At 42.3% G+C, this 144179-nt stretch overlaps 1 protein-coding gene across 1 annotated transcript; it reads left to right on the top strand.

The window, feature by feature from the left end:
• The first annotated feature begins 63946 nt into the window (after positions 1–63946).
• Positions 63947–134022, top strand: SHCBP1 (SHC binding and spindle associated 1). The gene is made up of 13 exons (XM_033940263.1): positions 63947–64429; positions 67718–67888; positions 72659–72774; positions 76917–77125; positions 81470–81562; positions 106487–106720; positions 107023–107200; positions 114352–114472; positions 118644–118775; positions 129697–129815; positions 130218–130304; positions 130818–130956; positions 132096–134022. Exons 1-13 carry the CDS (start codon positions 64084–64086, stop codon positions 132422–132424), a joined length of 2274 nt encoding a protein of 757 aa, XP_033796154.1. The 5' UTR covers positions 63947–64083; the 3' UTR covers positions 132425–134022.
• The last annotated feature ends 10157 nt before the right edge of the window (positions 134023–144179 follow it).

Here is a 144179-nt window from a genome sequence, read left to right as displayed (position 1 = left end):
GGATTAGTCTCTGGCTTCTTTGTCCCATTCAAGTAGCCTATCTTTTTGATAAACAATCCAGTTTGACTGGATGCTTAATGTATGTGAATTCTGTGCAGGAGCATTTAGAGGGGCATGATAAAAAAAAAATGTCTAAGTCCCCTTTTGGCCTAAGGCCTTAAACGTTGAAAGTAGAAGCAGGGAAAATGTCCATAATCAAATGGACATTTTTTTGATTATGGCCTGCCTCTACATTCAACTGTTTAAATGCCCAGACCACCACTACGTCTACACTTATACCCCCACGACGTCTACACTTATACCCCATAATGAACCAAAAAACGCCTAAGCCCCAAACGTCCAACACAAGGGCTTTTAGGCGAAGGAGGAGCCAGTCCTTCGCTTAAAAGCTGGATTCTGTAACCGGTGTCTGTCAAAAACAACACCGGTTACAGAATCCACCCCCCCCCATGACATCGGGGCAAGAGGGAGCCCAAGCCCTCTTGCCCCGCGGCACCGACACCCCCTCCTGACGATATCGGGGCAGGAGGGAGCCCAACCCCTCCTGCCTAGGTGGACCCCCTACCCCCCACCCCCCACTACAATATGGGCAGGAGGGATCCCAGGCCCTCCTACCCTCGACACAACTCCTCCCCAATGACTGCCCCCCGAACTCCTGATCGCCCCCCCGCCGACCTGCAACCCTGCCCCCCATCCCCAATCCCACCCCCATACCTTTGAAATGTTGGCCGGATGGACGGGTGCCAAGCCCACCCGTCCAGCAGGCCAGTCAGTTCCAGAATGGGGCCAGATTGGCCCAGGCGGCTAAAACCCCGCCCACAGGTGGGGCCTAAGGTGCCTGGGCCAATCAGAATAGGCCTGGGAGTCTTAGGCCCCTCTTGTGGGCAGGGCCTTAGGCACATGGGCCCAACCCGGGATTGGGGGTGGGGGGGTCGTGGGGTCTGGGGGGGGTCACAGGTCGGCGGGGGGGGCCGATTGGGAGTTCAGGGGGTGGTCATTGTGGGGGAATTGTGTCGAGGGCAGAAGGGCCTGGGAACCTTCCTGTCTGTATTGGGGGTGGGAGGTAGGGGGTCCGCCTGGGCAGGAGGGGTTGGGCACCCTCCTGCCCGATCGTGTAGGGGGTGGGGGACGAGAGGCCAGGAGGGCTTGGGCTCCCTCCTGGCCTGATCGTAATCGGGGGAGGGGGTCGGTGCTGCGGGGCAAGATGGCTTGGGCTCCCTCTTGCCCCGATGTTGTGTGGGGGGCGGTGATGTATCATGGCAGGAGAGATGCCTCATCTCCCTACCACGATGCCATCACTCTACCCAAACTGCCGCGACCTGCGGCAGAAGAGATAGGGCATCTCTCCTGCCGCGGGTCGCAGTAGTTCATGTAGAGGAGTGATGGCATCGCGGTAGGGGAGATGAGGCATCTCTTCTGCTGTGATCATTGCTGTAGGGGGTAGCTGGGTCCGCTGAGCTGATCACAACAGCCACGATCAGCTCAGCGGCCCCTTTTTCGGCACTTAGATCTGTTTTGACTTCGTCTAAGTCAAAAATGTATAAGTGCCGACTAGATAACCTGCCTAAGGTTTTGGGTATACCTGCTGCACGTCTAGGTGTAGGTCGGCCCACTTCCCGCCCACCGCTCGCCCTTTCCCCTCCTCTAAACACGCCTCTTTTCTCTCTGTGCGTTTAGTGGCAGGGGAAAGGCCTAAGCTGGTTTTAGATACGTCTAAAACCAGCTTTGATTATGGGTACTTGGACGATCAGGCTTTTTGATCGTCCAAGTAGTCATTTAGGACACTTTTTAGACTTTTTTTTTTTTAATTATTATGAACCCCTTAGCTTAGGGTCTATCTGCATCAACATTCCAGAGTCAGATTGATATAATAGGCCTTTGCTGACGTTGGTTAGGCCAATCGAAAATGCTGACTGCTAGCAATGCTAAGCTGACAAAATCGAACTCACACAATCTCGCGAGATTACTGCCAGAACATATCCTATATGTGAACTCCACTGAGCTACTTATAAATCTTTTTATCAACCAGGAACCTCAAGTGGGAAATCGTCAGCCATTTTGAGTAGCATAGGGGGATCGCTCTTGCCCTGACTCATCACTGGACCAGCAGGACTTAAGGTTGGCCTGTGATGGGTCCATAGGCATCAGAACGGGGGGGTGGGGGATGTGGCAAAGGGTCCATGGTCTCCCCAAACATTGCTGGTCAGAGATCAGAGTCAGTTATAGTTCTCCCAACTCCCCCGTCTCCCTAGCTGCTGTAATTTTAAATCTTCGGGCAGCTGGCAGTGGTTGTGATGTGAGCCTGCTGCCGTCAGCCTGCCCTGAAAATCTTTATTTTTCAGCTTCCTACCTTCATGGGAAAAGGAAGTTGCTGCAAAATGAAGACTCCCAGGACAGGCTGATACCATCAGATTCACCTCATAGCCATTGCCGCCTGCCCAAAGATTTAAAATTATAGGGAGTTGTGGGGAGTCAGAAGCTGGGGAGAGAAGCCATGCCACTGGATCCTGCTGGGGGGCTGGGGTTGAGAAGGGAGGGAAGCACAGCGGGAGTGGGGGTAGGTGGGAAGGCAGTGAAGGACAGATGCTGCACTGCTGGGAGGAGGTTGGAAAGGCAAAGACTTGAGGTTCCTGGTTGATGAAAAGATTTATAAGTAGCTCAGTGGAGTTCACATACAGGATATGTTCTGGCAGTCTAGAATGATTGCAGGGCATCAAGAAGTGTCTGCTCAGGAAAAAATAATATTCCTCTGATTGTGTGCCTCATCTGTAGATCTGTACTTGATTCAAAGAAAAATTGTTTGCATTTGTTCCAAATTGGTAGTAGACTCCACAGAGCTATGTGATAGATCATTATAATCTTTATTCTACAAGTTTTCATTTAATGCTCATATGCTGAACTTCTTGATATACTTTTTTAAAAAATCCTTGATTTCCTCCTATAGAAAGGTGGTATACCCTATGCTGCACACAATATACACAATGGGGCAGATTCTGCATAGGACGCCAGTCTCAACAGTTGTCTAAGAAGCAACTGAGAATAGCACATCGGCAGCCTATACAGAATTCCAGCTGCCCTAATGGACAGACGCCTAACCCCACCCCCGATTCTCTAACCAGCACCTATGTTACAGGCGCTGGTTACAGAATCACATCTTAAAACTAGATGCAGCCGGCTGAACTGATCGCAGCAAGGGAATCCCCGAACAGCTGAGTCATCAGAGTCCTGTCGGCTAAGCTGATCATTGATCGGAAGGGGGGGGGAGGGGGGAATACCCCATCACAATTAGCTGAGTGGCTGCAGCAGGGGAACCCTCGTGAAGTCCCCCGGCAGGAGGGAAACTCCCTCCCTCCTGCTGGAACCCCTCTGGAACTTTCAAACCCCCCTTCAATTGACAATACTCCCCATCCATACTCCCCCAACATTCCCTCCAAGTCTCTAGACCCCCCCAAGCCTGTACCCCAAGCCCCTCTGATGCCCCCAACACCCCGTACCATTGTAGGAGAAAGTATGGCTGGAGGGATGCTTATTTCCTCTGGCTGGCAGGCCTGCTTCTTCAAAATGGCAGGCCTTCCCTTTCTTGGTGCATCCTGATATCTACTGGGGAGGGGCCTAAGGCTCTGATTGGCTCAGATGCCTAAAGCCCCTCCTATAGGCACTTGGGTCATTCAGGGCCTTAGGCCTCCTTCTTAGTGCATCTCAGGATGCACGGGCTTGGCCTAAGATTCCAACTGGGCCAATAAACAAACGTTTCTTGAAACTCCAATCAAATTCATAGGGTTCCGACATGTACCATGTTTCATGCTCTGTATCAGGAAATCCCAAAACAAATTTTCAAGCAGCAGGTCCCTGTGAGTCAAAAACAAATTGAAAAAGTCTAAAAATATGCACTAAACTAGACTCTTTGGTACTGTGTTGTAAACAATATTACAAATTTTGGAGAGAAGGGGTTCGGTTATGTCATGTGGCTTAGTTGGTCACCAGCCAATCCACTAAATGGGATATTCAGTCGGAGAGAATCAGTGGTTAGCCAGCTTAGCGGTACTTAGCTGTCTGGGAGCCATTCCCAGCTGGCTAAGTTCCACTGAATATCAGGCAGAGATTAAATAAATACATTTGGAGGGGTATAATCGAAAGGAATGTCTATGTACGTTTTTGTCCAAGTCGCAAATCATTCAAAGTAAAAAACAGCTTAGGACACATTTTCAAAAAATAGTCCAAATATTTTTTTCGTTTCAAAAATCGTCTATGCATACATCCTACTGATCTGATCGTCCAAGTCGCTAAATCGTCCATCTTTATACCACATTTTCGTCCAAGTCAAAAACGCCTAGAACAAGCCCTGTTGGACGTGGGAGAGGTCTGCAAAGTGATGGACTGAACACCCAGACATGGCACCTAAATAGTGGGGTACCTTACAGGGCACTGCTGTGAACTTCACAAAAAGGATGTCATGTCTTCTCCTCCTCACTACAGCTCCCTTGTAGGTCATGGTGAGCTCCCCAAACCACCTCCAGAATCCCCTAGAACCACTTATCTACCACCCCAATAGCCCTTATGGCTGCAAGAGCCACTTATATGCTAGTAAAAAAAGGGTTTTGGGGTATATAGGGGAATGCACATGTTTCAATATCAATTCAGTGATTACAGGGGCTTATGGGCATGGGTCTTCCTCTCCATGGGTCCCTAACCCACCCCCAAGACGGCTTAAGACGCCTCTGTGCAGCACGACGAGGCATTCCTATGACAGGCTGCCAGGTGATGATGTTCAGGAGGCACAATTTTCAAGTTGTGATTAATATTTTTATGGGTGGGGACGATGATCATTGGGGTAGTGTGTGGGGGATCTGCATTATATGTTTGCAGTGCTTATCTGGTCACTGGTGGGTTTTTGTGACTTAGACCATGTTTTAAATGGTCTAAGTCACAACGTCCAAGTTCCGTCGATCCTGTGACGTATAACTGTCGGTTATACATGCAGTACGACTAAGTCTAAGCCTGCCCACGTCCCGCCCACATCCCGCCCTCAACACTCCTTCTGACAAGCCCCGTTTAGCTATGGTCATTCAGCGGCACTATGAAGGCCTAGGTCGTTTATAAATATGTCCAAAACACGTTTTTATTATCGGCACTTGGACATTTTTGACTGATGATCGTCCAAGTGCCGACTTAGGCTGGTTTTTCTCTTTCAATTATAAGCCCCTTAAAGCATAGGAATACCACCAAATTATCCTACTGAACTTCAAGCAGAATAAGCTTGTGAGAGATTTTATATTGATTCTTTGTATTATTTAAAGTTGTGCACTGGCACAGATGTATCTGTACTTTTTAGAATTTATATCTAAGTAATACGCTAGGAAAATTGGAATTTTTCAAGTCTTCTTTGGCATTGTAATGTGCTTTAAAATCTATTAGAAGTTTCTTCTTAAAACACAATTTCATTATATGTCTGACAATTGCATGACAGTGAAATATATATCAAAAGAAAATTGCCTCATGTAGGAAGTACTAACCTGCATTACACTCATCACATGCTCTGTATAGGATTGCAACGCGAACATTAGGCGATTTACCGTCATTTGAAATTGCAAAGGAAATGCCTACAATAATTCCTAGGTTTTCAAATTGTTTCTAGATGGAATAGGACAGTACCATGGAATTTCATTTTCCTTGTGTCATTAAAAGTGCATTCATTCTTACATTTCACATTTCAATTGATTTGGGGATAATTCTATACAAGGGCACCCAACAAAGGCATGATGTAAGATGTACGTATATTTGAAGCCTACTACAACTTTTATTAACAGAACACAAGTGAAAATGGCTGAAAATGCAGTTTCTTGCAAGGTGTAAATCACCTTACACCATTGTTACAGCTGTTGTAAATGCCTGCGTCTAGTTGTATAGATTCACCCTTTTTTTGTCTTATATGTCTGTCATAATTAGATTGTAAGCTCTTTTGAGCATAGGGCTGCCTCTTGCGTGCATAATGTACAGTGCTGCACGCATCTGGTTGTTGTTGGTAAGTATAGATAGGCATTGCTTATGTAGACATGTTATCAAGCAAAATCACATTAGTGCAAAAGATTTTTTTGTAGGACTTCAGAGCTGAAATGTTGTTCCACAGTGTGTTATCGTTAGTCCTGGTTTTTTTGAAAATTTTAAAGTGCACTTTAAAATTTTTTTAAAAAACAAAACAGGACTAATGATAACACACTGTGGAACAGCATTTACAGCTATTTTTGGTCCAATAAGTGCTACCTCTGAAGTCCTACAAAAAAATCTTTTGCACTAATGTGATTTTGCTTGATAACATGTCTACATAAGCAATGCCTATCTATATTTAATACTCTGTGCTTGTTTAGAATTTTTTTTAAATCTAGTGCCTTTAGCCCTATGTTGTTGGTAGGTGCCCTTAACTCGTGCTTGAGTCCTAGCGACTCGATGAATTGCGTATCTAAAAAGAAATCAATTTTGTGCTAGTCCGGAAAGGTCCCCCAGAGTCATCCCCACGTTGAAGGCCAGGCATTCTTGAATCGCATTGTTGCTATTGATGAAACATGGGTCAGAGACTTTGAGCTGGAGCTGAAATCATAGTCCACAAGTGGAAAGCTCCATCTTCCCCATGACCCAAAAAATTTTGACGAGCTCAATCAAAAGTCAAACAAATGATGATTTTTGCTTATGATCATGAAGGCATCATCATCACAGACAAAGTTCCATGTGGAAGAAGTGTCACAGCAGTGTATTATGATTTTTTGCAAAAAATGTGCAGAAAAATGCACAAAACCTGACCTCAGTTGCTCTTGGCTGGGCCACTCATTCTTCACAACAACGCTCGCCCACACATAGGGAATGTCGTCATTGAAAAACTATGTGAATACGGCTGGGAGGTGTTACCTCATGCTCCCTACAGTCCATACATGAGTCCACCAGACTTCAACCTTTTTCCAAAGTTGAAACAACTATGCGTGGACATTGTTTTGCATCTCTGGAAGAGCTTTCTTCTACCATTATCTGAGCCATAAGGCACCTGAACAAAAAAGGTGTCTTGGATGGAATAATGAAGCTTCCCGGACATTGGGACTCGGTCATCGCAAAGCAGAGAGAGTATATTGAAGGACTGTAAAGAAATACTTGGAAAAAAAAAACCCCAAAACATGTAAATTAAAAAAAAATAGTGTGAATTATTTATGAAATGAACCCTCCTATGAATCACAATTAATATGTATTTATATTGAAGTCATAATAATAATAATAACAGTTTATATTCCGCAGGACCGTGAAGTTCTATGTGGTTTACAATGATTAGAAATGTTACAGATTGAATGGGAATAAACAAAGTACAGACTTAGTGATTGATAGTTCTAGCGATCGTTTGTTGAGGACTAAGATTGTATAGGTTGGTTTCCTAAGTATTTCAGGAACAGATGTGTTTTTAGGCGTTTCCTGAATTCCCTATAGGTAGTAGGCACGAGTAATTGTTCAAGGTCTTTACCCCATAGTGCTGCTTGATGTGAGAACAGATGTTGGTAATGACAGACAATTTAGAAGTGAGTAGGTTTTCAAGGTTTGTGATTATATTGTAAGCCACTTTCATGAATCAGCTCCCAGATGTAATCTCCCATTATGTTCTCATCATATTGTCCTTGGTAGCAGTGCTCGAAGTCCAGGATATCCTGGTGGAAGCACTAATCTTGCTTCTCTGAGTATACTCTCATGTTTTCCTTGAATGTCTCAAGATGAGACATTCAAGGACATGGACTTTGAAAGACATCCTACAGCCCATTTTACTGTAATTCCTCACCAGATTATCAACCTTGTGATTGTCCTAGAAGCCATGAACAACTGTAACATACACTGTATTGTAACTGAATTATGTTCGTAATGATGTAATCTGCATAGGTATATGCAGACTATACATTTTTAAAATAAAATAAATAAATTACACTGTTCCAAGCTGCTTTCTCCTTCCTAGTTAGCCTCTTGGGAAATTCCTTGCACTCTAGGATCTACTTTAACTGAGGTCCAGCGAAGATACCAGTTTTGACCTTTGCCTCTGACAGATTTGGAAAGATGTCTTGAAGATACCAAGTTTCCAAGTTTAATTTGTATTTGATTAATCGCTTTGTCATTCTTCAAAGCGATTTACAAGTAATTAAAATTACAGTAAAAAGATATATATATGAAATAAATAATGACTGACGGGACACGGACAATTGACAAGAACTGGAAACAAAAGGATAGGTCGGGGAAGAAATTACAATATATAATTAAAGAGTGGGATACAATAATGGAAAACACATAAGGAAAGGGTAAAATATGAAAATGATTCGATATGAGATTGTGGAAAGAAGAGAAGGTTGATATTAAGACTCATTAAAATTCTTAAAAATTAAAAATTTCCGCTGGGGTTAAATTGTGAAGGCGTCGTTAAAAAGAAAAGTTTTCAGTTTAGTTTTAAATTTTTCTAATGTGATTTCTTCTCGTAAATAACCTGGGAGAGAATTCCAGTTTTGAGGAGCTGTGACTGAAAAAATATACTGCCGGCGCGTATTTATTATTTTTAATGAAGGGATTGTTAATAAATGCTGTTCATCTGATCTTAGAGTTCTGTTCGAAGAGTAAGGGATTAATAATTTATGAATAAAAGCAGGAGTTTTAAAAAGAAGAGATTTAAAAGTGAGCAAGCTAATTTTGTATAGTATTCTGTGGGCCACTGGAAGCCAATGGGCTTCCTTAAGAAGAGGTGTTATATGGTCAAATTTTTTAGCTTTTGTAATAAGCCTAATAGAAGTGTTTTGTATGATCTGTAGTCGTTTGATTTCTTTTTGGGCTATACCCTTAAACAAAGCATTACAATAATCTAATTTTGAAATAACGAGAGAATGAATAAAAATTTTTAAAGAATCGGTACTAAGAAATTGTGAGATAGAACGTATTTGTCTAAGTTTGAAGAATGAGGACTTGATGACGCTACTAATATGATCATGAAAGGAGAGTTTGTGATCAAAAATTACTCCAAGTATTTTAGTATTGTTTACATCTTGTAAAGAAAGCCCATTAATGGAGATCGGAAGAATGAGTTTAGGATTATCTTTCCAGGGAAAGAGCAACACGTTAGATTTATTGATGTTCAATGCAAGTCGGTTGTTGTTTAACCAGTGGTGGATTTTTTCATGTTTTGTATTAATTAAAGATATACCTGAAGGTTGCTGACTCCTTATCTAGAGCTCTGACATATTGTTTCATCAGGCCCAATTTGATATGCAGTGGTGGCATCAGCACCTTCTGGGGAGCCACCAGTGGCTCCCATTTGCTGTTGTTTCTCCTCACAGAGAACTCAGTCTGCTGTGATCAGTCCTTCCATTGGTAGTGCTCCTTTGTGTCCCTGCTGTCCCACAGGCAGAGATAGCAGGGAAACTTGGTAAAACTGCTTTGCAGACCCATTAGAAATGCCACCATTTTGAAGTCCCTGATGGCCTCCCTGCCATACTCATCATACTTCAAGGCACCAAGTAAGGTCTTTGAGGTGCACTGAGTGAGCCAGTGGAAGAGATGGCTTTGGCGCTCATGGATTACCTGTCAATGAAGAGACGCCACGCTAGTAACATAGTAGATGACGGCAGATAAAGACCCAAATGGTCCATCTAGTCTGCCCAACCTGATTCAATCTAAAGATTTGTTGGGGTTTTTTTTTTTCCTTCTTCTTCTTACCTATTTCTGGGCAAGAGTCCAAAGCTCTGCCTGGTACTGTTCTTAGGTTCCAACTACTGAAGTCTCTGTCAAAGCTCACTCTAGTCCATCTACACCCTCCCAGCTATTGAAGCCCTCCCCAGCCCATCCTCCACCAAACGGCCATATATAGAACCAGACCATGCAAGTCTGCCCAACACTGGCCTTAGTTCTTCAATATTCACTATTATTTTCTGATTCTAGATCCTCTGTGTTCATCCCATGCTTTTTTGAACTCTGTCACCGTTTTCATCTCCACCACCCTCTCCGTAAAGAAGAATTTCCTTACATTGCTTTTGAGTCTACCACCCCTCAACTTCAAATTATGTCCTCTGGTTTTACCATTTTCCTTTCTCTTGAAGAGATTATGTTCTACGTTAATACCTTTCAAATATTTGAATGTCTGAATCATATCTCCCCTGTCCCTCCTTTCCTCTAAGGCCGGGGTGTCAAAGTCCCTCCTTGAGGGCCACAATCCAGTCAGGTTTTCAGGATTTCCCCAATGAATATGCATGAGATCTATTAGCATACAATGAAAGCAATGCATGCAAATAGATCTCATGCATATTCATTGTGAAAATCCTGAAAACCCGACTGGATTGCGGCCCTCGAGGAGGGACTTTGACACCCCTGCTCTAAGGTATACATATTCAGGGCTTCCAGTCTCTCATCATACGTCTTTTGTCATTTTTGTCACCCTCCTCTGGACCGCTTGAAACCTTTTTGAGTCCTTCGCCACATACTCTTTCAGGTTATAGGCAATTCCAATTGCCTCAACTAGACTGGTCACATTGTGGCAGAAGCAGAGCCCACCTTGATGGGTGAAGAAGATGGAGAAAGATGGGTGACTCTTCCTCTGATCTGTGACTTGCACACTTTCATCCAAGTTCCACTGTTTGAACCTAGATATTAAAAGCTTGGCATTGGACTTGGTAAGACCAAGATCTCTGATCAAGTAGTTGAGGTCTTTTTGGTTTGGATAGTATGGGTTTCTTTCAGCTGCACCACTGAAGGGGGAGTGGGTAAAAAGGCCCCTATGTTTACTCTTCTTGGAATCAATCTGGAATATTCTGTACAAAAGGTACATTTCCAAAGATCAATGTCCTGGTCACAAAAGCAAAGTTTGAGAGGAATAATAGCCATTTTCTATACTTTTGTGGCATAGGCAATTAAGAAACAACACTTATTACCCAAGAACAAAAAATAAAATTGTTACAAGTGTTTCAGACGATATGAGGGAACTCGCCTATGTCCCGTGGTCAGCAGTGAGTCTGACTCAATGCTGGGCTGTTTCCAGTGAAGAGTGAATATATCTTTTTTTCTGACCAGCTATAACTTAACTAGATATTCAGCACTGACCAGTTAAACTATAAAGGGCATGGATAAGACTGCTATGTTCTTTAGAAACATAGAAAATGACGGCAGAAAAGGGCCACGGCCCATCGTCTGCCCACACTAATGAACCACCTCCTAACTTCCTTTAAGAAGAGATCTCACATGCCAATCCATCTTTTCTTAAAATCTGGCACGCTGCTGGCCTCAATTACCTGTAGTGGAAGATTATTCCAGCGATCAACCACCCTTTCGGTGAAGAAATATTTTCTGGTGTCGCCATGAAATTTCCCACCCCTTATTTTCAACGGATGCCCTCTTGTTGCCGTGGGTCCTTTAAGAAAAAAGAGATCTTCTTCCACCTCGATATGGTCCGTGACATATTTGAATGTCTCGAGCGAGTATAGCTGCAACTTAACCAGCCGTTCCTCATACGGGAGATCCTTGAGTCCTGAGACCATCCTGGTGGCCATTCGCTGAACCGACTCAACTCTCAGCACATCTTTTTGATAATGTGGTCTCCAGAATTGTACACAGTATTCCAAATGGGGTCTTACAACGGCATTATGACCTCGGGCTTACGGCTGACAAAACTTCTACGGATACAACCCATGACTTGTCTAGCCCTGGATGAAGCTTTCTCCACTTAATTGGCAGTCTTCATGGCTTCGCTGTTTAGATACCTCCTCAATGGGGGGACAGGGAAACTCAGTTGGTTGTTTTGAAATTTGCATAAATACATCAAAATAAGGACGCTGCGACCATCTTTGCTTTGAAAAAATTTAGTAGGGTGGCTGACACTGGCACTGGTGGTAAGAAGTGTTAGAGTATATAAGTTTAGTTCATAAGTTGGTGCTTGGGGCTTGTTTTAGAATGTTTTGATGAGTTACAAGTACTGATTGACAGTTATATTTTGTAGGGAGGTCCCTTGAAAAGCAGGACGCGAAACATGTTGGGTCCAACCTTCCCAAACTGCGCTTAAAAAGATGAAGCTATGTATAAAGAAGAACTTCATTAAGATAAGTCCATGGTTAAAATGAAATTGGACATGTACTTCTTAAAATTATTTATTTATTTAAAATAAGACTATGATAAGATAGAGTATCAAGCACTGAGCACTTTAAAGTGAAATGAGTAACAGCAGTAGTTTAATATATAAAAAAGTAGAAAGAATATAAGATTTATACTGAGCCAGTGACGATATTACCATGTAAAGCTCACCGCTATGAAAGTTTATTGATGCGGTGGAGTGGTTGGGCTGAGGCTCAGAAGAAGAAAGAAAAAACCCCCAACAACTAAAGGTTAACCATTATAGTTGGTTGAATATTTAGAGGTTTTTTGGAAGACCCCTCTAATTAAGTCACTTCACTGGCTCCCTATCTGCCATCACATACAGTTCAAGATCTTATTGTTGACCTACAAGTGTGTTCATTCTGCTGCCCCTCATTATCTCTCCTCGCTTCTCTCTCCTTTTATACCTCCTAGAGAACTTCGTTCCTCAGATAAGTCACTCTTTGCTTTACCTTTTTCCTCCACTACCAATTCCAGACTTTGTTCCTTTCATCTAGCTGCCCCCTATGCCTGGAATAAATTACCCGAGTTTGTCTGTCAAGCCACTTCCCTTCCCTTGTTTAAAAGCAAAACTGAAAACCCACCTTTTTGATAGAGCCTTCAATCCTTAACCCTACTCCTCTGCCCTCCAACCCAGCCAGCTGATTAACTGTTCCCCTTAACTGTATCCATGACATCCTGTTTGCCTATCTTGGCTGTTTAGATTGTAAGCTCTTTTGAGCAGGAACTGTTTTCTTCATTGTGACTATACAGCGCTGCGTACATCTGGTAGCGCTATATAAATTATTCATAGTAGTAGTAGTAGTAGTGTGAAGAGTTTCAGTCTTTGGGAAGCAGAGCTGAGATTGTGACGTCATAATGCCTCATTCCACTAATAAGAGCCAACCTCCTCAGTGATGTCACAATGGCTTGATTGTCCTGTACTCCCCTCTGCCTTCCAAAGCAGCCAGAAGATTAACCGTTCCCCTTAACTATATCCATGACATCCTGTTTATCTGTCTTGGCTGTTTAGATTGTAAGCTCTTTTGAGCAGGGACTGTTTTCTTCTTTGTGACTCTGTGCAGTGCTGCGTGCGTCTGGTAGCGCTATAGAAATAATTAGTAGTAGTTGTAGTAGTAGAAATGCTCACACCCTACTAGCTGCTCTGAAAGCATATTACAGTATCTCTTTCTTTGGCTGGTGCAAATCATATGTAGTCAGAAAGCACTCTCAGTTACAATGCTGATCTATGTATTTCTGCAAAAGGTGTACTTAAGAACAATGCATATGGTAGTTTGCTCTTAATGGAACGAATATTCATGAGCCCGGCTGCTGTATAAAGAGAAGTGGATGACTTAGACAAGACTGCTGAATATACTGTATGCCACTAAAAATGGATAAAATAATGAGGTTGCTGTGTTAGTCCTGACCCGAGGAAAAAGGGCTCTGGTCTTTCAAAAACTAGTTCACTATCCCCCTCCTTTACAAAGCCGCACATCATGTAGCTATAGTTTGGGTTCTTCTTTCTCACATGCATCACTTTGCACATCCAAATCACGAACAGGACTTCTAAAATACCCACTTATGTGCATTGCTGCATGTGTGAAATACGGCACTTCTAATTTTCCAATTTTTCTTCTTCCCTGTTCCTCAAGTACTGTCTTTTGTGCATGAAGAGAACACTATGAACCGTCTTTACCAAGGCTGCACATAGCCTGTTCCTATAACCACTTTCACTGGTTTCTAAGGAAACCTTTGCCAGGTTCCACTTTCTAGGCATGCGTGCAGACCTGTAGGAAACTGTAACTTTGCAACAAATGACATCTATAAATGAAAGTATTTGTGAGCACTGAATATTTTTGGTCTTTAGAATGATATCAGAATGAATGACCCTGGCTGAAACCATTTGTAGCAGTGGACATTCAAAGGGAAGCTCAGCCCACATTTTCAAGGGAAGCTCTATTTGTATGACACAGAAACAATTCTCTCCTCCACACCATCATTGCTACCAGTTCTTTAACTCAGGCCCATAAGCAGAAAACTCACCGTGCATTTAACGACTGTGCTGAACTGATTTTAACCAGTTTAGCGACGAAATATTGCATCTATCGATGCCCAAAACAGCAAATTGTGGTGTTTTCTGTGGTTTGATAAATACATTACAACCAGCTCATCAATATTAAAATGCCCACAGGATGCACTAAATGAAATGCCAGTTTTTAATACTCCAAAATCTCCAACAGATCTGGAAGTTCTGGTAGCATTAAAAAAGTGTTAAACAGCAGCTTTAAAAAAATTTTTTTTAATGGGCATAGGGGATTTACACAAATACAATATCTGTTTCCCTTTTTTTAAAAAAAGTCATGCCAGCCCCCTCAACAATGGCCCCCTCCTGACGACTGCCCATGAACTTAAAAAAAAAAAAAAAATCAGCAGGAGGGAATCCCTCCTGCCGATTTTTTTTTTAAGTTTGTGGGATGTCATTGGCAGGGGGGCCATCATTGGGGGAGGGGGGCCCAGCATGACTTTTTAAAAAAAAATGGGGACGGATATTGTGCATGTGCATGCACATCTGTGCACATTAAAAAAAAGAATAAAAGAAAGTTTTCCTGCCCCGAACAACTAAGGGCTAGATTCACTAAGCAAACCGATCGTGTACCGATCAGTTTGCAACCCGATTTCCCTCCGACCCGATTCACTAACCTCTATCCCAAATCCCAATCATCCTCCGATCCGCGCATGCAAATGAGGGGGAACGACAATCAAATGTAGGCAGGCAGCGATTCACTAAACAAAATGAGGGACACTGACTGGGCTGACCGATCCAAAAATAAGCGAATGATGAGGACCAGTCGCTCAGGTCCTTTCCGACTGCCCTGCCTTCTGCCGCCCTGCTTCTTTGCTCTCAGCCCCCGACTTTCCTGCTCTATCTATCTCGATCGTCGCCCTGCTTCTGCTCCGATCTCCTGCTCTCAGCTCCCGACTTTCCAGCTCTATCTGCTCTGACTCTCCTGCTCTCTTCCCCCAACTTTCCAGCACTCTGCCCCGATCGCCTTCCCTCAGATGGTCTGCGCATGCGTCGGGATCGCTCTAGAGCAGGGGTGCCCAACACGTCGATCGCGATCGACCGGTAGCTCAGGAAGGCAACGTGAGTCGATCGCAGAGCCCATCCCGGGCTCCATGATAGACTCGTGTTGCCGTCCTGATCTACCGCGCCTATCAGCCTTCCTCTCCCCGACGTCAAAGACGCCGACGCCGGGCATTAGGCTGTTTTTGTCATTTTGGGGGTGGGGGGGTTGCGTGGCAGTGGCAGCAGCAGCCTGAAAAAGAAATCATCCTGGCCGGGGTCGGTGTCATGCTCCGGAGCTTCTACAGCCTTCCTATCTCCCTCTCCCTTCTACCTGCTTCCAGCCACACCCCCTGCTCCGCGGCTCTCTTCGGCAACTCAGCAGCAGCGATCGACACAAGCTTCTGACGTCAGAGCCTACCCTCTGCGAGTCCCGCTTGTTTCAACTTCCTTTTTCCACAAAGGCGGGACTCGTAGAGGGAAGGCCTCGATGTCGGCAGCTTGTCTTGATCACCGCTGCTGACGAGTTGCTTAAGAGAGCCGCGGAGCAGGGGGGTGTTGCCAGGTGCCGGTAGAAGGGAGAGGGCCAGATGCAGGACTCGTGGGTGAGGGAGGAGAAGAGAGAGAGAAAGAGAGAGGGGAGGGAAACAAAAGGAAATATTTCATACTGGGCTGGGCCTGAGTGGAGGGAGGGTGGAAAGATTCTGGCTACAGGGTGCAGTAACAAAGGAAAAGGGGGAAAGCAGAAAATGGAGATAGTGACACAAAGAAAAGAAAGGGTAAGCAGGACCTACTGAATAAGGATAGAGATACAGAGGGGACATGAAGAGGAGGTGAAATAGAGACATAGAAGTAATGCTGAAAAAGTGTGTGTGGGGGGGGAGATAAAGACATTGAAAGGGCAAATGGTGAACATGGGGTAAAGACAAGGACAGAGACAAATGAAGATTCTGAAAAAGTGGTGAGATAGGGATATAGGTGAGATGGACACAAAGAAGGGTGATGCTGGAAAATAGGTGGAATGGTAATTCTGACAGACACAGAAGGGAAATGCTGGATCAAGGAGAGATGGGGCTCAGGCTGGTTGGAATGAGGAGAAATGCCTTGTTGGCCCGAAACTTCCTCTCCTACGTCAGAATTGACGTCAGGGAGCGGAATGCTGGTCAGCACGACGCTTCTGCAGGGAAAGCTTGGGATGGCAGTGGCTTGGGGGCTGTTCCCCGATGGTGGTGGCAGCAAACCGAGTGGCTTGGGGGAGGGCACGGAAAAAGAAAGAAAGGGGGCATACAGGGAGGCAGAAAGAAGAGGGAACAGGGAGGCAGAAAGAAGGGGGAACAGGGAGACAGAAAGAAAAAGTTGGGGGAGAGAATGAGGTCTGGAGGAGAGGAAACATACAGGAGGCTGAAAGAAAGGAAGAAAGATTGGATGCACAGTCAGAAGAAGAAAGTGCAACCAGAGAGTCATGAAATCACCAAACAGCAATGGTAGGAAAAATGATTTTATTTTCAATTTAGTGATCAAAATGTGTCTGTTCTGAGAATTTATATCTGCTGTCTATATTTTGCACTATGGCTCCCTTTTACTAAACCAAAATAGCGTTTTTTAGCGCAGGGAGCCTATGAGCATTGAGAGCAGCGCGAGGCATTCAGCGTAACTCCCTGTGCTAAAACCTACTATTGTGGTTTAGTAAAAAGGGAGGGGGTGTATTTGTCTATTTTTGTATTTTGTTACTGAGGTGACATTGCATAGAGTCATCTGCTGTGACCTCTTTGAAAAAACCCGGAATATGAATAATTAACATTTTCTCTGCCTTTCAGTGTGCTTTGTGTTTTTTTTTAATTTTATTGTTGGTAGATCATTTTGACTTAGTCATTATAAAAGTAGCTCGCAAGCCCATAAAGTGTGGGCACCCCTGCTCTAGAGCAATCCGGGCATTCGGTTGGGGGCGTGATTCCGATCGCCCTAATTTTCATGAGGGCGATTCATGAATCAGGTCCCTGGACACGCATCGGATCTCTCACGGATCCGGTCCGATCCGTGCCCTTAGTGAATCTAGCCCTAAGTGGCAGGAGGCTGCTTCAGGGCTTCCCCTGCTGCTCAGTTGTTCAGGCTTCTCCTGCCAGCTCTGTGTATGTGTTAATTGCTTTTCCACCACCAGATTGGATGGGATTACGACAGATCTCTGCAAAAGTCATTTGCATATGAAATTGTTTGAACATCAATCACTGTTTTCAAATCAGACATTTACCTGCCCCACAGCGACCCTAGGGATTTTAATGGCGATTTTTGAGCATCTGGGCCTGAGTGCCAGTGGTTCCGGACCAAAATTATGCCTGCAGATACTCAAGTATACTCTGTTAAGCTGAGAAGCTGTGACTGACAACAAATAAGTAAAAAAAAAAAAAATTTCCTTGATGCAGATGTCAAATTCAAATAGTGCTATGCTGAATTTTGGACATAACCAGGAAAACATAACATACAGTTATCTAGGAGTTATTTGTTATTACTACTTACACTGAGATTGGTGATGGTTTGAAAATACAATGAACACTCATCAAATTGATCCTAGATAAAAGATTGCCTTGAGAATATCATTGTCAGCCATATAAATTAATTTAGCAACAAACTGGTTTAGTATGCATGCTTTATTAACTGACCTTATGCATCTTCTTTTAATTTAAAAACTAAGGGGTCCTTTTATCAAGCTGCGGTAGGGGTTTAACGTGCGTTAAACCGCCTGCTGCGCTAGCCGCTAACACCTGCATTGAGCAGGCATTAGTTTTTTAGCCGGCCGCGGGGGTAAGCCTGTGATGAAATGTCCGACGCGCTAACCCCGCTAGCGCGGCTTGATAAAAGGACCCCTAAAACATTATATTCCTCTTAATTTGGGAGATACATCTGACATTTAAGAAGACTATGTTAGTTTGATGCTGTATTGCTATTTAATGCAGGAAATCATATTTTATGACAAGGTCTACCAGAGTATATTTGCCAGACACCTTAGAGCAGGGGTGTCAAACTCAATCACATAAGGAGCCGAAATCTAAAACAGGCTAAGTCGCGGGCCAAATTTTTTATTAAGATACGTGTCTTAGTAGAAGTATAGATCCTTCCTCACCGGTCAGGCACTTGTGTGGAGCGCCCTTATCCAACCTAGTTTTTACACTGGGACTGGGGCCTTCTGCCTGCAAATGAATACTGAGGCAGCATGGTGAGGAGCTTGGAGCACCGCTGGGTGTGGGGCAGCGCGTTCAGGCGCTTGGAGCGCCACTGGGACTGGGGCTGCACAGTCAGGCGCTTAGATGTGGTACAGTCACCGCGGGCCACATAAAACAGCCAGGCAGGCCGGATTTGGCCCCCGGGCCTTGTGTTTGACATGTGTGCCCTAGAGCAGTGTCATGCAAACTTTGCGAAACCGCAGCACTCTAAACATGGTGGCCGCGGCTCAAGGGCATCTGGAAGTGCGGGGACGTCGATGATGTCATCATGTCAACATCCGCACATACACAAAGGCCCTCCAGACGAAGCCCTGAGACGCCAGTGGGGGGGGGGGGGGGGGGGGGGTGCTGGAAGGGATGAGGTGTGGAGAGGAGAGGTGTTGGTGCCTACAGGATGTACCATGTGCCTCTCGCCACACGAGGCACATCCTGTAGGCAGTCAGCCGGCACCTCTCCTTCTCCCCGGCATCTCACGGCACACCTGGAATCTCGGGTAGCACACTAGTGTGCTACGGCACACAGTTTGCAGTACTCTGCCTTTGAGGAAAGTAGGATAGGAAAGATATGATGCGGACATTTAAAATACTTGAAAGATAATATAGAAACAAATCTTTTCCACACAAGGGGAAACAGTAAAACTAGAGGACATGAACTGAAGTTGTAGGGTAATGTCAGGAAATTCGTTTTCATGGGAAGGGTGACTGAAGCCTGGAGTGCAAAAACGGTGACAGAATTTCAAAAAGGTGTGAGATAAACAGAGAGGATCTCTAATTTTAAGAATGGATAGAATAAAAACAAAACTTGTATGACTGCTTGAGTGGTGCTTAGATAGCAACTCTGGCTGTGCCAGAGTAGGAATTCACAGAGGGGAGGCTCTAGGCTAGCCATAAGCAGAGTGTGAATTGCATGTTTGAACGTAGACATGAGGGGGGTGGGGAGCTAGAGAGAGCAATCATGTTGGCACTTTTAATCACTGGTACCCTGAGACAGTGCCTCACCTGGTCCACAGGTCAAGCCAATCCTGGCATTAGGGTACATTTGTGAACCAGACTGGGTCTGTACTGGTTGCTCCTTCTCTTCAGTTCTTAGAGCAGCAACCAAGGCTCAGATCGGGGTTAATTTTATTTCATTTATTAACATAATATACTGTTTAGCAGACCAAAAGTTTTAAAGTGGTTTACAAAAAAAATTAATACAAAATACAATAAAACAAACTAGTTATTAATCTTAAAAGAATCAATAACACATTACATAGTCTAAACCAGTGTTTTTCAACCTTTTTACACCTCTGGACCGGCAGAAATAAAAGAATTATTCTGTGGACCGGCATCAGTCCGTGGACCAGCGGTTGAAGAACACTGGGCTAAGTCGTGGGCCAGACCCCGCCCATCTCTACCCAATCTCCACCCCAGACACCACCCCCATAATAGTACTAATTGCACCTTGCACGTCCCGTGCCTCGTCTGGAAGCCTTCCCTCTGACGTTGCAACGTCAGAGAGAAGGCTTCCGGTTCAGGCGTAGGATGCCCGTAGGAGCCGCTGCCCGTGGCTTTGTGCACTGAATGAGTTAGGAAGAGGGAGCTGGCTCGAAGATAACGCCGCATCGATCGCACCGTGGACCGGCGGTTGAAGAACACTGTTTGGGCCTGATGCACGTGCTGGCCCTGTGGACCGGCAGGAAATTTCTGTAGACCAGCACTGGTCCATGGACTGGTGGTTGAAGAACACTGGTCTAAACAAAAACATTGTCAACAATAAAAATACTCATTTTACATCATAAGAATTGCTGCTGCTGGGTCAGACCAGTGGTCCATCGTGCCCAGCAGTCCGCTCACGCGGCGGCCCCCAGGTCAAAGACCAATGCTCTAAATGAGTCCAGCCTCACCTGCGTACGTTCCAGTTTAGCAGGAACTTGTCCAACTTTGTCTTGAATCCCTGGAGGGTGTTTTCCCCTATAACAGAATCCAGAAGAGCGTTCCAGTTTTCCACCATTCTCTGGGTGTAGATGAACTTCCTTACGTTTGTACGGAATCTATCCCCTTTCAACTTTAGAGAGTGTCCTCTCGTTCTCCCTACCTCGGAGAGGGTGAACAACCTGTCCTTATCTATTAAGTCTATTCCCTTCAGTAGTTTGAATGTTTCAATCATGTCTCCTCTCAGTCTCCTCTTTTCAAGGGAGAAGAGGTCCAGTTTCTCCAATCTCTCATTGTACAGCAACTCCTCCAGCCCCTTAACCATTTTAGTCGCTCTTTCGAATAGTATCATGTCCTTCTTCATGTATGGCGACCAGTGTTGGACGCAGTACTCCAGGTGAGGGCACACCGTGGCCCGGTACAGCGGCATGATAACCTTCTCCGATCTGTTTGTGATCCCCAATTAGTAATTTTTCTTAAACAACCAAAAGAGAGTAGTTGGATTTAGTACATTTGAGAAAAATGTAATGCTCCTTACTGTGGACCCCTCTGGAGGAATAAAACAAGGCTTCTCACGTAACTCAGAGTTTTATACTTCCCTCCAAATTCTATAGGGCCACTTCTCTTGAGCAGAACACTCCCTATTTAGATTGGATTGGCATATTTCTGGAGCAGGGTCCAAAATGTTCTTCCTGCAACTGCATAGAAAAGTACATTGTGGAAGCCTGCTACATTTAGAATAGACATTTATTTATAAAGGTCAGACATTTAAAATATAACAGTGAAGGGCAGTGTGAAGATCATATGAATTTTGTGCCTTTTAAATCTGTACTTCACCTGCTAAAGATAAAAAAAACAAACCAACAACTTTTGTGGCTGCAATGGCAGCCAAATCTTGATCTATGAATAGCGTGAGAGGCAGGGGCTAGAAATAGATGGCATACAAGTAGCAGCAAATTAAAGCTATCACGCTAATAGTCAGAGCCAAATTAATGATACAGAAACAGCACCACCAGATGGAAGACAACACAGGATCTGGCACAAATGCTCCTACAAAATCCAAGGCCAGTTACAACAACATAGAAGACTTCAAAAGCAAAAAAAAAAAAAAAAGCTACCAAAGAGGAAATGTAAATTCATCTCAATGCCAGCGTTTCAGAAAGAAATTGTATCAAAGAAAACATAATAAGTAATGACAGATAAGGACTAGAATGGACTATCTTGTCTGCCCAGTAAGGTGATTAGAGTTATACTGCTGCCCCCTGCAGGTTACCTTTCCCTGTGCCTTTGTTTAGGTTTATATGTAGCTACCAGTCTGTGAATATAGGTTACCTCCAGTGTTCCCTCTAAGCGGGCGGGTGTTGTGAGCAAACTTTTTTCACTGTGAGCTAAAAATATCGGGCGCCAGCAAGTTATGAGCCAAATAAATATGTTGTCAAAGTTGCTGATACATGAGGACGAGGTATTCAAAGGAATTTTAGGCCTACACGCTAAATTAAATAACGTTAAATAATATTTTTAAGAACACAGAAATTGTAGGGATGAAATGATATCTTAATAAATGTTTTACAACAAATGTAGTTATGTCTGTTACATCCATATGTGTAAACTGTAAATTAAAAACAGTCCAGAAGACAATACGTTTGATGCTTTCAATTTCTAGACCAGTGTTTTTCAACCTTTTTTGGGCAAAGGCACACTTGTTTCATGAAAAAAATCACGAGGCACACCACCATTAGAAAATGTTAAAAAATTTAACTCTCTGCCTATATTGACTATATATAAAGTAATTCTCTTGAATAGGAATCAAATAAACACAAAGAAAGTATTTTATAATTACTTTATTATGAAATAAAAATTATAAAAATTATAAAATACTTTATTCAGTGCGAAACCTGGGCCTGTTTGGCTGAACACAAAGCTGATATTCTGGCTGGAATGGAAGAAAGACACACACGTAGCTCTTCGTCAACAGCTCTCAGTCTCTCTCTGTATTTGGTTTTTATAGCATACAAAAATAGACAAATATACCCTCCATCCTTTTTATTAAACCACAATAGCAGTTTTTAGCGCAGGGAGCTGCGCTGAATGCCCAGCACTGCTCTTGACGCTCATAGGCTCCCTGCGCTAAAAACCACTATTGCGGTTTAGTAAAAGGGGACCATATTGTAAAATATAGACAGCAGATATAAATTCAGAACTGTGCATAGTAAGTGAAGGGAAGTTTTCATCTCTGGGAATTTACCCAGTTAACTATTAAGTTATTTGGGCAAATTCCTTTGAAAACTGTGGTAATACTGCCTCCACTTTGCTAAATTTAAAATAAAATCATTTTTCCTACCTTGTCTGGTGATTTCTGGTTGCACTTTCTTCTTCTGACTGTGCATCCAATCTTTCTTCCCTTCTATCAGCCTGTATGCTTTCTCTCCTCCACACCTCATTCCCTCCCCCAACTTTTTCTTCCTCTCTCCCTGACCTTTCTTTCTTTTTTTCTGTTTCTCTTCTTTCCTTCTGTTTCCCTGCCTGCCCCCTTTCTTTCTTTCTCCCAGCCTCCTGTCCAGCAGTAACACTCTTCCCTTCCTCCCCTCCCAGCAGCATCTCTCCGTCTCCCTCTCCAGTAGCAGCTGTCCCTTTTTTTTCCTTGCCCAGCAGCTTCCCAGATTCCTTTCCCTCCTCCCCTCCCAGAAGCATCTCTCCTTCTTCTCCCTCTCCAGTAGCAGCTGTCCTTTTTTTTCCTGGCCCAGCAGCTTCCCAGATTCCTTTCCCTCCTCCCCTCCCAGAAGCATCTCTCCGTCTCCTTCTCCCTCTCCAGTAGCAGCTGTCCCTTTTTTTTCCTAGCCCAGCAGCTTCCCAGATTCCTTTCCCTCCTCCCCTCCCAGAAGCATCTCTCCTTCTTCTCCCTCTCCAGTAGCAGCTGTCCCTTTTTTTTTCCTTGCCCAGCAGCTTCCCAGATTCCTTTCCCTCCTCCCCTCCCAGAAGCATCTCTCCTTCTTCTCCCTCTCCAGTAGCAGCTGTCCTTTTTTTTCCTGGCCCAGCAGCTTCCCAGATTCCTTTCCCTCCTCCCCTCCCAGATGCATCTCTCCTTCTCCTTCTCCCTCTCCAGTAGCAGCTGTCCCTTTTTTTTCCTGGCCCAGCAGCTTCCCAGATTCCTTTCCCTCCTCCCCTCCCAGAAGCATCTCTCCTTCTTCTCCCTCTCCAGTAGCAGCTGTCCCTTTTTTTTCCTTGCCCAGCAGCTTCCCAGATTCCTTTCCCTCCTCCCCTCCCAGAAGCATCTCTCCTTCTTCTCCCTCTCCAGTAGCAGCTGTCCTTTTTTTTCCTGGCCCAGCAGCTTCCCAGATTCCTTTCCCTCCTCCCCTCCCAGATGCATCTCTCCTTCTCCTTCTCCCTCTCCAGTAGCAGCTGTCCCTTTTTTTTCCTGGCCCAGCAGCTTCCCAGATTCCTTTCCCTCCTCCCCTCCCAGAAGCATCTCTCCTTCTCCCTTTCCAGTAGCAGCTGTCCCTTTTTTCCCCTGCCCAGCAGCTTCCCAGACTGATAGTGGTTTTTTCCCCTCCCAGCAGCTCTTCTTACTTCCCAGCGCAGCGATTCACGAAGGCAGCCTCGGGTCCTTTGTTGTGTCGCGCCGCCTCTGAGGAAAGAGGAAGTTGCATCATCAGAGGCAGCCGCGACTCAGCAAAAGCCCCGAGGCTGCCTTCGTGAATCGCTGCGCTGGGAAGTAAAGGAGAGCTGCAGAGAGGGGAGAAAGCCACTGTCGGAGGCTCCCCAAGATCTCTCCGGCCCAGCGCACGCTTCCGATGCTGATCTTGCAGAAGTTCAAATGAGTCAATCTTGCCGGTCCTGCGCTGTGACGAGAAACTTTTGTTTAGGGTTGTATGTGCCATTCTATGCAAGTTACCTCCCTCTATGTCTTTATTTAAACTTGTAACTCCTGTTCCATGCAGCTTACACCTCTCCCTAACTTAAGAATTGCTCACCCCCCCCATGCAGAATTTTACAATAAAGTGGCAGACAAACTGCTCATTGTTGCATTAATAACTGCAAGTGAATAGCAACTAATGAATTTGGGCCAAAAAACATACCAAGAACTGGTTAGAAAAAGGAAGAAAAATCTATAATAAAACACACATACACAACAACATCGTAAAAACTGTGACACTAATGCAAAGCAAAAAAAAGAGTAAAAAATGCAAAAATAAGGGGAACAAGTTATCTCCCTCTATGTCTTTATTTAAACTTGTAACTGCTGTTCCATACAGGTTAACCCTCTCCCTCACATAAACAGGGAACATGAAAACAGATATATTGCATGCAAAACCTTCTATTTTTGTGGACAAACAGCAATGCTATTTGCTAATTAGAAGAAAAGATCCATTAACTGAAGCACAGCACAAAAAAAAATATAGCTTTATGTTTCTTGCTAAAAAGCTACCAATGAAAACAAAAACTGTGGATACAGATGTTGCTACAAAGCTACCCTTTTTTTTCTGACTAAACAGTGCTCCACTCAGCTCATTCTTGAAAGCACAGAAAGCACATGAAAAAAAATATATAGATTGCATACATAACTTCATTTGCAAAAGCTTAAAAACAGATGCAGACCTTAACATGGCTTCTACTTCATTGAAAATGGAGGTGTGCAGCTGCACAATACTGACCTCATTGTAAGGTCATCAAGGTGCACCTGCAAGGTAGAATGCCACAATTAAAATATGTGCTGGGATTTAAACCCATGATCTTTGGAAGATGGGAATAGGGTTTTTACCCATTGAGCCACACATCTGATATGATAGCTTAGGAATCTGCTAATCTATGATCTTGTCAGGTATTTTCACCTTCACATGGCTAGGATCACTAAGCTCTCATGGTAGGGAAATCCCCCCCCCCCCCCCCCCAAGTGAAAGGAAGCAGCTGTGGCTCACCAGGTAAAAGACCTGTGCTAATCTTCCAGAAGTTGTGGGTTCAAATCCATGCACATATTTTTACTGTAGCATTCTACCATGCAGGTGCACCTTGATGATCTCACATTGTGAAACTGATCACCTCTATTTGCAACGAAGTAGAAGACACGCTAAGGTCTGTATCTGGTTTTTCTGGTTTTAAGTTTTTGCAAATGAAGTTATGTATGCAATCTATATATTTTTTTCATGTGCTTTCCTTGCTTTCAGTAATGAGCTGATTGGAGCACTATTTAGTCAGAAAAAAGGGTAGCTTTTTAGCAAGAAACCTAAGGCTGTGATTTTTTTCATATACAGTGGAACCTCGGTTTGAGAGTAACCCGGTTTGCGAGTGTTTTGCAAGACGAGCAAAACACTCAGCAAACTTTTGCCTTGCAAACTGAGCATGTTCTGGTGTACGAGCACCTACCCCCGCTCTAACCGGCATCGCACCCCCCCAAACCGGCATCGCAACCCCCCCCGCGAACGCCCCCCCACGAGAACCGCAAAGCACCCCCGTGCTGAAAGCGGCATCCGCCCGCCCTTCCTCCCAAGCACTTGGTCCTTACCCCTTCTGCTTGTTGTAAGTGTGAATGCAAGCTCCCGCCTTCTGGCTCTCGTTCTCTCGGAGATCTCGTTCTCTCCGAGAGAACGAGAGCCAGAAGGCCTTGAGCATGCGCAGATGCTCAAGGCCCAGCCCAGGCAAGAGCTCGCATTCACACTTACAACGAGCAGAAGGGGTAAGGACCAAGTGCTTGGGAGGAAGGGCGGGCGGATGCCGCTTTCAGCACGGGGGTGCTTTGTGGTTCTCGCGGGGGGGGGGAGGGTTGTGATGCCGGTTCAGGGGGGGGTGCGATGCCGGTTAGAGCAGGGGGGAGGGGATGATGGAGCAGCGCCGGTAGCCTCGGGGGGGGGGGGGGGTGGGGGGGGGGTTGGTGGAATGAATTGTTCAAGTTTCCATTATCTTCTATGGGGAAAGTTGCTTTGATATACGAGTGTTTTGGTTTAAGAGCATGCTTCTGGAACGAATTATGCTCTTAAACCAAGGTACCACTGTATTCTGCTTCAGTTAATGGATGCTTTCCTCTAATTAGTAAATAACAATGCTGTTTGTCCACATAAATAGGTTTTGCATGCAATATATCTGTTTTGATGTGCCCTGTTTATGTGGTGCCTTATTAAATGTATTTTGAGCTTAATAAAGCAAAAATAGAAACCCAGAGAGCTAGTTAGTAGATTGCATTAAGGATGTCCAAACTGTGCCTATGTTCTGTCCATAGAACTCACATCTATCTGAAGCCCAAACTATGCTGAAAAGTAGACCTCCTTTACAATGCCTATAGGACCTAGCTCACTGTGTAGTACACTGGTTAAACCTACAGCCTTCTACCCAAAGTTTGCTGGTTTGAATCTCAGGCACTCTCTCTGATGGAAAAGAAATAAATAAAATCATTAAACAGATCCAACTCCCAGTATCACAATTATAATGAAAATCACCATTCTAATAACATCATAATAATAAAATATTATAACATTAAGGACATTGTTTGGATGTCTAACTCTTACATAAGAACATAAGAAGTTGCCTCCACTGGGTCCATCTCGCCCAGCGGTCCGCTCCCGCGGCGGCCCATCAGGTCCGTGACCTGTGAAGTGGTCTCTGACCATTCCTATAACCTACCTCAAGTTCTATCTGTACCCCTCTATCCCCTTATCCTCCAGGAACCTATCCAAACCCTTCTTGAACCCTTGTACAGAGTTCTGGCCTATCACATCCTCCGGAAGCACGTTCCATGTGTCCACCACCCTCTGGGTAAAAAAGAACCTCCTAGCATTTGTTCTAAACCTGTCCCCTTTCAATTTCTCCGAGTGACCCCTAGTGCTTGTGGCTCCCCACAGTTTGAAGAATCTGTCCTTATTTACTTTCTCTATGTCCTTAAGGATTTTGAAGGTCTCTATCATGTCCCCTCTAAGTCTCCTCTTCTCCAGGGAGAACATCCCCAGCATTTTTAACCTGTCAGCGTATGAAAATTTTTCCATACCTTTTATCAGTTTAGTCGCCCTCCTCTGCACTCCCTCGAGTACCGCCATGTCCTTCTTGAGGTACGGCGACCAGTATTGAACACAGTACTCCAGGTGCGGGCGCACCATCGCGCGATACAGTGGCATGATGACTTCCTTCGTCCTGGTTATGATACCCTTTTTGATGATGCCCAGCATTCTGTTTGCTTTCTTTGAGGCTGTCGCACACTGTACCTAAAACCCAATTCTCTAAAGGACGTCTAAACAGTGCTGAGTGCAATTCTACAAAGGATGCCTATCTTGGATGACCAAACAGTGCCTAATTTTAGACGTGCTATGTAGAATCAGGGCCTTAGTGTTCTGGGATGCGGTAGAAACCTCTACCGCAGCTTAGTAAAAGGGGGTATAATTTCTGGCTGGTCAGCTCAATATCTGAGGAGGAATCATAGACATTAACAGGGGTGGAGTCAAAATGTATCCAGACAATGGTAATTTTCGGCCTCTATCTAGATATCCACTTAAGAAAACTGCACTAATTTAATTAATAAATTATCCATTTACAATTAAGACTGCATATCCAGCGGTCCTAGCTAAGCACAAAAGGTTCCTGAATATTAGTCATTTAAAAAAAATGGATGATTAAAGAAATGCATATTTTTATGGGGTGACTCTAGTTCTTAATATTGCCAGATCACCCCCTGCTGTTTCATACTGCCATGTGTTTCTGTACGGCTTACGCTTGGCGACAGCGGTTGATGAGCAGTACAAATCTGAGATGATTGCAGTTTGTGACTTCAGTATGTCTTTTTTCACGCCAGCCTTTATTTTCAGAATTTTCAGAAACTGAAGAGCGTGGGAAGGGATTCCTAGAGGCCAAGCAGAGCTTATCTGCCATTACAAATCTCATCAGTGTGGGCAGTGAGACACATGTCCAGATGTCTATTTCTAATCATAATTCAAGCTCAGGACAAGCTTTGTCATTGTTGCTGCTTGTCAGCATCTGTTCACATAACTCTGGCAGCTTTTAATGCCCTGTCTTGTTTCCTATGTAAAATAGATCATCATCATATGAAAACCGGAATATACTGGCTATTAAAAATTCAGATATATTTCTTCAAGAAATATTTAATTGAGATTCTTAAGTTTCCTTTAGAAGCCTTTCCCCCTTTTAATAAAATTTACTACTTACCAAATGATACAAAAGATTCAGCTCTGGCCATAGAGAGGTATCGTGTTCAAGATCAAGATGAGAGAAAAGAATTAAAAGATTTGTCTGCTGCTTTGGAGGATTCATTACAGGTGAAAGATATCACAGGTGCTTGTATTTTTTGTTTTTGAAGATCTGAATGCTATAATAAGAACATAAGAATAGCTTTACTGGGTCAGACCAATGGTCCATCAAGCCCAGTAGCCAATCCAGGACCCGAAGCCTTTTAAATCTCTATGGGCTTCGGGGCCGTTACCGCACGGCAGCCGCTAGCGTGGCTTTGTAGAAGAGGGGGAAAGTTATCCAGGAGGGGTGGGGGTGTTCAGTGGGAGATGGAAGATTACTTAGTTTGTTCTGTTTATCTGTATGGCATGTTGTACTTGCAAGTTTTTTGAACTTAATAAAAATGATTGGACATAAAAAATTAAATGAAGCACCTAGATCGGCTAGGCACGCCAATCTAGGTGCCTACCTTCCGACGTTGTTTATAAAATCTGGACCTACGTGCCTTCCTCAGGGGTCCTTAAGGAAAAAAAGAACAAATATGTGCAAACACATACAACTTTTGTAAGCAATTGAGACTACAAGATGTCCAGTGAAACGTGATCCATGGAATGTAAGGTACAGGATATGAAAAGCCAGGAGAAAAAACAAATTTACCGGATTTTTTCTTCCACTTTTAAACGATCTTTTTTATTGCCCCAATTTCTAACTGCCTAAATGAATACGCCTAAGTCAAACCATGCCCAAACTCCACCTAGAATCTGCATCTAACCACTCCTACTTTCTAGCAGGTGCCTCGGAGTAAACACTTACTGAGGTAGGTGCCTACCAGCTAATTGTTTTTAAATTGCTTTATAATGGCACTTTTCAATTAACAGGGCCAATAAAGTCTAATTGAATAATTAAGTTAGGCACGTACATCAGCTAGATGCGCCGGGTTATCCTTACGCTCAATTATCTTGCACGCTGTTATCCTTGCGCTCAATTGTCTTGCGCGCTGTTATCCTTGCACACTGTTATTCTTGCGCTGAGTTGTCTTGCGCTGACTCGTCTTGGAGGTTTTGTCCGCGCGCTGTCGTCTTGTGCGCATTTGACCTGTCACCGATCTAGGCATCTAACTTCAGGCATCGTTTATAGAACCTGGGCTTTAGCGCTGATATATGGACCGTGTCAGTCCCTACTTGACAACCATCATATTTCATTTAGGATTGATACTAGAGAATGACACGGTGGCGGTTTACCCGTGGCCACCACATTTTAGCCGCGGGTCACCCGCCGAAAATGGGGAAGAAAACTAGCAGTCGCTGCGGTGACGGGGACAAGGCCATTCACCGCCCGCGGGGCGGTGAATGGGTCTTGTCCCCGCAGTGAGGCATGAAGGATCGCGCGGTCCCCGCAGCTCACACCCGCCTGCCCAATCGATTCTAGTGTTTAGCCAGCTCTCTCCCTTCTCCTCACCTTAGTTTGTAGATTTTCTTTTTCGGCGACCCGCACGCTATCAGAGAGCCACGCACCCGCCGCTGCTCAGTTTCGATCTTCTGCTCTGACGCAACCGGAAACAGGAAGTTGCAGCAGAGCAGAAGATTGAACACTGAGCAGCCGCGCGTGTGCGGCTCTTTGGGAAAGCGTGCATGTCGCTGAAAAAGAAAGCCTGCAAACTAAGGTGAGGAGAAGGGAGAGAGCTGGCTAAACACTAGAATCGATTGGGCAGGTGGGTGGGGGCTGCGAGGACCGTGCGATCATCCGTGTTCCCGGCTCAAACTGTAAGGAGGGAGTGAAAAGGAAAAGGATTCTGGGCCAAGGGGATGAAAACGGAAAGAAAAACCCACAGCAGGAAAGAAAGGGAAGGACAGGCAGGTGAGCCAGATGCTAGAAGCAGGGGGGGGGGGGGGGGGGGGAAGAAAGAGGGAAAAAAGCTAGATGGGGTTGAAAAGAAGAGACACACTGGTATGGAAGAGGAAGATAGGGGAAATCTGGACACAGGAAGGTAACAGAAAGAGGGAAAATTATGTGCATGGGGCATAGGGACAGAGACATAAAGGGGACATGCCATGGGGATGGTATATGGACACAGGGGGGGCAATGGCAGATACATAGGGGAGATATTAGAAATGGGGAAAATAGGAGCACAGAAGCGAGATGGTTTGTGGGGATGGGACAGGGACCAAGCTTGCAGGCTCCAGTGGCTTGCACAAATTACATTGTAACGTGCCATGAAAATAAGAGGAAGGAAGGTAGATAGGCCACGTGAGAGGAGCTGAAGGGTAGTAGAAAGGAACAGATGGTAAAGGAGGGAGGGAAGGGTGGTGGTGGAAAGGAATAGAACAGACATTGAAGGAGGGTGGAGAGGAACAGACCCCCAAGGGAAATGTGGAAGACAGAGTGGGAAGAAGACAGATGCCAGACTATGCGGGAGCGGAGGGAAGAAGATGGGTGCTAGACCAATTGGGGGGGGGGGGGGGGAAGGGAGAGGCACAGTAACAGCAAATGGAAGACGCAGAGAGAAGACACACAGTGGATGGAAGGAATTCAATGAGAAGATGTGGAAAGCAGAAACCAGACAACAAAGGTAGAAAAAAAATTCTATTTATTTATTTATTTTTTGCTTTAGGATAAAATAGTATATTAGTTGTGTTGATAAAAATTTATAAACAAAGCCCTGCCAGCTGAACATCTCTTTCTCTAGTTCAGCAGCAGGAACTTTGATTTATAAGAAAGGAATAAGCTAAATATTACAGTACTAAGGCTTATATGGATGCAGCGGGGACGGTGACGGGGCGGTGAATGGGATGGCAGTGGCGGTGACGGGGCGGTGAAAGGGATGGCGGTGACGGTGACGGGGCGGTGAAGGAAACGGCGGTGACGGGGCGGTGCAGAGGATGGTGGGCCGGTGACGGGGCGGTGACGGGGACAGATTTTTTCCCCGTGTCATTCTCTAATTGATACACCACATTCCATTTGTGACAGTTTATACTGTCTACGGAATCAATTGATTTTCATCTGGTTTTCCTGTTCCACTTTGTTTTGTTGCTCGTGTTTCTCTTTTCTGTGGAACACATCGGTCATTTTCCCTTACGTTTTTAAGCATTGAACAATGGCTGCTTTTGTCATAAGTCTGAATATACTAGAGACCTAACATTTGCAAATGTACTCATATCTCATGCAAATAGCTATTCATTGTGGACATGCTGAAAAACAACTATGTAGCTGTAGACTGATCTGGGCACTTCTGGATAGCAAGTCCAGGGTTCTAACCAAACTACTTCTCCACTCTTTATATCATCTCCCTATTATTTAATCACCACCTAAATGTCTTAAAGCATTTACAAGTTAGAAATATTAACTGTACTAATCTTGAAGGAAAAGAAGATATAATTAGAAAAATGTACTTATAACACAGACAAAAATCTTTCCAAATTAAATTATATTTTAGAGTAATGAAACACTGTTGAAATGAAATTATGTTTGAGATCTTGAAGTGAAGAACTCTAGACTTTGAATGATAAGCTTTTAGTCTAATTAGGTTTAGTGTTACTTTTTTTTCCAGAAATACTTTCCTTATGGGAACGTAACTCAGTGGATCAGCACGGGAACAGAGAAAATATCATCTCCTCTAAACTCAGATCCAACCCAGGTCAGTGGTAGTAGTGGTCTACATGAAGTGAGTTGATAGCATTAGCTTAGTAAGAAGTAGGGGGGTAGGGAGGCCGGCCGGCCCAGGTGCTACCTTGGTGGGGGCACTGTCACTTCTCCACCCCATGCTTGCAGCACCATGCTTCTCAACACCATGCTTGCAGCCTTCCTTTTTTCCCCACCTCCCCCATCTCTTTAAATCTTCACTAGTGCCAGCAACTTTTCCAGCCTAGTGCTGATGCCAGCCTGGCTCCCCTCTGAAATCACTTCCGGGTCACAGGACCAGAAAGTGACATCAGAGGGAAAGCCAATGCTGGCGTAAGCAGCAGGCCAGAGAAGCTGCTTGTACTGGCAAAGATTTAAAGAAGGGGGAAGAGAAGGTATGAGTGTGGTGTGGGGGATGCGCAGCGAGCAGGGGGTGGAGTGGGCGCCACTGCCCCAAGCGCCTCCTACCCTCGCTATGCCACTGGTTGATGGCCTCCAGTTTAGTATCCAGAGGCATCAAGACCATGATCAGATACTACATTAGCAGGCAGTATCCCTGGATTTAATAAAGGTTGCCCATATTCACACAAAATAGTTAATGAGCTGTAATGATTTAATTATTGGAGTTAAAAACCATTTAACTAAAACTAATTATGATTTGTATGTGGATCTGGCTTTGCACTATTCTATAACACTGGTTACCTAAATTGGCTCACACACAGTTGAAAATGAGAAATGGCCATGGGAAGGGCATGGGCGGGACAAGAGCAGTCACATAATTTAGGTTCAGTGTTACAGAATACTGGAAATCCATGCTCAAATTGCACACCAGGATTTACACCAGGTTTCAGCAGACGCAAATCATGGAACCCAATGCTGGATGTGGGAACCCACCCTAGCTGCTGTTCTCTAGAGGGCGCTCTTCCTGGAATGCCCTTTATAGAATAGCGCTGTGCACAGATTTGTTTTCCCCAGCACTTAATTTTTGGTGCCATCTACAGAATTTGGCTCTGTGTTCCTACATTTAGGGGTTTAGGGCCTGATTCTACATACAGCACCACAAAAAATTGGCAACAACTAGAACGGCGCTTACTGTAATTCTATAAGTGTGCATAATATTATAGAATCATGCTAAGCGCCTGTGCATTGCATAACTTTTAGGTGCACCCATTTAGACCAAGGAAAACCAGGCTTAAATCCCAGCGCCTAACTTGTGAGCACATTGGGTGCATTCTATAACAGTGTGCAAACTTTTTAGGAATGCCCACGATCCACCCCCGTCCTGCCCCCCCTTTTCAAATTCATGCACTAGAACTGGTGTATCACCTTTTATAAAACTGTGTGTATAATTTCCAAATTGTGTGTATAATTTTTAATTAGTACCAATTAGTTTCAATTATGAGATGTTAATTGCCAATTAGCAGCGTTGCTTAGGCTTGTTAAACAATTAAATTGTGCATGCAAATCAACTGTGCACACCAATTTGTGTGCACAGTGTAAGGCACCAAATATAGAATTTGAGGGTTAGTGAACTTTGGCCTACAAATATAGGTACCGTCTTTTCCCCAAAATAAGACCAGGTCTTATATTAATTTTTGCTGCAAAAAACACCTAAGGGCTTATTTTCAGGAATGTCTTATTTTTTTTTCACGTACAACAATCATCTCTCCCTTCATCTCCTCCGCTCCAATTCTTCCTCTTTCCTTTCTCCCCACCCCTATGTGCAGCATCTTTCTATCCCTGCCTCTCATCCCCTATGCAGCAGAACCCCACCAACCCTCCCATCTTGAGATTGACATCTCTGAGGTCTTCAAAAACAGCAGCGGTGGCAGTGCTCTAAATGGGCTGCTTTGCAGCCTTCTCCCATCAGGGCCTTCTCTCTTCTGCATCACCATGGACTTCCCTGCTGATGTCATCAGTGATAAGGCAAAGGGAAGCCCCCCGCAGGGAAGGCTGCGAAGCAGCCCATTCAGAGCGCTGCCACTGTCACTGCTTTAGGAGGCTTTGGAGTGGAGATATGCCAGGTCTCACCGGGGTGGGGGTAGCTGAATCAACAAGTCTGATTTTTTTTCAGCGAATCAGGCAGGGATGGAGTTGGGGAATGTCAGGGTGGAGTCGGGGAGAGTTTGGTGGGGTTCGAGAGATGATGGAGCCTTCTGCCGTTGACATTTGAGGGGGGAACTTTGGGGGTTGATTTTAACAAGGGCTTATTTTTTGGGGTAGGGCTTATATTAGGAGCATCTTTAAAATCATGCTAGGTCTTATTTTGTGGGAAACACAGTACATTTTCAGACGGCCAAGTAAGGAGCACAGCTCTCATAGAAGCAGAAATCCTTTGAATATCAATTCCTGTAATAAAGCTGGAACACAGTCAGAAATCCTAAACAAAATAATCTCTCTGAGTTACTATGATCTATTTAAGTACCATTTAAAGTAATTAAAAAAAACCAAGAGGTCTCACTTCTCCTATTTTCATTCTCCTGCAATTTTGCCACTCATCAATCATTACGGGAAATTATTTACTTCTGCTTCAACATACTGGAATGTAAAAACATTTCTATTTGAAAACTGGACATCCTGATAACCTTGACAACCTCTAACCCAGAAACGATCTAGCACCCAGAAGTGAATGGTTATCAGCGCGATGATGCCACGGGCATGTGTGATGCCATTGCATCGATATCTGCACATGTGCGGAGGCCCATCTGGCTGCGACCTGCTTCGGTGGAGGGATCTGGGAGAGGAGGACAGACGCCGGCGAGGAGAGTAATCCACGCCGGCTGACTGCCTACAGGATGTGCCTCCTCGCCAGTGTGTTGCAGCACACCTGAAATCTCGGGAGGCACACTGGTGTGTCGCAGCACGCAGTTTGCAATACACTGCTGTATGTAATCCGCTCTGAATCTGCAAGGAATAAAACCGAATATAAATCATCTTTAACATAGCTCAAAACAACAGCATAAGTGGCAGGTTTTTAACCAATTTGACACGTCTATTGGTCCTCAGATCAGGTGGTCATTTGCATTAATAGATCGGTCTCTATACAGTCTACCAGCATCAATCCAGTTTTAATTTATTTTTCAGGCCATTTACTTGGAAGTTGGCATTTTCCCTCCAAACAGGACAGCTTCTGCAGCCTGCTTAAATTCTTTTGAGAACTCAAAATAATCCACCATAAGGCCTACCCGAAACATGTTAGTTTTTACTTCTTCATAAATCATAAGTTCACTTCTGGGACTGGTTTGTCATTTCTCTATTCTTTAAATTAATTGAACCCTTTTCCTAGTGCATGCAAATCTATCTCATGCATATTCATTGTGCATATCTTGATAACTCCATGGGATGAGGTATGTCCTGAGCACTGGGTTGGGAATGGCTACCTTAGTTTCTCAAAGATGGGTTTATGCACCCCCAAGCAGTCAACAAATTAATTACAAGAAAATCATTTTCACATTTGTGACTAGATTTTGTGAGCTATATGCCTTACATCTTGTAGGAATGTGCAAATAAATTTTAAATGGCAAAAAAACACAACATTAAAGCACCTACCCGTGCCTAAATTATATGTGCTGGACTCGCACCTACATAGATGCTTTAGGCAGCCTATTGCCACTAATGCCAGCAGTTACGTTAGGTGGCCTAAAGTGCCTACGTACGTGTGATTCACGGCAAAGATAGGCACGAAAAATTTAAGCCTGGGAAACCCTGGACCACATTTCCAGTGCCAATCTTTTGTGGAGGCGATTCTCTATAGGGCGCCATCAAGTGATTTGTGACCGCTTTTTAGGCGGCCGTCAATATCGGCTCCCTATAGAGAATCCAGGTCTAAGTGCAGGACTGGCCCTTAAGCAGTTGCAACAGGGGTAGCTATATGCTGTACACTCTAATGACCCTGCCCCAGTATGTTCCCCTGTCTCAAAATCACGCCCACATCCAGGGCTGGCATTAAAAGAGAAGCAAACAGGGCACTTGCCCTAGGCCCAACAGCTCCAGGGGGGCCCCTTGGGCTGGGTTGCCCTTCTCTTCTCTGCATCTTGTTCTGAAGCCCCTCCGTCACCTTTTAAAATGCATAGGGGTCGATGGTGCAGCAGCAATCTTTAGCGCTGCTCATAACTTCCCTGGCACTGTTTCTCTGCCGCAGTCTGCTCACCTCTGATATAAATTCCTGTTTCTGCTTAGGCGGGCTGCGGCAGAAAGACAGCGTCGGTAAAGCAAGGAGAAGTGCTAGAGAATCACTGCTGTTCCAGGAACCCCTATACATCTTAAGAAATGAGGGGTGCCAACCGGAGCAGCTGATGTTTAAGTGAAGGGATTGGTGCTGGATGGGAGGGCATGTGGTGGACCCAGGGGTGGGGGGTGGGGCGAGACGAGGGAGGAAAGGAGGAAGAAAGGAGAGATGCTAGATGGGAAAGCATATGGTGGGTGGTGAAATTGGGGGAAGGGGTCAGAGAGGAAAAGAATTGGGGGTCCTCTGCTTAATTTCTGTCCTGGGCCCAAGCATGCCTAACACTATCTCTTAGCGCGCATGCGCACTTTAATCTCCGTGCCTCGTGCTACCATGTTGCACATCTGCAGTACAATAATTTGCCTGCCGCCGATCAACCATGCCTGCTTCTGCTGATTTCCTGTCTTATGCTCCGAACTCTGACGCCGGCTGACTTCCTGCCTTCTGCCTATGCTGCTGGGATGCCTCTTCTTCCCACCCCCAGACCAGCAGCGGCAGCAGCCGCGGTTTCATCAAGCAGCCGAGGGGCCTTGGCTAGGCTGGCCCACTTCGATAATGCGAGGCGGGCCGGCCTAGCAAAAGCCCTGAGGCTGCCCGGGTTAGCGGATGCTGGACAGGGGGAGCAGGAAATGGCGAAGGGGTACTACTGGACAGGGGGGAAATAAAAAGGAAGGGAGAAGGGCTGCTTTTGGACAGGGGGAGCAGGGAAGGGATGCTGTTGGACAGGGGGGAGGTAAAAGGAAGGGAGAAGGGCTACTACTGGACAGGGGGAGCAGGGAGGGGTGCACCTGGACAGGGGGAGGTAAAAGGAAGGGAGAAAGGCTACTGCTGGACAGGGGGAGAAGGAAAGGAGTGCTGCTAGACAAGGGGGAGGTAAAAGGAAGGGAGAAGGGCTAATGCTGGACAGGGGGAGCAGGAAGCAAAGAAAGAAAAAGAAAGGCCTCAGCGCCCCATTGTGCTAAAAGTTTACACATCTATTCTAGCACCTGTTAATGTAATAGGCTTAATACCAAAAAACACAGAATGGAATTGTCCAAAGAAGAGTGATGTGCACTAATCAAGTGTCCACAAACTTATCTGAAGGTATAGAGATCTTTATTCTTCCAATATCATCATGGTACAATCAATGTTTCCCATGATGATATTGGAAGAATAAAGATCTCTATACCTTCAGATAAGTTTGTGGACACTTGATTAGTGCACATCACCCTTCTTTGGACAATTCCATTCTGTGTTTTTTGGTATTTTACCTGTGGTTTTGTTTTGTCCCCTGTTTTGAGCAATGTAATAGGCTTAAACACTAGAGTTATCATAAGACCTTCCTCACAAACTAGCCAATAATACAGAATATAGAATGTGCACACACACCCAACTCCCCCCTCCCCTAATCTGATCACTGCCTGTACCAAAAGACAAAAAAAGCAAAATACATGAAAAGGAAATGGTATGATATTTATACAGGGGAAGTGAAATAACAGGTCAAATTAACACAATAAAAAATAATATAAGGATTCAGCTTAACTTAGCTAAACAAAATAAACTCAAATATAATTGAATAAACAAGAAATACAAGAGAGTAAAACAATATGAAGATTTAAAAAAAGAAAAGATAGAGCGGTAATGAAAGGCAAAAAGTAAAAAACAACAAAACAACTAATAGAAAAATACAATAAGATGAAATAAAATGAAATAAAATGAAGTAAAATGAAGGTCATCATCGGTCCAAGATCTGTGCAGGGCTGTTGATTCATCGATGCAGAAGTCAGTTCCACCACCACCGCAGGATATCTGCAAGAGACTAACGCCAAAGATGGGAGGGCAGGCAGGACACAGGAGGTCTCCTGATGCCAAGCCACACAGACTCCGGCAAACCGTCTCTTGTTCCCGATGACAGGGGAATGGCACACAACAGCCTCAGGACTCCTGATGGCATGAGAGAGAGTTGTGCCAAAACCGCTGCCGCTGACAAAGGAATAGCCGCCCAGCTCAATGGTCAGCCGCTCCCAACAGGGCCAACTCTACAGCAGCAGATGAGATGGAACAAGTCGGGGAAGAATTGGGGCCCAAACACACCAACCGCTCGACACACGCCGACATCCAAAACGGAGCCTCCATCCTCTGGGAATCCTCCAGCAGAGATCTCCCCGCAGTGACAAGAGGGGGAAGATCAAAAGGCGAGGTAGGTGGTGGGAAGGCCGTTAAATTGACTGTTGCGGATGGGCACAAGCAAAGAAAGATCAAATAAAAATCAAGTAAAACCACCATATTAGATACAATCAAGAATTAAAAAGGAACTAAAAAGAACAAAAAGAAATTAAATAAAGCAAGATGGAACAAAATAAACCAAAAACCAAAACAAAGTGAAAGGAAGCAGTGCAGATAACGTCTTAATCAGACGCCATCTTGAAAAAGCAGTTTTAAGGTAGGGTGTGTGGGATGGTGGGTTTGGAGTTAGGAAAACTTACCAAACTGCCTGTGGGGGCCTCCAAACTGGTCTGCCCAGGGCTCTGCCACTGATAAGGCTGGCTCTAATTATGTGCACCCACACTGTGCCAATTGCAAATACTGTACTGTTAATGCATGCTAAACACCCCACCTTTTCTATACAGTAGTCCCCAACAGTAACTGCTCATTAATTTTTGCTGTTAAGAGGAGAAAAGTGCAAACACTTACTATAGTTTAGCAAAACAGCCTCTTAGTATTGATGGTTTTACTCTGAACTACTGAAAGAACTATAGTTTCATCACAACCCAGTTCCCACCCTCCCAAATCTTTCTTCCCACTTGGAGTTTTCATTGCCGGGACTTTGAGAGATCAGAAAGATATAATCCCTTAACAATATCCATTTAACGTAGTGTTCCTGTGGAGTACAGAGGTCAGAAAAATTAATCCTGCCAGCGTGTGCATTCAGAATCCCTTCTGACCTTTAAAATGGTGCATAAACTTCCTTTGCTTAATTAATGTGCTTTATGCAAATTCATGGCTAAATATTATCTTGCAAAACACACTGGTACTGAGACAGATACAATAGCTCAGTGAGAGTCCATTTTTTTGGGGCCCTGGCAGGTTCCTTCTACTCCTTTGGGCTTCCAACTCAATTGTATCTAGCTTTTATTGCTTCTGTGAAGCACGATGAAATATTAAATAAATAAATAAATAATACTTGCAGGCACTCAACCTTTCTTTCCATTTAGCACATGTGGCCCTTTTAGCAGAGTGTGTGACAATTCACAGTTTACACATTTTAACGTTGGATTTTACTACATGATAAATGTATATTCTATACGGCATTTTTTAGGGTTTTGCCACCTCTTTTTAGCATATCATGTACTAATGGTCCCAACAGTGTGTGTTATCTGCTGAATGTTAACAGAGGAACACTTAGCACCTCCCAGGGGAGGAACCTTAGGTGTACAAGCCTTAGGCTACTCCCAATATATCCCAGGATGCACAAGGTAGGGGACCTATGGCCCTGATTGGCTCAGAGGCCCCCTAGGAGGGGCCTTAGGCTGCCTTCCTGGTGCATCCTGGAATACACTGGGAGGAGTCTATGGCTTGGATGCCTAAGGCACGTCCATTGGGAGGGGCCTAAGGCTTCTGAGCCAATCAGGGTCTTAGGCCCCTCCTCGTGTATCCCAGGATGCACCAGGAAGAGGCAGGCCTGCAGGCAGGAGGGACTGTGGCAACATGGATAAAAGACCACAAATTAAAAATGAACCCAGATAAAACAAAATTTATACTTCTCAAAAAAAATAAAACCACAACCATAACAAACCTAGCAATAAACTCAATCACATACCCCATTCAACCCAGTCTAAAACTTCTGGGAATGAGGAAAGACAGATGCTGCACCATGCAACCACAAATCAACAAAACAATAAGTTTCAAGTTCAAGTTTATTCAATATTTGATCAATCGCCTATCAATAATTACTAAGCGATGTACATAAAATATTAATATTGGGTAAACAAGAACAAAATTGAGTAAAAAGATAAAATCTTTAAACATAGACAAAATACAACATGATACATTAGGATAGAGGGGAAAGAACTACATTGTCTGATAGAAAAGGAAGAACAATTAAGGGTAATATACAAAGGGTAGGGGAAAATTAGTTTATTGGGAATAAAATACATAATTAAGTAGAATGAATTATTACTATAAAGAGCAATTGGCTTTTCAATTAAACATTGAAAGCGTCTTTAAAAAGAAAGCTCTTAAGTTGGCCTTTAAATTTATCAAGGTTTTTCTCCTGTCGTAAGTATAGCGGGAGGGAGTTCCACGTTTGCGGTGCTGTAACTGTAAAAATGAATTGCCTTTGTGTATTGATCATTTTAAGGGTAGGAATAACCAATAAAAGTTGTTCGTTTGATCTTAAAGTTTTTTGAGTCATGAGAAACCTGAGGCAAGTTCGAAAATTCTTCGACAGAAAACAATTCCAGCTCATGAGCCAGTCTCTTGTCCTAGGTCTCCTTGACTACTGCAACATCCTATATCTCCTATATCAACAATGATAAAACAACTACAAACAATACAAAACACAGCCCTGAGACTAATCTATTCACTAAGAAAGCACGACCACATTACCGAGGCATACCTCAACTCACACTGGCTCCCAATTCAAGCAAGAATACTATTTAAATTCTACTGTCTATTATTTAAATCCATAAATGGTGACAGCCGAGCCTACTTGAACAATCGCCTAATCTGAACTACCACAACCAGACACAGGAGAACCCAGACACCATTCATATACCCTCCAAACAGAGACATCAAATGGAAGAAACTGTACGATGGCCTTCTAGCCACACAGGCAGCAAAATTAGACCACCAAGTCTCCAATCTATTAATCGTGACCCCAGACTACAAATCTTTCAGAAAAAAAATAAAAACCCTGCTATTCAAGAAATCCATGAAAACTAACACCGTATGAAATATTTCAATCCTCTGAAGCAACCCGCTCTATTCTGTAACATGTCCAGAAATCCTCTTCTGTAATCTGCCTTGAACCGCAAGGTAATGGCGGAATAAAAATCACTAATGTAATGTAGTTTAAGTGGTATGGGGTGTGTGGGGGAGCCAGGACGGCCCAGGGGCTGAGCCAGGAGGGAGTGGGCATCCCTCCTGATGATTATTTAAGTATGGGGAGTGGGGAGAGAAAGGGAAGGGAGTCTTGGAATGAGAGGGGTTGGTCAGTTCTGGGGGGGTCAGTTACACGGGGAGGGGGGCACCCGGTGGTAGTGGGCATCCCTCCTTCAACATTTGGGATGTGTGGAAGGGGAGGTGGTTCGCAGCATAGGGACAGTAGGAAGGAGTGGACATCCCTCCTGCCTCTCTTTATTTTTGTTCTGGGGATCATTGAGGAGGGCTGTCATCGGAGGGGGGGGTTCAACTTTTTTTATGAGGCAGATATTGTGTGTGTGTAATATACGCACAACATCTGTGCCATTAAAAAAAGAAAAAAAAGTCTTCCTACCCTGAACAGCTGAGTGGCAAGAGGCTGTTTTAGGAATTCCCCTGTTGCTCAGCTGTTTGGGCTTCTCCTGCCGGTTCTGCGCATGTGTGAGAGTCGGATTCTAAATGATTGATCAGATGAGACTACAGCTGCCCTCCGCAAAACTCATTTGCATGGAAAATCATTTGAACATCGATCACCATTTACAAATTGGCCCAAAAATTGGGCCACAGTGACCCACATGTTTTTAATGACCATTTTTAATGCATCTAGCTTCTAGTGTTGACATTAGTACATTGGGGAGAGTGGTGAGCCTTCGGGTACTCTGCTTGATGCTGACCATTCTTCCAATCTTTCCCTCTGTTGCGGTCTACCCAGGTGGAAACAGGAAGTTGTGCCAGAGTTGGGGTGGCTGCTGCAGAGGGAACGCGCTGAGAAGGACCCAGATAGCATACCAGGAATCACTACCATGCTAGTAACCCCTGCAAAGCAAAATGCATTTAAAATTAAACTGGAAGGGTGAGAGAGATTGTGGATGGTGGTGTAGAGAAGGGAGAGACATGCCGGTCCATGAGGGGACCTCCCTGAAGCTCTGTTCACTGCCTCTAATGCTGGCCAGAGGTGGGTCAGATGGCACCCAATCAAAGACATCTGCAAGCCAGTGAAGAACTAAATGATATTACAAATCTTGACCCTGTATGCACACATACAGATTAAAAACAGAGAATCCCCCAGATTTGAGTTCATGTAATTACATATGTAAAACATACTTCCCTAGGAGTAAATCCAGGTGAGATAATCCATTTTTACCTGCAAAAGAGAGAACAAAACTTTAAGGGATCCTTTTACTAAGTTTCGGTAAGCAGTAATGTGTGTTTACTGCAGCATAACAGAACTTACCATGGGACATGCTCAGGCGTCCTGTGGTAATTCTTGTATGTGCACGTGCTATCTATGCGCTAAAAAACAGCATTTATTTTGTAGCACTGGGGGCAGGTCTCGGCATCTGAGGAACGCCTGCATCAGGGGTCACTCAGTCCAACTAACATGCCAGATCAGTGACCCCTGATGCAAGCGTTCCTCAGATGCCGAAACACAGCGCTGTGTCGAGTCCACAACTTCTGCTCGTGTCCTTTTATGAAACAAACAAGTTGGTCTTACATCAGTGCTCGTTGTCCGTTCCCACTTCCTTTTGTACTGTTTTATGGGTTCTCTGTCCTGTTGGACTTTTTGGTGTTTACTAGCACAGCTACACTGCCATGGCTAACCGATTATTGAGTGGTTAGTGCTTCAGCCCTTATGATACTAAGAGAAAAAAGAGTTCTATTTCAGACATTGTATTTAATATTCATTTTTGTACTTTATGCAAAATATTTTTTAACACAGCTGTGGATTTCAATTTGAATTTTCAATGATCTAGTTTTTAATTGCAACTTTATACCATCTATTATTGCTGATTCTAACTGCATGCACGTGCAATATTAAAACTGAAAAGTTTTTTTTCCTTCACAGAAATTGTAATATTTCTTTCCATATAGCAATGCAGTGAGGATAATGAGATTCTCCTCACTGCACTGCCACACAGACCTACATGTGGTCTTTTCTCCTCTACCGTTTTACCCCTATTCGTCTCCTTTATTGTCAAATATTGTGGTTCCTTCCCCCATTTTCCTTTTGGATCTGTTTAGTTTTATTGGCTGACTTATGATAATAACGTCGTCTCCCCGTACTGAGAAATGTACCACATGTTTTTAGATTTGTTCATCGCTTTGTATTATAATTAAGCGATCCATCAAATTTTATTAAAACTTGAATCTGTGCTGATCTCCACCTCCTTCAAGTCTCCAACCATTTGTATACTGCAGCTGCACATAGGTCCATTTGTACAGCCATGGGATAAACCTAAAGCAGCAGACCTAGCAGAGAGCAAATGTTAACAAATCAATGGTTGGAGGATTGGAGGAGGTTAAGAATCGGCATAACTCCTGGCCTATAGATATGCACCGTGGCAGCTAGATAGAACATAGATTGGAGTCAAGTCAGTCACAGAGAGCCCATCCTGGATGAGCCACTATTTTAAATAATCCCTTGCACCTCTAAGAGAGGGTGCTGAAAAATTCTCAGCACAACCAAGAGAATGACGTGATTTCAGCTACAGTGGCAAAATAACGCTCAGAATTTAGGAAGTTGGTTGGTTGTGTTGAGAACTTTTCAGTAGCCCCTTGTGTGGTTTTTAGCGCTGACTGTGGAGGTAACAGCTCTGACGCTCATAGAATTCCTATGAGCATTGGAACTGTTACCACCACGGTCGACGCTAAAATGCACGCCACGGGTTTGTAAAAGGGGGGAGGGGATAAATCAGGCTGGGGACTTTGTATGTGTTGAAGATTTTCCCTGGGAAATCTTATGGGTAGGAGTAAGAGCAATGCATGGGATGAGTAAAATAGATTAAAATTATGATTGTTAACTGTTGTAAGTATCTGTGATTGTTGCTTTGATAGACATGGTTGTGATTTTCTGATATATTGTATTTTGTTTTATATTTTATTTTTTACATTATTTTTGCACTCCACTTAAATTTAAGTGGATTATAAATGAAGAACCAAACCATAACCATAGTCTGCCCTGCCTGACTGTATTATCCAATCTCATCCTTAGGTTTATATACCGAATCATCCCCAAGTACTGGGACTCGACTCAGTTTACATTATTGGTGTAAAGGAAAAACAATAGAACAGAAAGGAAGTCAAAATTTATTGGCCCACCATGATACTAAATAAGATCAATTTTTGTATTCATCTAGAGCTTGTTGGAAAAGATAGGTTTTCAGGGATTTCCTAAATAGATGAAGAGAGATAAGAGATCTAATCTTGTAAGGAAATTCGTTCCAAATAGTCGCAAAAATGTATGCAAAAGATCGAGAGATATATCCCATAGCTTTAACACCCTTAACAGAAGGGAATGAGAGTTTAAACATTTGAGAGAATCTTGATCTTGTTGGTCGAAAGGAATTAAATGAGATAGCTACTAACGATGTAAAGATACCATGTATAATTTTTAAAATTATACTAGCGCTTTTAAATTTAATTCTAAGATGAATTGGCAACCAACAAAGTGCTTTCAGCAAAGGGGAGACGTGCTCAAACTTCTTTTTTCCAAAAATCAATTTGGCCGCTGTATTTTGGACTAGTTGTAACCTTTACTGGTGGGACAGCAATTAGTGTAACTCATGTAACCAGGGATATGTTTATATTGTTTCCCGTTATGATGCATTCTTCCACAAATAAATCTACTGGACTCATTTTATTTAATCAAGTCTGAGTCAGTCATCTATATGTATTTAAGGGGCATGCTGTAACCCTAACATACACTACTCGCACCTTAAAGGATAATAATGTGCACAGGGGTCAGTGTTAGGACCGCTGCTGTTCAATATATTTATTAATGACCTGGAAACAGGGACGAAGTGAGAAGTTATAAAATTTGTGGACTACACAAAACTCTCCAGGATCAGAACTGTTGAGGAATGCAAAGAACTACAAAGAGACCTGAACAAACTGAGTGAGTGGGCAAAAAGAAGGCAGATGAGCTTCATTGTAGAGAAATGTAAAGTCTTGCATATGGGGAAAGGGAACCCGATGTACAACTATACGATGGGAGGGAGGGTACTGGGGGAAGGCAACCTAGAAAAAGACTTGGGGGTATTGGTGGATAAAACAATGAAGCTGGTGGCGCAATGTCCAGCGGCCTCAAAGAAAGCGAACAGAATGTTAGGCATTATCAAAAAGGGTATCACTACCAGAACGAAAGAAGTTATCCTACCACTGTATCGAGCGATGGTGCGCCTGCATCTGGAGTACTACATCCAATACTGGTCGCCGTACCTTAAGAAGGATATGGCGATACTTGAGAGGGTCCAGAGAAGAGCGACAAGGATGATAAAGGGCATGGAAAACCTTTCATATGCTGAAAGGCTGGAGAAGCTGGGGCTCTTTACCCTGGAAAAGCGGAGACTTAGAGGGGACATGATAGAGACTTATAAAATCATGAAAGGCATAGAGAAGGTGGAGAGGGACAGATTCTTCAGACTAGTGGGGACAACAAAAACAAGAGGGCATTCAGAAAAATTGAAAGGAGACAGTTTCAAAACGAATGCTAGGAAGTTCTTCTTCATTCAGAGGGTGGTGGACACCTTGAATGCGCTCCCAGAGGAGGTGATAGGGCAGAGTACAATATTGGGTTTCTAAAAGGGATTGGATAACTTCCTGAAGGAGAAGGGGATTGAAGGGTACAGATAGAGGGTAACTATACAGGATATTAAATGAATAGGGAATAAACAATTTAGGTGAAGGATCACTTGCAGGTCATGGACCTGGGGGGCCGCCGCGGGAGCGGACTGCTGGACACGATGGACCCCTGGTCTGACCCGGCAGAGGCAATGCTTATGTTCTTATTACTATAACACACATGAATTTTAGGTACTGCGGATTACAAAGTAATAAGATGCAAAACATGCAGATGCATGCAACTCAGGTCATTACTACGTAAATTCTATAATGCAGTGAACACTGCAATCTATGTTATTCCTAGAAAAATACCACCAGCAAAAAATTGTTATTCTTCTGTCCCAAATGCAATGGGATGCAAAGCCACAGTTCAGTGCTCCTTCGTACAGGAGCTGGCAAAAGTGATAGTGAACTCCCCTGATACTCACCCTGGAAGTCCTCACCCCCATATCTGAATCCTCTCCCAAAGATCCTTCCGCTGGAAGCCTCCTCCAATTCAAGGACCCCCCTCACATCAGTAAATATCCTCTTTCCCTCCTATACATCCACTCTGAAAAATCCCTGGAGGTCTAGTGGGGTTAAAGAAGGGGCAATCCCCATTTGCGAGACTACTGTTAGGGATCACTGGTGCCATGTTGAATCCAGCATTGGCAAAAGCAGGAGATACTTGTGATTGTTACTGCCTTGGGATTTTTCAAGGTAGGCATGAGGGACCTATGGGAAGGTTTGAGGGCTTGGAGGGAGGCTCCGGAATGGGGCTTCTATTGGGGTGGTTCAGGAGGGGGGATCAAATTTTGGGGACTTCAGATAGGAGGTTGTCTTTGAGAGAGGAATAAGATATTGGGGGTGTCTTTGGGAGGGTTTTTGATTGGGGGTATTGAGGGGGGGGGAGGACAGGAAGCTATCACTTTGACTGGCCCCTATAAGAGAGGCTCAGAAGCTCTCAGCTGTGGCTTAGTGACCTCACGCTCCTGGGACAGTAGAATAACACTGCTTGTGAGGTTGATTGCAATCAGGGTCACTAATATACTGCAAAATTGACTAACTGGCAGTATTGAGTTACCGCAGGCTATTCACTTCCATGGTAAATTAAGGTGTACTAAAAGCCTGATAGTTGCCACCTTAATAAATAATCTGACCTGAAATCAGACCAGATGTTATTGCGAGAGAAATGATTTCTTGCACTCTCAGGATCATCAAAAATATAATTTCATTCTGATGTCATTCACATATATTCTCATGGAGGCAAAATAAATGCATAGATGAATATACTTTTTTTTATATAATATGCATAAATTAATTAAGAGGTCATTTCTGAACAGCATAGGGTATGGCAATAGCCTATACGAAGTTATGTTTCTCGGTTAGCACTCTTTTCAGTCAAGCTAAATATTCGAGATATGCCATTTTATGCATTTGAAATCAATGCTTTCCACCATTGCATTAGAAAGCCTGTCAGGCAGGTCTAAAATGTAGCCTTTGTTCTCTCGTTTCCTAAATGAAAGACCTGCAGTGCAAATGGAGTGTTCTCTATTCAGCTAGTAATCCCAGGCAGGCAAATGACCACCTGTTGTTTCAAGCTTTGTACTAGAAGTGGACACCACTGCCGTTACAAGTGGATGCAAGGGAAGAAGAACACTTCAGATTAACAACCACAGATGAAAGAGACACAAGGCGCACCAAAGATAAAGTAACTAGAAGGATGTCAGGCTGCACCAGTAGTTTTCAAACCACTTGTGTAATATATAAGATGAACAACACAAATACGATCATATTACCTTTCTTCTACTTGAAGCTAAAACTTGAACATTAAAAAAACAAACTCAAAAACAACAGCATGAAATTGCTGGCTTTGGGAGTCCATGACAAAGAGACTCTATTAGCAATGAAAGCTCTAGCAAGCATAGATATTTCTGCATTACAGAATCCTGGGCTTCAGACTGTGATAGGATTGTCTTCAGCCTCCTATGCCCAGCTGGTTATGAATATGAATATTGCGCAAGGGAGAGTAGCTGTAGGTAGGAGGAGGAGTACTGATACAAATAAATAGGCTTATTCTATTTATTTAGTCAATTTTCTATACTGTCCTTCCAAGGGAGTGCAGAATGGTTTACATGAATTTATTCAGGGACTCAAGCATTTTCCCCCGTCTATCCTGACGGGCTCACAATCTGGAGCAATGGGGGATGGGGGGTGATTAAGTGAGTTGCCCAGGGTGCTGAGGCTGTAGCTTTAACCACTGCGCCACTCTAGAAATCAAAATGTAGTAAAAGTGAGCCAAGTACAGGACAATCAAGCCATTGTGACATCACTGATGAGGTTGGCTCTTAGGCATTGGTGGAATGAGGCATTATGATGTCACAATGCCAGCTCTGGATATTAGAGTCCAAAGCTTTTCACCCTATTTATTCAATTTTCTATACCGTTCTCCCAGGGGAGCTCAGGATGGTTTACATGAATTTATTCAGGTACTCAAGCATTTTCCCTGTCTGTCCCGGTGGGCTCACAATCAGTGTTCCCTCTAAGCGGGCGGGTGTTGTGAGCAAACTTTTTTCACCGTGAGCCAAAAATATCGGGCGCCAGCAAGTTATGAGCCAACTCGCCCGATTCTCCTCTCGCCGCCCTGCCATCTGCCGTACGCCTCTTCCGATCGTGCGCTGTGACGAGAAACGTGTGCGCTGCGATGTAATATTTTGTGCGCCAGCGCACGCCAGCGCAGCTTAGCGGGAACACTGGTTCAAATGGTTTTATTTATTTCCCCAAATTTATTTTTGTTATACGCATTGAAAATATTTGATATTGCGTTTAAATCAAAATCTCAATAAACTTGAAACGAGTGCCCGTGAGATTGTGGGAGGGTTAAATACTCAAAACTTAGAAGTTTTTGCTACGCCAGCTTTCTGGTATCTTTACATACAGTGGCGTACCTAGCATATGTAACATCCGGGGCCCATCATTTTTTGGCACCCCCCCCCCATCTGTAAGAAAAACATGATTTTTAGTAACAAACCACACGTCACACATGAGTACCTAGGAAAAGGCAGCATCTTACATATTGCAGTGAGCAGTACATCAATACACCCATTGTAAAACTAAACAAGCCAGACCAGCACAGATCAATCCTACACCGTCAATCCTAACAGAAAACCATGTCTTTCGAACACACAGAACACAGAAAACACCTTCGCCTAGTAAGGAATATGTAATCACAAACTAACCCCTCCCTCTTTTACAAAACTGTAGTGTGGATTTTAGCTACGGAGGTAACAGCTCTGATGCTCATAAAATTCTGAGCATCAGAGCTGCTACCACCAAGGCTGGTGCTAAAAACGCTTCACAGTTTTGTAAAAGGGGGGATAAAATAAAAATACATAGACAAAGGTTAAATTGAACCAGCAAGAAGCTGGACTCTGCATACAATGCTTCACAGAAACAGTGACACATGTCTCCTAAAGCAATAAATAAATAGAAATTTTTTTCTACCTTTGTCTTCTGTGGTTTCTCCTTTCCTCATCTTCTTGTAACTCTCTTCCTTCCATTCACTGTCTGCCGTCTCTCTTCCCCTATATGGCATCTTCTCTCCTTCTATGCCCCTTCCAGAAACTGTATGCCTCCCCCTTCCATCTCTCCTTTCACCCCATTGGTCTGGCATCTCTCTCCTCGCCTTCCCTCTCCCACACCTCTCCTCATAGTCTGGTATCTCCCCTTCCCTGATTCTCTGGCATCTCTCTCCTTTCCTTTTCTTCCATCTTTCGTTCCCCCTCCATGCTCTCACATCTCCCCCTTCCTTTTCCCTAGACTGGCATACCTTCCTCCTACGCTCCAAGCCCTGGCATCTCCTTTAATTCCCTCCCTCATCTTCCTTCTCCCTCCAGCTGGGTACCGCAACACTCTTCCCTGCAGCTCTGCACTTCCCCACAATTGCCATGCTTCGGTTCCTCTTCTTCCTTCCTTCCTCCCCCCCCCCTCCCCGCGGGACCCTGCGGCACCATCAACTCTTACTCCCTCTAATGTCGGCCCTGCAGCTCCAGACTTCCTCGCACCTTCTCCCCTCCCCCTTTGGATCGCTATTATTTTAAATGTTATAGCCGCGGAGCTGTATCCATCAGTGGAGATGTCTAACCTCGGCCTGCCCCGGAACTCTTACTGCAGCAGCCGCCCGTCTAGGCAGGAACAGGAAGTCACTGTTGCAGTAAGAGTTCCGGGGCAGGCCGAGGTTAGACATCTCCACTGATGGATACAGCTCCGCGGCTATAACATTTAAAATAATAGCGATCCAAAGGGGGAGGGGAGAAGGTGCGAGGAAGTCTGGAGCTGCAGGGCCGACATTAGAGGGAGTAAGAGTTGATGGTGCCGCAGGGTCCCGCGGGGGGGGGGGGGGAGGAAGGAAGGAAGAAGAGGAACCGAAGCATGGCAATTGTGGGGAAGTGCAATCCCCCCAATGCGTCCCCTTACCTTACCTCCCCTTACCTTTGCGACGCGTGTGTGCGCTGTGAAGAGAAACTTTGCGCTGCGATGTAATATTTTGTGCGCGCGCGCAGGCCAACGCACCTTAGCGGGAACACTGCTCACAATCTATTTAATGCACATGGGGCAATGGGGGAATTAAGTGATTTGACCATGGTCACAAGGAGCAGCATGGGCTTGAACCCACAACCTCACAGCGCTGAGGCTATAGCTTTAACCACCGCACCACACTCTCCCCTAGGGTTTCAATTGCCCAAATTCCAGTATTACTGATATCATCAATGGGGATTTATTGAATATATCTTCCCCTCTCCCTTACGGTATATTAATATAATGGCTTTGATTGAACTTCTTTACATATGCAGAGGGTAATTCAATAACAGGGTGCCAATTCAGTTCCTGTATTAACCCTTATTTACAAAAGAAAAGTAGGCATGTACTTTACTTTTCTAGAATGCTAGTGTGTTTCAGGTTGCTCCAGTCTGATTCCTTTATTAGGATGGCTCATAGGATGGTCAATGTAGACAAGTTTTCTAATATTTTATTAAATAAATGTTCTGATTTATCTTTTGATAATTTAGTGGAAAATGTTGATGAATTTAATCAAGCTTTGAGAATTGTAATCAGTTTGAACCATTTAAAAAGTATCCCCTGGATACTATAAAAATCAATCAAACTTGAACACTGATCCCAGATCAGTGTGAAAACTAATTAGTTAATGAGCCATTAGCAATCAAATATTGACATTGATTGGCACTACTACTATTACTATTATTATTATGAATTATTTCTATAGTGCTACCAGACGCTGCCTGGAACTTCCTCTCCGATGTCAGAATTCACGTCGGGGTGGGGGAGGGAGGGGAGGAAGGCTTGTGGGCCCAGCGCTTGTACACTCTAGGACTGGCTCGGGGAAACAGGGATAAATCGGCGTGGCTTAGGGGGGCAGGGAGAGAGAAAGAATCAGGGGAAGTGGAGAAATCAGCACGATGGCTTGGGGGGCAGGGGGAGAGAGAAAGAAAGACAGAAATAAAGAGGTGGAGGCAGGGGGAGAGAGAAAGAAAGAGAGACAGAAAGAAAAGGGAAGGGGCAGAAAGAAAGAAAGGAATAAATAAATATTGGATTTAAAGAAGAAGGAAGTGCAACCAAAGACTCATGAAATCACCAGACAAAAAGGTAGGAAAAATGATTTTATTTTCAATCTAGTGATCAAAATATGTCCGTTTTGAGAATTTATATCTGCTGTCTATATTTTGCACTATGGCCCCCTTTTACTAAACCATGATAGTGGTTTTTAGCACAGGGAGTCTATGAGCGTCAGGAGCTGCGAGGGGCATTCAGCACAATTTTCTGTGTTAAAAACCGCTATCGCATTTTAGTAAAAGGGGAGGGGATATATTTGTCTATTTTTGTATAATTGTTACTGAGGAGATATTGCATATTTTAAAGTCATCTGCCTTGACCTCTGAAAACCTCCCCAAATACAAATAATAATTAACGTTTTCTCTGTGTACAGTGTGCTTTTTGTTTTTTTAAATTTTATTGTTGGTCGATCATTTTGACTTGGTCATTTTAAAAGTAGCTCACAAACCAAAAAAGTGTGGGCACCCCTGGAATAGGGTTATTTATACACCCAACTGCCATTGGGTAAGCTGGGAAATGTCATTCGAGCAGAGAATCAGGACCCGTCTTTGAAACAGCATGTGAAAAACATGGCCCACATTGGCTAAACAGTCTTGACTTGCAGTAATCTAAGATTTCTATAAAAAATAAGTACCATTATAATGTGGAAATATTTTTAGGAAACAGATCTAGATGTCATTGTTAAGGATATTTTCAAACCATGTCAATGTATGGCGACAGTGGTGGCTATGAATGAAAATAGAATCTTAGGAATTATTAGGAAAGGACTGGAAAACAAAAGATGAGAATGTTATAATGCCATTGTATGATTCCATGGTGTGGCCATACCTCCAATATTGTGTGCATTTCTGGGCACTGCATCACAAAAAAGATATGGCTGAAAAGATACAAAGATGACAAAAATGATAAAAGGGATGGGACGACTTCCCTATTAGGAAAAGCTAAGGTGACTGGGGCTCTTCAACCTGGAGAAGAGATGGCTCAGGGGAGATATGATAGAGGTCTATAAAATACAGTGGAGTAGAATGGGTAGATGTGAATCACTTGTTTACTCTTTCCAAAAATACTAGGACTAGAGGGCATGCAATGAAGTTACTAATTAGTAAATTTAAAACAAACTAGAGAAAATATGTCTTCACTCAACGTGCAATAAACTCTGGAATTTATTGCCGGAGAATGTGGTGAAAGCAGCTTAGCAGGGTTTAAAAAAAAAAAGGTTTGGCTAACTTCCTAAAAGAAATCCAATGCTTATTCCTAGGATAAGCTACATAAAATCCATTTTACTCTTTGGTTCTTGCCAGGTACTTGTGACCTGTGTTGGCCATTGTTGGAAACAGGACACTGGGCTTGATGGACCTTTGCTCTGTCCCAATATGGCAACTCTTACATCCTTAATGGAATTTGATATTGGAGTTAAAGCAGTGGCTAAATTATTGTGTATGACCAATGACGATTAGGCTTATGTGAAACAAGTTACCACTGAGGTTTATGAAGAATGTGTTGATTTTAGCCGAACTGAATTCAAGACATCGTGTGCTGATTTGGATGATTGATGCTATTATAGAGATTTGGATTTGATCCTATTATAAAGCCAGACCAGATAAATTTAGTTTATTGGTTGCATGCCAGCATTTAAACCAGGCTTCAGCAGGTGTAAGTCCTTGTACCTAAAGCTGGATGTCGGAATCGGCGCTAAGCAGTGGCATAGTAAGGTGGGGGGAGAGGGGTGATCCATCCTGGGTGCTGTCGGTGAGGGCACTGGCACCTCCTCTCCTCCATCCCCGCTCCTTCCCACTCCTCCCCTGCTGCACATGTGCCTTCACTCCCCCCCCCGTATCTCTATCTCTTCGTCGGCGCGAGCAGCAACTCCAACCCGCTGATCGCACCAGCATCGTCTCTCCCTCTGATGTCACTTCCGGGTCCCGTGCCTAGGAAGTGACATCGGAGGGACATCCCAACGCCGACGTGGGTAGCAAGTTGGTGATGCTAGGGGAGTTAAAAGAGGTATGGGGTAGGGAAGGGGTGTGTGTGTGTGTGTGTGGCGAGGGGGTCGGGGAAGGAGCAGGGGTGGAGAAGAGGAGAGGGGAGGGGCGTCACCGCACCAGGCACCTCTCACCCTCACTATGCCACTGGTGCTAAGCACTATTCTATAAAAATTGCTTAGTGTTAAATTACCTTTATAGAACTGGCACTTGGGGTGGATCTTTCCAGCGCCTTACTTTGGGCACCGTTTACTAAATTCTGCCCTATGTGGGTAGAAGAGTTCATAGAGCTCATTGGTTTTCTTGGAGGTGAAGGAAGCTAAACGAATAGTCTGCTGAGCCGAGCGCTATAGGTGTAGATGTAAAACAGCTGACCCTAGGGGACAGGTTTAGAACCAATGCTAGGAAGTTCTTTTTCACTCAGAGGGTGGTGGACACATGGAACGCGCTCCCGGAGGTTGTGATAGGGCAGAGTAGACTACGGGGTTCCAAAGAAGGATTGGATAAATTCCTGAAGGATAGGGGGATTGAGAAATACAGATAGAGGTAGAGATAGGTTATAGAAAGAGTATTGATAGAAGAATAAAGGGGATTAAAGGGCCTAGACAAGAAACACCTTACAGGTCATGGACCTGATGGGCCGCGGCGGGTGCGGACTGCTGGGCGCAATGGACCTCTGGTCTGACCCATACACTATGTTGATCCAAAAAACCCATTTGGAAAAAGATGAAAAGATATTACTAGGAAAATCTTTCCCCTATTCTAAATAGGGCAGTAGCGGTTGGAACCCGACAACCCCAAAGAACTGATAACAATGTAACAAATACGATTGAAGTGAAGGAGGGTCCTCAGTCTTCACAACTCACAGCAGGGGGAGAAAATCAGCCCCTCCAGCAGAGTTGCCACTTCAGTAAATCCACAAGGGTAATTACTTGTGAAATATCCAAGGACCTCGCCTGAAGTGCAAGTGAATACAAAGTGAAATAACTTGGTGCTCCTTTTACTAAGGAGCGCTAGCGTTTTTTAGCGTGCGAACACCCCGTGCTAAATAAAAAATATTGACGCAAGCTCTATGGAGGCGTTAGCATCTAGCACGCGTGGCATTGTAGCGCGTGCTAAGCGCGCGCTAAAACCCCTAGCGCACCTTAGTAAAAGGAGCCTTTGGTGTCAAAGAAAAATATTCCAATAGTCAAGTTTGACCCGCTACTGCTCTATATGAGAAAAAAATGCTACAGCATCCACAGGTCATGCCATTGCAATAAAAGCAAAAAACAAAAGGAATTGACCCCGAAATATCCACAAAGAAGAAAATCCAGAGAAAACCAAAAAAACTCTGTGGAGTGATGATGTTCCTAATGGACTTTATTTGAAAGTGTCAAAGTTCCAAAGGTACACTGAAATCATCCACATAAAATAATTTCATCCACATAAAAATAAATCATCCACATAAAAGCCTTAAAGGACCTAGTCCGCTAGGGATACAGGACCCAACACGGTCCGCGTTTCGACAAAAAGTCTTCTTCAGGGGTCCCTGGGGGGTCCTATAAAGGTGAGTACGTGGGAAACAATTGTGTGGTGAGCCGGAAGTGAGACACTGCTTGCATTTGCAGAGTTTTTTTGGTTTTCATTGCAATAAAAGCCCTGTTTTGCATAGTTGCTACATCAGGGGAATATTTTAAATAAAGAGCTACCGCTTCAAAGATTCTCTCCGTTTTGTCCATTTTTCTTTTGGACATGTTTTCCTCCCCCCCCCACTCCGAAAATGGTTCAAAAGATAGATACACTGAGGACAAGCACATCTGAGAAATGGCTATTTAAAAAAAAAAAGATAAGACTTTTTTTTATTTCCATAATGGTCCTGTTCATTATTCGATTTTTGTGCGTGTTCCATAGAACGTCCAAACTTGGATTTGGAGATCATATTGAAAATGCCCCTCTATATCACTTTGGCAGACTACTTAAGCGACCCTTTATAGAACACTGTAAGTTATGCATGATCTTGCCACATTTAGGTGCCCACAGATGCATCAACACCCTAATTAAACTCTGGAACGCATTGCCAGAGGTTGTGGTAAGAGCGGAGAGCGTAGCTGGTTTTAAGAAAGGTTTGGACAATTTTCTGGAGGAAAAGTCCATAGTCTGTTATTGAGAAAGACATGGGGGAAGCCACTGCTTGCCCTGGATTGGTAGCATGGAATGTTACTACTCTTTGGGATTCTAGAATCTTGCTAATCTTTGGGGATTCTGCATGGAATGTTGCTACTATTTGGGGTTCTGGAATCTTGTTTACTCTGAGATGACAGTAGATGATGGCAGATAAAGACCCGAATGGTCCATCTAGTCTGCCCAACCTGATGCTCTTTTGTTTACTTTTATCTTACTTATTTATTTGTCCTACCATTCCTGTTGTGTTTAACCTTTAATTGTTGACTCTTTCCTTTCTAAAGATTGTATTTCTATCCTACCTTCCCTATTGTATTCATGTCTTAACTTAATTAGTTTTTTTTTTTTGTGACTTATCCCCTTGTTAATTATGTAGGTCTATTTTATGTATATTTTAGATAATGTATTTTACCAATTTGTACATCGCTTAGAATTTGGAATAGGCGATTAATCAAATAATAAATAAACTTGAAACTTGATTCAATTTAAATGTATTTTTTAAAATGTTTTCTTCTTAGCTATTTCTGGGCAAGAATCCAAAGCTCTACCCGGTACTGTGCTTGTGGTCCTACTGCCGAAATCTCCGTTAAACCCACTCCAGCTCATCTATACCCTCCCAGCCATTGAAGCCCTCCCCAGCCCATCCTCCCCCAAACGGCCATATACAGACACAGATGGAATGTTGCTACTCCTTGGGTTTTGGCCAGGTTCTAGTGACCTGGATTGGCCACTGTGAAAACGGGCGACTGGGTTAGATGGGCCATTGGTCTGACCCAGTAAGGCTATTCTTATGTTCTAATTCTATATAGCACTCAAAATTGTGTGCACAATTTATTTGCTTAACAAGCCAATTAGCACTGATAAATGGACACTACCATTCCATTATTGGTGCTAACAGCCTTTGCATTTGCATCTTTATAGTCACCATTCTAAAATTTAGAACACCAACGGCCTCTTTTACAAAGGTGCGCTAGCGGCAGCGCTGCGCTAACAGCCCCGAAGCCCACAGAGATTTAAAGGCCTTCGGGGCTGTTGCCGCGTGGCTTTGCAAAAGAGGCTGTAAATTTAGCCTTGACATGCTTATAAAACAATCAAAATTTTTCCGTATAGATCCAAATAGGAGGAGCGGGCATGGGAGGGTCAGTGATGTTTCTAGGGTTTGCATGCAGTGTTATAGAATTTGGGGGATCTGTGCCTAATTTAGGTGCAGGTAGAGTTGGTGTAAATCCTTGTGTTCAAAATCAGATGTGGATCCCGGCACTAGACAACTGACCCAATCATCTCTCTCTCCTCAACGGTTCTTTTGACCTATTACCACTTTCTTTCTTTCACCTCTTTTAAGTTCAATCAATTTGTACCTTCTTTTAGTCTTTTGTAAACCGCATAGAACTTCACGGTACTGCAGTATATAAACTGTTATTATTATTATTAAGCACTAGTCTATAAATGGCATCAAACCTAGAACACAACCACAAACACAGGAGAACCACCCCCACAGATTAGTAACACACAGAGAAACAATTGAGATGTCCGACAGTCAGTACTCTTTATTAATTCAATGACACAAAGATTTGCCACGTACATGTTTTGGCCAACAAGGCCTGCCTCAGGAGTCTCTTCACCGTATCACATCATAACATGTTGTGCAATATGTCAAGTAATTCGAGACAAGCATTATGCGTGTTTGAGCTACATTTCTTTTCAATTGATGACAATGGTTTTTTTTTTATTTATTTTTTTTTATTTATACTTTTACAAATTAACAAATCAATCAATACTTGAAAGGAAATATAACAATCCAATAAGGAAAACAAATATTAATTATAAAATAATAACACATAGTAACTATGATTAAAGTCCACAATCTGAGAGGAGAAGGAATCAATCACTTCCAAGGGTAGTTGGATTCAAGAAATAAACGAAATTAATCAAATAACAGAGTGCAGTTGGAGTTATTAACTAATGGCCTGCTGGGCTGATTCCATGGAGGTGTCTGGAATTCTTATGGTTACTTTACCTTCAAGAAAAAACTGCAATTGATCGGGTTCATTAAAAATATATCTATTACTCTGATAAGTAATGCAGCATTTACAGGGGAAACGTAATTGAAAAGTTGCCCCTAAACTCAAAACAGACTGACGACAAGCCAAGAACTTCTTATGTCTGGCTTGTGTCCACTTAGATACATCAGGAAATATAGAAATTTTGAATCCATGAAATTCCACCTTATCAGTCCTATAGAATAGACGAAGAATTGCTTCTTTATCTTGAAGAAAGACAAAAGTTACCAATAAAGTAGCTCTAGTCATTATATCTTCTGGAGATGTCTCCAGCATACCAGTGAGATCCAATTCTCCCGGTACTGCGTTCCCTTTATCTTTATCCTCCTTTGGTAAATTTAAGTAATATATCTTTTGTAATGGTGGCATATTATTTTCAGGAAATTTCAAAACCGTGTTTAAAAAAGACTGAAATAAATCCCTAGGAGATTGAAACTTGGAAACAGGAAAGTTTAAAAGTCTCAAGTTCAAATTCCTATTAGCATTTTCCAGATTTTCAATTTAGACAATGTTTTGTTTTTGGTATTGGTTGGTATTACATCTTGAGACATTGCATAACATGTTATGATGTGATACGATGAAGAGACTCCTGAGGCAGGCCTTGTTGGCTGAAACATGTACCTTACCTAGAATGCTATTTACAGAATTGAGTCCCAGGTTTATGGCTGGTATAACTTTGGGTGTAGAAATGAAAGGCGTACCAATGTCAGGTTACTCTAGTATTCTTAATGGAACCTGGGTACCCAGAAGACGTTATAGAATAGGCTCTCACCACGTGGCATCAAGGCACAAGGGAAAAGTACGGCACAGTGGTTAAAGCTATAGCCTCAGCACCCTGAGGTTGTGGGTTCAAACCCACGTTGCTTCTTTTGACCCTGGGCAAATCACTTAACCCCTCCCCACCACTGCCTCAGGTACTTAGATAGATTGTAAACCCACCAAGACAGATATGGAAAAAGGCTTTAATACTTGAAAAAAATTCATGTAAAACCATTCTGAGATCCCCTGGGAAAACAATATAGAAAATGGAATAAATAAATAATGCCCTGACAATTCATGGCTAGAGGACTTGCATGTTTAGCAGTATCACTAAGGGCCTCGTCTATCAAACTGTGCTAGCAGTTTTTAGCACAGAGAGCCGCGCTAAATGGCCCGCTCTGCTCCCGATGCTCAAAGGAACTGTGTGAGCGTCGGGAGCAGCGCAGGCCATTCAGCGTGGCTCACCGCGCTACAAACTACTAGTGCAGTTTGATAGAAGAGAAAGGGAGTGGTGAAGGAGGAGAAAGAAGTGGCAGAAAGATTTAACATGTTTTTTTCGTCAGTATTTACAAAAGAGGACACATCCAACGTGCCGGAACCTGAAAAAAATCTTCAAAGGAGATCAAGCAGAAAAATTAACATTCATAGAGGTAAGCCTTGAAGACGTAAGCAGGCAGATAGAAAAATTAAAAACTGACAAATCCCCGGGTCCGGACGGAATTCACCCAAGGGTTCTGAAAGAACTAAAGGAGGAAATAGCGGAAATATTGCAGCAAATTTGCAATCTATCCCTGAAAACAGGCGTGATCCTGGAGGATTGGAAGATAGCCAACGTAACGCCCATCTTTAAAAAGGGATCAAGAGGTGACCCGGGAAACTACAGACCGGTGAGCCTGACCTCGGTTCTGGGGAAGATGGCGGAAGCACTGATAAAAGACAACATCGATGAGCATTTTGAAAGAAATAATTTTCTGATAACCAGCCAACATGGATTCTGCAAGGGGAGATCGTGCCTAACAAACTTATTGCACTTCTTCGAAGGAATTAACAAACGGATGGACAAAGGAGACCCCATAGACATCGTATATCTAGATTTCCAAAAAGCCTTTGACAAGGTACCCATGAATGCCTACTTCGGAAACTGAAGAATCATGGGATGGAAGGAGACGTAAACAGATGGATCAAAAATTGGTTGGCGGGTAGGAAACAGAGGGTAGGAGTGAAGGGCCACTACTCGGACTGGAGGAAGGTCACGAGTGGTGTTCCGCAGGACCGCTACTATTTAATATATTTATAAATGATCTAGAAACAGGGACGAAGTGCGAAATAATAAAATTTGCAGACGACACCAAACTATTTAGTGATGCTCAGACTAAAGAGGACTGCGAAGAATTGCAAAGGGACTTGAACAAACTAGAGAAATGGGCAACGAGATGGCAGATGAAGTTCAACGTAGAGAAATATAAAGTATTACATGTAGGAAGCAGAAACCTGAGGTACAGCTGTATGATGGGAGGGATGTTATTGAATGAGAGTACCCAAGAAAGGGACTTGGGGGTAATGGTGGACAAGTCAATGAAGCCGGCGGCACAGTGCCCAGTGACTGCTAAGAAAGCGAATAGAATGCTAGGTATAATCAAGAAGGGTATTACAACCAGAACGAAAGAAGTTATCCTGCCATTGTATCGGGCGATGGTGCGTCCACATCTGGAGTACTGCGTCCAATATTGGTCGTCGTACCTTAAGAAGGATATGGCGATACTCGAGAGGGTGCAAAGGAGATCAACCCGTCTGATAAAAGGTATGGAAAACCTTTCATACGCTGAGAGATTAGAGAAACTCGGGCTCTTTTCCCTGGAAAAGAGGAGACTTAGAGGGGATATGATAGAGACCTACAAGATCATGAAGGGCATAGAGAAAGTGGAGAGGGACAGATTCTTCAAACTTTCAAAAAATACAACAATGAGAGGGCATTCGGAAAAGTTGAAAGGGGACACCTTCAAAACAAATGCTAGGAAGTTTTTCTTCACCCAACGTGTGGTGGACACCTGGAATGTGCTTCCAGAGGGCGTGATAGGACAGAGTATGGCATTGGGGTTCAAGAAGGGATTGGACAATTTTCTATTGGAAAAAGGGATAGAGGGGTATAGATAGGTCTTGGACCTGTTGGGCCGCCGTGTGAGCAGACTGTTGGGCAAGATGGACCTCAGGTCCGACCCAGCGGAGGCACTTCTTATGTTATGTTCTTATGTAGCCTATCTGTGCATAAGCGAATGCATGATCTAAAGTTCCAAAACAGGTTTCTCTCCAATAGTTTAGCATCATAAGATGCTCTCTCTTTGTGGTCTGTAACTAGTGAGAAGTATTATAGGGTCCCCTTGTGGTGAAAAATATCAGATGATGCAGGACCACTTTTAATGCAACTTCTGGACAAGAATGGGCTTACCTTGCAATGGTTTTCAGTTAAGAAACCAAAATGCTCAGTAGCTTTACTGCTATTAAAATTCTGAAGGCGATGCACATGGCACAGATATGTCAACATCATTTTGCATGAAGAGATCCAATGGGGGGAAAATACTCTTTTTAGTTTTCAGTGGAGCACTTCTGTGGATTTATTCTATTTTGTGAGCAGCTGCACAGGGTACAAACTTGAAGATATGCAAAAATTGCTAATTGGTGGTGGCAAAGCAAGCTGAACAGGGGTGGACAGTGGGTGAGTCACACAGGACACAGCTATAGCTCAGTATGGGCTTGTTTATTTAATATTCCACAAGGTGAATAACCTAAAACTGATATGAGAAAGACACATAGGGCTAGATTCACTAAGCAAATCGATCGTGTACTGATTAGTTTGCGACCCCTTTGTGACCCGATTGTTCCTCTACCCAATTCACTAACCTTCCTCCCGATCCGATCAGCACTCGATCCGATCCGTGCATGCAAATGAGGGAAGTGTCATGCAAATTTTGGAAGGCAGTGATTCATTAAACGATTTCCTCAACACCGATTGGACTTGCCGATCAGAAAAGAAGCGACTGCTGAAGCCCAGTTGCTTCTATCCTTGCCGACTCTTCTGTCCTTTAAAATCACAGGCTCGCAATGCTTTTAGCAAACTATATAAAAAAGGAATTTTTCTTTTTTATATATTGTACAAAATGCATTGCAAGCCCGTGGTTTTAACTTGACACGGCTCCCCTCCCCGAACCAAAAAAAAAATCCCCCCTCCCCAATGAAGCCTGCCGCCGCTGCCCACCCACTCCCTCTCCGCGTGCGAATGAATATGGCAGGAGAGATGCCAACTCCCTCCTGCCATTGCAAATCCTGCCTGGCCTGGCCCACCAACCTCCCCGTGCCTTCAGCTAGGCCGGCTGGCTGGGCCCTGCCCACCCCCCTGTGCCTAGAAAGTGACATTGAAAGAAGAGTCAAAGCTGGTGTGAGCAGCAGGTGAGGGTTGCTGCTTGTGCCCAGAACTTTAAAGAGTTATGGGGGAAGGGAAGGGGTGGGGAAGGAGTGGATGGGAGTGGGGTGGGAAGAAGAGGGCGGGGGAGGGGCGCCACTGCCCCAGGTACCTCTCACCCTCGCTACACCACTGCTCTGGGGTGAGCACTCTATAGAATAGTGTTGGATGACAAATTTGATGCTCATCTTTGGGAACACAAACTGGGCACGGATCATGCCATTCTATAATACTGTAAGCACCTTTGGTGAATGCCCCTGACCCTCCCAAGCCCCTCCCATATTCACACTCCCTTTTGAACTGCACACTATCTAAATTAGGCATCCATTGTTACAGACTAGAGTGTAGCCACATTGGCGTCAAAATCATAATTAATGCTAATTATGTGCTTGCTAGCTCCAATAATTAAATTAAATTATTGGAGCCCATAAATTATTCTGGGTGCCAGTCTTGGATCTGTGCACAAATTATGGCAACCTTTATAGAACCTGGGGTCATGAGCACATAGAAAGATGCGAGAAACACTGGGATTGAAAGTCATAGATATAGCCTCAGAATACTTTAAAGCTGAATCTGCTTATTTTTATGCTGCTGTATCTGTTTAAGTAGATAAATTATCCATTTAAAGCTATGTCTGATTTTTGTCCTACATCTACACAAAAATGGGGTAACTGGCACCTTAATTTAGGTGCCCCAATATCATGTGCTTAATGCAAAAGTCCTGGCACCAAGATTCTGTTATAGAATGTCAGTGTACCTAAGTGTACTTGTGAGTTTATAGAATACTATAAATTATGTAACTGTGAGATATACTCATGGCCTGTTCCAGCTATGCCCATATGTGTTATGCGGCTCAAAATAAAAAAAATAAAGACACTGAAAATCAGTCATAAGTCAGCACTTGGATGTCCTAATTGCTGGGACGTTCAAGTGCTGATTTCAAAACTGTCTTTCTGGACATCTTGCAAAGCGTTCTAGCTGCTGTGCATCCAAAGATCTCAAGGGCATGTTGAGAGGTGTGTTATGAGTGGGCTTTGGATGTGCTTACACTTGGACATCCTACATTTATAATTGGACTTTTCCCAAGAAGTCCTGGAAGAATTTAAACATTCTGAGCTAGACCTGTTTTCAAAGCATCTAAATGCCAAAGAGATATTCAAACTGATCAGGTGACCACTCCACCAGTGGCCACTAACCCTCCAAAAATATGAATGAAATAATACGTACCTATTTCTAGAACAGCAGCATCTTTATGAGAAAGGTTAGTAGAGCATCACACAGGTGTCATAAGTAGCCTGGTGGATGAGCCATAGAGATGAGGAAGGACCCAGGTCCACAAGCCTCTCTAACCAGTACTAGTGTGAGCCCATCAAAATACTACTATACTTCCATATAGGTGCCATCTGCAGCCATAAGGGCTATTGGGGTGGTAGTATAGTAGTTGGGGGGGGGGGGGGAGGGGATTTGGGAGAGCTCACCCTTTATGTGATGTTCAAAGCAGTGCCCTCTAAGGTGCCCCAGTGTCCATTACAATGGTCTAGATTTGGATGTTTTCAACTTAGACATTTCTGTGGTCAAAAATGGGGAATAAAATTAGGACGCCTAGTTCTCACCTTAAAACTCAGCAAAAGAGGTTGCTTAGTGGGAAGTAGAATGGTTTTACTTTGTGGTGTTATTACCGACATTATTTTCATGGGGGAAGCGAGGGCTGCTTTCTCAACCTCCGGCCTGCAGATGGCGAAGTTAAGCGCGCGGCAGCGCCGTCCAGTTTCGGCTCTGCTCTTGGTTTGCGGCTATGTTCTTGTCTTTTAACACCAGCCAATCACAATCCTTCGATCGTAACGTCACGGTGAGGAAAATAGCGAAGCCCGGGAAAATTTGAAAAAATATACCTCTGCGGGTGCGGCTAGATCAGGAAGTGGAGGAGGCGGGTAGTAGAGACACGGGGGACACCGGCGCTGGAGGAGGAGGGAGGGGAGCTCGGTGCCCCATGGCGACGGAAACGCTTTGCGCTGAGTCTGAGGTGCTGGTTTCCGGTTCAGAGGAGGAACGAAACGTAGAGAGCATTAAAAGCGAGAGCCCGGTCGGGGACGATGGGAACCTTCAAAGCGAGAGCCCGGCCGGGGGCGATGGGAACCTTCAAAGCGGGAGCCCGGCCGGGGGCGATGGGAACCTTCAAAGCGGGAGCCCGGCCGTGGGCGATGGGAGCCAGGCCTGGGGAGATGGGAACCGCCAAAGCGAGAGCCCAGCCGGGGGAGATGAGCATGAGCATCTCCAAAGCGATAGCCCGGCCGGGGGCGATGGATCTCTCGCAGATTTAGAGCTTCTCAAAAAAGGTAGTTGAGCCGCCTTGAGTCCTCTTTAGCACTTCTTGGGGTAAAATCCCAGACCGGGTTTCAGAACTTCCAAACGGCTACAGTTCTAAAATCAAAATGACTTAAGCCGAGATGGTAAAGGGCAGGGTAGGGAGAAAGGGATGTTCCTAGTTTGGTTGATCTTTACAGTTCAGCACTAGTTTTATTGGCCAGCTATGCGCTGATCAGAGTAGAAACGGTTTACCAGGGCTGATTTAGGTTTTATCTTTTATTTACACTAATGCCATAATAGTAACAACAACAACAAAAAAAATTGCCTTAATAGGGAACTATCTATATATAATGATGTGAAAAAGTGTTTCTTCCCCCCCCCCCCCCTTTCTGGTAATATCTCCTATATAGGAGGGCAAATAAAAAATTAAAGGCAATTGTTAAATAACATGATAACCGGAACAGAGCTAGCAAAATGCAACATATGTACTCATACATTGCCTGTTGGATTTTTTGTCCTTGCACAGTGCAGCGCTCGACCTTTAGTCAGAAACATGAACGCTCTATTGCAAGATTGCACCACCAAAGAACAACTTGCGGTAGTGCACTTTTTTGGGCAGAGAGAGTGAAACCTGTGGAAATTTGCCATCGGATATTGACTCAGTATGGACATAGCACTATGAATCAATGAAAGGTTTGAGTGGATAAAAAGGTTTAAAGCAAGAAGAACAGGTGTAACTGACGAAAGTCATTCTGGTTGGCCATCAACATTATGCACACAAGAACACATTGATGGGGAGTATGCCTTATAACAGTTTCTCCTATGGATATGCATCTGCCATAATGCATGATGACTTAAGATACAGGAAAGTCTGCACACAGTGGGCTCCCAAACAGCTTATTGATCTGCACGGTCAACAGCATGAGGAGGTTGCCACCCAGCTCCTGAAATGGTATGAAGAAGATCTGAGTATTCTGGAGAGAATTGTCACTGGTGTATACCTGACTGGGCCTCCGCTTGTGCGGATCGCCGGACTCGATGGACCATGGGTCTGATCCGGAGATGGCAGTTCTTATGTTCTTATGGGTGCATCACTGCGACCTGGAGAGCAAAAGACAAAACATGATGAAATAAAAGAAGCAGTGCTTACCTGGCTTCAGGGGCAGCCGAAAAACTTCTCTGCAGGAATGTAGAAGCTAGTTGAATGATACAACAAATGTGTCGTCTTGCACAGGAACTATGTGGAAAGTGATGTTGAATTGCTCACAGTTACTTCTATTAAAGTCGTTAAATGTATTTTACCTTTACTTTTTGATTTACCCTTGTACATGTCACATATTTATTATTTATTTGTTCATTCAATTTATATACTGTTCTCTCAGAGAGCTCAGAATAGTTTACGTGAATTTATTCTTGTACTCGAGCATAATTGAGTTATGCAGCAAGACAATGATATAAAATATAAAAGCAAGCCTGCATCTGAATGGCAGAGGAGAAACAGTGTTAAAATTTTTTTGATTGGCCTAGCCAAACTCCTGACTTGGACTCACTAGAGATGCTGTGGCAGGACCTGAAACCAGCAATTCACGCACAAAAAAAAAATCTATGAATGTGTGAATTAAAGCAGGTCTGCAAAGATGAGTGGGCAAGGACATGAAAGACATCAAATTATAGGAAGTATTTGGCTACAATTATTACTGCTAAAGGTGGTACAACTAGTTCCTAAGGGTCGGGGTGGTTACTTTTGCATATGGGTGTAAGATATGCCTTAAATGATGTAATAAATAAACTGTTCTATGGGTTACTTGGGTTCTCAAGTTTATTTAAAATTTCTTGTACCGCCCAATCAACCTTCTAGGCCAGTGGTTCCCAACCCTCTCCTGGAGGACCACCAGGCCAGTAGGATTTTCAGGATAGCCCTAATGAATATGCATGAGACAGATCTGCATATAATGGAGGTGCCAGGCATGCAAATCTGCTCCATGCATATTCATTAGTGTGGCGCAGTGGTTAAAGCTGCAGCCCCAGCATTTTGAGGTTGTAGGTTCAAACCCACAGCTGTTCCTTGTGATCCTGGGGAAGTCACAGAGGATGAACACAGAGGATCTAGAACCAGAAAATATTATTAAAAATTGAACTAAGGCCAGTACTGGGCAGACTTGTACTGTCTGCGTCTGTATATGGCCATTTGGTGGAGGATGGGCTGGGGTGGCCATTTGGTCTGTGTCTGTATATGGCCATATGGTGGAGGATGGGCTGGGGAGGGCTTCAATTGCCGGGAGGGTTTAGATGGAATGGAGTAGGTTTTAACGGAGATTTCAGCAGTAGGAACCCAAGCACAGTACCGGGTAGAGCTTTGGATTCTTGCCCAGAAATAGCTAAGAAGAAAAAATTTGAATTGAATCAGATTGGGCAGACTGGATGGATTATTCGGGTCTTTATCTGCCGTCATCTACTATGTTTCTATGTCACCTAATCCCCCCATTGCCCAAGGTTCATTAGATAGATTGTGAGGGAGGGGTAGTTATAACTTTCTTCCACTGAATGATATCACTATTAATGACACAACACATTTGTTGGAAAAGGAACTCAAAATACTGGGGATTATTGTTGATAATAAAGTTATAAGTTTCTTATTTTTGAAGCTCAAGTTTCTGTTAAGGTGTTTAGAGTGCTATGGAGGCTAAAAATTCATTTTAATTTCACACCTTTAGTCTTTCAAATAATAGTCCAGGCTTTTAGTCTTAACTTGTCTAGATTATTGTAATATATGTGCTGGTTGTAACAAAAATTTGATGCAGATATTGCAGAATATAGCACCACTTGACACAAGACTCAAAGAGGCAGCCGGCAGCATGGGACGTATTTCAGGGGGATTTTAAAAAGCTACGGAAGGTGGATGATTTAAAAAGGTACTTGGGGGGAGGGATTATTTTAAAGGTTTAGAAAGGCTGCCCCATTTAAGTAAGCTGCGCCCCGCCCCATAGCCTATACAAACCTTTGTATAGGCTGTGGCCTCTATGTGGGGAAATACGTAATATATGGCCTGCGGATTCTGGATTGAGTCTGTGTGGTTATTCAGGGCTAATGTCCATGTTTAGAAACACTTTTTTTCTCTTGGCTTCTTGTCTGTTCAGGTAGGTCTGGTAGAGTATGGTATATGGAAGTCTTCATGTACTATCTAATCTGAATTCTGAGATGATGGTGGCTTTAATATTTGAATGAAATAATCTGCATTATAGATAATGTACAGAGTATAGCAGCACCAAACTCTGGGTTGGATATGAGATATTAACAAAGGACTTGATGTTTTTCAGAGCTGTTTCAAGATGAAGACGACACTAGCAGTGATTATGGCAGTCATGATAAACCTGGAACTGCCTTACCAAGCCTTATGCCAAATGGGAATATGCTTTTCCCAGAAGTTTTCCAGACAAATCATCTTCTCTTCTATGAGCGCTTTAAGGCCTATCAGGATTATATTCTAGGTGAGGCTCTTTTTACACTCTGTGCTGTCTCTCCTCTTTTTGTGGGCTGATCCCAAAGACTGCATAGAAGAGGCAGCTCTGAACCTCGCTGTCTCATGCTTGATGCTTGGCGCTTCTGACGGTGGTATTTCTGGATAAAGCATTGCTGGTTGCTGTTTGGATTATGGCATCAGTTTATGCAAGGTTTAGAGCAAGCCTTGATATATTTTCTTAGAAGTTAGGATCACCCCCAAAATTAGGAGCTGGCAGCTGAGACCTCTCTTCACTGAAGTTAGTTTTGAGATAAGGGGCAGCAGACATTAGTGAGGCTCAGATGCAGCTCTTTTCAGAACCTGATTAACTGTGCCTAAAGGAAATATAAAAAATAAATCGAAATTTAATATGCCACTGGCAGAAGCACATGGCCAAAAGACCTCCCTAGTATTTCACTCTGCCTACCCTGTCTTTTGTTTCTTTCTCACACATGCTCCCATACCCCTAGAAGTCTATCTTCTCATTTAGTCAGCTAGTTTTCAGCCACCCTAATAGGATACCAACCGTTGTACCCCAATTTTCCCATTGGCTGTAGGAAACAGAAGGGGGTGGGAACTGGCTGACCACACTTTTTGTCACGCTTTTGTCTATCTGCAGAGGCAGATAGAAAAGATTGCTTGACTTCATGTAAGAGAGAGGTAAAGAGAGGCATGGAGGACAGTGCAGGGGAAGGGCAGATGGCACAAATATAAATCGAGATGTGATTTTTGATGTTTGGCCAAATATTCTAAGTTTATATTCAAGTATGTGCATAGTAATTGGGCATATCAGGCATAAAGAGAACTGAGCTGAAGATTAAAAAAAAAAAATAATTCTGTACTGGTCTATATTAATACAGTCAGTGTCCTCATAGTTTTTCCTGGTTGATATGCAAGAAACTTAATAGGTCTTCCTTATCATCCAGATAGACCAGTCCACTGGGTTATAGCCTTTGACCAGCAGATGAAGGTAGAGAAGAGACAGACAAGTTCTGATGATACAATACAATAGTTATTCTCTGAGGTCAAGCGGGCATTATAGAAACATGATCTAATCTAATCTTTCATTTGTGAATCGCACAAACCTATTCAAGCTCTAGGCGACTGATTGGATATCAAGTGAGGTAGGGGGAAAAGGGAGGGGCAAGGGAAGCAAGAAGAGGGGCCTCGGTGGAGGGAGGGAAGATAGGCATAAGCAAAAAGCATTAGTTGTCGAAGAGATGAGTTTCCAGCTTTTTTTCGGAATGAGATGTAGTTGATCTCCTTCCTGATTGCTTCAGGGAGGTCTTTCCAGGTTTTTATATCCAAGTAGGTTAGCATGGCGTGGAAGATTCTCTTGTAGTGGAGGTTCTTTGTGGATGGCAGGTTTAGCTGAATTATGTTAAGGATTCTTCTGGATGTGGACCAAGCCGTTGAGAATAACTGAATAAGGGGGGGCAGCTGAGTTTCCGTGTAGTATGTGTTGTAAGATGCATGATATTTTGAAGTTGATCTGGGATGATATTGAAAGCCAGTGCAGTTGTTTGATGAACGTTGAGATTGAATCATGTTTCTTTAGGTTGAAGATCAGTCTTACGGCTGTGTTCTGTATGAGCTGCAGTTTGTGGATAAGGGTGGTGTTGATGCCTAGGCAGGCGGAGTTGCAGTAGTCTAATTGATGCTAAACCATTATCTGGATGATCAGAGCAAAATTATGTGGTGAAAGTATGGCCTTGTGAATCGTAGTTTTCGCATAGTGTAGATGGTCTTTTTTCGAAGATTAGAGATTTGTAGTTCCATCGTGAGAGTGTCATCTTAGATACATCCGAGCACTTTAGTGGATTTCTCCATTGTGAGGGTGATGCCAGAGTGAAGGAGGATGTTTTCATAGCGTTCTGTTGCGTGGTGTAGAAGCAAATGGCTTTGGTGGCGTTAAGTTTCAATTTGTTGATAACAGATAAAGGCCAAATGGCCCATTCAATCTTCCCATCCATAGCAACCACTATCTCACATGTGGGTGATGTCATCCATGGAATTCAGTATGGATACTATCAAGTGCACTGTCACTTTAAATTTTAAGGCATTGCCCATACTGCATGTGTGCTGGTGCCTTCCTGCCCAGCATTGACTTCTGGGGCCTACAGTTCAGTAATAAAGCTAAGGTGAGTGGGTTGTGAGAATATAATGCCTGCTTGTCCTCGGAGAACACCTAGTACAGGTAACAGTTTTTCCTTTCTCTGAGGACAAGCAAGCATATCTCACATGTGGGACTTCCAAGCTACCAGGATCATGACTCTGAATGAGGATAATGGATATATCAACATGATGCTAGCAAAACCCAAAAGGTTTGGAGGGGAAAGTTGGTGATCAGGAAGTAAATAGATTTTGTAGAACTGCTTGTCCAAACTGACCGTCTCTCCTGGAGTTTTGCTCTAAACCACAGGTGTCAAACTCAAGGCCCATTGTTTGAATCCGGCCCGCCTGGCTGTTTTATGTGGCCCACAATGCAATGCGGCGTTTTCATTGCCGCCCCAATGTTATCTTCTGGCCAGCTCCCTCCTCCTCACTGCCACAGTGCACAAAGCAGCGGGCGGCGGCTCCTACGTGCGTCTGAACTGGAAGTCTCTCTGACGTCACAACGTCAGGGAATGCTTCTGGATGAGGCATGGACGCGCGAGGAGCCACTGCCTGCAACTTGGTTCACACTGTGGCAGTGAGGAGGAGGGAGCTGGCCAGGAGATAACACTGGCGATGGCAATGAAAACGCCGCATCGATTGCACCACGAGCTGCATAAAATGGCCAGGCGGGAGCCGGCCAGAAGGTAAGACACCTGCTGGAGGGAGGTACCTAGTTGAGGCACAGCATGGAGGGAGCGAGACAACAAAAGTTGGAGGAATGATTTTATTTTCCATTTAGTCATTGAATTGTGTCAATTTTGAGAATTTTCATCTGCTGTCTACATTTTGCACTGTTCAGGTAGAAATACACTTGTTTCTTTTTCTCTGGGGTTGTACTGCATACAGAGTCTTGAATCTTAGGGTTTTGTTTGTATATATTAGTACTTTTAGTTTTTGGTCCCATATTTGCATAGGGGTTATCTGTGTTCTGGTAGGAATGAATGTTGAGAAGCATACATACAGTGTGCTTTGTATAGTTTAATTTTGTGGTTAAGTATTATGTGTTGTTAATAAGATTATATTGTGTGTGAATATGAAAAATGAATGAAAAAAATGTTGTTACAATTAGTATTATGGGGGCGAGGTCTGGCCCGCAACTTAGCCTGTGTTTTGGATTTCAACCCCTTAATGTGATTGAGTTTGACACCCCTGCTCTAAACAGTAGTGGCCGCTTTGCAGATGTCCTCAATTGAGGTGGAGAACAAATTCGTATCAAGTTACCGGTACATTAAATTACCCGACCTCAAATACCTAAGGCATTGCTTAAATCGTTTTTCATGCCCTTACTGGGGTGGTATATTCATCATTGGGCTTGGTAAAGTGACTAGTGCTGTGTATTTTTAAATTATTTTAAATAATTACAATAAATATAAAGTGCATAAGGTGCTATAGGAAGTAAAACACTTATCTTTTGTGCCCCATTAGGGGCTATGCCTCCTTCTATTAATACACCAAACTTTTTGGAAAACAATGTCAGAGCAACAATCACAAGCACAGAAATGAGCTACCAAGGCAGTCATAGTTCGGACATTGTGGGCATAGCCTTGGATGCTAAGTTTAGCACACCCTGAGATAGGGAGGGGAGGTCTTTTATAACAATAATATATCATAGATGCTCTAAACAAATTCAGGCAGCACATGCTAGTTAGAGGTAATCTCTCTCTTACCTTTAACAACTCTGGAGATCCGGGCCCAAGCAATAAATATGGACCTGCCTGGCTCAAAACAATGTGCAATAAAAACCATGATAGCACTTAGGCTTTGCCTCTGAGGGTGAGGGATCACAGAGAAGGTGAGTGCAGTTGCTACATAGAGCCCAAATCAATGCCCTCCACATTGCATTTGTGTATATCCATGGCAGCAGCCCTTGTAGACTAGTAATAAAGAGCTAATGATTAATCTAACCCATAATAACTGTAGGTTAACATCCACATAAGATGATGATTATGATGGATCCAGTTAAGAGTTGGTAGCTTTTGTCAGAAGATCTCTTATGGTGTCTCAACCCTGAGGAAACTGTAAATTGTGAATCATTCTTTGAGCTTTTGGAAGATGACTTGATAGGAGCAGAAGTAGAGCTCAGGACAGAAAATTATCTTTATAAGGGCCCTTACTCCTTGTGTCCTCTCAGCTTGCATGCCAAGCTTTGCCCCTCCCCAACCTGAAGAACAGAAAACCATTGTGTGGTGCCATGAAAAATATTTCAAAGACCCATTCCTTGTCATCAACAGCAGATGAATCCAGACTAGTGGGATTACGTCCATCAACCAGCAGGTATATCAGCGAGATGAAAACCATGAATAATCAAAATCATGCGTGCTGAACCTGTGAATATGGAGGGGGACCTGTAGTTAATGCATTGTAGTAGATTTTGCTCTACTAATAGCATAGCTGTCCTCCCAAAAATGCTGGAAACACCCCCAACAGTTAATGCAGAGCTTTTGCTGTTTCAGCATTGTAACTGAATTTTTAGTGCAGCTTAGTAAATAAGGGTTTAAAGTGATGCAAAAATGCAGAAAAAAAATTGTCAGTGATGCCTAAAACCTACGTTGTATTATTTTAACTTCTTTCAATTGATGAGGTTTTATTTTCTTTCCTGCAGCTGATTGTAAGCCCTCAGAGGTTCTGCAGTTCACTATGGAGTATCTGGAGAAGTTCCTCGAGCCGTCTGGCTGGGCAGCGATCTGGCGGACAAATGTCTTTGAGGTGCTGGTTGAGGTAAATTAAATTTTGTTAAATGTAAAGGTATTGTAACAATTGGTCCTAGAGAATCAGAGAGGTTTATGGGTTGTGTCTCAATAACATTTTTCTGCTTTTGAGCTATGGCTTGACAAGAAAACAAGGCATTTATAGTATTGTATTTGGAAAGACCATTCTGCTATAAAAGGAAGAACCGGAATGGTCTAAGAAGGCCTGGGGTACAGGAAATATCCGTAAGTTGTCCATTGTGGTGGTTTATGCAGATGGTCTTTGGACTCGGGTTCAACTGAGCAGGTTGTGAATGCAGTATTTTCCAGGGAAACTAGGAAGTTATAGCCCTCATATAATTGTTACATAGTGGCCAAATTTAGGGTCTAAGATTTTCTAGTCCTCAAAGGAGTGCCTAATGTATGGCTCCCAGCCAGGTGCTATAACTGCAATGACCAAACCAGGTATATGGAGAGGATTCTCTCGCTCCCTCTTTCTTCTTTTTCCCCTTGTGCACATATCTCAAAGTCCCTCCTTGAGGGCTGCAATCCAGTCGGGTTTTCAGGATTTCCCCAATGAATATGCATTGAAAGCAGTGCATGCACATTGATCTCATGCATATTCATTCATTGGGGAAATCCTGAAAACCCGACTGGATTGCAGCCCTCAAGGAGGGATGTTGAGACCCTTGCGTCTACACCCATGTCCAATAATATTCCCTTTCTCTTCCCCTCCCCGATGTCCCAACAGTTCTCCTCTCTCTGCCACCCCACCTATGCAACTTGTCTTGCGCCCTCTTCTGTTCAACAACTCTCTCTGTCTCCAGTGTGTTTCTTCAAAAGTCCATGGGTAGCAGTTCTTAGATGCTGCTGGTTGCTGACCTAGAAGCCTTGCCTCTGACATGTTCTGCTTGGAACGTGTCAGAGAAGGCTTCTGGCAGTGTTTAGGAATCACTGCCGCTGTCTTTTGGGCAGAGAGCAAGTATGGCTGTACTGAATTTTTCTGAACATAGGAGGAGGTGGTTCTTGGACCCTGGGTGAATAGAAAGGTCACAGAGAGGCTTGCACATTCCTGTGGGATTTTCATAACCATGAAGAGGATCCACGCCAACCTGTTCCTGTGCAGCTTTCTAATGTATATATGCACACTCGAGTAAGAGGGAACTGAGCCTCTGGGCCAGCGACATCCTCAGACCAAGCTCCTAAACCCATATGTACTTTCCATAGGTAAATTCTAATAGCTGCTTTGTCAGAAAAACTGGTGGAAGAATATGCTGTGAGTTGTTATCTTCTGTGTCAGGCTCCCTGTAAAGTGGCAGTTCTCAACTCAATCCTCGGGACACACCCAGTCAGCTGGGTTTTCAGGATATACACAATGAGTATGCATGAGAGAAATTTGTATGGTCTGCTTATCTCATACACATCCACTATGAATATCTTAAACTGACGGTTGTGTTTTGAGGACTGAACTAAGAACTACTATATGAGGGTGAGTTCTTTTAATTAGCTGGTAACAGAAGATGGAGGGGGTGACTTGCTAGATTCAGATATCAAAAAAGGGGTGGGGGGGTTATTCTCCATTGTCATGAAAGTCAGTAGAGCACAATTACTCAATATAAATGGCATCATGAAAGGCTTAGACTAGTTATCGGATTTTATGCTGCTTATTCTAGGAATAAGCAGTGGATTTTTCCCCAAGCTATTTCAATAATGGCTTATGGAAATTATCCAAATCTTCTTTTTTTAAACACTGCCTAGCTAACTGGTTTCACAACATTCTCCAACAATGAATTCCAGAGTTTATACGTTGAGTGAAAAAATATTTTCTCTGGTTTGTTTTAAATCTTCTACTTGTGCCTATCTTTGAAGGGATACTGATTTGTTTTTATATACAGTGGTGCCTCACACAACGAACTTAATTCGTTCCAGGAGCAAGTTTGTTATGCGAAAAGTTCGTTATGTGAAACGCGTTTTCCCATAACAATACATGTTAAAAAAAATAATTCGTTCTGTAGCATAAAATATGCTAAGATGACATAAAAAAAGATAAATTTTTGGTTATTATTTTTATTTAGATACATCTAAAAACATAATTGTTTTTTAAAACAACACACATTTTTTAAATTTAAAGACAGACTAAGTAGAGTCTAATTTTACAGTGAGAGGGCAGAGTCTCAGCGGCAAAAACTGGGACTTAACTGTTCATTTTTTTTTTTTTTTTCTACCGTGTTTCCCCGATGATAAGGCAGGGCCATCAAATAAGACAGCCCCCCCTTTTTAGAAAAAAATGTAAAATAAGGCACCCCCCCGCAAATAAGCCACCCACCGATACCTGCGCTTACCCGAATCGGGTGGTACGGTGGGTGACTCCGTGTGGTCCCTGGCACCCCCGACACGATCGGGGCAAGAGGGAGCTCAAGCCCTCTTGCCCCCCCGACTCCCCGACACGATCGGGGCAAGAGGGCTTGAGCTCCCTCTTGCCCCGCCGATTCCCCAACTCCCCGACAATATCGGGCCAGGAGGGAGCCCAAGTCCTCCTGGCCACGGCGACCCCCTACCCCCACCCTGCACTACATTACGGGCAGGAGGGATCCCAGGCCCTCCTGCCCTCGACGCAAACCCCCCCTCCCCCCAACGACCGCCCCCCCCAAGAACCTCCGACCGCCCCCACAGCCGACCCGCGACCCCCCTGGCCGACCCCCACGACACCCCCAACCCCCCTCCCCGTACCTTTCTGTAGTTGGCCGGACAGACGGGAGCCAAACCCGCCTGTCCGGCAGGCAGCCATCGACGGAATGAGGCCGGATTGGCCCATCCGTCCCAAAGCTCCGCCTACTGGTGGGGCCTAAGGCGCCTGGGCCAATCAGAATAGGCCCGGGAGCCTTAGGTCCCTCCTGGGGGCAGGGCCTGAGGCACATGGTCGGATAACATTTTTATCTTTGTTCTCCATGCCTTTCCTAATTATTCCTAACATTCTATTTGTTTTCTTAGCTGCTGCTGCATATTGAGCTGAGGGTTTCAATGTATCCTCAACTATGACACCTAGAACCTTTTTCTGGGTGGTAACTCCTAGTGTGGAACCCTGTATCATGTAGCTATATTTCAGATTCCTCTTTTCTACATGCATCACTTTGCGATTGTTCACATTACAAACCAAAGAGAATTGACCCCAGGAAATCCACAGCGATAAGAATCCAAGAGAAACCAAGAAAACACTATGAAGTGACGATGATCCTGAAATGGACTTTAATGAAAGAATCAAAGTTCCAAATACAGTGGTGCCTCGCATAAAGAACGCCTCGCACAGCGAACGCTGCACACAACGAACTTCATGTCATGATTCATACAACGAACTTCGTTTCACACAACAAAGTCGCCCGAGCTTCCACGATCGCTGCCGATGTATTGCATCCTTCCGCGCAGGCGCTGCAGGCAGTCGTTAGTCACTGCGCTTAACGCGTTTCACATAACGAACTTTTCGCATAACAAACTTGCTCCTGGAACGAATTAAGTTCGTTGTGTGAGGCACCACTGTATACAATAAAATAATCATCTTGAAAAAATAGTAAATAATCCACATACAAATCAGAAGGACATAGTCCGCTAGTAGCACAGGACCCAAATGACCTTTTGATTTTTATGTGGATTATTTACTATTTTTTCATAAGGATTATTTTATTGTATATTTTGAACTTTGATTTTTTTCATTAAAGTCCATTTCAGAATCATCGTCGCTTGTTTTCTTGGTTTTGCTTGTTCACATTAAAAATCATCCTCTTGCAACTTAACAACTTTGGACAACTTTGTGTCATCGGAAAATTTAATTATCTCACTGTTAAAGCAGCAGTCCCAGCACAGACCCTTGGGGAACCCCTCTATTTACTCTTCTTCCATTGAGAATATTAACCATTTAAACCTCTGTGTTTTTCTATCTTTCCACTAGTTCTTAATTCATAATAGGACATTACCTTCTATCTCATGACTTTCTAATTTCCTCAGAAGTCTTTCATGAGATATTTTGTCAAAATCCAAATACAGGATGATACAGGAATGGTAGAGTTTTGCCTGTAGGTGCGGGGGGAGGTGGGGAGGGGGTTGCTCCAGATGGTCTCCTGAGATTCCCCTCCAGTCCTAAAATTTTATATTCATATGGTTTTCTGTTCTGACTTCCAGGTGGTAGATGTGGAGTACAGCACGCTGAAGGCTGTAGTGAGGCTGAGTGAGCCTTTCCTGTGTGAGTCAAACACTCAAGCCTTCACGGAGGAGTGCCTGAGAGAGTTGCTGAAGGCAAAGGAGCAGCGGGTGCCACTGCAGGAGCTGTGTGTAGTTTTTGATGAATCGGGAGAATTTGATCAGACAGTACTGGCAATAGAGCACATCAGGTACGAGAGGGTGTGGAACCTTAGGTTTTGCAGCTAGAACAGAGTCCGTGGTGAGGAACTGGAGGTCTGCTTTCATCCAGCTTTCCACAAACTCAGTCGCAGAGGTGACAAACTGCTCAAATTGATTTAGAAAATCAAATTGAATTAGAAAATTAACTACAGAGACTCTGATAGCAGAGCCTAGCCACAAAGCAATCCTGTTTCACAGCCCCAAGATTTCAGTTTCAAGTGAGAAGAAAGCAACAGAAGTCTAATGATGTATAGTGGAGTTCACTAAACAAACTGCCTTCCAGAATGCCTCTGAGCTCAGTCTGTATGCATGAGATAATGTTATGAAGCATTTTCTGTGTGTAAAGCAAGAGTTCTCAATCCAGCCCTCGGGGCACACCTGGCCAGTTAGGTTTTCAGGCTATTCACAATGAAAATGCATGAAATAAGTTTGTATGCACTATCTTCATTGTGTGCATATCTATCTCATACATATGCATTATGTAATTTTCTGAAATTTGGCTGGGTGAGAACCTCTGGCACAAAGCATTTCTTAAACATGGGAAAAAGCTTTACGAAACTGTGCAGGATATTCTCATGTATAAAGTAGATATACCAAAAGATGTCATCTACGTTTTATGCAGAGCGGGGAGAGTGAGTTTTGACACAGGATTAAGCTAAAGTAAATGAATTTTGCCTTGATAAACAAAATTAATTTCATGGTTCAAAACTGGAAAAAAAAAGACATGTTTTGGAAAAATGCTCTTCAACTGGCTCATCCAGTCTGTCCAATTGCAATTGTAATTTACTAATTACTATTTCCAGTGCAATAGGTGAGACATTCTAGAGACATTTAGGTTATTTCCATATAGCTGCATGCTGCTGCAGAAGGAATCCACTCTGGATTTTTCACTCTGCCTCTGTTGTACTTCACTGGGCTCTCTAGCTCCACCTTCAGTTCTTTCTTTCTGTAAGCATGCCTGCAGGAGTGTTTTTTTCTGCTCTCCCCATTTTATTATTTTAAATTCGATGTAATTTCTTACCTTTTTCAGCTTGGAGCAAATTTCAGCTTGGAGCCAATCCCACTGGGTACCTGTTGGCCAGCCTGCATAATTTTCTCTGGAGCTCAGGGCCATCCCTGACATGGTCTCACCTATTAAGCAAAGGTTGAGTGCAGGCTGTTAGGCGCCCTTAGGAGGCTTGGTGGTGTCTTCGTGCCTCTGCCTGTCCCAGTGCACATCCGGTGGTCCGCAGGGGTGGAGGTGTAGTCAGACTAGGAGTCTGACTGGCAGCCTGAAGATCAGCTTTACAGCACCATTCCCAGCATTGTAGCAGTGAATTTTCTCATCCAGTTATTGTGAGAGAGCTGAAAACAGGCTACAGCACAGATTCTGTCAGATCACAGTGAGCACACAAGCTAAAAGCCTGTAAGAGGAATCGAAAGAATTTGGAAAAGTGGAGTTTTGAGTGTTTCTGAATGTTCCCCTATGTTCTCCCTCCTGAAAAATCCTAAAATCACCGTTTTTAGAGTTTGGGAAGTGTGAAAAATATTGCAATTCTGGCGCAAATTTTTTAATGGTGGCCATCTTGGATTTTTAGCAATATCTTTTTCTAAAGCTCCCTGCTTCTTCAAAACTGTAAATTTTGCCTGGAAACCTGCTGGGATGGAGTCCCTGGGCTCTCCTCATGTGGGTTCTTGCCAGAATTGCACAAATTTTAGCATTTTTAGAGCGTTTGTGAGCTACGTAATGCAACGTCCAGCTTAGCCTCTCCCCTGCTGAAGCAGATGACCAAATGCTCAGCTAGCCCAGTGGGGTGACTTTCGGGGCTCGGCACAGCTGGTAATTCCATCTGCCAGGCTGCGGACCCTTCGCAGCCTAAGATACGCAAATTTTAGTCATCTTAGGGTGATTCTATGCTCCAGGAGCCAGATACGTTTTCTGAATTTAGGAAATTTTAGTGCTCTGAACCTCAGAACCAGTGTTCTCCCCTTGTGCAGTCACAATCCACCTCCACAGCATCTCTCGGTGGTGTTACTCCTTTGGACATTTCCTCGATTCGGCCTGCCAGTGTGCTTATGCTTCCTGACCCTGATCTGGGAGGATCCTGAAGCGGATTACTTGCTGACCCCTTATTTGCAGGCGCAGTGCTTCCTGAGGCAGGAGATCAGGGACTGAGTGCTAGATCAGTGGATCCCTCTGGGATATTTGGAGCCTGGGGATGCTTTTGTGGTCCTGCGCTTATTTAAGATCAAGAGCACTGCTCTGGCTCAGGAAGCCCACCTTCTTGCTCTTTAGGCGGAACACCTCCTAGCACATGTGGTGGGAGTAGACAATGTTCAAGCAGACTTCTTCAGCAGACAGATTCTAGATCCGGGTGAATGAGCCCTGTCTGCAGCGGTAGTGAAGTGCTGGGGTTGGGCCTGCTTCAGCCTCCTAGCCACGGCAAGAATCAAGAAAGTGGATCACTTAGTCAGTCGCAGACCAAACCTAGAAGCGAGGGGCTAGATGCTCTGGTGTAGCCGTGGCCTCAGGAGATTCTCCTGCATGTTTTTACTCCTTGGCCGATGTTCGAGCAGATCGTTCGACAGATCACAGCCTATCTGGGCCATGTAGTTCTGGTGTCTCCAGATTAGCCTTATGGATATGCAGATCTGATTCATCTACGCAGGAGGTGCAGCCTTCGGCTGAGCGGCTGTCTGGACCTCTTCCCACTGAGTCTAGTGTCCTTGGAGGTTCTGAGTCTCTTTGCTCTTACGGCATAGCTCTTGAGCTCACAGCCTTAGAGCTCAGAGGATATTCTGCTGTGGTTGTTGATACTCTTCTTGAGTCCTAAGAAGTTGTTCACGATTTTGGCTTACGTTAAGGCTTGGAAGGCCTTCCAATCTTACTGATTCTCACCTGCCTTCAGGCTGGTCTGGATAAAGGGTTCTCTGTGGCTTCTCTTCGGGTTCAGGTGACTGGACTCTCTTTCTTGTTTTAGATCCCGAAAGTGTCTGTCCTCATTGTCTCTTCCTGCTGTCGCTGGATTTATACAGGGGTTTCTTTGGGTCAGACCGCCAGTTCAGCGACCTTTACCTGGTGCCATCTAGCCTTTCCGAGGCACCTTTTGAGCCCCTTCGAGATGCTTCCCTTTTGGCTTTGATGCTCGACCATTTTTCTGGTGCCATTCCTTCGGCGCAACATGTGTCAAAACTACAGGCTCTGTCTTGCAGAGAACCTTTCCTTTATATTTCGGAGACTGGGGTTTTTCTTTGGATGGTTTCTTCCTTCTTGCCAAAAGTGGTTTTCCATGTTAATCAGGAAGTGAGCTTGCCTACCTTTCAGCCTACTGGTTCCAGGACATATGGTTGACTGCTGAAGAAATTGGATGTGCACAGAGTTCTTCTGCATTATTCGGAGATCACTAACGAATTTCGTCTCTCTGACCATTTGTTTGTGCTGACTCATTCAGCTAAGCGGGGTGCTCCCGCTTCCAAGACCACAATTTCCAGATGGATCCATAGAGCCATTTTGTTGCTGGGAAACAGTCTTCTGTTTCCTTCAAGGCACATGCTACTAGGAGTGTGGCTTCTCGTGGGCCGAAGCTAGAGCTGTCTCCCCAGAGGAGATTTGCAGAATGGCAATGTGGTCTTCTTTTCTCACATTTGCCAAGTTTAAAGAGTGGACATGGTGGCATGACAGGACTCCACCTTTGGGGCCTCAGTCTTAAGGGTCAGTGCTGCAAGCCCGCCCTAACTTTCGGGGGGACTGCTTTTGTACGTCCCTACTGTCTAGAATGTCTCACCTATTACACTGAAAAAAGAAATTATGTACTTACCCTGGTAAGCTCTTTTCCAGTAGATAGGTGAGACATTCTAGACTCCTGCCCTTCCTGTGTCTACTTACAGTTTTCAGTCTGTTTATGCTTCTCCAAGCTGATTCTCGGATGCTGTTGGCTCTTGAGGGCTGGGAAGAATTTGTATATATGTTTCAATTTATCGGGGAGTAGTTTCTGGCTCCTTTGAAGCCTGTGTTGGCGGTTAATGGTACTGTTTAATTACTTTTGAGCAGATCGCTTAGTTTAAGCCTGTTGCTACAAAATTCACGTGTATTGGGTGGCTCTACATGCTTGGGTACTAACTGAAGGTAGAGCTAGAGAGCCCAGAGAAGTACAACAGAGGCAGAGTGAAAAATCCGGAGTGGATTCCTTCTGCAGCAGCACGTGGCTATGGGGAAATAACCCTACTGTCTAGAATGCCTCACCTATCTACTGGAAAAGAGCTTACCAGGGTAAGTACATAATCTCTTTATAGTTTGGGTGGTTTCTGGTTTTGAGTTTTTCTTCCTAGCATTTTTTCATCCTTTTGTTTTAAAGATTTTTCTATCGGCACATCTGGAGGAGATGGGATGAAGAGGACGAAGATGAGTTTGATTATTTTGTCAGATGTGTTGAACCTCGATTGAGACTGTGAGTTAATTTTCCTAATAGGCATTCTGTGTACTGTCTGTACGCACATTTTTTTCAGTTGCTCAAGATGAGTTATGGTCAGGTACTGAAGGTATTTCCTTGTCCCCAGAAAGCTTGTCTGTTTTAGTACCTGGGGCAATGGAGGATTAAGTGACACAAGCATCAGTAGGATCTGGCTTCCTTGGCTTTCAGTCACTGCTGTAACCAGCAGCATAGAGAATAAAGAATAAGGAAAATACGGTAGAGACACTAACTAGATAATTCATCACCTTGTCTGCAAGTTTGGAATTGCTGCTGCATTTTATGTGACTCAGGATTTATTTGTACTGATGCCCCCCACTTTACCCAGTGGATCATTTTGTCGATGACTACATATAAGGAGGGGGGAAGGCCTCCTTGTCTTTTCCTGAGGCTACAGGGGTGGGAGAAAGAATTTGTTTTTGGGACTCTAGTATAGAAACTATTTCTCCCAGCCACAATATTCTCTTAGTCTTATACTGAGATATTCAATTTAACAAAGGGCTAGTCATAAAGGGGCTGATTCTCGTCAGACCACTGAAGGGCAGCGGAGGTGTCCTACCACCACCTTACTTAATTGCTTTAATTGGTGATAATGCGGTAATTGACGGTGTCATTTAAAACCAATTAAAAGGTGATTTAAAAATAGCCACCGCTTAACAGCCTTCCTGACCAGCACCAATCTCCTTGGCGGCTGGCAGCACGCATTGATGCTGAGGCGTGGTTAGGGGCAGCACGAGACTTAGGCGTCACTATGCGCCGCTGACTGCAATTCTGATGTGACCCTGGGAACCGAAAATGTAGGCCTGTGAAACCCTGGCCTATGTTGCAAGTGCCTAGGGTCTCATCAAGCCATAATTCTGGAAGCGGCGCTTGTTGGTGATTGATATGTGGCGGATGCCACTTCCAGAATCAGCCCCAAAGTGATCGTCTCTTCTAGCTCTGCATGTACAGAAATCTAAATGAAAATTATTCAAAATTTGTGTGGGGGTTTTTTTTTTTTTTTTTGGAGTAAAACAAGCTGCACTTGAGAAAATAGCTTATACTTCAAGTGAAAATCGGTGAAAGTCCCCAGATATTCATGCTTCTGCAGAAAATGTCATGCTAGTGGCTTCAAAGTGCTTATCTTAATCACGAACTTTCCGTGAAGTTATAATATTCCATGAATGAAGTCTGCTCCTATGTGCAATCATACAAATCTTAGAACATAATCCACTCAATTTCTTTAAAACCCATTCAAATTCGCAACCTCCTCTCCCAAACTAATATTCCCACAGCACTACCATAAAAACTCCTACCTCTAACCACCCAGATACAATGTAAGGATAACAACCTTATCACCGAGAGCGTCAGCTCCTCAAGTACCTTCCCCCAACCACCAAAATGAAGCTACTATCACAAGCCCAGAACACCATACTGATACTCCTTATAACCAGCTGGGAAGCAGTAGCAAACAACATCCTCCCAACACCCCCCTCTACGACAAACAAAATCCATCACCCTAACAGAAGAATCTCAATAGACAGAAACTCGAACCAACAACACAGCATTCAACATCCCATCACTCAAGTATGGGGAAGAAGACCAACACACCCTAAGACCAAACCTCACCCTCACCCTAAATCACTCATCTACCCTAAAACAACTCACAATTATCATTCAGAAACCACTACACTTATATGTGCCTACCTAAACATCAGAGCCCTAGGCCCAGAAACAGAACTTATTAAAAACTGGATAATAAACGAAAACCTGGACTGCCTTTTCCTCACAGAAACCTGGCTAACTTCGGACCAGATCCCAGAATAACGGAAGCCTGCCCACAGGGATACAAAATAACAGTGGTCTGCAGAGAGAAAAAAAGAGGAGGACTAGCAATCCTAATCAAAGATATCTTAAGTGTGTATTTATAAGTTCATATGATTTTATCTATTACACTTGTTGTAATATGCCAAAATGAATAAAGAATTCAAAAACAAAGACATCCTAATCTTAAATGTAATTGAAAAAACATCCACCCCATACATGAACCTTCTAGCATGTCAACTCGCAGGCACCACACTAAAAGACACACTAAACTGCATGTTCTGTTACTTAACACCGGGAAACTGGAATACAGCAAAACCTGAATTTGAAGACTTCATTTACTAAAACTCACTAACAGAAACCTACAACCTTATCCTAGGAGATCTTAACCTACACCTTGAAGACCATTCATCTAAACAAGTAGATAACTTTCTCTCATTTCTCAACGCCTTATCCTTCCAAATGTTAAATCCACAAACCACTCATGAGAAAGGTCACCAACTTGATATCACAGCCTTCATGACTCATCAACCTTCTCTAACAGAAATTCATACATCTAATGGAACATGGACACGATCCCTCTGGTCAGACCACTACACATATGTTCTTATGTTCTTAAGTGTGTATTTATAAGTTCATATGATTTTATCTATTACACTTGTTGTAATATGCCAAAATGAATAAAGAATTCAAAAACAAAGACATCCTAATCTTAAATGTAATTGAAAAAACATCCACCCCATACATGAACCTTCTAGCATGTCAACTCGCAGGCACCACACTAAAAGACACACTAAACTGCATGTTCTGTTACTTAACACCGGGAAACTGGAATACAGCAAAACCTGAATTTGAAGACTTCATTTACTAAAACTCACTAACAGAAACCTACAACCTTATCCTAGGAGATCTTAACCTACACCTTGAAGACCATTCATCTAAACAAGTAGATAACTTTCTCTCATTTCTCAACGCCTTATCCTTCCAAATGTTAAATCCACAAACCACTCATGAGAAAGGTCACCAACTTGATATCACAGCCTTCATGACTCATCAACCTTCTCTAACAGAAATTCATACATCTAATGGAACATGGACACGATCCCTCTGGTCAGACCACTACACATACATCTTCAACATCAACTGGACCAAAAACAAAACCTTACTAAAATCCAAAAAAATAACTTACACCTCATGCAAACACATTGAACCCTCCAAATTCTGGTCTAAAATAGATGAAACAATCCAAGAAAGCAACCCCCTAGACTTCATTTCACAATGGGATAAATTGAGCACCAACACCCTTGATGAACTAGCACCAGTACAAACCAAAACCAGAATCAGCAGACGATCAGACAAATGGTTTGACAACTATCTACTACTCCTCAAAAGTCAATGTAGACAACTAGAAAGAAAATGGAGAAAAACTAACCTAGGTCATACAAAAACAGCCTGGAAAATAATTAACAAACAATACAAACTTCAACTAAAGGACAAGAGAAGAGCACACTACACCAGCCTGATAGGCACAGAAACCCAGGACACTAAAAAACTATTTCAAATACTAAAAGACCTAACAGACACCAAACCCTACCTAACCACAATCAATACCTCCCCCCACCCTCAGCCACCCTATTAGCAGAACACTTCCAGAGCAAAATTAAAAATGCCAGAGCTACCATCAATGATGCCCCAACCCACATTATGGAATTCACAATACATCCCACAGATAAAGACTCAACTGTAGCAGATAGAACATGGTCCCAATTCCCCAACATACAATGGCCCGAGTTCAACAAGCTCTACAAAAAGTACAGCCATGCTTCATGTGATCTCAATCACTGTCCTCCATATCTCTTAAAATCCTCCAGCACTAAATATCAATCTCTTCTCCTACATTGGATACAAACCACGCTCATAAACGGCATCTTCCCAACTGAATTCAGCAAAATCATCATCACCCTGATCCTAAAAGACCCTAAAGGACCAACGGACCATCCATCCAACTACAGACCCATTACCTCCATACTGCTATATGTCAAAATAATAGAAGGGCTAGTAGCCAAACTCCTCTCCAATTATCTAGAAGACCGCAATATACTCTACCCCATGCAATCCGGAACCAACTTCAGCACAGAGACGCTATTAGGATCCCTCATGGACACTGCTAGACAACACCTCAGTACAGGGGAAAAAAATGATGCTCATACAACTGGACCTGACCGCTTCATTCGACCTGGTGGACCATAACATCCTACTACAAATTTTGGACACAATAGGTATCACAGAAAGTATACTCATGGTTCGAAGGATTCCTAAAATCCAGAACCTACAGAGTAAAATCAGAAACTTGGTCAAACCCCTGCAGCGTACCCCAAGGATTGCCACTATCCCCTACTCTTTTCAACCTCTACACTGCCTCCCTCGGTGCTCACCTGGACAAACTAGGCCTATCTTCCTACAGTTATGCAGATGACATCACCATTCTCATACCTTTTGATAAACCAAAGCCCTCCATGACAGACACACTACACCAAACACTTCAAACAGTAGTGACTTGGATGAAAGATCAAAAACTGAAACTGAACCCAGACAAAACAAAATTTATCCTCCTCGAAAATAACAAAACCATAACCAACATAGAAATCAACGCAATTGACTACCCCATACAACCCACCCTAAAACTACTAGGAATAACAATAGACAGATGCTGCACCATGCAACCGCAAATCAATAAAACAATACAGAAATAATTTGTAGTTATGAGAAACTTAAAACAAGTCAGAAAATTATTTGAGAAAACACAATTTCAGCTCATAGTACAATCGCTAATACTAGGACTACTAGACTATTGCAACATTCTCTATCTCCTGTGCCCTATTACAATAACGAAACAACTACAAACAATTCAAAACACAGCTCTAAGACTCACCTACTCATTGAGGAAACACGACCACATCACAGAGGCATACCTCAACTCTCACTGGCTTCCAATTCCAGCAAGAATACTATTCAAATTCTACTGTCTACTATTTAAAACTTTAAACGGAGATAGCCCAACCTACTTGAACAACCGCCTCATCCAAACCACCTCAACCAAACATAGGAAAACTCACACCCCATTCACACACCCGCCAATCAAAGAAGTTAAACTGAAAAAAACTATATGATGGCCTCCTAGCCACTCAAGCAGCAAAAATAAACAACCAAATCGTCAACCTTCTGATAACGACCCCAGATTACAAAACTTTCAGAAAAGAAATAGACTATACTTTTCAAAAAATCCCTGAAAAAGTCCTAACCTCTCAAGCTTCCTTCTTTCATCCTTCTTACCCCCCGAACCCCCAAATCAACCTGCTCTACTCTTTTTTTTTTTCCCCCCAAAAGGACCAGAAACTTTTTGTAAAATACCCTCTTTAACTCTTTTGTAATCCGCCTTGAACCGCAAGGTAATGGTGGAATATAAATCCCTAATGTAATGTAACATAACATTAGCATGCTCATTCTGGCCATCAAGGCCAGTGTCCTGTTTCAAATACTGGCCAATCCAGGTCACATGTACTTGGCAAGATCCCAAAAAAGTAAGAGATTTTATGCTGCTTATCCTAGAAATAAGCAGTGGATTTTTCAAATCCCATCTTAATGTCTTATGGACTTTTAGGAAATTATCCAGACTTTTTTTTTTTTTTTTTAAACCTTACTAAGCTAACTGATTTTACCACATTCTCTAGAAATGATTTCCAGAGTTTAATTACACAACGAGTAAAGAAATATTTCTCTGATTTGTTTTAAATTTACTACTTAATAGTTTCATTGCATGTCCCCCTAGTCCTTGTATTTTTGGAAGAGTAAACAAGTGATTTGTATATACTCATTTTACTCAATATTTTAGAGACCTCTGGGCAGACTAGATGGGCCATTTGGCCTTTATCTGCCATCATGTTTCTATGTTATACCATCCCTCAGCCATCTCTTCTCCAAGCTGAACAGCCCTAGCCACTATAGCCTTTCCTCATAGGGACATCATCCTATATACAGTTTGTGGCAGATACACTAAGGGGTCCTTTTACTAGGATATAATGGACGCATTAGCATTTAGCGCACTAAGACGTCTTAGTAAAAGGACCCCTGAATGATGCAAATTAGTCTGTGGATGCTTATGTAACCGTTATTTATTTATTTATTCATTCAATTTTCTATACCGTTCTCCCAGGGGAGCTCAGAACAGTTTACATGAATTTATTCAGGTAACATAGAAACAGAAGGCAGATAAGGGCCACGGCCCATCTAGTCTGCCCACCCTAATGACCCTCCCCTACCTTTGCCTTGTGAATAGATCCCATGTGCCGATCCCATTTGGCCTTAAAATCAGGCACGCTGCTGGCCTCAATCACCTGCAGTGGAAGACTATTCCAGCGATCAACCACCCTTTCAGTGAAAAAGAATTTCCTGGTGTCACCTCGTAGTTTCCCGCCCCTGATTTTCCACGGATGCCCTCTTGTTGCCATGGGTCCCTTGAAAAAGAAGATATCTCCCCCGCTTCGATGCGGCCCATGAGATACTTGAACGTCTCGATCATGTCCCCCCTCTCTCTGCGCTCTTCGAGTGAGTATAACTGTAGTTTGTCTAATCGTTCTTCGTACGGGAGATCCTTAAGTCCCGAGACCATCCGGGTGGCCATTCTCTGAACCGACTCCAGTCTCAGCACATCCTTGCGATAATGCAGCCTCCAGAATTGCACACAGTATTCCAGGTGGGGCCTCACCATGGATCTATACAAAGGCATAATGACTTCCGGCTTACGGCTAACGAAACCCCTGCGTATGCAACCTATGATCTGTCTTGCCTTGGATGAGGCCTGCTCCACCTGACTCAAGCATTTTTCCCTATTGGTCCTGGAGGGCTCACAATCTATCTAATGTACCTGGGGGGATTAAGCGACTTGCCCAGGGTCACAAGGAGCAGCATGGGTTTAAACCCACAACCTCGGGATGCTAAGGCTGTAGCTTTAACCACTACGCCACACTCTCCCCTATCATAACATGGTATTGACACACCTAACATTACTTGCCTGAAGTTACACCAGCCATAGAGCTGGCATAAGTGCGGTCACCTAAATGTGGCAGAAATATGTGTAAGTTTTACAAGTTACTGGGAGTCCTGTCCATGAGTGCATGCTGGCACTTTAGTGGGTAAGGAGTGGATGAGTAGCCTAATGATTAATGCATTGGGCTAAGAACCTGGGGAACTGGGGTTGATTCCCACTGCATCTCACTGTGACCCTGGGCAAGTCACCTCACCCTCCGTTGTCCCAGGTACATAACTTAAATTGGGAGCCCACAAGGGGGCAGAAAAAAGTACCTGCATATAATATATGTAAATCGCTTCAATTGTACTCATAGAAAGGTGCATAAATGTTAGTATTCTAAACAGTTACTGAACAGTTGTCCTTAATGTGGTTGCTTTGGCAGTGCTGTGACTTCTTGAATTTGTGGAGGAAGGGCAATGAAGTAGGAAATGAAAATACAGCTGAAAATCTAAGAAAACCATATTGCTTAATAGTAGACTAGGCCCTTGGATTTTTTGGAGTGTATTCAAATAGATTAGGCAGCGAGGGGGAGAAAATTCTGGAGATTTTCTGTCACAAATTTGCAGGGACATTCAGTTAATGCATGCCCAAAACAATTTAAAATTTTTCGAATTAAGTACTAAGAATAATGACTGGTTGAGAGGGAGGCGACAGAGGGTAGTAATCAATGGAGATCGCTTGGAGGAAAGGGATGTTACCAGTGGTGTGCCTCAAAGTTCTCTTCTTGAGCTTGTTCTTTTTAACATTTATATAAACGATATTGCTGAAGTGTTGTCAGGTAGGATTTGCCTCTTTGCAGATGATACCAAAATATGCAATAGAGTAGACACACCTGATTGTGTGATTAACATGAAGAAAGACCTATCAAAGCTTGAAGAACGATTTGAAATTTGGCAGTTAAACTTTAATGCTAAGAAATGCAAGGTCATGCATTTGGTCTGCAAAAACCCAAGGGAACGGTACAGTTTAGGGGGTGAAGAACTTATGTGCACGATGGAAGAGCAGGACTTGGGTGTGATTGTATGTGATGATGTTAAGGTGGCCAAACAGGTTGAAAAGGTGACGGCAAAAGCTAGAAGGATGCTAGGTTGCACAGGGAGAGGTATGGCCAGTAGGAAAAAGGAGGTATTGATTAGAGAGTTACGCGGGGACAGAAATCAAACCCGTCCCTGCCCGTCCCCACTGGAATTAAATCCGTCCCCACTGGAATGACATCTGTCCCCGCTGGAATCAAATCCGTCCCCGCCCATCCCTATAAACTTCAGAAGTAGTTATTTCATTTAATTATGCTACTGAATTAAAGGCTCTGGTAGAGACCCATTTACAAATAAGCAAAGACACTTTATTAATTTAGAAATATTAATTGGGAAGAATACATAGTTTGTAAAGGGGTTTCTACCAGAGCCTCTAATGTAAATATAAAATATAAATACTCAGCTGATGAGGACCCCGAAGCTGTCAGCTGAGGACTTCCTCTGCAGTTGGCCGGGGATCCCTTTTACCAAGCTTGGCAGGCAGCAGTAGCGTCCCTGAATCACAGATACTGGCACCTCGGTGACTCATGGATGCTGCCAGTGACTGCTGCACTTGGTGGAGGGGAGTTCTGGCTGTCTCTAGAGGAGGTCCTCTGCTGGCAGTACTTGGGGATCCCCACCAGCCACAACAAGGGTCAGCAAGTACTTCAACACTCTAGAAATTAAACCAGAAATGCATTTCCTTTTCTTCTGAATATAATACAAAGACATCTGCTATGTACATTTCCAAAAGCTTAATAAATGAAGCTATTCCACTTGTGCAATGTAAGAGCACTATCCCCAATGGAAGAAAAAGCCTCAGGTAATATTATGGCAGAGCATGAAAATGCTCAAACCTCCTCCACCCACATCATTGGCAAAAAAACTTCCAAGGAGAATGTGCAATGTCCACTACCTTATGCAGGAAGTTTTTTTTGCCGATGATGTGTGTGGAGGAGGTTTGAGCATTTTCATGCTCTGCCATAATATTACCTGAGGCTTTTTCTTCTGTTGGGGATAGTGCTCTTACATTGCACAAGCTGAATAACTTTATTCCATATAATAAAAGACTATGCGCACTTAGGATTTCGTGATGCCTGCCGCTGTGGTGTGTGATCCGTGGCAGCCAACCCAGCGGCAGGGAACATTCTGGCCACTCCCCTCCTCCCGCCCTCACTCACCCTGTAAGCCAGGCAAGCTCTCTCCCTGCCCGCGTCCTCGGCAGGGAACACACCTCGGCCCTCCCTCGCCGCCGCTGCCGCTGCTGCTGCTGCTGATCCTCCTGTAAAGAGCAGCCTGCGATGGTGGCCGGCTTTAGCGAACCTCGCAGGCCGCTCTCCAACCTCGGTAGCACATTCCCTCTGACGCACAGCTTGCCCAAATGATACTCGAGGCCCCCTCTTATCTTGGTTTCAGAAAACTTCTCAAAACGCACCTCTTCCGCAAACAGGTCTATTAATTCCCCTTGCCCCCTGCTTCTCCCCATTCCTAATACGCACCTTCTCCGCGAACAGGCCTTTTAATCCCCCTTGCCCCCTATTTTTCTCCCCTTTCCCACACTACCCCGTTCCTTCAGCTCTCCCTCTTCCCCCCCTCCCCCGACTTTATCTCTCTCTCGCTTTCTCATACCTTCCAACCCTTCCTTCTGTATTACTGTTACCTCTGCTTAATCTCGATCAAAGATTTCCCACCCCTGTAACTTTGCCTGTAACTTTGCCTGTAACTTTGTCAAAATTTTGTAAATCCGTGTGTCATCACGGACCTTAATTAATGGATGTGAACCGCCTAGAACTTTATGGGTATGGCGGTATACAAGAATAAAATTATTATTATTATTATTTTCTTGTCTGATATGCCTTTCCTTCTTTTTTTCCTCTTGGTTGCTTTCTTCCCATTATTTTGTATTGATCTTGCTTGCTTAATCCATATTTGCTCTTGCCTGCCTTCCTCCCCACTCTGTTTTCATGGACTTATGGATTTGTTTTAGGAAATTTAGATAATCTTTTGTAAACCCTGCTAAGTTAATTGCTTTTGCCACATTCTTCAGCAACAAATTTGAGTTTAATTACTCATTACAAAAAGAATTTACATGCAAACTTTTAAGCCTTATGGTGACAGGGAAATATCTATGGTACTGGACTGTAGCTTTCCTTGAATTGCTAATGAAAAGGTATGAGCTAAATCCAAATAAAATGTTACCTGCCAGCTCAGTATTCTGCAGCTTTACTGTCATTTTAGTATGCCACTAGGTGGCACTCCAACACTAATTACATATCCCAGACTTTAAAATGCTGTTGATAAGTTATAAGTAAAACCTTAAGACTGTGACACTTTAAACCTTGATAAAGCAGTTTCAAAAAGACACATCTGCTCATTTTAAGTGCATAGTTCTCCTGGACATGTTAAAGCACATGGTTTCATTTTAAATATTACCACCTCTTATCCTATGAATTGCAAGGATGGAGGAAAACTTTCCAAATGTAAGCTTCTTTCTTGCTAAGATATTTTTATGTTTAAATGATTTTTATTATTCCAGCAGTAAGAAGCAAATACAAACAGTAGTACCATTCAGGAAATAACATTTTCAACAATATAATCAGTTCCCCTCCCATCCCCCCCTCCCCTCCCCAAGAATCCATGGCCAGAACAACAGCTGAGAGTGGGAATAAAATCTTAAAGATTCAAAAGTCTACTGCGAGCACGGGTGTGAGGTCCTGCCAGAAGTGCTCCCACACCTGACAAAATTTGCGACCCGGGCCAAGAGTCAAGTCTCCCACCTTGCGTCTTGCTAAGATATTTTTAAATAGCTTTAAAATAATTTTACAGGGAATCAAGTTTTACACTGGAGCTATGTCACTTTATTCAGTTTTTCTATACTTTTTGACAGGTGATGCATCACTGTAGTGTGACAACCTGACAGGTCCTTGTTCCTGTTTTTAATAGTGAAATATTCAGGGCTGCAGTGCCCAAGCAGCCAATTCTGTTACACCTCAGATATTTCTAAAGCTTTATCATGGGTTTCTTTGAAGTACACCGGTGCTATGGGCTCCTTTGTAACTTTTTTTATTTTTATTTTTTGCAGTTTTTTTTCTGTCCTGAAATCCTTCTGTGTTTGAGTATTTGAACATATTATCCTCTGTGTGTGTGTACTTAATATTTGTCCTTAGTGGAATGCAAGGCATAGTACAGGAGTTAACTGTGTTAGGTCTGCTGGGAAACAGTGATCTAAATTTGATCAAGTTTGAGCTGATACTGGGAGTGACGTCACAAAAGAAATCTACTGTACTGTAGAGGCGTTTAATTTTCAAAAGGATGACTATGATAAAATGAGGAAAATGGTTAAAAAGAAGCTGAAAGGATCAGTTGCAAAAGTTAGGACTGTAAACCAGGCATGGATGTTATTTAAAAATACCATAGTGGAAGCCCAGACCAGATGTATTCCATGTATCAACAAAGATGGAAAGAAAAGGAAACCAGAGCTGGCATGGACAAAGTGGAAGAGGAAGATACCATGGTGGTGATCCATGTGGGGACGAACAACGTGAGCAACAGGAACTATAACAGGGAAGTACTGAAGGACCAGTTCCAGATGCTAGGAAGGAAGGGGCCACCGCGGGAGTGGACTGCTGGGCACGATGGACCACTGGTCTGACCCAGCAGCAGCAAATTCTTATGGTTAAAAGGTGAAGTGAAAGAGACTATTAGAGCTAAAAAAAAAATCCTTTAAAGAATGGAAAAATGATCTGAATGAAGAAAATAAGACGACACAAGCACTGGCAAGTTAGATGCAAAGCATTGATAAAGCTAAGAAAGAGAATATGAAGAGAAACTTGCAAAAGAGGCAAACACTCATAACAAATTTTTTAGGTACATCAGAAGCAAAAAACCTGTGAGGGAATCCGTGGGACCGTTGGATGATCAAGGAGCAAAAGGGGTGCTCAGGGAGGACGGTCTTTACGGAAGATGATGTAAGAGATCTACCTGAACCAGAAATAGTTTTCAAGGGTGATGATACTGAGGAACTGAAAGAAATCTTGGTAAATCTGGAAGATGTACTAAGCTAAATTGACAAGTTAAAAAATGACAAAATCGCCTGAACCAGATGGTATACATTCCAGGGTACTAAAATCACTCAAACATGAAATTGTTGACCTGCTGATCTGTACCCTATTGCTAAAGTCATCTGTAGTACGTGAAGATTGGAGGATAATCAATGTTAACGCCAATTTTTAAAAAGGGTTCCAGGGGAAATCTGGGAAATTACAGACCAGTATGCCCGACTTCAGTGCCGGGCAAAATGGTGGAAACGATTATAAAAAATAAAATTGTGGAACACATAGACAAATATGATTTAATGAGACAGTCAGCATGGGTTCAGTCGAGAAAGATCTTGCCTCACCAATTTGCTTGACTTCTTTGAAGGTGTGAATAAACATGTGGATAAAGATGAGCTGAATGATTGTAGTATATCTAGATTTTCAGAAAGCTTTTGATAAAGTTCCTCATGAGAGGCTCCTGAGAATTTTTTTTATTCTATTTATCAATTTCAAATTTAATACCAAGTACATATTTAACCAATAACTTTTACAATATTAAGGCATGGGATATCTACACTTTTTAACAAGGCTTAGCCGAAGATAAGAGAAGGAAAGGAAATGTCATAATGGTCAAATTAGCTCAAGTCTTCTATATAGATCCAAGAGGTTCTTACAAGTGAGTCAAAAGAAAAATATAATTCTATACAACATAGGATATGCTATAGACTCTATGGCTGGAACTTGAGTTACACTTTTGTTTTATAGAGCTCAAGATTTATCTCTATCCAAACGAGATAAAGCAAAGAAAGCTGTTAATTGTTGAGGCTCAAAGAAAACATACTTGGTTGAATGATAGCAAACTCTACATTTACAAGGATGCCTTAAATAGAATGTAGCCCCTTATAAGATGACCCCTAGTCTTAGAAGAAGAAATGCGCGTTGCCGCTCTTGTGTTTCTCTTGAAAGATCAGGGTACATTTGCATTTTATAACCGAGAAATTCTTTCTGTTTATGTTTAAAGAAAAATCTCAATATCCATGCTTTATCAATAGGAAGAGCTAGCGTTAGGATCAATGTTGCAGGAGTTGCTACTTCTGTGTCTGATGTCTCCAGAATCTCTGAAATATTCAACGCTTGCTGTTCGGTAGGTTTTACTTGTTGAGATAGTTTTAATAGGTAAGTAGTACACCTGAGAAAAAGGAAGCAAATTTTCCTCTGAGACTTCCAAAATTTATATCACTTATCTCCTAATCATTTCTCTAGGAGTAATGTTCTCTAGGAGTAATTGTTACTATTGGAAAATTTATCAGTCTTAGATTGTTATTACGTAAATAATTTTCAAGTGTCTCTACTTTCCTTCTAAGGTTCAAATTGTCTTTAATTAAAGACTCCTGTAGTTGTTTAGCAGACTTCATATCCTGTTCAATTTTCTGAACTGAGATTTTAGAGGCAGTCATATCCGATTTTATTATTTCCAGCTCTTCTGAATGTTGAACCAATTTTTTTTTTCTATAAGTTGGAATTTGGGACTTATTAACTTTCCAAAATTAGCTACCAAGTCCCATAGGGACTCTAAAGTTACCTCAGGGGAGCCTTTCCCAAAAAGAAGCTTGTATTTGAGTAGAAAGCTGCTCACCATCAGTAGAGATTTCTTGGCTTTGTTCCCTCTGGGTTAATCCACTTCCCAACGTTGGAATTGCCTCAAACTCTTCTTGGAAGATTCCCTGACCAGGGAGCTCTGTCACCAGCCTCCTCGATGATGTACTGCCTGCCTCTAGAGCACACATGCCAAACACAAGGCCCGGGGGCCAAATCTGGCCTGCCTGGCCATTTTATGTGGTCTGCGGTGACTGAGCCTCATCTAAGCGCCTGACTGCAGCCCCAGTCCCAGTGGTGCTCCAAGTGTCTGAACATGCTGCCCCACTCCCAGCATTGCTCCAAGCTCCTCACTACACTGCCTCAGTATCCATTTGTAGGCCCCAGTCCCAGTGTAATTGCTAGGTTGGAGCAGGGCGCTCCACACAAGTGCCTGACCGCACCACAGGTGTCTGAGAGTGAGGAAGGATCTATACTTCTACTAATACTAAGTATCTTTTATTAATACTAAGTAAATTTTATTTAAAAATTCGGCCTGGAATTAGCCTGTGTTTTAGATTTCTGCCCCTTATGTGATTGAGTTTGACACCCCTGCTCTGGAGAGAGGACCGCCCTTACCTTTGGGGTTTCCTCACCCCTGGGAGAACTGGTAGTCTGGGGCTGCGGAGGTGGCGCTCTCACCTTGAGACTCAAGGTGGTGTCAGGCCCAAGAGTAATCCCTCCGAGCTTGCCAATACCCAGCATCCTCAGCGGGTTTGTCCTCAACGGCATCACTGTAGCTCCCTGCATCCACTGGACCAGCTCCTCAATGTTGTAGAAAGTTGATGCTCCAGAGCACTGTGAGGCGCCAGCAGCACTCCAGCCTTTCCTTTTCAGTATCACAATAAAAGAAAGGCTGGAATTTTTCCTGGCAGTGCAAAGCCACCAGCTAAGAAAGTAAGTAAATAGCGGAATATAGCACGATTCAAATGCGTGTTACAAGTGCGTGTAGTCAGCAGCCATCTTGGATCCAAGGTTGGCTCCTGAAAAAATTAAAGAGTTATGGGATAGGTGACAAAGGAATTTATCGGATAGAAAACAGAGGGTAGAGTTAAATGGTCATTTTTTTCTCAATGGAGGAGAGTAAACAGTGGAATGCCAGAGCAATCTGTATTGGGACCGGTGCTGTTTAACTTCATTATAAATGATTTGGAATTTGGAACGACGAGTGAGGTGATTAAATTTGCAGTTGACACTAAATTGTCCAAAGTTGTTAAAATGCATGCGGATTGTGAAAAATTGCAGGCGGACCTTAAGAAATTGGAAAACTGGGCGTCCAAATGGCAGATTAAATTTAATGTGGACAAATGCAAAGTGATGCACTTTGGGAAGAATAACCTGAATCACAGTTACCGGATGCTAGGGTCCACCTTGAGGATTAACTCCCAAGAAAAGGATCTGGGTGTCATCATAGACAATACAATGAAACCTTCTGCCCAATGTGTGGCGGTGGCCGAAAAAGCAAACAGGATGTTAGGAATTATTAAAAAAGAGATGGCTAACAAGACTATGGGTTCCTTTTACAAAGGTTTTTAGCGCATGCACAAGATTAGCATGCACTAACCGTAAAATTACCGCCTGCTTAAAAGGAGGGGTAGCGGTTAGCATGCGCGGCATTTTAGTGTGCGCTTATACCGCTAGCACACCTTTGTAAAAGAAGCCCTAAGAATATTATTGCTCCATGGTGTGATCTCATCTGGATTATTGTGTTCAATTCTGATCTCTTTATCTCAAGAAAGAGATAGCGGTGCTAGAAAGGATTCAAAGAAGAGCGACCAAGATGATAAAGGAGATGGAATTCCTCTCGTATGAGGAAAGACTAAAATGGTTAGGGCTCTTCAGTTTGGAAAAGAGTCAACTGAGGGGAGATAAGATTGAAGTCTACAAAATCCTGAGTGGAGTAGAACGGGTACAAGTGAAACGATTTTTCACTCCGTCAAAAATTACAAAGACTAGGGGACACTCGATGAAGTTACAGGGAAATACTTTAAAAAAAATTGTTCACTCGAAGAATAGTTTAAGCTCTGGAATGCATTGCCAGAGGTTATGGTAAGAGTGGATAGCGTATCTAGTTTTAAGAAAGGCTTGGACAATTTCCTGGAGGAAAAGTTCATAGTCTGTTGTTGAGAAAGACTTGGGGGAAGCCACTGCTTGCCCTGGATCGGTACATGGAATATTGCTATTCCTTGGGTTTTGGCCATGTACTAGGAACCTAGATTGGCCACCGTGAGAACAGGCTCCTGGGCTTGATGGACCATTGGCTATTCTTATGTTCTATTCTCTACACCAGTACCAGCCAATAGTGCAGCTAAAGATGGTGAGAGATGGTTTCATAATTGAAGGAGTTCCTCAAAGTTCTGCGTTTTTAGCATTAATGTTTAACTTTTTATTTGGTGCCATTGGGGAATGTATTTCAACATCTACAAATGCGCTATCGCTTCTATGCAGATGACATTGTATTGTTTTGTTTTGTTTTTTGCAATGGGTGATTAGTCAATGGAGCTGCAAACAAAATTGTCCATATGTTTGCAAGCTGTCAAAACATGGATGATGGATCATAAGTTACCAAAACTGAAGTGATGTTGATTGGAAAGGAAGAAGACTCTAGGTGGCCACAATATATTGAAATAAATAATATGAGAATTCCAATATACAGTATAAGCAGATTAAGATACTGGGGGTTTGGCTAGACTCTGCAGGGACAGGTGTTGGGAATGATCAGGTCTGCTTTCTTCCATATGCAAGTGCTTAGTAGATTAAAACTGATGCTCCACATTATGATTTTAGAATTGATGTTTAGAATCATGTTGCCCTTTCATATGACACTATATTATTTGGTACTTCAATGAGATTTAAAAGCCAAATTTCAGCTAATAATAATAAACTTTTATTAATTTTAACAGAGGTTGCCATTCAGCAGATTACAGGGAATTGGAAAGATTATACTAAATTAAATTATACTTTTTGGTGGCACATATTTATAAGATGGAAAGGGTATTTGCTCTGCAACAAGATAATTATAATAAGTTTAAAAAGATTTGGGGGCCATTGGCGATTTATTCTAATGATCAGACATCTTAAACACCAAAATATTGAATAAGATAAGGGGGTGGGATTCTGAAGGATAATAATTGATAATTGATATTTATCCCAGGACAAACGCATGGGTGACGTCACCGACGGAGCCCCGGTACGGACACTTTTTACTAGAAAGTTCTAGTTGGCCGCACCGCGCATGCGCGAGTGCCTTCCCGCCCGACGGAGGAGTGCGTGGTCCCCAGTTTCTTCGTTTCCGCGGAGCGAAGAAGACGCATGTGGTTTCAACGGCCGTTGAAAACATCCTTCTTGCCTTCCCGCTCGTGTTTTTTCTCGTTTTTTCTCTTTTTCCCTCTTCGGGTTCTCTTTTTTCTTCTCATTTTATATGAAGCATCTCGTACAACAACTATCCGCCCTACAAAAATACATCCCTGAGCGCAAAGTTCCACTCTTTCAACAACAAATTTCCAGCCTCCTTCAACTGCGGAAATTCATGGTACGCTCTATTTATGATTCATTTGAGCTGACCTCCCGAGCGTCTGCCATAGCTGTTGCCATGCGAAGTCTGGCCTGGTTGAGGGTATCTGATCTTGACATCAACCACCAAGACCGCCTAGCTAACGCACCCTGTCTTGGGGATGAACTTTTTGGGGAGTCCCTGGATTCAACCACCCAGAAGCTCTCAGCCCATGAGACCAGATGGGACACTCTGGTAAAACCTAAAAAGAAGGCTCCACCTGCTCGTCCTTATAGACCACAGTCCTCTTACCAGCGCAGGTTCTCGGCCAGGCCCCTCAACCCGCCCCAACAGCAGCCTCGCAGACCTCGTCAACAACAACACACTCAGGCTCACTCTTAATCTCACCAACCTGCCAAGCCTCTTCCTCCGTCAAAACCTTCTCAGCCCTTTTGACTTTTTTCTCCAGGGCATAGCCAGTCTCCCACCATCATTACCTCTTCCTCAGCCAATCGGAGGACATCTCCAACTCTTCCTCAACCGTTGGGAGGTCATCACATCAGACCTGTGGGTCCTCAACATCATCCGCCACGGCTACTCTCTCAACTTCCAGACTCTCCCACCAGACAATCCTCCAATAGAGTCTGCATCTCACTCCTCCCAGTCCCGTCTCCTCCTAAGGGAGGTCCAATCCCTCCTTCTTCTCAATGCCATCGAAGAGGTTCCCACAGACCAAAGGGGTCAGGGATTCTACTCCCGCTACTTCCTGGTTCCCAAGAAGACAGGAGACCTTCGTCCCATCCTCGATCTCCGGGACCTCAACAAGTGTCTGGTCAAGGAAAAGTTCAGAATGCTCTCCCTGGCCACACTTTATCCTCGTCTCTCTCAACACGACTGGCTATGTTCCCTGGACCTCAAAGAGGCCTACACTCACATTCCAATCCATCTGAATTCACGTCGCTACCTCCAATTTCAGATACAACACCGCCACTATCAGTACAAAGTGCTACCCTTTGGCCTCGCATCATCGCCCAGGGTGTTCACCAAGTGCCTTATTGTAGTGGCGGCCTTTCTCAGGTCTCACAACCTCCAGGTGTTCCCCTACTTGGACGATTGGTTGGTGAAAGCGCCTACGTCTCCACTTGTGCTACAAGCCACTCATCACACCATCTCTTTCCTCCATCTCCTAGGATTCGAGATCAACTACCCCAAGTCGCATCTGCTTCCCACACAGCGACTTCAGTTCATTGGAGCAGTTCTCGACACCACTCTGATGAGGGCATTTCTCCCCTCCGACCGACAATGGACCCTGCTCCACCTCTTGTCGTCAAGTGCTCCTTCATCACTCCATCCCAGCCCGACAGATGATGGTCCTCCTGGGCCACATGGCCTCGATGGTCCATGTGCTTCCTCTAGCGCGACTCCACCTCAGGACTCCTCAATGGACTCTTGCCAACCAATGGTCACAGACCTAAGATCTTCTTTCTCATCCCATCTCTGTGACATCGTTTCTTCAGCAATCTCTTCAATGGTGGTTGAACTCCTCAAATCTTTCCAGGGGTCTACTCTTTCATCTACCCCCTCACTCCATGATCATAACCACAGATGCCTCCCCCTAAGCATGGGGAGCTCACCTGGGAGATCTTCGCACCCAGGGACTCTGGACCCCTCAGGAGCGTCAACATCACATCAATTTCCTGGAACTCAGAGCCATGTTCTATGCTCTCAAAGCCTTCCAGCACGTTCTCTATCCTCAGGTTCTTCTCCTGTGCACAGACAACCAAGTCGCCATGTACTACATAAACAAGCAAGGCGGCACCGGATCTCCCCTCCTCTGTCAGGAGGCCATCCGCATCTGGACCTGGGCCACGGCCCACAATCTCTTCCTCAAGGCTGTCTATATCCAGGGCGAACAGAACTCCCTGGCCGACAATCTCAGCCGCATCCTTCAACCTCACGAGTGGACTCTGGACCCTCCCACACTCCGCTCCATCTTTGCTCAGTGGGGCACTCCTCAAGTAGACCTCTTTGCAGCTCCTCGCAATCATCAGCTGCCCCAGTTCTGTTCCAGACTCTTCTCTCCTCATCGTCTGGCCCCGGATGCATTCCTGCTCAACTGGACGGATCGGTTCCTCTATGCCTTTCCTCCTCTACCTCTGATGTTGCGGACGTTGTTCAAACTCCGCAGGGACAAAGCCACCATGATTCTCATCGCCCCTCGATGGCCTCGCCAACACTGGTTCTCCCTCCTGCTCCAGCTCAGCTCCAGGGAGCCCATTCCTCTTCCTGTGTTTCCTACTCTACTTACACGGCAGCATCGATCTCTACTACATCCCAATCTGTCCTCGCTCCACCTGACAGCTTGGTTTCTCTCGGGCTGACCTCTCCAGAGAATCTGTCTCAGCCTGTCTGTCGTATTCTGGATGCCTCCAGGAAACCGGCCACCCTCCAATGTTACCATCAGAAGTGGACCCGGTTCTCCTCTTGGTGTCTGCTTCATCATCACGAGCCCACTTCATTGGCAGTGGAACCTGTTCTGGACTATTTGCTCTCTCTCTCCGACGCTGGCCTCAAGTCGACCTCCATCAGAGTCCACCTCAGTGCCATCACTGCGTTTCATGAGCCTATCTTCGGAAAACCTCTTACGGCTCATCCCCTGGTTTCCCAGTTCATGAGAGGCCTCTTCAATGTCAAGCCACCTCTGAAGCCTCCTCCAGTCGTCTGGGACCTGAATGTGGTTTTATCAGCGCTCATGAAACCTCCGTTTGAGCCTCTTGCCACAACTTCACTCAAATTTCTTACATGGAAGGTGCTTTTCCTCATTGCCATCACCTCTGCCAGGAGGGTTAGTGAGCTGCATGCACTGGTCGCCGAACCACCTTTCACTGTTTTTCACCATGACAAGGTGGTTCTGCGTACCCATCCTAAATTCCTTCCCAAGGTGGTCTCGGACTTCCACCTCAACCAGTCCATTGTGTTGCCTGTCTTTTTCCCTAAGCCCCATTCTCATCCTGGGGAACAGGCATTGCACACGCTGGACTGTAAGCGTGCCCTTGCTTACTACCTTGACCATACCAGGGCTCACCGCTCGTCTCCTCAGCTCCTTTTGTCCTTCGATCCTAACCGTCTAGGTCGTCCCGTCTCCAAACGGACGCTTTCCAACTGGCTTGCTGCCTGCATTGCGTTCTGTTATGCTCGGGCCGGTCTCTCACTGGAAGGTGCTGTCACGGCCCACAGGGTCAGAGCTATGGCTGCTTCTGTGGCTTTCCTCCGTTCCACGCCCATCGAGGAAATCTGCAAGGCTGCCACTTGGTCCTCAGTTCACACTTTCACTTCTCACTACTGTCTGGATACCTTCTCCAGACGGGATGGGCACTTCGGCCAATCTGTGTTACACAATTTATTTTCCTGATGGCCAACCATCCCTCCTCCCTCTCTGTTAGCTTGGAGGTCACCCATGCGTTAAGAATATGCTGCCTGCTTGTCCTGGGATAAAGCACAGTTACTTACCGTAACAGGTGTTATCCAGGGACAGCAGGCAGATATTCTTACGACCCACCCACCTCCCCGGGTTGGCTTCTTAGCTGGCTTATCTTAACTGGGGACCACGCACTCCTCCGTCGGGCGGGAAGGCACTCGCGCATGCGCGGTGCGGCCAACTAGAACTTTCTAGTAAAAAGTGTCCGTACCGGGGCTCCGTTGGTGACGTCACCCATGCGTTAAGAATATCTGCCTGCTGTCCCTGGATAACACCTGTTACGGTAAGTAACTGTGCTTTATTGGTATATGGGCGGGAGGGGTGGGCTTCTTATATAATTATTTAATTGGAGTAATACAAATTGGTATCTGGGAGGGAGGGATGGGTTTCTTATATAATTATTTATTTGAAGTAATACAAATAAGAATGTCAAGTGATGAATTAAGGTATTTCTGAATGAATGTTGTACACTTGTAATTTTTGAAAATGAATAAAGATATATAAAAAAAAAAAAGAATTGATGTTCAATCTGTTATTCAAAAATTAGATTATTGCAATGCATTGTATCTAGGGATAACAGTTGCCAGATGTAAAGCTTTGCAAGTTGTTCAAAATGCAGCAGCTCGGTTGATCTGTGGAGGGGCCTGATTTGAACATATCACACCTTTATTGAAACAGCTTCATTGGCTACCGGTGAAATATCATGTTTATAAAGTTCTGCTGCTGATCTTTAAAGTGATACACTTTCATATCCACTGGTATCTGACTCAGTTGCTGAAAGTATATCAACCAGGTCGAGCCCGATGGTCAGAGGGGACACTGCAGGTAATTAGTGAAGGGTTAATAAGCATACATTATGCATAAATGAGAGCCTCGGTAATTTCAGTGGCAGGGGTACTACCATGGAATAATCTGACAGGGTCACTTAGGATGTGAAAGCAGAACAGAAAGGCAATACATTATATCAAAAGCTGATTTGTCATGAATCGAGGGGGTGTACATGAATGTCAATGGGATACATTAGCTGCCAAGTAATTTTCATCAAGTTGCCAAACCTGGTGTCTTGGGAACATCAGGGAAAGCTCAGAAATGGTAAGAAAATTTGATTTTCTAGCAAGCGCCAAATATTTTGTGCATGCTACACATTGGTAGACTACATAGTGGCCTTATGTTTAATCACCTATAGGTTTTACAGCATCCTCTGCTGTGCTAATACAAAGGGCCAAATTTGCATTTCATGCACAAGCCGGGCACGAAAGATGCATAAAGCCCACATGACAGCTTGCACAATTTTTGATATTGGGCACTATTTGCTGAAGGTTTTATTTTCCTGTGACTCATGAAAGGGGAAATGTGTTGATCTTGAGAGCACCCCCAGGGCAGTTGCTTGCTCCCCTCAGGCTAAATATAAGACTTGGGTAAAGTTCTTGGTACTTGGTACAATATGTTTGTGCTGTTTTTCCCCATGAAATTTATTTTCACTTGTCAGAAACTGCAGTAGATGGAAGCCTCAAGGAAAAGCTGACATGCAGGGTTTTTCCTCCCTGTACATATTTATTTATTTTTTTAAATGCCTGACACATTCATGTTGTTCCAAAATTCAATGCAAGGAAAAACCTCTATAGTCTGTTCTTTCAAAGATCCGAGTGCAAAGCATCAATATTTTGCAGAAAAAATAACATGCCTATTATTCCGCATGCCTCATGCCCCCAAGCTGTGCAGGGGTGATTTAAAGGGAAGCCTGTGGAACACAAGCCATAAAACATAATTGAGACAGTTGGTCTATTGGGTCTCTAGTATTGCTGTTAGCTGCCGTGCAACAGATTGGATTCAGTTCAATTCCTGGCTCAGGTCTTTTGGTGCTTGGGTTGGCCAGGGCTGCAGATGGTGGTGAGGGGAGTCCCAGTCATGCAATGGTGACATCTGGTGGCCAAATTTAGGGTCTGTGATGCAGGATTTGGAAGACCTGCCAAGGGCTGCTGCTGAGTAAGTTGGGAGGTTATAAAGTGGGAGGAATGATTATGATGCCAGATCCCAGCCCTTGGTTCTGATTCAGCTAAAAGCACAAAGGAACAAGGAGGAAAGAGCAAGACAGAAAAAAAAAATTATTTCTACTCTGTTTTTAAACATCTGCTTTTATGACCTGTGTGAATGTGTTTCCTGTGCATAGCTGCAGAGAACTGCTTTTAGGCTTTATACTATTTTTTTTATCAGGAGGTTATTTTCTCCACAATAAGCCACTATGTCATTCTAATTTTATACTTCATAGCATTGGCTTTTCTTTCCTTCTAGGATAGTTCCTCCTTTTTATCACCTAAGGCTTTTTTAAATTTATATTTTGATTTTGATACAATATGATCAGGCAAATCAGCTAAAATTAAATTTTCAAAATGCATTGCAAAATAATTTCACATTCATATTTTGAAGAAGTCCACATCAAGAGAGGAAAGGAGAGAATCATTTTAACATATATAGAAAAATATGACGGAAATATTCAGGATAAAATAATCCTAATTATTAGCGCTTATAATCCTTTCAACCTATAATACCCTCCCATCTCCCTCTGAGAAAAATGTAACCAAATTATATCAACCTTATATCTTATTTCCCTGCCAAAAGAAATCTCTCTAATTGATCAGGTTCAAAGAATATGTAACTCTTACCTTCAAAAGTAACTAAACACTTACAGAGAAATTTCAAATAAAATGTTCTGTCTTTTGAAATTAGCTGAGGTTTCAGAGTCAAAAAGGCCTTACTTCTCAGCTGGGTGGAATGAGCCACATCAGGAAAAAGTTGAATTTTTTTGCGTACAAAAAATAGCATCTTTATTACAGAAATATGCTTTCATTGCCAAAGTTTTATCTATATCCAATAAGAAAGTCACCATTAATGTAGTTCTTTTAGAAATATTATCCTGGGAGTCTTCCAAAAATGCTATGAGATTAGGGGTTTCATGACCTTTAAAAACATCAGTGGCCCTTTCAGCACCCACCATTTTTGTCTTTAAGGAAATATAATATATTCTAGAAATCACAATTTCTCTAGCATTTGGAAGTTTCAGGATATCAGAAAAATGCTGTCTCAGTAATATTTCAGAAGATAATAAATGGGTCATGAGAAAATTCACAAAACGTAGATTTTTTTGCCCTAATTTTTGATTTTCCATCACTGGAAGTTTCCTATGCACTAATAAACTGTCTTTTTATAGCAGTTTGTCTGGTGGCTTTCAAATTCCTGATCTGTATAACTAAACCACTAGTTTGTTCCTCTAATTTCTTTGATTTAAGATCTAATTTTGTAATCTTCTCAGCTGCTACCTTAGAAAAGGTGCACAATTGGGACACATCCTTTAACATGGTTTCAGTTCTAGAAAAAATAGACCAAATTTCTTTTAACGATATATTAGAATCCATGGTTTTAGCTATTACCCCAGACTGTAAATCTAACTCGGGGACAGCTAACTTGAGGATTGAATCACCAGGCTCCTCCACCAAAGTATGTTTAGCTAAGTGGTCTCAAACTCAAACCCTTTGCAGGGCCACATTTTGGATTTGTAGGTACTTGGAGGGCCTCAGAAAAAATAGTTAATATCTTATTAAAGAAATTACAATTTTGCATGAGGTAAAACTCTTTATAGTTTATAAATCTTTCCTTTTAGCTAAGTCTTAATAATAATATTGTAAATTATAGCTAAAGAAACATATGATCAAAAAACTGTTATTTTACTTTTGTGATTTTGATAAACATACTGAGGGCCTCAAAATAGTACCTGGCGGGCCGCATGTGGTCCCCAGGCTGCGAGTTTGAGACCACTGGTTTCGCCTTTCTATTTCCCATAACCACTTCGGTAACGGGAGAGGAGACTAATGGATGGGGGTGAGTTGGTTTCCTTCCTAAATCAAAGGAGGGGCCCGATTCTGGTGAGGAGATGCTAGATACTTGAGTGCTCACAACCGTTGAGATTAAATGTTTATCCATAGGACCTAAAACCCTTTGAGGAGGAGTTTGGACATTGTGCAACTTAGCCTTACGCTTCCCCATCAATAACCAAACCTCAATTCTTTTCAACCTTCCTCTGGCCCTTAGATCACGCCACTTTGGGCATGCTCCAACGGCCACATGCCATTACCGGAGCTTGCTTTTAAGTCAGCTGGTGATGATATCGGTCAAATGGAATCAAATCCTGGAGCGCAGTTCTTTCAGGTAACCGGCCAGGTGCACGTCGATGGTCGGTATATTAAATATTAAAATTAATTAAACTTGAACAGGAGGCAGGTTATAAGAGACTACTTTAGTATATGGAAACTGCAGACACTGAAGAGCAAACAATTATTCTTCATTTTTTTTGCTTGAAGGCACTATGACATTCTGGAAGGTCGTGTCCCATCTGGAATGGTGGCTGAGTATCAGAACCTGCTCTCCCAGTGTGAAGAGCTGTACAAGAGATTCACAGACCTGCGAAATAACATCGCCATAAGCGACTCCGAGTCAGAGTCCGATAATGTCTCCATGGTGGAAGTGATGAAAATGTACGAGCAGATGGAAAAGCTGAAGCGGAAACTGACACTCATTGAGAATCCTTTGCTCAGGTATTGCATGCATGGCTAAGAAGCAGGCTGCTTAAGCTGCCACAACATAGGTTTACACGACTCAAATTTGCATGTTTTCATCCTAGCTCAGATGTGAACTGAGAGATTGTTTTAACCAAATTGTAATTCACCCAATTGTAGTGCTGAAAACTTAGATCCTAAATACATTAAATATGTATTAGTTTTCTGTGTACCCAAACCATGGGACTTCCCTTGAACATCTTGAGGCTAGTCAAAATATTCATTTAAATATATAAATTTAGCTGAAACTCTTAACCAAGTCCATATTTTTTCTTTTAAAGGTATATATTTGGCTACCAGAAGCATGTTAGCCTACACCCTACCAGTGCTAAAGGACTTCGTCCAAAGGGTGGAAAAGTTATTCATGTGGTGTCCACGTCTATGACTGTGAGCCTGCTGCAGTCCTTAACGAGGGACAGATTGTATCCAGAGTCCTGTAACCAAGAACTGGAGATACAGGTATGGTGAGGATGGTGAGGAAAGAGGGCTTTGTCTTGTTGCCTGCTCCTGGACTAATCCTGTATCATAGGAATGTTCTCAAGTTTTCAGACCATATTTCTTTTTAGTTACATATTAACCTGGCGCTGGTGAGTAATTAGATTTTCTTCTATCTGGAATTGGGGGAATGGTTCTGACTGGTTTATCTTGGCTTCTTTTCATTTTTGTTGGAATTTTCAGTTGCTCTGGAATAAGGGGGAATAGGATGAAGTTAAAAAGGGATAGACTCTAGAGCAGGGGTATCAAAGTCCCTCCTCGAGGGCCGCAATCCAGTTGGGTTTTCAGGATTTCCCGAATGAATATGCATGAGATCTATTAGCATACAATGAAAGCAGTGCATGCAAATAGATCGCATGGATATTCATGACTGGATTGCGGCCCTCAAAGAAGGACTTTGACACCCCTGCTCTAGAGTAATCCAAGAAAATACTTCTTTATGAAAAGGTAGTAAATGTGTGGAATGACTTCCCAGTTGGGGTAGTGGAGAAGAAGACTGTATTTGAATTCAATAAAGTTTGGGACAACTACAGGGGGATCTCTGAGAGAGGAAGGGATGACAGGCTGCTTAGATGGGCAGACTGGATAGGCCATAAGGCCTTTAGCTGCCCTCATTTTCTGTTTCTAACATGAGCAGTGAAGTCCAAAACAGTTGAACTGTAATCTGAAGATATATTTAGAGTAGCAGTCTGAGAATGGGGTAAGCTACAGTTCAAATCCTACAGATGTCCTTTGTGACCTTCAGCAAGTCATCTTTCATTATCTGGGATACAAGTTAATGCATATCTGTAAACTAGATTCTTAATGTGAGTTATGCACTTCTTAGTGAATAGATCTCATTGACATCAAGCCCAAACATAAGAATAGCCTCACTTGGTCAGACCAATGGTCCATCAAGCCCAGTAGCCTGTTCCCACGGTGGCCAATCCAGGTCATTAGTATCTGGCCTGGATTAAATAATGTGTATTAAATCCCTTTAATGTGCACTAACAAATCTATCTGGCCCTTAAATTATAAGCCCTCTGGAGGAAGGCCTTTGGGGGCTTTTGCAAATTCTCCAGAATGAGATGTTCAGCAGAACGTGTTGGATGGCAAAACAGCTGAAATTTACATGGACGAGGCCACCAAGTTGATGAAATCACTCAATTCTTCTTTCCTGAAGAGCCTAACCATTGGGACTGTATCACGTCCTATAGGGCAGAGTCCTCAAGGGAGGGGCCTCCCTGCACTTTTTTGTCTTCTGGGCATCCTGCACTACATACCAACCTATGGCAATCCTTTTCTGGTTGCTCAAAGATGGTTGTGGCTGAGTCACTGGACAGTGGCTATATCCTCCAAGGCATGTTTTGAGCCAGATTAAGCCAGAACTGTTCAAGAGCCCTTCCATGATCTATACTGGTTAGCCATACTTTTGAGACTTCCATCTCCTTAAGATGGACAGTGAGTTTCATAGAGAAGGAGGACGAGAGACTTCTCCAATTCCAGTGCTCTTTGGAGGTAAGGGAGGTAAGTTTCAGCTTGTTTTACCATGTGAGTATTAGAGGTGATACAGCTTGATCTTTATCCTGGAATTTGCATAGACTGATAAACCTTTTTTTTTTTTTTTTTTTTAATTCTTTATTCATTTTAAAAATCTTTCATCAAGTGTACAACAATCATAATAAACACAATTAATCAAAGCACTTGCATATCTTATCATTATAATCTAAACATATAAATGTAACCCTCTTCCCACCCTCCCTCAAAGCCCTTCATTCATGTTAAGAAACCTATATTTGAATCCCTCCCCCCTCCTATTACTATATGGTGTCTGACTAATAGAAAAATGGCATTTAATCATGACAAAAAGACGTTAATGGCTCCCAAATTTTAATAAAATTATTATAATTTCCATTTTGTATCGCTATTGATCTTTCCATTCTATATATGTGGCATAATGAATTCCACCAGAAATTAAAGTTCAACCTAGTATGATCTTTCTAATTATTAGTAATATGTTGGAGGGCAACTCCAGTCATGATCATTAAAAGTTTATTATTACTCGATGATATCTGACTCTTTTTCCTCATATACATTCCAAATATCACAGTATCATTGAAAAGGAAGATAACGCTACATGGTTTTCCAATAAACAATTTATTTGATCCCAGATTGAGTTCCAAAAGGCTAAGATATGGGGACAGTAGAATAAAAGATGATCCAAAGTCCCTACCTCCAATTTACAATGCCAGCATCTATTGGACAAGGAACTATTTAACTTTTGTAATCTAACTGGGGTCCAAAAAGCTCTATATAACAAAAAAAACCAAGTTTGTCTCATAGACGCTGACATTGTACATCTCATTCTCCAAGACCAAATTTGTGACCATTGAGATGCTGAAATCTGATGCTTAATCTCAATGCTCCAAATATCCCTCAGACCATTTTTAGGTTTTTTTTTTAACCAAATTACTAATAGATTTATACAACTGTGCGGGCTGGTGACCCAGAAAGTCCGCCTGAAAACATAAGAAGTCCAAACTGGACTGAGTATTAAGATTTTTCCAGTCAGGGAACCCAGCCTGAATGGCCTGCTTCAATTGCAACCAGCGAAAATATTGTGATTATGAAGCCCAAATTTATGTTGCAATTGTGTAAAATCCAGCAGTTTACCATTAGATATGACATCATTTAAATTTCTAATTCCTGCAATTATCCAATGTTTCCAGACGATCTTAAAACCGCCAATTTGAATCTTGGAGTTTAGCCATATGGATTGATTAGTGGATTTATTGATAGGGATATCTGTTAAGTTACTAACAAATCCTAATGTTTTCCAAGTATCTATTAAAATTATATTTTCTTTGTATAATCTGGGCATCTTGATACTGAGAACATGAGAAAGATGTAAAGGAAACATGAGACGCCATTCCAAATATAACCAATCAGGAGTATATTCAATGAGCTCCGGGAGGATCCAATACATACCTTGACGTAAAATATAGGCCTGATGGTACCTATAAAAATTTGGAAAATTTACCCCACCCTCCTTAATTGGTTTTTGCAAAGATACTAAAGCAATTCTAGGAGTTTTACCAAGCCAAATAAATTTGGTAATTATTGAGTTCAATTTTTTATAGAAAGACCCATGAAAAAATACTGGTATCATACCCATTTGATAGCAAACCACAGGCAATATCATCATTTTAACAGTTTGGACTCTCCCCCACCAAGATAAATGTAATGGATTCCAATGTTCACATAATTCTGTAACCTTTTTTAATAAAAATTTTTCATTTTCTTTTACCGTATCATCTACTGTATTTTTAATCCAAATTCCTAAATATTTCAATCCATCCTCCTTCCAAACAAAAGAAAATGAATCAAACATACTTTTTAAGCAATGTACATTGAGTGAAAGAATTTCAGATTTATTCCAATTTATTTTGTAACCTGAAAATTTACCAAACATTTCAATCAACTCTAACAAACAAGGAATGGAGGAACATGGATTTCTCAAATATAGTAAGATATCATCTGCATAAACAGAAAACTTGTATTCCCAGTCATTACGTGGAATACCCTGTATCTCCTTTGTTTGTTGAATAGCTAACAATAGGGGTTCTAAAACTATATCAAAAAGCAAAGGAGATAATGGACAACCCTGTCTAACTCCCCTATGCAATTGAAAACGATTCGATAAATTATTATTAATATATAATCTTGCCATAGGGGAGCTATACAAAGCTTGTATCATTTGAATAAATCCTGGACCAATACCAAACCACTCCAATGCTTGATACATAAACTTACATTCCACTCTGTCAAATGCTTTTTCCGCATCTAAAGATATGGCAAAAGCCGGATCATTCATATTTTTAGTTAAATTTAATGTATGAAACGCCAATCTAGTGTTACTAGAAGAATGTCTATTTGCAATGAATCCAGTTTGGTGTACATCAATTATGAAAGGGAGAGCCTTAGCCAGTCTCAAGGCCAAAATTTTAGCTAATAGTTTTCCATCCACATTAATTAAAGATATCGGCCTGTAGTTTGAAACCAAAGTGGGATCTTTATTTGGCTTTGGCAAAACAATTGTCAAAGCTTCTGCCATAGTACCTGTAACTATTATTAGTTGAAACTGATACAAATTTAATAAATGGGGTAGTAAAGAATTTTGAAATGTTTTGTAGAATTCCACTGTGAAACCATCCCCACCTGGAGCGGATCCAACTCTAAGAGACTTCAATGCTGTTTCTAATTCTTTTAATGATATAGGTTCATCTAAACTTCTTTTCATATGATCAGGAAGTTTTGGACCCTCTAATAAATTTAAAAAATCCAAACCTTTTTGAACTTTATCATCATAAGACTCGAAGAATACAAATCTTTATAAAAATTAAGAAATTGATTTAAAATATTATTAATCTGAGTATGTGTATTTCCTTTTCCATCTTTTATTGCTATTATTTTTACTCTTCTTTTTTTTGCTTTAAGATAATTTGCAAGTAGTCTTCCTGCCTTATTAGAACTTCCATAATACAAAGTTTGCTGGGAAAACAAATCTTTCCTCGCTAATCTTGAAGAAATCTCATTATATTTCCCTTTTACCTTTAAAAGAGCTTGTAAAGTATCCTGCTGCCATTTATCAACTAATTTAGATTCCAAACCCTTAATTTCATTTTCCAAATCATCAAATTGTTTAGTATATTGTTTCCTTATATGTGCCGAATATGAAATAATATAACCTCTCATAGTAGCTTTAAAAGCATCCCATAATATTTCGGTACTAATATCCTCAGTAGTATTAATTTGGAAAAACTCAGATACTTTTACCTTAAACTCTTCAAGAAATTTTATTTTATTTTATTTTTTTCATAGACTGATAAACCTGATGACAGTGGAACTGGTCTTGAGATGGGCCATAGCCATTGTTTTGTTCTTTTATTTGAATTTTCACACTTGTATGTGAAATAATTGTACATACTTATTCTATGTTACTACTTCTAATAACCCAAATTAAAAAGAAAAATCAAAACAAAACAAATATCTTTAAGATTCAAGTCCATATACTGATAAAAGTTTTAAAGAAGAAATTTCGTCTTGGAAGAACAGCTCTTTTAGAGAAACTAGTATTAGATATCTAGACTTTTTTAGAGGACAAGCTAAGTTTAAAATATTTTAAGACTTTTGTTTTTAGTTCAAATATTTTGATTTTAAAACACTGCCCGATCACAATGCAAGATTGCTTAACATACTGCTGTTCATGGCTCTTAAAAACATTTTACATTGTTGGAAAGACATTATCTAAGGTGAACTATGTTACCTGGTGGAATATGCTTTGTCTTACAATAAAATAATTTAAGACTTTTATTGCACTATATAAATTTTCCAAAGGCTAATACAATAAAGGATCTACTTGCGTATATATTGGCTCTAAAGTTAGGTGCTTACATTGGCATGCCTAGCCAATGTAGGCACCTAACTTAATAAGCTTAATCAGTGCCTATAATTGGCACTTAACACCTTATGGAATGACTTAATTGAAAGTTAGGTGCCTAACTCGAAAGATGCGATTTCTATAAAAAGTAGGTGCCTAGTCCAAAGCGCTTGCCTAAACAAGGCCTTGGTGTGGGTGTGCTTTCAAGTTAGATGTCTGTTTTTGACTTAGTCATGTACATTTAGGCCAAGAAAACCCTGACATAAATATGGTGCACCTAAACGTTGGGATGCCTGACCCCACTTAGGCACTAAGCATGATTCTATACAGTACACCTAACTTAATTGAACTTAGCACTGCACTAGTCTGTGCCAAATTTTTAGGTGACCTGCATTGAATGGGGGTTTGGTGGGTTTTGTGGTTTGTTTTATTTTTTGCCGCTGGCGATTGAGATTCGGGAGGGAGGGTGGGGGGGGGAGCTGTTAGATTATGTACACACCTACAACGCAAAAGCAATTTCAACTACGCTATGTCTGCTAAGTCTACTTCACTTAAGTTTGTCCTGTGTATACTATGAATGTACTCTTGTAACCTGTTCTAGGCTCCTTTGGGAGGACAGGCTAAATAAATGAATAAAATAAATATTGTTTCTTTTTATACTTTAATAAAATAAGTTCAGTATAAAATCATAACTATTCGAGGCTTGTGTAGATAAGATCAGATGGCTTGTGGAAATGGGACAGGGACTGAGCTGACGGGGCGGGGACGGAGTCAAATTTTTTTCCTGCGTCATTCTCTAGTAAAAACCTCTAATCTGAGGTATTGACTGGTTTAGACTACAGGTAACAAAATAACCCCCCCCCCCCCTTTACAAAACCGTGCAAGAGGATTTTAGCACTGGCCGGCGCGCTGAATGCTCTGCACTTCTTTGCTGGTCATGGAGTTTCTATGAGCGTCGGAGCAACGCAGAGCATTCAGCGTGCCGGCTGGCGCTAAAAATGTCTTGTGCGGTTTTGTGGGAGGGGGGAGGGGGTAAGGTAGTTTCTTGCTTCAGGACAGCAGAGGTGAGACAAATGTTATCTTTCTATAGAAGACAGATGTATTTCATCCAGTTTGCCAGAATGTGGTTTCATGTTTATTTCAGAATTGACCCTGTATTGCTTGGGCCTGTTTTTAATGATGGTACAGAACACTGTTTATTGGTGATCTGGGTCATAGCGGAGAACTTAGAGATGATTGAATGCTGCCTGAAGCACTGCACTCCATAAAACAGATGATTGGGTGAGATCTAAAGCCCCACTGATGGGCCATTAGGGTGGATTTCATCAGCCTAATGGCTAATGCTGAAATTTGCAGATGCCAATAAAACCTGTCACCTCCATTTATAGAAACAGAGGTCACAGCAACATTGGACTTTAACTAATTAGTTAGGCAGGAGCTATTTTACAAGCTCTGCTTTGTAATTCTTTGTGTACGTGCGGATTCCATTTACTTGCAATAAAGAAATCAAACCTATCCAGCTATTTTTGTACCTTAACAAAAGAGAATTTTCTTACCTGCTTGCTTGACCCCACAGTGCTGACTGAAAGCATGTTTAACTTTGAGAATAACAATTAAACAAAAATACGTAATGAGAGAGAAGGCTGGAGCAATGCATTCTCATGGGGGTTTATATGTGTGTTCTTTTCCCTTTCAGTTCCACAGTGATGCGCTCACCGCTGTGAATTCTTGCTTTGAAGGCGATATCGTCATTTTCTGCCCTGGTCACTATTCTGTACAAGGCTACTTTAGCATTACAGACTCCATAGAGCTGGAAGGTAGGCATTGTCAGAGGAAGACTACAAAATACCATTTAAAAGCTTCTGTTTTTACACCCTAATGCCTCATATTGGTGAGGGAGCTGGGAATGCCAGAGTTGAGGGTAGATTGGAAGTATGGAATCACTGGACCATTATCTGTGCTTTATGTACTAGATTTCTGCCCAGTCTTTTTTGTTTTGGTTTTTCTTCCTCCTAAGTGTCCCTCCTTTTTCAACTTTTTATTTTCTGCACATTTATGATCTCTCTTTGAAAGTTGGGCAGAGTGTCTACTCTTACCCCAGAGGTGACTCATTATGAAGAGAGTAAAGCCCTCCTTAACTCAAATCAGACAGACTTCAGAAATTTTGCCAGCAGCGCAGGTTGACAGTAAATAAGTACCAACTAATTTGCCACAGTTCATCTACCTCAAATTCTTTGTTTTCTAGAAGCCCATGTAATTGAAATCCTGATCTGAGCTAACAAGAGCTGCTGCTTAGTTCAGTTTCCAGCTTTTTCCTGTAGGAGGCACTGCAAAACACAGGCTCAAATTTTGCATCCTCTACTGACATTCTTTGTGACAATTAAGCAAATTACTTTATTCTCCTTTTCCTTTGGTATCAAAATCAGTTGTAAATTCCTTGGAAAAGGCCATACATTTGTAGGGTAGGGGGTGTTGTAAACCGGTCTGAGCTTAAATGCAAATATAGATTACAAAATCAGGAGTTTTGACGGGCTGGTCCATGGAGACAGATTGAGGACATTAAATTAATGAGGTAAACATACTTAGTAATATAATAAATGGTAGAAATAAGACCAGCATGGCTCATCAAGTCTACCCTGGAAGATTGTTGGGTTATATCTGCCACACAGCGCAGGTTACTCCCCTTATGATTTCTTTAAAAATCCAAAAGTAATTTTATAGCTGAGGTTTACATCTTTCCTTTCAGGGGTCCAATGTGTATATCACACTCCTTTTTGAATTCTCACATTGTCTTGTTTCCACCACACTTTTTGTGAAAAAAAAAATTATGCCCTATAGTTTTATATCATGTTCTCTAGTTCTAGAGCTTCTCATTTTGAAAAGGCTAACTTTTTTCTGTAATTCCTGTCAAGTATTTAAAGGAATGTTGCTTTTCTCCCATAAGGCACCTAGTTAACACTCCCAGTTCATTCTCATGTCCTCTGAGGAGATCTGCTTACCTTTTTGGTTGTTTCAGTCTCTGTTCTTAGTGAAATAGAACCTCCAAAACCGAACATAGTACTCCAGAGTGAGGCCTCAGTAGTTTTTATTTCCAGCAGAAAAATATTTTTTTAAATGAACTCTTCATCACTTTCACTACACTAATAATTTGTACTAGACGGTGCTATTTTATACCTAAAGGGTTGACTATCTTGAGAGAGTGAGCTCTTATTTCCAGCGGAAAAATGTTTTCTTTTTAAATGAACTCGTATGCTTTCACTACACTAATATTTTGTACTGGGCTATGCTATTTTATGGCTAAAGCTGTGGAATATAATTTTTGTCTTGAGTAATAACTTCTGCAGACTTCGTCTCCTCTTACTTACAGACACCTGCTAACTTTTTCCCAAACAACTTGAAGCTAGCAGTAAAGATTGGTATAATTAATAGTCTGGATTTCATCTTGGGACTCCCACAGCTGTTCTCAAAGTGCTTAAGCTGCAATTATTTGATAAGACATGGCAAAATCTCTTGATGAAAATAAGAAGCAGTTGAATTTCCTGCTGTTCAGTGTCATATTTCTCCCTAATTTTGTTTCGTGTAATTTTTTTTTCTTTCCTTTCTTCTCTCCTATATATATTTTTGTGAGTTTCTAAATGCCTATGTATGCAACACATGTTGAAAGGTATCGTCTCTAAGATAGTGCTGCATTTTATTCAGAAAAAAGACCCGTGTCCAGCTGCTGATCAAAGACACACAAGAATTACTTTGGGTTGTGGCTTTTTCTGTTAGTGATTGAATTATTCCATTCCACTGGAGGGAGGGGATATCAGTCTGTGTTAGGAGGAGGCTTACCTGTATTTTGTGTCTCCTAATTACGTTAAGCACTATTGGACATATGCAGCACTGTACACTTCTCCCTCGGTATTCGCAGGGGATAGGGGCAGAGCCGGACTGCGAAGTGTGAAAAACTGCGAATAACTTCTCGTCTGGCTCTGACCCACCCCGCCTCCCTCCGGTCTTCCCTCTGGCATCCTGGCCTTACCTGGTGGTCCAGCGGGCTTTCGGGGCAGGAGCGAATTTCCTATGCTGCTGCCCTGTGCAGATCACCAATAGGAAATGACTGCCGTGAGTTCCCGTAGTCTCAAGACTACGACGGGAGCTCACGGCAGCTATTTCCTATTGGCAATCTACACAGGGCAGGAGCGTAGAAAGTTCGCTCCTGCCCCGAAAGCCCACTAGACCACCGGGGAAGGCGGGAGGGAGGTGAGAAAGCCCTAAACTATGCTTGCTTCCCCCCCCCCCAAAAAAATAGCGGATAATCGAAACCGTGAATCCCGAAACCGCGAATAGGTAGGGGGAAGTGTACGGTGATAACTATTCAGGTACAATTTGACCCTTCCCCAAAGAATTTACAATAAAAGTGGATATTTGAGGCAGCAAGAGACTCCTAAGCGACTTGACTCGACGATGGAGTGGAGGAGTAGCCTAATGATTAGTGCACTGGCCTAAGAACCAGGCAAATCAGGTTTGGTTTCATGTTCAGCTGCTTGTGACTCTGGGCAAGACATGTAACCTTCTGTTCCCCAAATACAAAATAAATACCTGCATATGCTATGTTGTTTTTCTTCATGTATGTTTTGGTTTTTTTTTCAAAATCTTTATTCATTTTCATTTCTTAAATCAAGTGTACAATAAAATATCAATTAGATCATACAAATCACTTGAAAATCTAATCAAACATCAGCATAAATATATAAATAAAAACCATATTATGTATGTATTTGTGTACACCATTTTGGAATAATTTTTAATAAATGAATTGAAATAATTGAAATGTAAATCACTTTTGATTGCAACCACAAAGATCCCCTTTCCCTTAGATTGAGAATTGAATCCTCGCATTCTCTGTTTTGGCCCATTATTTTTAACTGCTAGTCCACCTCCTCCTCCTCTTTTTTCCCAGGCTGTTTTTCTTAACTGAAATCAATGTAGCAGTATCTTGTACTCTGCTCAGAATATTCTAGCTGGTTTTTGCTTGCTTTTACTTTTCATGCTAGCCTAATTCTAATTTCTTTCTCATTCATAGAAACATAACGGCAGATAAGGCCAAATGGCCCATCTAGTCTGCCCATTCACAGTAAACATTATCTCTTTCTCTCTCTGACAGATCCCACATGCCTATCCCAGGCCCTCTTGAATTCAGACACAATCTCTGCTTCCATCACCTCTTCTGGGAGACTGTTCTAAGCATCTACCACCATTTCTGTAAAAAAAAGTATTTCCTCAGATTACTCCAGAGCCTATCACCTTTTGACTTCATCCTATGCTCTCTCATTGCAGAGTTTCCTTTCAAATGAAAGAGACTACTCATGCTCATTTATATTACATAGATATTTAAACATCTCTATCATATCTCCTCTCTCCCGCCTTTCCTCCAAAGTATACAGATTGAGATCTTTAAGTCTGTCCTCATACTCCTTATCACAAAGACCACACACCATTTTAGTAGCTTTCCTCTGGACCAACTCCATTCTTTTTATATCTTACTGAAGGTGCAACCTCCAGAATTGTACACAGTATTCTAAATGAGGGCTTACCAGAGTCTTATATAGAGGCATCAATACCTCCTTTTTCCTACTGGCCATACCTCTCCCTATGCAACCTAGCATGCTGCTATATTTCACTGTCACCTTTTCAACCTGTTTGGCCACCTTACGATCATCACATACAGTCACACCCAAGTCTAAAGTGTGTTGAAAAATGCTCCAAGTGCTTCCTTCCTTTCCATTGTGGGTGGTACTTCTCTTATCCAGTAAAATTGAGGATTTGGACTTGAGCGTAACTCTCAGTGACTACAGTAATAAAATCCAACTCTAAGGAACCAAGCATTTGTATAGTTTTGTAAAACATTGCAGTGTGATAAAAGGCCAGTTCAAGTGTGTGCATGGCAGACATCTTTAAACTCAATGAAAACATCCTTTTCTATTTTTCTCCTCTTTTCCCAAGGATATGGCTTTCCTGATGACATTGTGATTGAAAAACAGGGAAAAGGAGACAATTTTGTGGACTGCACAGCTGCCAATGTCAAAATATCCAACATGAAATTTGTGCAACATGATGCTGTGGAGGGTATTATCAGTAGGTATTAAAATCCCCCTCCCCTAACCTTGGTATACTATTTTTATTTCTTTATTTTTTTTCACGGACAAGCATTTCATCTTGATAGAACTTGCATGCTGTCCAGTAACACCTCTTTATTCTTGAACCTTGGAACAATTTCTTCTAGGGGTATTGCTAGCAAGCCTGAAACTTGAGGCCTTTTGGTTGCAGACTCTGAGATCTGTAAATTTATGCATAGGAGTACTCATTCACTACTACTATTACTACTACTTATCACTTATATGGCGCTGAAAGGCGTACACAGCGTTGTACATTTTGCCATTTATAGATAGTCCCTTCTCGGAAGAGCTTACAGTCTAACTTGGACAGGCTGGGACTCTTTACCCTGGAAAAGCGGAGACTGAGAGGGGACATGATAGAGACTTATAAAATCATGAAAGACATAGTGAAGGTGGAGAGGGACAGATTCTTTAGACTAGCAGGGACAACAAAAACAAGAGGTCATTCAGAAAAACTGAGAGGAGACAGATTCATAACGAATGCAAGGAAGTTCTTCTTCACTCAACGGGTGGTAGACACCTGGAACGCGCTTCCCGGGGAGGTGATAAGACAGAGTACAATTCTGGGGTTCAAAAAGGGACTGGATGACTTCCTGGAAGCGAAGGAGATAACGGGGTACAGATAAAGGTTTACCTTACAGGACATTGAGCGAACAGGGTAAGGACATTTTAGGTTAGGTAGGGAATACTTACAGGTCATGGACTTGGGCGGCCACCGCGGGAGCGGACTGCCGGGCACGATGAACCCCTGGTCTGACCCGGCAGAGGCAGTGCTTATGTTCTTATGACAGACATGACATAGGGTTGAGGATGCAGAACTGAACTGAACTGAATATCCATATCGGATCTTGTACCTGTTTAAATTGCAGCATGAATAAAATAAGCCAAAAATTCCTGTGAGTCAAATATCAAACTGCCAGGAGCCACAGGTTTAAATTCTCCTCTCAGTAATTTCAAAAACAACAAAAACAAGTTGAAAAGTGCACACTTAGTGTGACAAAATGGCACACTCCCATTTTTGAAGACTCGTACATGTCTGTCTGGGCATGAAAAGACACGGGGCCTCTTCTATCAAACTGCGCTAGTAGTTTTTAGCGCAGAGAGCAGCGCTGAATGGCCCACGCTGTTGTCAGAACTCTGAGCATCAGGAGTAGCGCAGGCCATTCAGCATGGCTCTCTGCGCTAAGAATTATTAGCGCAGTTTGATAGAAGCAGCCCATGGTAAAGCTTTGTTAGGATGACAGGCTTTAAGATGCATGCTTGCTTGCTTCTCTGCATACGAATAGAGCCTCCTCAACAGGATCTGTCCTTTTGGCAGTATATGCCTAAAAAGTAAGCAATCCTGCTTTAATTATATAAAAGAAGGATTTGAGTTTTTATAGAGGCTATGGTAGAGCATATTTTTCTGGGTGGGGATGTTAGATGGATTTTACAGTAAAAAGGTGTGGTGGCCGTGTTAGTCCACTCTTCAAGGTAATATGTTGAAATAAAACAAAAACATAAAGGAAACAAAATAAGTTAGTCCAATAAAAAAGGTAGTATTTTTTCCTTTGTTTTTGTTTTATTTCTACATATTACCTTGGATTTTACTACAAGTGGTATCCCAGCTCTTTGAATTCCTGTTAAAAGATAAGAGACTTGGGCTCATTCTTGCACTGTGCTCAGCCATACATTATGATTCGATCTAATTTTTCCATTCCTTTCATTTCCTAGTAATGTTTACTGCTGGAAATTTTAATAATTTTTATAAACTTGGAGGATGAGATGTACAATGTCCGCATCTATGAGACAAACATGGTTTTTCCTTTTACATAGAGCACTTTGGACCCCAGTTAGATTACAGAAGTTAAATAGCTCTAAGTCTAATAGATGCTGGCATTGTAATCTTGAAGTAGGGACACTAGATCATTTGTTATACTATTGTCCCCTTATCTTAGCCTTTTGGAAATCAATCTGGACCCAAATAAATTGTCTATTAGAGAATCCCGTGGCTTTGTCATATGACACGATTCTATTTGGTATGTCAATGAGAACAAAGAGCCAAATTTCATCAAATAATAATAAGCTTTTATTGATTATGACAGGAGTCGCCATACAACATATCACGCATAATTGGAAAAATTGGAGCAGGAAAAATTACAGTTTTTGGTGGAGCTCATTGTTTCACACCTATAAGATGGAGAGAACACTAGCCATACAAAAAGGGAATTATAAAAAATTTGAAGAAATATGGGGGCCATTGACAAAATATTGTAATGAATAGATACCATTTTCCATTATAGTACAATGCAAGTGAAGTGATGGTAGGGGAGGAATTCTGAATTTTATTAAATGATTGGATAAGTAAAAAGAATATTTCATAGGTTATATTTGATTGCATATGTTATGGTTGGGAGGGGAGGGCAGGGATTAAAGTTTATGTGTTATAGTTAAATATGACAGATGTTCAAGTGATGTACTTAAATTTGAATTGTCAATTTATTGATACACTTGTTGTAAGAGGTAAAAATGAATAAAGATTTATAAAAAAAAAATAATAATTTTTATAAACTGAGGCAGTTAGATTGCCTGTAGCACTATCTTGGCTGGGTGTGTTAATTAATATTATACCACAAGCTGGCTGGAAATAGTAGTAGCTTCCAACACCTCTGAACGTTTGCAGGCAGAGTGCCACAGATGTTCAGGAAATTGTATTTACAGGATGTGTCTCTTTTCTAGTGGTTTTTAAAATCTTAAACATAAAGGATCGCAATGCCAGCTATTCAGGAATTGTATTTTATGTAATATAAATAGGGAAACATGACAGCAGATAAAGGCCAAATGGTCCATCCAGTCTGCCCATCCACAGCATCCACTATTTCCTCCCTAAGAGATCCCATGTGCCTGTCCCACGCTTCTTTGAATTCAGACACTTTGGGCTCCTTTTACAAAGGCGCACTGGAGGTTTTAGCGCATGCTAGCTGCTACCGCCTCCTTTTAAGCAGGCGGTAATTTTTTGGCTAGCGCGCACTAATCTTGTGTGTGCGCTAAAAATGCTAGCGTACCTTAGTAAAAGGAGCCCTTTGTCTCCCCCCCATCTCTACCAGGAGGTGTGCCCTCTAGTGACCAAGTCTTGCTAGCTCAGACATGGGCAACTCCGGTCCTCGAGGTCGAGAATCCAATTGGGTTTTCAGGATTTCTCTAATGAATATGCATAAGATCTTTTTGCATGCACTGCTTTCAATGCATATTCACTGGGGAAATCCTGAAAACACGATTGGATTCCGGCCCTCGAGGACCGGAGTTGCCCATGTCTGCACAAAATCTTATTATTCCAAGCAATTTAACTTTCTTCATCTTCAGTAAATGTAGACACTTGCTTTTCCTGCTTCATGCATCAAGAAGGACGAATGAAAAGTGTTGGTGTCATGAAGAGTTCCTGAGAGGCACCATCGTGGCAATGACATCTACCAGGGGATTGAATGTTGGAATTTAGTTTCTTACTCCTGATCCTATCACCTCTTATGAATAACCTCACTCTATGCCCTCTCACCCTGGAGTTTCCTTTCAATTGAAAGAGACTTCTGTTATGTCCCTTCCCGATTCCATACGCTAGATGTTCTATCCCTTCTCGCAATCTGGAAGTTGCAGAAATCCAAACACTTTTCTGAGAACATGCTCCCTCCCCGTTAGAGTGAGAGCTAGAGCCATCGTCAGTTTTAATTTTTGCAAGCAATCCATGCAGAAGTCTTTTGGATGTGATCTGCATCTTTTTCTTATTTTTCACTTAAAATTTATCTTTTTTGATAGCTTCAGTGCCTTGAGACCTAATTAAACTTAAACTCCTTCCGGTGGTTCCCTGTCAGTAACATAGTAGATGACAGCAGATAAAGACCCGAATGGTCCATCCAGTCTGCCCAACCTGATTCAATTTAAATTTTTTTATTTTTTCTTCTTAGCTATTTCTGGGCAAGAATCCAAACTTTACCCAGTACTGTGCTTTGGTTCCAACTGCCGAAATCTCTGTTAAGACTTACTCCAGCCCATCTACACCCTCCCAGCTATTGAAGCCCTCCCCAGCCCATCCTCCACCAAACGGCCATACACAGACACAGACCGTGCAAATCTGCCCAGTACTGGCCTAGTTCAATATTTAATATTATTTTCTGATTCTAAATCTTCTGTGTTCATCCCATGTTTCTTTGAACTCAGTCACAGTTTTACTCTCCACCACCTCTCTCGGGAGCGCATTCCAGGCATCCACTACCCTCTCCGTAAAGTAGAATTTCCTAACATTGCCCCTGAATCTACCACCCCTCAACCTCAAATTATGTCCTCTGGTTTTACCATTTTCCTTTCTCTGGAAAAGATTTTGTTCTACGTTAATACCCTTCAAGTATTTGAACGTCTGAATCATATCTCCCCTGTCTCTCCTTTCCTCTAGGGTACACATATTCAGGGCTTCCAGTCTCTCCTCATACGTCTTCTGGCGCAAGCCTCCTATCATTTTCGTCAGAGGAAAGAACACAGTCCCGTGAATCCGGACTGCTGCTTCACGGAGAAACTGGTGGATCTGTGGAACCAGCCTGCTCTGTGCCACCATTCTTGGATCGGGGTCCATTCCCCTGGGAGTTCACTTGCCCTGCTTGACCACTGACCTTATCAGGAGCTTAAGCACAGGCTGTATGTATTCTGAGTGAAACTCCCCCAGGTTTCAGGGCGCAGGCTGCATTTCCCACCCCCGGTCACGTGGAGAGGATCCTTGGGGGTGGAGGTTACAGTCAGTATCTGGCTGGCTGACAGTCCAAAGTCTGGTTGTTTTGGAGCTATTCTGAGGCAGAAAAATCATTTTCCTCCGTTCACTACTGTATAAAAGAGCTGACAGGCTGGCATTCAAAGACTGAGTAAACCTCCATTTCCTATGGGAACTTGGGGGTAGTTTGTAAAATGTTATAAAATTCATTTTTCACAGTTTGAGGGTAGGATTCAGGCCCCCCACCTCCCCAAACCTAAATCGCTATTTTTTATTTTCAGATTTTGTTTCTTTGCCCTTTTTGGCGCAAATTTGCTGGCATCGGCAATCTTAGAAATGGCTATTTCAGAGATTTACATTGCCCACAGCAAGCAGCCGCTGGTTTCTCTTAAGGCTGACTTGACTAGAAGTGCTGCTGCATCATGGGCAGTGTCTTACCCAGTTCATCCAGATGAAATTTGTAGGGCGACTACTTGGCTGCTTCTGCTTTAAGGCTTTGTTTGGTCTATCGCCCAAATATATAATTGAGCTTTTCTCTTTTGCAGCCAACAGACACGAGAGAAACTCACATTTGAATTTTGTCTTTCCGCCTGTTAGAGGATGTAAATTTGAAAAAACATCATCAAAATCTTTTTTCATATCAAGCAGCATTATGGGTTAAGGATTTAGAATAACTGCTTATGCTTACTTACACTTATGGGGAATTTAGGAGACATTTAAAGACATGTCTGTTTACAAAATATTTAAGCAGTTAATTAGTAAAAATTTTAGTATGGACCATTTTAGATCATTATAGTGTCTTCAATTATTAGCTTCTTAATTTTTTTAGTTTTATTCAACTTCTTTTAACTGTAATTTTTAATTATTGTAAACCGTATAGAACTTTATGGCCTTGCGGTATATAAACTGATTATTATTATTGGTCCTCTCTCCATACCTTTACCCGGTTTTACCGAATGGATGTGGTGGTTCAGTCTGTTGCCACTTTTGGGACCTCGGTGTTGAGGGCAGGCTCTTCTGTCCTTCCCTAGCTGCTAAAATTGCTTTGGTACATCACCTAGCGTTTGGAATCCGGAAGGGACATAACAGAATGGAAGATTAAGTTTTTACCTTCAATAATCTTCTTTCTGTTAGTCCCTGTAGGATTCTATATGACCCGCCTTCTCTGTGTACACTCAGTTGTATGGAATAGCCTGCTTTTTTTTGCCTCATTTATTTTCTTTACAGTTTGCAGATTTCCAGCCAGTTTGCGGATCCTGTGGGGAGTTTTCTTTGAGTATGTGCTGAAGGCTGTTTCTTGGGGTGCTCATTGCACACAGCAGTTTAGTTCTACATTGTTCCTCAGTGTTGTTATGGACTGCCTTTGTGCCTGATTTGTTTCATGTTTTGCAGAGCAGACCAGTTCGGAAATTGTTTATGTTGCTGGGGATCTTCCCCTGTACCCCCCTTATGGATTTGTTCAGGTATGTTGCTTGGCTTTGGGACTCAACTGCATATGGCTCTAGCTCTCACTCTAAGGGAGAAGAGCATGTGCACAGAAAAGAGTTTGGATTTCTGGAACTCCCAGATTGCAGGAAGGGATTGACCACCTAGCGTATGGAATCCTACAGGGACTAGCAGAAAGAAGATTATCGAAGGTAAAAACCTAATCTTCCATCGCCTCAAGATAGCGAAAGAAGCCAAAAACTACAAGCCCTTTTTTAGATATATAAAAGGAAAGAAACCAGCAAGAGAGGGAGTGGGCCCTCTCGACGACCAAGGAAGTAAAGGGTCAATTAAAGATGACAAACAGGTTGCCGATAGGTTAAATTCATTCTTCGCCTCTGTCTTCACAAATGAGGACATTTCAACAGTGCCAGACACAGGGAAGGTATTAACCGGGGGCAAAGAGGAAAGCCTCGCAACAGTAAATGTGGCGTTGGACATGATATACTTTCAGATTGACAAACTAAAAAGTGACAAATCCCCTGGACCGGACGGAATTCACCCGAGAGCATTAAAGGAACTTAAGGTGGAAATTGGCGAACTATTACAATCCGTAGCTAACATGTCAATTCGAACAGGGCAAATACCAGAAGACTGGAGGACAGCAAATGTTATCCCAATTTTCAAAAAAGGTTCAAGAGGTGATCCAGGAAACTACCGACCTGTGAGCCTCACATCGGTTCCTGGGAAGATAATTGAAACACTAATTAAAGACAGCATTGTACAGCACTTGGAGGACCACAACCTAATAAGGGATAGTCAACACGGATTCAGGAAAGGGAAGTCTTGTTTGACAAATTTACTACAATTCTTTGAGAAAGTGAACAAACATATGGATAGTGGAGATCCAGGGGACATAGTTTACTTGGACTTCCAGAAAGCGTTTGACAAGGTCCCACATGCAAGGCTTATGAAGAAACTACTAATACATGGTATAGGAGGAGAAGTGCACAGATGGATCGGTAAATGGCTGGAGAACAGAATGCAGAGGGTTAGCATAAATGGGAAATTCTCGGACTGGGTGAAAGTGACTAGCGGCGTGCCCCAGGGCTCGGTTCTTGGGCCTATCTTGTTCAATATTTTTATAAACGACCTGGAGGAGGAAATAACATGCAATATAATAAAGTTCGCCGATGATACAAAACTATGTCGGGCGGTTGGCTCTCTAAGGTACTGCGAGGATCTCCAGAAGGATCTGAGACAGCTGGAAGCGTGGGCGACTAAGTGGCAAATGAATTTTAACATAAACAAATGCAAAGTGATGCATCTAGGAAAGAAGAACAAAGAACACGAGTATAGATTGTTGGGGGTGACATTAGCAAAATGCCATCAGGAAAGGGATTTGGGGTACTGATTGACAGAACCCTAAAGCCATCGGCACAATGTGTGGCGGCGGCGAAGAAAGCAAACAGGATGCTGGGCATGATTAAGAAGGGGATTACGAGTAGATCGGAAGATGTCATAATGCCACTTTATAGAGCAATGGTTAGACCACATTTAGAATACTGTGTCCAACACTGGTCTCCTTATCTCAAGAAGGATATAACTCTGATGGAGAGGGTGCAGAGGCGAGCCACGAAATTTGTCAAAGGAATGGAAACTTTGAGCTACAAAGAACGCCTCAGGAAACTGGGACTATTTACACTTGAGAAGAGAAGACTGAGAGGGGATTTGATAGAGACTTTTAAAATATTAAAAGGATTGGATAAAATAGACCAGGAAGCAGCATTACTAACTTTGTCTGATGTGACACGGACAAGAGGTCACAGCCTGAAACTGAGTGGCAGCAGGTTCAGGATAAATGTCAGAAAGTTTTATTTCACACAGCGAGTTGTGGGCGCTTGGAATTCTCTGCCGGTGGATGTTGTGGCAGAGACTACGGTTCTGGGTTTCAAGCGCAAGTTGGATGCACACCTTCTTGCAAATCATATTGAGGGATACGGCAATTTCGGGTCTCCATAAAGGAGTACCAAAATGGGCCGCCGCGTGTGCGGATCGCCGGACTAGATAGATCTCGGTCTGATCCGGTGAAGGCATTTCTTATGTTCTTATATTTATTCCACTTAGGTATTTAAACATCTCTCCTCCAAAGTATACATATTGAGATCTTTAAATCTGTCCCCTTACACCTTATGACACAGACCACCAACCATTTAAGTAGCCTTCCTCTGGACCGACTCAATTCTGTTTATATTTTTGAAAGTGCTGTCTCCAGAATTGTACCGTGTTCTAAATGAGGTGTCACCAGAGTCTTATACAGAGGCTTCTATACCTCCTTTTTCCTACCAACCTCTCCCTATGTGCCCAAGCATCCTTCTAGCTTTCGCTGTTGAATTTTCAACCATTTGGCCACCTTAAGATCATCTCATACCATCATACCTGAGCCTTTACTTCTCTTTGTGCACAAAAAGTTCTTCATACCCTACACCAGTGGTCTCAAACTTGCGGCCTGGGGGCCACATGCAGCCTGCCAGGTACTATTTTGTGGACTTCGGTATGTTTATCATAATCACAAAAGTAAAATAAAACAGTTTCTTGATCGTATGTCTCTTTAGCTATAAATTACAATATTGTTATTAAGACTAGCCAAAAGGAAAGATTTATAAACTATAAAGAGATTTACGTCATGCAAAATTATCATTTCTTTAATAAGACATTAACTTTTTTTCTGAGGCTCTCCAAGTATCTACAAATCCAACGCATCTATTCTTGTTGTATAGTATCATATAGTAAAATTTTTGTGATTATATCATTAGTCTTTAAATAGAAAAAAGGCCTCCTCTGCCCTTGATAATAGGTTTGTATTTTATCAATAAAGAATTTAAAAAAAAAAAGATAATAGGTTTGTATCTGGCAGGAATTACGGTGTAAAATTATCCTAATCAGCCTTAATTCATTCTAAATTTTTATAGGTGCTTTAATTATCTTTTCTAGTAAAATATTTTATCCATTCATCTTCAGTATCAAAAAGATAAATATATGCAAAACTATTTAAACAATGAATTTCATACTTAACTTAAATTCATCTCAGCTTTGATTTGACCTGGGAACTACTGATCTAACATGTTTTGCAATAAACTTGCTTTAGCAAGGATCCCCCTACAAAACAGCGAAAAAACATTTAAACGTTATTATATTAAATGGTATATTATTAAAACTCCAACCACCAAAAATAAATGAATAGCACAGATATAACTCTAAAAAGACTTGTGCTTACCAGTGCCGCTGCTGTCATCTGACTCACCCTAATTTCTTTTTTTTTTTAAATTCTTTATTCATTTTTACATATTACAACAAGTGTATCAGATGAAATAATTTGAATTTGTATAACTTGATTAACTTTCATGTAACACTTTAAATATAACATTTCAGTCAATCAGTACCTATGTTCTATAATATCTTGACTATTATATACTACATCTAATATCTAAAGAATTAATATTAGGATAGAAAACCCTCCCATTCCCCTCCCTCCCTCTACAGAAATTCCATCTACAATATATCAAAATTATTAACACATTCATATACATTATAGTATTAATAAATATTACCCACCCACAACCCCTCATGTCGAATATCTTACACAGAGAGGATATTTTGATAAGTTTCAGAAAATATGGGGACCATTAACAGATTTTTGCAATGAGTAATAACATTTTCCCAAAGTAAGATATTCGACTCACCCTAATTTCTAAGTAAGATGGTGGCAGTATTCTTTCGTTTCTTTATATATTACTCAAACATCAACTGATCTACCCGCTGGCCTTGTGAGCGTGGCTAAATTCCACCTATTCCACCTCAGCATTTAGGCCAGTAGGGGCTACCGTATCTAAACGGTATATCCAACCTTGCTTCCTAAAATTCAAGACTCATTCTGAATTACCTCGCTCCTTCCCTACATCTAATTGGTCTATAACAGGGATCTCAAAGTCCCTCCTTGAGGGCCGCAATCCAGTCAGGTTTTCAGGATTTCCCCAATGAATATGCATTGAAAGCAGTGCATGCACATAGATATCATGCATATTCTTTGGGGAAATCCTGAAAACCTGACTGGATTGTGGCCCTCAAGGAGGGACTTTGGAGACCCCTGGTCTATAACATGCCATTTCAACTCCTCAATACTATGTTTCATAAGGATCCAATGGTTTACCTAGGAGCCTGTAGATTTTGAGTAAGAATTTGTAACTTATGTTCGTTTAATCTGATTTTAACCGGTCTATTAGTGCGTCCAATATATATTAAGTCACAAGGACAAGTAATGGCATATATCACTCCAGAGCAATTACAATCAGTATTTTGTCTTGATCTAATGGAAAATCCCTTACCCGGTATAAGCCAGGTGCTTCCTATTATAGTTTTACTATACCACTGACATCTCCCGCACCTAGTGTGCTGACATTCAACCCCCCCTTCCTTCTGTGGGTTGACTAAGTGTGTTGACTAAGTTTTTTGGCCTAAAGTCATTCCTCTACTATAAGCCACTCTAGGGAACTGTTGTAATGGAGGATAAAGCTCTAACACATGCCAATATGGTCTCATAATTTGAATAAACTTGCCTGCCACATGAGAATAGGTAATAATACAGGTAAGACTATTCTGTTCTTCCTCATCTACCTTCATTTTCTCTTGTAACAATAATTCTCTTTGGGCTTTTGTTTTGCAGGCATCTACCAAGGGACAACTACACTGGACAACTGTGTATTACAGTGTGAGACGACAGGGGTCACAGTTCGAACATCAGCAATACTGTCCATGAAGTATAGTGATCTATATGGTGCCAAGGTCTGACAGTAAAGGCTTTCTCGTTGTTTTACTTCTTTTGCTAAAAAAATGTGATTTCCTCTCATTTTTCCCTTTGAAGTGAGCTGTTTTACTTTAGAGGGATATAACCATTCTACTTACATATTTTTGTTTTTATATCATAAGATCCCTTTATAATGATAAAAAGATGGGGTATTTATAGTCACATCTCTGCCTAGCTGACTTAAAAGTTGGGGTTGTTGCAATTCTTTTACACAGTAGATTGTGCTGGCGATAATTTTTTATAAATAAAATATACAGCACTACACACAACCCACAGTGGGATCAGCCTGGAGCGCAAGCAAGATTATATGACTGGAACAGAAATGTATGCAGTCTCTGTTTGACTCTATTTACAAGCTATTGTCTTTTATTGTTGTACAGGGTGCTGGAGTGGAAATCTATCCAGGTAGCACATGCAACTTGATTGGCAATGGCATACACCACTGCAAGGAGGGCATTCTCATCAAGGTAAGAGCTCATCTGCATGCTGTAAACCAGCGTCTCGCAAACTTTACGGCCGGTGGCACACTAAATCCAGTGCCCCTGACAGAAGGCATCTGAAAGTGTGTGGAGGCCCATCTAGCCATGACCCGCTTCAGTGGAGAGATCTGGGAGGTGTGGGGAGAGGAGGAGAGATGCCGGCCAGGAAGAGAGTCATCTGCGCCAGCTGACTTCCCACAGGACGTCCTGTAGGCAGTCAGACGGCGCAGATGACTCTCCTCCTCGCCAGTGTGTTGCGGCACACCTGAAATCTCAGGAGGCACACTAGTATGCCGCGGTACACTGCTATAAACAATCTCCAGATATGATCAACTACCAAAAAACAAATTTTTATAAAAATATATTGAGGAAATTATTGCACTCCTGAGTTGCTCCTTCAATATCTGCTTGAGATTTCTTCTTGATGCAAAGCCCAAAGTCTTTTCTAATATGGAGATGGCAATAGTTTATTTTTTTATTTTACTTTTTAACACATTTTAGGACTTTATTGATGAAGTTTATGATATCCCTAAAATCACTATGGAGAATAATGTCATACATAACAATGAAGGTTATGCTGTCGTCTTGGTTAAGGCTGTGGCAGAGTCTACGAAAAAGAATGCCACCGATAATCTTGAAGGTAAGATCATCTGGTGGTTGTAGACGTCAAAACTAAAGGACAAAGTTGATATATTTTTGTATTGTATGCAGAATATCTACTGTATGTGTGTGTACGTATTGGTTTCTCACACCAGCCTGAAGAGCATCAACAGTGCCTATGCACTGTAGAGCAGTGGTGTTGGGGTATCAGTAAGTTAGTGTACACAAGCAATCCATAAAGGGGGGAAAAGGTCATGGATTTGATATACCGCCTTTTTGTGGTACAACCAAAGTAGTTTACTTATGTTAAATACAGGTACTTTCTCTGTCTCTATGGCCATTTGGGAGACAGAGGAGCCACAGTGTATAAGTTTAGTAGGCAGCAAATGTTGGCTAGTGACTTGAACATGTTCAAAGTGAGCCACAGATGGAGCAGAACAGTCGGTGGTAGGATGTGCTCCTTTTGCTCAGTTTAGCTGAGAGAGGCAGATGAACTGGATAATAATGCAGGGAAAGAGAAAGGATGGTAGAGATGTGGATGGGGGCCGAAAGGTGGGATGGATACAGAGGCTGTGATTGAGGGCTTTTAAGAGAGGGGGGAGGCAAAGGGGCTTGATCGGAAAGGGGACAGATCCTGGATATAGGAGGGGAAAAGAATAGATGGTATGGGGGAGGGGGAAAGGAAAAGAAACAGAATTGGTGGAGCAAGTGACAAATATGAAGGATAGAAAGAAAGGGATTATGAATAATGTGGAAGCAGAAAAAAAGGAATGAAAGTGAATGAGAGAAAAAGGAGTGGCTGGGTAGATGAACACTGAAAGAGAAGCTATGGAGTTGTGAAAATGAACAGACTTGGAACATAAGAAGAGGGAATGGAGGAGAATAGAAATGAAAGATAGTTCCAGGTCATCAGTAGTGCTAGTGCTGGAAAAGAAATATTTCATGATGATTTATTCTTTAGCGCAAAGGCTGAAAAAAAAGAGGAAGCATTGCTTCTAGTACTTCTATGTAAATATTTATTGGGATTTATTAAACCACCTTTATGAATAGATTCACCCAAGGCAGTGATACTTCTTGTAAATTAGATGTCCTTGTAAACAGATACTTCATCTGTCCTAGTATGACTGCTTTAGGCTTCCAAATAGTTTTGCATAAAATCATATAACCTGTCTTTCACAGGAAGAAATTCCGGTATGGATGAGGCACCAATAAATCCTGTGCCAGATTCTACTGAGGCTGATGCACACAATGAGCAGGAAGCCGGTGCCATAGAGGGTTCCGCAGAAGAGAGGAAGGAAATCTCCGAACAAGTAGAAGGCAACGATGCCATCACCAGTGAACTTGTTGCTACTTTGAAAAGAAAAAGCCAGATACACAAGAAAAGGCTGAGTGATATGGGAATCACAGAGGCAGATGATGATTTAATGTCTCAGGAAATGTTTGTGTCTATAGCGGGGAATCAGTTCAAACGCAATGGAAAAGGAAGCTTTGGCACATTTCTCTTTTGAGTTTTTTGGACTTCTTCACCAAACTATAGCGTACGTTTTGCACATCTTGTTCTGAAACACTGCTGCTTTCTTGACAGAATGGCTGGTCATTCCTCTTCGTTTTGGAATTTGTTGCTGGAGCGTGATTCACTTTCTTAACTGATCACTTCTGCAGGGTAATATTGCATGCATGAAGCTGCTACTCCCATCAGAAAAAGTGACGGGAAGAGTCAAAAATTTGACTGAAACCTTTCTTCCAGATCATTTAGCTCTCTACATCTGTGATGTCCACTTGACTCTGTTGTCCATTCTGCTTGCTATTCATGTTAAACTTTTTAAGTAGAGCAAACAACGAAGGAAGGACCAACAAAGTCTGCAGTCAAGGGTATGAAGACAAAACAGAAAACTTTAGATGGGCATACAATGAAGCAGGCAGAGTTTATTATGTCAATAAATTGAATGCGATTAAAAACAACACCTAAAAACAAACAAACCGGGGGAACCGACACGGTCCGTGTTTCGGAAAACACGCCTTTTATCAGCGAGGTGCTTCCCTCTTTTCTTTGAGTTAAGATCTGGGTTGTACAAACTGGTTAAACTAGTCTGAAAACTACAAGGTTAACAACTAGAAAACTTCTTGATTAACTATTAGGTTGTTGCTATTTCTACAAACCTAAGTGGTAAGTAACAATTTTAGAAGCCAGGGTGTAGGAGTTGCCTTTTGACAGCTGTTGTGCAATGGTGCTGGTCATATTGCTCAAAGTGATGTGCCCAGTGCTGTTTTTAATTCAATATCGGGCAGTGTTGAAAGTGTTTTGCTGTGCAGCTTTTTTTCCTTAGATCTAGCAACTGTTTGATTAAAAGGTTACTTTTTTCCCACCCCATTGAAGTAGAGGCGCCTATTACACTAGCAACAAATAGCTTAATAAAGGTGTAGTTTTGTTTTTTTTACTATTTCCAGCTTATAACCAGTGCAAAGTCACTGAAAATGATGAAAAATACATTTTGAGTTCTGAGTAATATCAGTAACCATTGATAACTATTCCTCCTTTGTTAAGTTTATTTGGGAGCAAGTGTCGAACAAGAGAGAACTTTTTGTGTGCGTAGTGAAAACTAAAGCTAGGAGTTGGTCAGTTAGCTTTATTTTTTTAACTATTCTCATAATTCATCTGGTACCAGATGCAAATGGGAATAATTTTACTTTTCCGATTGTCCTTTTTATTATTTTTCATACTCTTGAAGACATGCATTCGTGTGTCCAACTTTTTTGCTGAAGAATGAACACAAAACAACACAGCAACATTAGCTGACTGGTGAAATAGGAAAAAAAAAATCCACATAAAGTGGTGAAAAAACAAACTGAACACAGAGCGTACAGAGATATACAAAATAGATTAAAGTGAAAAAAAAAATTGTAATTTCATGCTACAAAACTTAATTTTGGAAAGTGTAAAGCAGTTGAATAGATCACTGGAATCACTATGCTATTGGTATTTCGCACTCTGAACACACAGAAGTAAATCAGGTAATTTACTTTAAAAGTACCTTAATGAGGGGTGTTACCTGTATCTTCTGCAATTAGTTGTTGACGCCAAATAAAGGCATTTTATTGATCTTTGTTTTTGTTGCTTTCTGCATTAGACTTTGTTTACTGCAACTGCATTGTCAGTAGAATTGTGGAGAAGTTATTGATGTCGCCAGCGTGCCTCACCCACCTTTTCTGCACATGTTCTTCCTTAAGATGATTCAGTTAATATTTAATTTCCATTGATCGTTTAATGAGAATTGAATGCCACACAAGCTCCCAAGTCTACCGCAATTGGCTTAATTCATTAAATATAGAGCTTTGGATTTTCCCTAGTCAACAAATATACTGAAGTTTGTCTTGACTTAAACCAATAAATCTGCCCAGGCAATTGTGTTTTGAACAATTAAAGATTTTGCTGAGAAAACCTTTATACAATCTGCGCCTCTCTATTCATTTTGGTTTATGATGAGTTCTTTGTTTTCTCCCATACTACAATCCCATTAAAGATATTGGAGAATTTGGTGCAGGGATTATGGCCTAGGATAAACGGAGGGCGATGAAAAGGGCAAACAGAATGCTAGGAATGATTAAGAAGGAGATCACGAACAGATCTGAAAAGGTTATGCCGTTATACCGGGCCATGGTATGCCCCCAACACTGGTCGCCGTACATGAAAAAGGACATAGTACTACCCTAAAGGGTCCAGAGAAGAGCGACAAAAATAGTTAAGGGACTGGGGGAGTTGCCGTACAATGAGAGGCTAGAGAAACTGGGCCTCTTCTCCATTGAAAAGAGGAGGGGACATGATCAAAATGTTCAAGATATTAAAGAGAGATTGTTCACCCTCTCCAAGGTAAAGAGAACAAGAGGCCACTCGCTAAAGTTAGAGGGGAAAAGATTTTCTTCACCCAGAGAGTAGTAGAAATCTGGAACGCTCTTTTGGAGGCTGTTATAGGGAAAAAGCACCCTTCAGGGATTCAAGAAAAGGCTGGATAAGTTCCTGCTGGAACAAAACATACGCAGGTAAGGCTAGACTCAATTAGGGCACTGGTCTTTGACCTAAGGGCCGCCGCGTGCTGGGCATGATGGACCACTGGTCTGACCCAGCAGCGGCAAATCTTATGTTCATTATGAAGTTATAGTAAAAGCAAGGCACAGTGACTAGCATTGAAAATTCTTGCAGTGGGGACATTCCTAGTCTAAGTGGTTGTTAAGTTTGATCTGCATGACTGTTGCCATTTGCTTTTGATATGTTTTTTTAAATTTTAAACCAGTACCTCTCAAACCTTTTTTAGCTCCGACACACTAATTGGAGCAAATGTTTTTTGTGGCACATATAGCTGAAATTATAAAATTGCAAGACCAACAAAAAATTTAATTTGAGAGTTATTTATTTAAAGTTCTTTAAGTTATGTATGGGTAATTGTAACAATGGTGAAACTAAAGTAGAGAGAATAGAATAGCTAATCAATGCAATGGAGGTGCTTGTTTTTGAGGGCAAATTAATTCAAAGCAGGTCTTAATAGTCAACAAGCAAACATGTATTTCATCATCTGCAGGTACACTTTTTAAAAATTTTCTTATTTTCTGTCACAGTTAAAAATCCAAGTTACCAAAGATAAAAAGATCCAAATGGTAATAATGCCTTGATCGCTTTGTTGCTCAAGTTAGGATAAGTACTGCATAAAAAGTTACTTGCCATTAGTTTCCAAGGACCAATCACATCAAAAAATTATGCTTGTCTGGGTGATTATATCCTTATGCAAACAGATGCTCATAACACCGACAGACTCTTGCATACATGTCATCTATTCTAGTATATATTTATGAAGGGAACTTAAAAAAATAAAGTAAAATTCTGGAATCTCTTTGGGAGACACTGGTCTATGCCTAAGATTAATGACATGAATTTGATAATGGTAGAAAAAATTAAGACTTTCGGGATTCATTCTGATCTTTGGATTTTAAATCTCAAATAGGTCAAGAGTTGCTTTTTTTCATTTGTGGTTTATTAAACAACTAAGACCATTTTTGAATGAATCTAATTGTGTATACTTTAATAACTAGTTGATTAAATTATTGCAATACCTTGTATGGTAGATGGTGCAGTGCGTACAAGGGATTGTACCGCACAATCGATGGTTTGCAATCGAGGGATTGCAATTATTGGATTAAGTAAGAATTGTTTAACAAGTCGATTGTGTATACTTTAATAACTAGTCGATTAAATTATTGCAATCCCTCGTATGTTGGACGAAGAATTGTTTAAAACAAGATTGCAAGTAATGCAAAATGCTTCTACTGAATTGATAAATGAAAAAAAAAAAAATCAGACCCTGTTACACTATTTTAGTTAATTTGCATTGGTTGCCTATTAAAGGATGAATTACTTTTAAAATTTTGTGTGTGGTGTTTAAAGCTTTGAAGTGGAATGTCCCAGAGTATTTGCCAGATAAATGGAGTATATTTACTCAGACGCGTATTCTGCGTTCATCTCAGAAGAACTTGCTTCAGTTACCATCATTGGATAAAGTGAGATTGACTGGAACACAGACTAGAACATTCTGGTATGCTGGACCTAACTTGTGGAATAAGCGGCCAATTGAATTGCAATCGATGGAACGTTGCTTGGGTTTTCGTAAGCTATTCAAAACATGGCTTTTTACTGAAAACTTGAATTATGGAATGAACACTATAACATGGATAATAAAGAAAGGCAGAATGCTATTGGTAACAGCTATTTATTGAGGTCTTTTATATACTTAAGTGGATTTGATAATAAGGACTGAAATTAGATGATTATTATATTTAGGGTGGGTCCTGTGGATATGATGGCATAATTAGTATAATTGTTGCACAATGAGATGTTGTTTTAAGTTTGTAACTTGTTATAATGAGCTGTTTTTAGAATTGTAAACCATCTTAGCACTTAGGTTTTTAACGATATATTAAGTATTAAAATCAAATCACTAAGGGGCTCTTTTACTAAGCCACATTAGTATTTGGGCTTAATATATTTTAATGCAAGATTTCCCACATACTAAGCCCATTTCTAAGGTGGCAGTATGTGGGCAGTTTTCAATAATCTTTTTTTTTCCCAAAGTCATGTGCTAATTTAATTTAATTTGTTTTCTATCCCATTCTCCCCCAACAAGCTCAGAACTAATGACCTTGAAAAAATAACATTAGAAGCACTTGCTGTTTTCTGTTTCAGAGTGTGCTAAGTGTGTGTGTGAATGCTAATGCCTACTGTTTAATGTTTCCACCCCAATTCTCTGCCTAAATTGTATCCCTAGTAAAAATAAATAAATAAAATATTTTTTTAAAATAATGTGCATGCTAATTTGCCTGTTAGCTGACAAGCAATAGCACTTAATAGTTTAGTAAAAGGACCCTAAGACATTAAACCATCATAAAAATCGGTTCATAGACAACCCCGCGAAAGACAAAGGCGCGCGCCGACAACTGAGCGCAAGATGGAGGCGCGCGCCGAAGAAAATTACAGTTTTTAGGGGCTCCGACGGGGGGTTTTGTTGGGGAGGCCCCCCAGTTTACTTAATAGAGTTTGCGCCGGCGTTGTGGGGGGTTTGGGGGTTGTAACCCTCCACATTTTACTATAAACTTAACTTTTTCCCTATAAACAGGGAAAAAGTGAAGTTTTCAGTAAAATGTGGGGGGTTACAACCCCCCAACCCCCCCACAATGCCCCCACAACGCGGCGCGATCTCTATTAAGTAAAGTGTGGGGGGGTTCCCCCCCCACGCCACCCCGTCAGAGCCCTAAAAACAGTAATTTTCTGCGGCGTGCGCGCCTCCGTGCTGCGCTCAATTGTCTGCGCGCGCCTTTGTCCCGGCACGCTTTTGACCTGACACCTAAAAATCAGCATAATCTTCCATTTCATCCATCATAGCCCTGAGTGAAAATGTAAGTTTTTAAGTGCTTTTGAAAGCTTATGTTGCCCCTAATGTGCTACAATGTTATAGACAATCTGTTCCATTCAAGTGACCCAACCCTGCAATTGAAAATGCAGACTTTAAATACATAAATTTCCCATTGAAAAAAGAAAGCTTGTTAGGACATCCCGATTCTGCAGACGAGACCTTTTAAACTGTGGGTAAAAAAATGAATAAATATAACCATATCTAAGAAACTAAAGCTGATGTGGTCTATCCAATGCAATTTTCTGAATGGGCACCCCAAATAACCCCAGGAATAGGTCAAAAAACCCAAAGCACCAAGAAAAAAAATTGGGGGGGGAGGGGCCTATGTAATAAGCCCTAATTGAAATATTGTAAGTTCTGATGTTGATAAGATTCTACTTGCTCTATAGATTGAATTCTGTATTTGCAGGGCTTTGTTACTTCACACTATTGGCAGTGGTAGAATTCTGTGTTGCCGTTACTGAGGTGATAACCAGAATGTGAATAGACAGTCTATTTGTTTTGTAGGACAAGCTGTAAGAAGAAACATTCAAGCTTTCAACGTGTGAAGACTGGCAAGAGTAAGGGCTCCTTTTTCGAAGGTGCGCTAGCGTTTTCGCGCGCACCGGATTAGCGTGCGCTAGCCAAAAATCTACCGCCTGCTCAAAAGGAGGCGGCAGCGGCTAGCGCAAGCGGCAATTTAGCGCACGCTATTCTACGCGTTAAGCCCCTAGCGCACCTTCGTCAAAGGAGCCCTAAGTTTCTTGATGTTGACAGTACTTTTAGTGTGAATTTGCCTCCTATTCAACCCCATGCCACAAAGCTGGACCAGATTTTTCATGACAAAGTAAATGAAAATTAAAACTTCATTGAGGAAAAAAAAAATTGCTAATTTTAAAAACAGTTTATAAAACAAATTTTGTTTAAGAATATTTTATATTTCCTTTGCATCATTTTGACAACAGTGAAATTTTGGTTTTAGATTTTTTTTTTTTTTTTGGGGGGGGGGCAGTTGTACAGCTGTGAATATGAATTATAGTGTTGGTATGTTGCACATATGAACATCATCTGTTAGGTGTGTCACAACAACAGATAGGTTGAGAACCACTGGCCTAACCCAAAACTTCTATTCTGGGATTTCTTAGATATTACTGTGAGATAAATCTATTCAGCTGGGAAATGGGGGGAGGGGGGAGGATAAAATGTTTTGTCACCTACTTGTAACGCTCTACAGTAATGGGTAATTACACCAGCAAGAGGCCTTGTGGTTCTCTTTTCTCCTTTAAATATTTTGAAAGATAAGAGGTCACAAGAATTTGGAAGTCTCATCTCTTTGAAAAATGGAAGATGACTCATTACACAGATAACATTTATTAGTCTTATGCCACACCATGTAAAAGATTGCTTTGTGGGAATGTAAAGAATGAATCCCAGAGATGATAATAAAACAAATGAATCAAGTTACAGCCTACAATAAATATTATTGGTACAAGTTAGAATCCTACCTCTGTTTTTATGGGAGACATAAAATAGTGAGGTATAAGTAAATGATCTCTTTAAAAAGTCAAGTGTACTTCATAAAATATAGTTTAGTTAGCAAATCTTTGATTCACAGCTTGTAATATGGTACTAGCTTATGAATTTTGCATTGAACACTAGGCACTGGGCCTTTCCTTAAATCACCAAGGTTGCTTAACATACCATAGACAAGGATCAACAAATCTTCTCGACTGCGCCCCCTTCCTTTCATCTGTACAATTGATCTGGTTCATCTTCCCCAAGTTGTAATACTTCTAGCATTTTTTTATATATAAAAATCAGTTTGGGGTTATAAGAAAATTAGTTCTTGAAATGATTGCCGGCAACTTCACCTAGATCTGTGCAAATGTAGACAGATGCACAATGACATATCATGCGCAAACATAGACGGATCACGCCACACCCAGATAGGGAGAAAAAAAAACCCACTGCACCACCCCAGAGGCTTCAAACCCAGATACAGAGAGGGAAAGACAAGCAAAGAAGCAGAACATTATGGCAGAAAAAGGTATCCAGTCTGCCTATCTACACCAACTGCCCAGATAGGGGGCGGCGGAGCTCTTGAGGCCTAAATTGGAGTAAATGAATAACTCAAACAGCAAAGTAGTATTTTTAAGTGAAACACCCTTATTAGGTGATCCTAAGTTGGTTTCCATGTGAGCACCTTCCTCACCACTACTACTACTGAAACTGCTGCTCTTTAACATATTTATCAGTGATCTAAAGATGGGAATAATTTGTGAGATAATTAAATTTGCTGCTTGGCTGGCCCGGAACCTTCTCTCTGACATCAGGGGGAAGGCTTGTGGGCCGGCAGTGTGCAATTACTGCATGTGCCTGGCCTTTCCTTGTCCGGAGTTGCGGCAGCGGTGGGGGATGATTGGATTCAGGTGTCGGGCGGCAGCTGGATGTAGCATTAATCGGGTGGCAGGGAGGAATTGGCAGCGGCTTCAGTGGGGGGTAGGCAAGGAGAGATCCCAGGCGGCGGTCAGCTTGCGTACTCCCAACAGGTGGCCCTCGTAGCGCAGGCTGAGAAACACTGTTCTAGGGTATGGCTGTACCTTGAATACTGTGTGAAGTTCAGATCGTTGTATCTCAAAAAAGATAGAGTGGAATTAGAAAAGGTACAGAGAAGGGTGACAAAAATGGTAAAAGGGATGGGATGACTTCCCTAAGGAAAGGCTAAATCGACTAGGTCTCTTCAGCTTGGAGAAGAGACGGCTCAGGGTAGATATGATAGAGGTCTATAAAATGAGTGAAATGAAAGGGTAGATTTGAATCATATGTTCACTTTTTCCAAAAATACTAGGACTAGGGGTATATGATGAAGCTACTAAATAGTAGATTTAAAGCAAACCGGAGACAATATTTCTTCACACAACGTGTAATTAAACTCTGGAATTCTTTGCTGAAGAAGAATAATAATTTATTTTCTTGTATACTGCCCCACCAGCAGTTCTAGTTGGTTTACAGAAAAAATTGAGACATTTCAATTAAGATATACAATGTCGTACACACTACATTCTAATATAGCAATTAATACAACATAGTTAAAATACAGTTTCAAAGACACAGCTGTTAATACCACAGTTAAATACATCTTTGATTTTAAAAAAAATATAACCTAATAAAAACACCATCATAAACATATACTTAATAAAAATCAACATTCTTGTTTATCAAATAGATGAGTTTTTAATAATTTCCTAAATATAGGGTAAGAATAAGCTTGGATAATCAACGGGCTTATCCAGGAATTCATCTTCCCCGCCTGATATTTCAATGTCCTATCCAGAAAAGTCCTATAACGACAGGCCCTTGGGGTAGGGAAGATAAACATACCTGAGTTTCTGGTATATTTTTTTGAATTAAACAGTTTCAAGTAAGATACCAGATAAGAGGGTAATAATCCAAAAAGAGCCTTATAACATGTGGTGAAATCAGCTTAGCGGGGTTTAAAAAAAGTTGCATTCAAAATTGTTTGAACATCAATTGCCGTTTTCAAATCGGACAATTAATCAGCCTCACAGTGACCCATAGGATTTTAAGAACAATTTTGTGCATCTGGCATTGGAGTTGATGGAAGAGACAACAATGATTTACCTAATAAGAGTTTCTGGGAAGGGAGGAGGGACAGATAACAAAGGAAAGATACTGAGGAGCTGTAGAATGAAGGCACTTGTAAGTCAATAAGAGGAGTTTGAACAGTAATCAGAACCAAATAGGTAGTTAAATTTAAATGGTATCATGATCTTACACTTTCAGATCAGGCAGCACTATGGGATTAAGGATTTCAAATTGTTATTATCCACGTCCACTTCATATTTGCAGTTCAGGAGACAATTGAACACTTCTATTCTTAAAGTTCTTGGGCCCTTAACTTCTTTTTCTATTCCTGAAGGCAACTGTAGTTAAATTTTTGTAAACCACATAGAACTCATTGGTAATGCGTTGGTTTTTATGTTATGTTAGCGATTTGAGTTATGTGAGTGTAGCAACACTGGTAGAAGATGTCATGCTGCAGAATTTTGAATGGCTGTCATAATTTTGTACAGTACAAAGACTCAAGTACTGTGAATAACTGATATCGAATAAACACTTTCACAAAAAATATAAGAAAGATGTCTACTAGATGTCTATGGTTCCTTGTAAGCTAAATCATAAACAACAAACTAGCAGAGGAAAAAGCCTCAGACTGAGGCCCTCCCACCACCACAATGGTGGTTTAAAGGTGGTTAGGCGATAACCTCACTGGCAAAAAAACCTCTGTAATGTTGTAGACAGATAAAAGCATTGCTTGGTGCTGTTTCATCATTCATAAGTTATATGCATTAAAGGATAGAGGAAAATCTTCCACTTATCTGTTGTTGATCGGTACACCGACGGTGGCCAGCGTTTCACAATTTTGCTGCCTCAGGGTGTAACAGATCCGATCAAACTTAACGAGGGAAGCTGAACAGCATCTCAACCTCTATCCTTTATGCATATAACTTATGAATGATGAAACAGCACCAAGCAATGCTTTTATCTATCTACAACATTACAGAGGTTTTTTGCCAGTGAGGTTATCGCCTAACCACCTTTAAATCACCATTGTGGTGGTGGGAGGGCCTCAGTCTGAGGCTTTTTCCTCTGCTAGTTTGTTGTTTATGATTTAGCTTGCAAGGAACCATAGACATCTAGTAGACATCGTTCTTATATTTTTTATGAAAGTGTTTATTTGATAATTTTGTAGAGTTTCATTTTCCTCTCTGTTGAAAATCTTTAAAAACAAAAGAAAAGCCATGCTGCATCAGACTGAAGGAGGGCCATTGAGCCAAGCATCTTGTCCCTGATGTTGCCAGTGCTGATCTCAAGTACCTGGGTAATCTCCAAAATGGATTTCTCATAATTTCCAGAGATCAACAATGGATCGTCTAAGTCTACCTGCCTAATAATTTATTATGGGGTTTTTCTCCTGAAGCTTATCAGTTCCTCAATTTTTCCCTCCTATCCCCTTTTGTTTCCAGTCACTATGGGCTCCTTCTACAAAGGTGCGCTAGCGTTTTTAGCGCACGCACGCACAAGATTAGCATGCATTAGCTGAAAAATGACCGCCTGCTTAAAAGGAGGTGGTAGCGGCTAGCGCGCGGCATTTTAGCGAGCGCTAAAACTCCTAGCGCACCTTTGTAAAAGGAGCCCCCATGTCTCTGATTATGTATTTCAGTCTGACGTTTTTATTTTATTTTTAAACCCCCTGTTATTTAAATTTATTGTAAACTGCCTAGACGTATTGATAGGCGGTATATCAAATACATAATAAACTTGAAATCTTAGTGTAAAGCAATTTTTATTGAAGTGAAAAGAACACAGCAAAAAGATACAAGCGTGCAGAAATGAACAACAAGTCCCCCAACGCCCATCCACCCCCCAGACCCAACCCCGTCCCCAACCCACCCCCCAACCAAAACCATCCAATCATCATAAGGAAGAAACAGGAATAAGCAAGACCAAGAACCAGCAGCATCCCAACCCTGTGCCACTGGGGAGGCCCAGACGCCATAGTCCAAAATACCAGGCAAACAGAGCTCTGTACTCTGATGAGCCCTGAGAAGAACGCAAGGCCTCCCCCCCCCCAACACCCCCCCCACCAAGAAAGAAGAAGAAAGGGGGGTGGAAAGGAAGAGGAGAACCACAGCAAACCTTAGTCATCTTAATTTAATTTAATACTATAGCCTGCCACTTTCAACCAAATGGCTGTACAGAGAGAGAACAATCTAATTAAAATACCACATCCTCTGGCAACAGATTTCTAACTGCATGGATTCGCTTTCAGTTATTAGCTTCATGCAGTGCCCTCTGGTTTTGGCATTATTTGATATGTTAAACAACCAACCCCTATTTAATCTTTCCACTCAACTCATAATTTATAAACTTCTATCATGTCTCCTCTAGGTCGTCTTCAAGCTGAAAATCCTCAACCTACTTCATAAAGCAGATGGTCCATCCTCTATCATGTTTGTTCCACTTCTCTGAACCTTTTTCTAGTTTTGAACTATATTCTTTTCTGAGATGGGGATGACCAGTATTGCAGATCGTCAGATTCTATTAACGGCGCCTAACTCAGCAGGTGCTAAGCAAAAGGGCACTGACTGCATTTATTGTTTATTTATTTAAAAATTTATATACTGCATAAAAACTATGCAGTTTACAAAATTACATGCATACATATTTAAGACAAACACAAAAAGATATTAACAGTATCATTAATAAAATCTTTTAGTGTAAATAATTTTTTTATTGTTGGAAC

The sequence above is a fragment of the Geotrypetes seraphini genome, chromosome 4, assembly GCF_902459505.1.
Source record: "Geotrypetes seraphini chromosome 4, aGeoSer1.1, whole genome shotgun sequence".
Lineage (NCBI taxonomy): Eukaryota > Metazoa > Chordata > Amphibia > Gymnophiona > Dermophiidae > Geotrypetes > Geotrypetes seraphini.
Note: the sequence above shows the minus strand (reverse complement) of the source record. Positions and strands in the feature narration are given on the sequence as shown.

Bases quoted from the DNA above. Each gene is read 5' to 3' on its own strand.
- SHCBP1 (XM_033940263.1), top strand. From the start codon at position 64,084: ATGGCGACGGAAACGCTTTGCGCTGAGTCTGAGGTGCTGGTTTCCGGT. The intron at 81,563-106,486 runs GTGAGTTAATTT...TTTTGCTTGAAG, and splicing joins GTTGAACCTCGATTGAGACT to GCACTATGACATTCTGGAAG. The intron at 107,201-114,351 runs GTATGGTGAGGA...TTTCCCTTTCAG, and splicing joins ACCAAGAACTGGAGATACAG to TTCCACAGTGATGCGCTCAC.